Here is a 113,305-nt window from a genome sequence, read left to right on the forward strand (position 1 = left end):
ACGAATGACTTCAGCCCAGATTTTAGTTGATATTGATGGTGAAAGGTGGTCAAATATTAGGGGTTTTAAAATCCATCATTCAGGCTTCAAAAGTTCTCACAATATCGGGCCATGAGATCATGCGTCGACAACGAATTTCAAAGGTGAAGCTAAGCTAATGCCGACAACCTTCAATCAATGGATGTCATGCTAGCAGCATCCGATCAACGGATGTTGCAACCGACTAAGACGGAAACGGTGGTCGGGGTTATCAAAGACGGTGGTGGCACATTATGAAGAGTTAAAGTATGAGGGCTAAAACCTTAATTTAGAAAAATATTAGAATTTCAAATGTTATTTTGATTTTTTTATAAATTTAAAAATTAGCTAACAATGATTAATTGTTTATTAATAATGTCCTAAAATTTGAAGAGAAACGATATCGTATGCGTGAAATTATTCCCTAGCTTTGCCTCCAAAGTGTGTCACTTGACGTCAAATTTCATGGTCAAGCAATTGAAGGGTTTTGAAGATTGGTTGATGGACTTTATAATTTGTTTGGTTGTCATTCCATTGCATCTCCGACTAAAGTTAGATCGATTGGTCAATCAAAAATCACCCTATCAGACATATTCATTGGGGATATAAGCACTTATGTACATTCTTTATTGAGAGATTTCAGAAAAAGAGATTAAATTCACTGACTTTTCGAAATTTGACTTTCAATTAGCTGATCTTTCGAAATATGGGATCGGGACATGAGAATTTTTCGGAATAAGGGATTTTTATTTTTTTTTCTCTTCTTTTTTCTTATTATTTCTCTCATAACATTTATGAATTGACCAAATTACCCACATAAAAATTGAACTTCAAATTCTGAAACTTTTCTACCGATCATGTATCTATACTCCGTAATTCTGAAGAAGGCCAACAATCTAAAACTAAAAGGTACAGTAACCACCCCCCCCCCCCCCCCTTTTGCTATAGTTTTTCTATAGAATCTATGTCTGCATTCAATTTTATTCACTTTCAGGACTTGTTTGATAACTTAGTAATGCTAATAAATAGATATGTATCTTCATATTTATGTCCATTTGATAATCTATTTAGCCTACCACACCAGCCCTTGTTTTTTTGGTATGGCCCATCGTGGCCCGCTGAAATGGACTAGAAATGCATTGATATGTAACTTACAATTTTATAGAGATAGCAAATCTGTCTGATTTTGTGTACCCAGAAATAAATTATTATACCTTTTATACCCTTTTTCACATTCTTCTCGTCCACCACCAATTCTCTTCTTCCATTCCCAACTCTTCCACCTCCAACTCTTCTCCAAGCAACTCACATCGGCAACTGTGAAACTGAAAGTGAATTTTTCATTGCATTGCTACTGCACACTCGCATCTTTTTATTTTATGCACTGCACATATTCCAAATTTTTCACTCTTGGATCCAAATATGTGCACCTCCCTTTATTTCCTCATATTTTCATTTCATCATTTGTAAAGTTCTTTCCACCGGCGAAGAAGAGGAAAGCCGATATGATGATAGTATATGTTCAAAATTTTGAAATAGAGGTATGGTCAAATGTGTTGGGTTTCTTTTAGGGGTAGATCTACAGCTCGCCTCCTATGAGGGTTTTCGAGCAGGTGACTTTCTGCGAAGTTTTTTGTGAATTTATATGGTAATTAGTTCCACAGTAGTCAAGCTAACAACAGCTGTCTTTTAGCTATGAATGATTTTGATCAATATGTCCCCTTTTAGGTTTTATGAAGATGGTGAATTTATTTCAAGCAGCCGATGGAGATATACAATTTAGAAGGACAAATTTGTAAATACATAACCTATTTACATGATACAAATATTTCCTATCAAACACAAGTCACTAAGAGCATCCGCAGCGGTGACGTCCGTACCGTTGGCAAGGACACCCATGTCCTCTGCTGCGCTCTTGCCGCTGGCACGGCGTTGCTCGATGCATCGAGCACGTCCGTGCCGCTGAGCAGGGTGACGTGGCGCGTTTCTATTGGCCGTTGGCATTTTTTTTAAAAAAAATCGAAAATAATACCAAAAATTTAAAAAAATATATTTTCGCATTCCCAAAAATATAGTCGTTTTATTACCGTTTTTTTGAAATTTTTTTGAAATTTTATAAAAAGATTTAATCCCAAAATCATCTATAAATACACACATTCATCATCCATTTGTACGAAATTCGGCCACTTATGAATTTAATTATGTAATTTTTAATTTTTAGGATTTAAATTATGTAATTTTTAATTTTTAAGACTTTAATTATGAAAATTTTAATTTTTAGGATTTAATTATGTAATTTTTAATTTTTAGTAATTAGTAATAGTATTTTGGGTATTTTTAATATATTTTAATATTGTGGAGATGTTTTTATTTAAATTGAATAATAGAATGGTGAGACCTTTGAGCATATCCTTGCGGAAGAGCACGGATGCGGGTGTTGTGCTCTTGCCTAAGAGCAGAGAGTAAAAGTGGGTCCGGGCCCTATCAAACATAACTTATCAAACATATTAATGTAAAATCAATTTGTTTCATAACATGTATCTAAATCTTGATCCGGCCCTATCTTGGGCATATCCCATACCAATTATCAAACGATCCCTTAGTCCATATTTTTTGTTCTTTTTTCTTTTGAGCAGATTTTCATATTTTTTCTGTGACCAGATCCCAAATATATGTTCTAGTGCATACTCTACATGTTTTTAAATGCTAACAATAGTTGGTTCTTTTAATTCCTGAAATTGTTGGCCGATGTCTTCTTTATGTGACAGGGAGAGAAAGACAGACATTTTCCTTCCCTTAATGAAGTTCTGTTTCTATTTTAAATTCTTCTTTATATGTTTGTTTGGAAAAATGGGTAATTCTTTTTTTTTTTCAGTTTTGAAGAATTCTTGTATCAATTTTCATTGATTTCTAGCTGTTTGGCAGTGGCTTAATTGTCTGGAAAACCAACGAGCTGAGAAGAGTTCCACAATTTGGGATTTAAATTTTATGTGGGGGTAATTTGGTCCATTCATACATGTTGTGAGATAAATATTAAGAAAAAAAGAAAAGAGAAAAAGAGAAAAATAAAAATTCCTTATTTTGAAGAATTCGCAGGCCCCGACCCATATTCTGAAAGGTCAGCGAATTGAACTTCAAATTTCGAAAGGTCAACGAATTTAATTATTTTTTTCCGAAATCTCTCTTATATATTAGAGATATAAGCATGTACATTTAACACTACCCTAATGAAAATTTGATTTCTAACTTATTGTTTAAATGTTTAGAATGTTATAGGTATCTAATGTTTTGTTGTAAAGTTTACTTCATTACATTTATGTTACATTAGTTTTATAAATACAATATAGTTAATTCAAACTTTATTTGAAAAAATATTGACATAAAACAGTTTCCAGTCCTATATTGACAAAAGAGGGGAAATTTTTCTGTATTAAAGTTTCTGTTATAAAAATGCGTAACTCTTGTTGAATATTATAACATCAAATCAAATGTTGAAGCCTACTTTAATGTGATTATTTATTGAAATTTTTAGAAAAATGTAATCACAAGGACTGAATAAATGTATTTAAGGCTTTAAGCATAAAAGCGATAAATAAATAAATAAATAAATACGTACTGAGGAAGTAAATTAATTGAGTCGTCGACGATTCCTAACCAAAATAAATCAAGAATTCTCCGACACGGCGAAGCACTGAATTTCATTTCATAAACTTGCTAATACTGTCACTGCAATTTCACAACATAATTTTTGCTTAAACCCTGTAATCTCAATTTCGATCTGGTTTTGTATCCGTTTTACAGCTGCACTTCCCAGCATGGTCGTCTGCAAATGCCGCAAGGTATGTGGGATGGAATCACTGGTTTACGTTATATGTAATTGATTGAATTCTTTGTATAGTCTAATTTGCAATCTGTGGTAATAGTTTTAGATCCGATCATGCTCGCCATCCCCGAAACAGGAGATCGTTTAATTTTTAATTCAGATTGTGGTTTGCGATCCAGTATAGCTTAGTGGATTTTAGCTTGCCTTTTTTCCGTTACTGATTTAGTGATTGGCGGTGGAATTGAGTACAACGATTATTTTTGTGCGATATAGAAAAGGCTGATGGTATTGTGGATAGCTGATGAATATGATCTATTTGATTTTAGGCGACTAAATTGTATTGCTTCGTCCACAAAGTGCCGGTCTGTGGGGAATGTATATGCTTTCCGGAACACCAAATCTGTGTGGTATGATTATATCAATTCTTCATTCTTGAACAAGTGTGGCCTGTATAGCTGTTGAACAATTATGTTATTGCATTTAGGTGCGTACATATTCAGAGTGGGTAATTGATGGGGAGTATGATTGGCCTCCTAAGTGCTGCCATTGTCAAAATGAGCTTGCAGAAGGGACAGACCCTCAAACTGCTCGATTGGGCTGTTTGCGTATGTCTTCATGCTTATGTATATCCGTATTCGGATTAATCTGAAGAGAAAATTGTTGTGGCGAGTTATGAATCCCTAACTCAATGCTTGAAATATGCAGATGTTATACATGCAAATTGTTTAGTTTCGCATGTTAAAAGTTTTCCTCCGCAAACAGCTCCTGCTGGATATGTCTGCCCAGTCTGCTCCACGCCGGTATGTTCTGCTCATGGAAATCCTAGTCTTTTGCTTTTCTATGGACAATGTTACGGTTTAACAAAAATTGGCAACAATAAGGATATATTCGTCAGGGATTGGGAGGTTTAAGTTTCAAGGATGAGAATGTTGGGTTTAGAAATCCTTGTGGAGCATTAAATAGTAGTAAGAGTTTTGTTTTGTTTTTTTTAAACTTTTACCATAAGATCTGTTGGGAAACAGGAATCAAATAGCCTATTGTGCTGGGACCTATTAAGTTATGATTTCTCTACCAACATCTGATCATGACCTAGATTTAGCACATGTTAATCCCACTATAGAAACCTTGGATGAAGTATTTGGATTTAGGTTGGAATCTCAGGTTTTTCTATGCTAGCTATGATTATTTCTGGTGAATGTGTGTTCCTGAACTTAGTGATCACCCCTTAGATTGTTAGCAATCATCTCTCTTTATACCATGATACGGTTCCTTGATTAATGCGCTATTTATTTTTGCAGATATGGCCTCCGAAAAGTGTGAAAGATTCAGGATCACGTCTCCATTCAATGTTGAAAGAAGCAATTATGCAGGTTGTATTATTATTGTTCTGTTTTGTTTGGTGCATAATTATTTACCTATAAACTGCTAAAACTATTATCTGTTTTTGAGAAGTTTTTTTTCCACTTTGACAGTGTCTGTCTCCCTTGACAAAAGCCATGAGTCATGGATTCTACTGATCGCATTTTGGATTAGATGATGTATTTTTTAAATAAGAAAAGCTCATGTGTCACTAAGTGCTTCTTGGATTAGTTGACACTTTATGCTCTGATCTTTTGTGCTGCATTGTGTGGGGTTTTTTCTTTTTTTGTTCTAGAATAGAACTTAGATTCCGTGTTTGTACTGAACTTTTTTTTTGTTCCGGGTTTGGGAGAGACGCATGACCCTCATGCGTCTCCTTTTAATGAAACGCATGACGGAGATGCGTCTTTTATAGAGACGCATGAGGGACATGCGTCGTTAAATTTTTATTTTTTTTTCTTTATTTTTTTTGAAAGACGCATAAGCGTCATGCGTCACAGGCAAAGACGCATAAGCGTCATGCGTCTTTCATTTTTTATTTTTATTTTTATTTTTATTTTATTTTACTATTAAAAATAAATAAAATAAAATAAATAAAATAAATAAAAAAGGAAAGACGCATGACGCTTATGCGTCTTTGCCTGGGGCGCATGACGCTTATGCGTCTTTCAAAAAAAATAAAGAAAAAAATAAAAATTTAACGACGCATGTCCCTCATGCGTCTCTATAAAAGGCGCATCTCCGTCATGCGTTTCATTAAAAGGAGACGCATGAGGGTCATGCGTCTCTCCCAAAGGCGGAATAAAAAAAAAGTCCAGTACACTCGAGGAATGTTATCTGTGGTCTAGAACAAAAAAAGAAAAAACCCGCATTGTGTGACACAGCAATGGGTTGCAAAACTCATTTTTGCAGCCTTTGTTACTTTGTGAAATTATGAGTCTTTTCGTTGACAATTTAATTACTAGTTATTTACATTTTGGTTCAATTTTCTATGTACATGTTCTCTTCTTTCTTGTAAAATTTCTTTTGCATATGAGTTTTACTGAACTTTGTGCATATAAATCAGTTAGGAATTTTCATTCTTCTTTTTCAATGCATGATCTTCTCACATCTAATATACACATGATGCTTTTGCAGACTGGTTTGGAGAAAAATGTCTTTGGGAATCACCCAGTAACGTTGCAGGGAGCAGAATCTCGTAGTCCTCCACCTGCATTTGCTTCCGAACCCTTGGTACACACCTCTGGTACAGTTGATAAAACTGCAGCTTCTACTGCAAGACCTGCAAATTTGGATATTTTGGAGATCGATGGATATAACTCTGGGACGTCATCTTTACCCATTCATGAGCCTGATTTTATGAAAAACACAAGTCCTACTGGTGTAAGAAATTTTTATATCTCAATTCTTTTGTAGCTTACGCTCTTCAGTTACATGGCTTGCTTGGTTTGCATCTGTTGGTTTATGGTTTCTCATACGTTTTTCTGCCCCAGCCTGGTGCAACCACTCGAAAGAGTGCTACACAAGCGGACAGACAAAACTCTGAGATTCCATACTACGCCGACGATGAAGATGCAAATACGAAAAAGTACTCTCGAAGAGGTGCGTTAAAGTTGTTTTTTTTCAGTATCATTGATCTGACTACATGGAAATCCAAGTGAACTCCTGCACTTTTTGATGGTCAGTTTTGTAATCCCGGCTCTAGGGTTTTCTTGATCTACTGGATTTAATGAATCATATTGTAGTGTGGCCCAAATCTGAAAGGCTTGAACGAGGCTACTGATAATTTTGGCTTTTACCCTTGTAAACGTGCATATGTATCAATACACCTTAGGTGCAGTGGTGCGAACCCTTGATTTCTGTCCTGCAAAACTGAAGATGTTTGTTTATAACCTCAACCATAGGTGAAAGGTGTCCTGTTGTTTAAGAAAAAACAAATGATGCGTTCGCTGGGGACTCAACAAGCCCTTACTTCAAAGCTATTTAATGCGCTAAGATATTCGACTAAAATACAAAGCAATAGAATGGGAAATAACTAAATAGGAGATCCTTCTGCCAGCCCTAAGGCCATGCACAACCTGCTCATCCATGCAACTCGGACCAGCCCTAGAGACCGGCTGCAAAGCATTCTCACCCTGGCTTATCAATACCTTCCTTGTCAACCTCAATCTCCAATGTCCTGCTTTCACAAATGAAGCCATGCACAACCTTCCTTGTGCCTTTACAAACAGTTATTTTTATGTTATTTTTTTCTGTTTTCGTTCTAGTATAACTAGAACTGGAAGCCACAATTAAGCATGCTACCTGGTTTGGTTACTGTGATTTTCTGTACCCCAAGGCTTTTGGACATGGATTACTACAAGTCATAAACAAGGGTTTTAATCAGGTTCAGTTCAATGAAACAATAAGAAAAGTTTTCTTAGGTTCTCTGACTTTTACATAAAGCCTAGTTTTCACCTCACCTCGAGATTGACTGCCCATGTTTGATAAATTTGATGATATAATTTTTATCCTTGAATTTAAACTCAGGTTAGTTTCTGCCAGGTGTGGCTTATGATATTCTGTATTGCATACTGCTAAACCAGGCGTGTTGAATTATGAAATGTAGGTTCATTTCGCCACAAGTTCCTTAGGTCATTGCTGCCTTTCTGGTCTAGTGCTTGGCCGACTCTACCAGTAACTGCTCCACCAAAGAAAGATACGTCTCATGGGGATGATGCCTCAGAACGCCGTGCAAGGCACCACAAGACTTCACGAATGGACCCAAGGAAGTTGCTCTTAATTATAGCCATCATGTAAGATATCATTACCTGTAGTTGTTTCTTTTTGTTCTGAAAATTATGTGAAAAAATGTATCTATTATTCTTTGCATATTTTACTTCATACATGTGGTTGAGCTTTTTCTAGGAATGGTAGTTTGGTACCTAGTCAATAAGTGATTGACAGATTGCTATCAAATTTTAGGTGATTAGGTTTTTCGACTCAAATTTTATGGTATTTGATTGCTTCGGGTGATGAACATGATTTATTTACCAGATCTTTTTTCTCGTTTTGTAGGGCTTGCATGGCAACAATGGGTATTCTATATTACAGAATTGCACGCGGTCTGGGTGAAGAATTGGGTGATGATGAGCCACAATGATCAACCTAGGATCGGAGTGAGTGATACGGTTAATACAGCCGATGGACAAACCTCTGTTAATTTTTTTTGTTTTTAGCAGACAACACAAAATCTTCAACATGTATTTTCTTTTGGTCGTAGCAATATTCAATACTTGTCCATAACCCCCTATCTCTGTTCTAGCTGAGATGTATTGCCTTCTTCCTCGTTTCCACCCAAAAAATTATTGTGTAGCCAAAGCAGTATTGAGAAATTAATCATATTGTTTTTACTAATTAAGCGGCAGACATGATGTAAAAGGCAAAGGAATTGATGGTTTTCAGTTTTGGCGAGAGATGTGCAACTGTTGGAGTTTTAATCTCTAATGAAGTGAGCTTTATTTTCCAGAATAATATTACTACACTGTTTTAATTCTTTTTCTCTCTTTTATTTTATCAATACCATACTAAAACTCGTGTTATTTTTAAATACCCGTATATTGACCGAGGTAGTATCAAAGCCTTTAAAATGCTTAGACAAGAAACAAAGACTCCTCTCAAGTGATGAACACATCATACTGAGAAATTATGTCGCTTTCATTTTTATCGTGCATTCACTTTCGGGTTCTTAGAGTAGATTGAGAATACTTACTGTAGCTGTAGTAAATTATGAGGTGAAAAGATTTGAAGCGTGTCCGAATGTCAAAGAGAAAGAAACCTAAACAAAAATAAAATGCTACTACAAAATTTGATACTATCTCTAGTGATCGTTTAATTTGCCACACACATGGCATTTTAAATGGAGTCATACAAATCTCTTGATATAAATTTTTAAGGACAATTCTTAAGAAAAGAGGGTTGATGAAGTAACTTTTCCTAAAGCTAGATTACTTTAAAAAAAATATTGCTTGTCAATTATTACGAAATACTACTATAACTACATCCTAAATTTAATTTGGAGGACCCTAATTTTTATGAGTATGGCAAAACATGTTTAACCATCACAGAGGTAAACAAGATCAAAAAAGACAATATACAAGATACAGTACAATAATAAAAATCTGTAGTACAATTTTGTTAAAACAAGATCTCCACGATAAAACTAAAAGACCAACAGAGATGACACGAGTCAAGATCAAGCTAACAATTTCATTTAAAGTTAACAACAACAAACAAATAGAGAAACACCAAGCGAGAAGTATCTACTAGAGCAAGAAAAAAACCCGGAGCCAAGAGCAAACCACGATCACAAGCAAAGGAGAAGGCACCCTCAATGCACGAGATGGATAAACCAAACCGCACCGGCCTACTTGAAACAACGAGCTGAATATGAACAAAGGTCTACATGACTTCTTGCTCCCGACTATCCTCTGACTGAAAAAATAAATTAAAGGTTCAAATCTAAATTAGTTTATTGTGTAAATACTAAATGCAGTTTTACTAGTAGAAGCATTTCACCTTGATAATGGTAATAAGTCATAATGTTGTAAAGGAACACTTGTTTTCCTTCGTACTTAACCTTTTGTAATAAACATTGGGTCTCTCAAAAATTTGATACTGAATGCACCAATTCCAAACTCGAACGTGCACACTGCACTCGATCTAGAATCTTCAACAACCAATAATATCATTATTCAAATCTCACTCTGGTTTTCCTTAACATATTTATATGAAAACCAAAATCTAACGTTCTAAAATATTCCCATCTATAGTATTACATTATTACTCCCAACATTTGTGTTTTATATAATCGCCATCGTGCATTGGCCGGCCCCATTATTAGTAAGCTATTTTGAAATACATGAACTATACATAAACAAGATGCAATGAAGTACTATTATTTTCACAAATATGTCATCTAAGATGGAATAAGGTCATTTATACAGGCATGAAATGTTCAAACAAATGAGTTTTATCTTTTCCGTTTCCTTTTAACTACTCGTCAAAAAAAACATTCTTTTTATTTCCCTCTGAAAAACTTTTATATATGCAGTAATATACTATTTTTAAAAGCAAAATGCATGATATTCTTTTTCTTGAAAAAGCTTCATAATTTAATTAGAATAATACAACACAGTTTTGGTGGGAGGATAGATTATTCAAAATTAAATACTATGTTAAATATTTTAGTGTAATTACTGTATTTAATAAAAGATTGCCTTAGTAATTTCCCCTATTTTAGAGAGGTTATATTGTTGATGGCGACTGGACGCGTGTTTGACTGAAAATGGGATGAATCTTAGGAGGGCTTTGGCCCCTCCACAAATGATTTAATATCGCTAATTAATTTATTTACTTATTTAATAGTAGTATAAGTTAATTGCTTATAAAATCACAAAATATGCTCATTTTGGATTGTCCCGTACTAGCATTCCTAAATACCCTTAGTTAATTATTTGTTTTCTTAATTAATATTGGTCATTAACTTTTCATCTTCTTATTTTAATTACTTAGAAAAGCAAATAAATATTAAACAACTTAATTAAGACATTTAGGAAACTCTATTTTCTTGTAAAATCGAAGTTAATTAATTTCAGGTGCATCAATTTAGCATGGAACTTGCATTCAATAAAAGAAGTTATTATAGGACAATTAAGAATTTTTTAAAATTTTGTGATTTATCATTCAAAATTTTAAAATTGTGGAACAAATAAGAATTCAATAAAAACTTCATGATTTTGTAGGCGATTATCTTATCGAATATTTAAAATTTGAGCATGCATGATATATCTATAGTTTTCTAAGATGCTTACCAGAGAAGAAAATAGTGAAAAAAGAAAAAGATCTCTCTCCTGTCATTTGTACCCTAACGAAAATATTTTATCGTACAGTAGTCAAATAAACTACTTTTATTTTTCAACGTCTTAATGAATTTCTCCCATCCAAGAAATAAACAAAAAAATATATAAATGTATCTCTACCTCTAATTTTCCAGTGTGTATATATAGATTTAATTGTTACAATCTTATCAAGAGATGTAATTTAATAGTTACGACCATGATCCAGTGTGGCTCCGACAAATCAATGCATTACGCAAATCCATGTATCACCAGTACTGTATATCGTACTACTAGTAATATCTTTGATCCCTTAATTTCACAAATTCTTAATTTGAATAATCTTCTTCCTTCGTCAATATTTAATTGTAGTATTATGTAATCTTGACCTATTGTGGTATCCATTATAAGCATATATTATACCCATTTACGCGTGTTTGAAGCGTACGCCTCTAATAATTTTTTTTAAAAAGTACTCTCTCTCTCTGCATCCAAAATGCAGAGTTGAGGAATTTATGTTTGGACACATTTTTTCTTCGATTATAAAGATGATAGAAATCCATGGGTTCTATCCTAAAACCAATTGGTGATAGGAGGAGGGGCCCATGAGACTTATATACTAGTTTCAGTTTTATCTTGACACCAATGTGGGACAGTTATATGTTATATTTTTAGTTTCAATTGCCAACACCCTCCCTCAAACCCGATAGGAGGACCTTGGTTTTATCTTGACACCAATGTGGGACAGTTATATGTTATATTTTTAGTTTCAATTGCCAACACCCTCCCTCAAACCCGATAGGAGGACCTTGGAGGGGTTGGACTTTTTTCTAATCGATTGGACAATCAGTCCAATTTTTTTTCGATCGGTTGGGACCACTTTGCCCAAATTTTCAGCCCAGTTATACTGCTGGGTCAGTCATTTTTTTCGGTTTCAGCCCAGATATACTGCTGGGTCAGTTAAATATAACCCACAGTCGGCGACCCGCTCTGATACCATGATAGAAATCCATGGGTTCTATCCTAAAACCAATTGGTGATAGGAGGAGGGGCCCATGAGACTTATATACTAGTTTCAGTTTTATCTTGACACCGATGTGGGACAGTTATATGTTATATTTTTAGTTTCAATTGCCAACAAAAGAAGCATCCGACAGTAGCCAAGCTGGAAGATATTATGTCTTGTTTGGTAGTTTGAAATGGAAGATATACTCCCACGATCGTTAACTGTCATTCCACTAATTTAGGCATTCGAAAACGACACCCACGTTGTCCAGATGTCATTCCCTCTCTACTCACCAAATCTAGACTCAAAGATCTTCATCATCATCATGATTAACTGATATCAGTTAGTCATAATTGATCAAATGATTGGTTTATGATAATGGTTAAATCTGTTTATCAAGTTGTCTCAAAGGTTTTGAACTAAGTCTTCTCTTAGCTGTCTAATTTTAATTCTCGGAAATACTCCACTTAGCTAAGAGTATATATATATGTCTCGCCTTGATTCATTTTCTAAAGCAAGAATTCTGATTTATTAAGTATATATATGGAAACTGTGGGAGCAATCTGTGAAGGGGTATGGAACTCTAGCTTTAACGGGATGTGCTCAGACGAGGCGGACTTCATGGCGCAGCTGCTTGGGAACTGCTCTGTCCCGAGTGGTGCTTTCTGGGCTGCAAACGACGGAGATTTTGCTGCCCAGGACACCAATGCCACCACCATCTTTTCCTTTTCACTTGGAAATAATAATAATAATAGCAACAACACCTCTTTGATGGCAATGGACTATTCTGTGGTTGATGCCAAGAACAGTGTTTTGGAAGGCGATTGCTTCCTAAACGACAAACTGCCCGGAGAAGTTCTTCAAGAATCATCACACATCACCACCCATTCTCATCATATATCCAAGAAAAGGCCTCAAATCCCTACAGGAGTAAGTAAACTAACTAGGCCTCTCTCTCTCTCTTTTCTTGCAGTGAATTAATATCTTGTAATTGCAATGCAGTCTCAAAGAAACAAGAGGCTCAAGAAATGTGCTAAGGCTGAAGATGAAAATGACACCAACAATACTAATACTACTAGCACTAATCTGGTGCTTCACAGACAGAGCTCATCGAGTGGCTGCTACTCAGAGGACGAATCCAATGCTTCAAAATCGAGCTCGAGCTCGAGGAGAAGTGGAGCTCAGGACATGAAGGGCAAGGCAAGAGCTAGTAGGGGATCGGCTACTGATCCACAGAGCTTATATGCAAGGGTAAATTCCAATCTTTGCATGACCGCCATTTTCATCTTTTTGACCTTATGTTGTTTCTCACTCTTTTTCACAATCTTATAGAAAAGAAGAGAGAGAATCAATGAGAGATTGAGAATCTTGCAGAACCTAGTGCCAAATGGAACTAAGGTGAGCATAGCTCAGAAAAGAATAACTGCATTGAATGATGTTTGATGATTTATACATGTTCCTAAGTAGACAACCTTTGCTATGACAGGTTGATATTAGTACAATGCTTGAAGAGGCTGTTCAATATGTCAAATTCTTGCAGCTGCAGATTAAGGTAAAAAAATACTAGTATTGGTTAATTAATGTTAAAGTTTTGGGATTAGCCAATCTTGACACTGACCACCATTGTATTGTGGATATATGCAGCTTTTGAGCTCAGATGATCTATGGATGTATTCTCCTATTGCCTACAATGGAATGGATTTAGGACTTGACTTGAAGATTCCCTCTCCAAAACCACAATCATGATGCAGATGATGCTGACAACGAGCTTTTCTGTGAATAAATACCACATCATAGACCTAATGGAAACCATTTCTGCAATGGATTCTTGATTTTATCTTCTTTTATTTTTTGGAATACATGTACACTAAAATATAACCGAGGCAAAGACAACATCTTATATCTCATTGATGAGGACTGATAAACCATTATTTTTTAGGTTCTCTTATAAAAAGTTCACTATTCTCATGGAATAAGCCATGAAGGATGAGTAATATTCAAATGATAAGAGTTTCTGTGTATTTCTTTTGCTGGAGGGAGAGAGTCTCAAGGCATTGTTTTAGCAATCATAGAGCTCTAGTTTTTAATGTTTGATATACTTAATACTACTAAAAATAAATTAATTACTATAAATTTTCAGCTAGTAATAAGTAATCACAATAACCAACACTCCATTTGACTAGATTCAAAATATCAGCATACTTAACGCATTCAAATAAATGTTTCAATCATCATTCATCCTAAATCTCCATTTACATACCCTCAAAAAAATCATTTATAAAAGTTACATAAAACACCCTAGTTTTTCACCACATTTAATTAATACAAAATTCACTTTTGTGATAACAAGGGTATCTCTCCTTACATCAAGAAAAAGGCAATCGGTATTTTGATGCATTATCTATTCTACACAAACTGCTATCTGCTAAAATGTACACAGTTAAAACCTATCACCTTTCAAATACATTTGAGGGTCAATTTCATTGTCCCAACAAAGTTTACTAATATATATAACTCTTATCTTCCCAACCTCGTTGGAGCCCCCTACATCACCCTTGCATGCCAACACATATTTGTCATCTTCAAGCATGTTCTTCGTTTACATGATTTACGACTCCGTTTTGGCTGTCTAGGGGCATGTATTGTGCCATTATAGCCCGTATCTCTGAGTCCATATACGACTGAGAAGCATCAAGCAAGATACCGAATCATGTTAAGAGACTTTAAAGTAGCCTAACTAGGAAACAACATGTTTTCACTAAGTAATAGCATGAATCCATGAATGATAGTAGTATGAAACAAGGTTAAATAATGACATGCTTAATGTTTAGAATACATACCCTCAACCTATATCTGTACACCAGATATGCTCCACAGGTAGCCATAGCCAATCCGAGAACAATGACCCAAACAGCAGTCCAGGCAGACCTGACCTCGGTAGCGCTCTTACCTGCACAAGAAGCATATCAGAATAAAAAACGAAGAATCAAAGTGAACCAGTGATTCAACAAAAAGAATGAACATGGACTGACTTATGCAGGTATCATGGTCCCTGATGTACAACAGGTCTGCACTACAGGAGCACTCATAACTGCCCCATGTATTCTTGCAACGGCATTCAGGGCACTGACATGCCTTTTTTTCGCTACATTCATCAACATCTGTATGCAGAAAATAAAATCAGGGAAGGACATATTCTTTTCAAGAAAACTGCAGATAGTAATATAGAAAGTGATGATCTTTAGCCTCACATCCACAAATTTCAATTTGCAAGCAAGATTTGGCCAATAATCATGCTCAACTCTCCGTAGATGACATCGAATTCTATGCATTCTGAACTTCTTAAAATTATTCCATAATGATAGAAAAAAGGAATTGCAGAGGCATCAATCTTGTGAGTGAAACAACCTATGAATGTTGTATAATGTGTTACTACTTTGTAACTAGCATCCTTCATAAATAGACTTATTGAGTAAACCTTGAATAGTAAATGCAACAAGAAGGGCTGAGAAACTAAGGTCTTGAAGTAGTTGTGTTTGTTAGCGTCAGTAGTAATTTATCTTAATATTTAATTTTATAATATTTTATAACAAAACTAAGTGCAGTGGAGTTATTCAGTCATGGAAGAGAGGACATAACACAGACAATGACACAGGTATAAATCTATCCAGAATACATCAAAAGCTCAAGGTCTCTTTCCTTCACAGTTTTTGACACCATCACCTTTAAATCCAAGTGGGCATGTGCATTTCCCATCCGCACTATCCTGTTAAACACGAACACCAAAAAAGTTTCTATCTGGCCAAATATTTAATTTTGGAAATAATAACAAAACATCAAAAGAAACCAACCACACAAGCAGAGAAAGTGATCCCATTTTTGGTCTCGCGCCAGCAGCCACCGTTATAGTGTCAAAATTCACACAAAAAGCAGCATCATGAGTTGTGATTTAAATTAAAAAAGTACTGGCGTACAGTTCTAAGCTGATTTAGATACTGATCATGAGATAAACCCTTACCTTTTCACCTATCATGTTAGCAGCTAAAACTTGGTCCATCATAAGCATTTACAAGAATTACAACATTCAAGCCTATTAGCATAACATACTACTGAAGGTCGAAAGAAACTTAACATGATGCGTCACAGTCAACGAATTCATTTTCGTCTTCAGGGACAAAAAATATTCGGAAGATAGTTTATGACATCCAAATTCACAAAACATTGTTGATCTTAACGACAAATTTGAATAATTAATGATTTTTTTTCCATTTCTGGAAATGTTGCATTTTCTCTTATTAACTTTATATTCAAACATGAAAAAGTTAAACATAAACAAATTTAAATATAAAGAGATTATATACTCATCCATCCTACCTCAAGTAAGGCGATCTTTTTGGCTACAAAATTTAAGAAAAAATGATGTTTAGTGGATTAAGTGGCAAAAATAAAGTAAGGGAGGAAATAAAAGTGTTTGTTTTTGCTAAAAAGATAATTGACTCACTTGTAGACTTGTAGTAGGACGTCCCAAAAAAGAATATGAATCATTTGAGGTGGAACGGTGGAAGTACTCTATATACGCGCGCATGTGTGTGAATCAACTATCTAAAATTATATTAGCTCGTCATGATTAAGATTGGTTGACAATTGTCATTTGTACCATTGCAAATACGTACTTATTAACTTTATATACGTATACGAACATACACTACATCATAATATTAACTTTATGTTAACTTAACATTAAATGTGATCCCATCACGCTACAAGTATATTATCTTGAAAAAATTAAGGGTAGCTCACGAGTCACGAATCTCATTTGCACCATTATAAAATTTGAAAATACATTTCATTGGATTTTTTTTCACCAACCATAAGTCCATGACATTAGATTTGTGTTAGCACTTATCATAATATGGAATTTTGACAAAGATATTTATGTATTATATTTTTTTATGAAAATTTATTTGAACTTATGCAAAAATTTCATTATAATCCTCATAAAATCAATAGTTTGCGTACTTATCAGTGACATGCATATTATAACGAAAGCAATGCATAGCCCATTAGAGTACTAAAAATATCTAAATTTACCTTTTCTATTTTTAAACCAAAATAAATTATTGATCAACTTAAAACCTGCTATAGACGGTTGATTCAACGACTCAACATTATATTACTCCTTAGTACTATATCCGTTACAAATATATTGATGAATAATGTATATTTTAGGTGATATTGATAAAGTAAGAAAATAAAAGAGAAAATTAAATAAAATATAAGAAAAAAATCACATACAACCCGTTTAATTGCAAAATTAATAAAATATGAAAAAATATACTATAAGATAAAGAGAAAGAGATATAGAGAGAAAAAATTTATGTAAAATAAAGGGTTATTTGCCTATAAATATATGAACTTTCACAATTTTCTGTTATTTTTCCTAAACTTTATTTTTTGAATATAAATACATCAACTTTAGAATTTTCTAGTTTTTCCCCAACTGGAAAAATCAAAACTGATGTGGCAATTTAAAGCTTAAAGCTTATGCGGCAATTGTAATTTTGATTTAAACAATTTAAATAACTAAAAGATTAAAAAACAAAGTTCCATGTAATCAACTGTCTTCATCCACCTCAATCCCCTTTTTCTCTCTTTTCGTGTTTTGATTTCTCTTCTCTTTCTTAGAGCATCCACAATCGTGCTCTTGCCAGCGGCATGGTTGTGGGCCCGGCCCCACTTTTTCTATCCGCTCTCTGGCAAGAGCACAACACCCACAGCTGTGCTCTTCCGCAAGGAGGTGCACAATTAATTTAAAATTCAATTAAACAAAAACATTTCAATAATACTAAAATTCATTAAAAAAACCTAAATAATATTACAAATGACAAATAAAATAAAAACGACATAATTAAAATCCTAAAAATTAAAAATTACATAATTAAAACACTAAAAATTTAAAAAACCACTAAGCGTTGCCGAATTTCGCCCACATGTGTTCGTAGTATTCTTGTTCTTCGCGCTCCGCTTCTGTCATAATATGGGTGAAATCCATTTGAGGTTTTGAATGAGGGATGAATGTGTTGATAGTTTGTATGAGAATTATGAATGAGAGATAAATGAGAGATGATTTGATGTGATAAATGGATGATGAATGTGTATATTTATAGATGATTTTGGCGGAAAAAAAAATTCAAAAAAATTCAGAAAAAACGGGAAAAAAAACGGCCATATTTTTGGGATTTGGAAAATATATTTTTTTTTATTTTTTATCATTTTATATAATTAAAAATCGAATTTTAAAATAAAAAAAAATAATTCAAAGGCAATGGCTATGCCGTTGCCCAATCGTAAGCCGCCACGTCGCCTGCTCGCTGGCACGAGCGCAGCGGCGGCGGTATGCGTCCTCGCCGCTGGCACGGACGGACGCGGGGGCCGCCGTCCACCGTTGTGGATGCTCTTAATGGCAACTTTCTCTTCCACCTTTTAGCATAATGGGTTAAGATTGGTCAAATCAAATTTAGCAAAACTTCCACCTTTTATATCGAAATCTAATTCCATTAGTACTTCTGTAATTTTTCCCCAAATTCTAATTTTGAATATGCTGTTAGAGTTGATATGGAGTCCCATGACTTGGAGCAACTTGACCCAATGCTCGAGTGGGATATGCCTTGGGATGACATATTGGTTCTACAACTTGGAGGAAGAGAAAGGAGAGAGATAGGTGAAGAAGATGATGACATGGAATTTTAGTTATTTAAATTATTTAAATTAAAATTACAATTGCTTTCAATTTGGGGAAAAACTAGAAAACTCTAAAGTTTTATATTCAAAAAATAAAATTTTGGGGAAATAACAGAAAATTGTGAAAGTTTATGTATTTACATACAAATAACCATAAAATAAAATAATAGTTGGAATGAATTTTTGAATTACAATATTATTACGAAAAATGTTTCTTCAGTTAGCTTAACGAAAAATGAAATCCAAACGGGGCCCCTTCTTCAGAACGACCGGTTCGATGACCTGAGCTCACAAGTCTGACTCAGTGGTCTTTATAAGTCACAGTAACGATCTAAATCAATTTTCCCTTTTTTGACAAGAATAGAATTATAGAAGCATAGGAGAGGGCAAGAGAGACCAGGAACTGATGATTTCTTCCACCTCTTCTTGGTCATCACGATTCCTTGCTATCAAGTGATAATTCAGTTGGGGAATCATGACGGAGGTAGGGCAGGAGACGGTGGATTTCGCGGCTCTCGTTGGGCGGGCCGCGGAGGAGTCCTATGTCGCGCTCAAGGAATTGGTCGACAAATCCAAGTCTTCGGAGTCGCTGTCAGACTCCGAGAAGAAGATCATGATTCTCAAGTACATTGTTAAGACGCAGCAGCGGATGCTCCGTCTTGATGTCCTCGCTAAGTGGTGCCAGCAGGTGTTTTCTATTTATCAATTTTGTTTTATTTCTCTGCTGCAGCTATTTTCAGTATAGATATGTATCACAATGTTGTGGTAGAGCATTAACCTTGTTGAGTTTCTCTGAACTTGTGGTGGATTTGTCCAATTGAAATATTAAGGAATTTAGGTTATCTTGGATAGAATTGATGATAGATTAAGTAGCTGAGTTATGAAATTCTTGATTTCTTTTTGTTAAGTTAAATAGGCGGTGAACTCAGGTGTATAAGAAGATTTTTAGCTTAACTTGTGTGCGGGGGAAGTTTATGATTAAATATGAGATGTGTATCTTATAAATTTAGGAACTGGGACTTTATTGATGATTGAAGCTATTGGTAAAATTGGTGTAGTTGCTTGTGAGATAGTGTGCCTTCCTGTGCTGATTCTGATTAGTGGGTACAGATAGAGGATCTAAATTTTACCTTTTTCTTAGGACCCATATAGTGAATTTGTTTAATTTGGTGGAAGTACCCTTTGGGTTTCCTTTTGGGGCTGCATTTAGCTTGTATATAACACAATTTACAGTGTCTGTTGCAGTGTTGTCAAAATGTCGTTCGGGTCGCTCGGGTCGCTCGGGTGCCTGGGTCGAGACCATCACCGCCCCAACATGGGTGGGTTGATCGAGATACAGGGTCGCCGCTGGGTCGCCTGAGTCGAGTGGGTCGCCTGGGTCGAGTGGGTCGCCTGGGTCGCCCTAAACACATGTTATCTCTGATTTTCTCAAATCTCTCACATGTTTTCTATCTCTCTCAATCACAATTCTCTATATATATGCATGCACCACATCAAACTTTTCAAACCTACTTTCTACACTTTAGAATTCGGCCTCTTCACTCCTAAACAAATAAACAATTCAAAGATCTTTTGCTGCCACCCTTCATATATTCCTTTGTTTTGATATTTTCAGACAATGGTTTCAATTATTTATTGTGTTATGACTTATGAATTGTTTTGATATTTTGATCATTTCTATTTTCCATTTTATCTCTATTCACATGAATTGCATCTACATTTATATTATTTGATGTATTATAAACATTAGAGCAATATATTTATTTTATTTAATATTAAAAGGCAAAAAAATTAACCTAGCTTTGTGGGTCTCTCGACCCCGTCGACTCGTCGACCCGCGACCCGAATTTTCACCTACTCGACCCGGTGCGCCCCGCGACCCTAACAACACTGGTCTGTTGCAAATTGTTTCCTATTAAACAGTATCTCATCAGATAGGCTCAAGCTACTTTTTCCAAAATTTTCTGATGATCATATTGTATTTCGTTATCATAATTTCAGAGAAGAGTTGATATCCTATGTTCGAGATTATATGTTATTCTACATGCTCATATTCTTTATTGGGTAAAGAAAGCAAGTGTTAATACAATTTTTTTTTTCTTTTCTCTTGCTATTGGAATCACAGGTTCCTTTGATACAATATTGCCAACAACTTGCATCAACTCTATCCAGTCATGAAACTTGTTTCACTCAAGCAGCAGATTCCATGTTTTTTATGCATGAGGGACTACAACAAGCTCGTGCTCCTATCTATGATGTTCCCTCTGCCATTGAGGTTCTTCTCACTGGAAACTATCAGGGTTTACCAAAATGTGTAGAAGATGTGGGCATGTTGGGCACATTGAATGAGGACCAGCAAGGTCCGGCTTTAAAGAAACTGGATACACTTGTTAGGTCCAAGTTACTTGAAGTTTCACTGCCAAAAGAATTTACTGAAATAAAAATCTCTGATGGGGTTGTCTTGCTTCGTGTTGATGGGGAATTTAAAATTCTAGTTACACTAGGTTATCGAGGTCACTTATCATTGTGGAGAATATTGCATTTGGAATTGCTTGTTGGTGAGAGAAGTGGACTCGTGAAAGTAGAAGCATCACGGAGACATGCTCTAGGAGATGATTTAGAACGTAGAATGGCTGCATCAGAAGCACCATTCATGACATTGTATTCTATTCTACATGAGCTCTGTGTTGCCCTTACTATGGACACTGTTATAAGACAAGTGCAAGCACTTCGACAAGGCAGATGGAAGGATGCTATTCGTTTTGAACTCATATCTGATGGTACTGTAGGGCAGGGAGGGAGCACCGCCTTCGGTCAAGATGGAGAAACTGATTCTTCTGGGTTACGGATGCCTGGATTGAAAATCATATACTGGTTAGAGCTTGATAAAAGTAATGCTTCATCTGAAGCAGGAGCATCCCCATTCTTAAAAATTGAACCAGGTCCTGATATGCAAATAAAGTGTTTACATAGCACATTTGTAATTGATCCTCAAACTGGCAAGGAGGCCGAATTTAACCTTAACCGAAGTTGCATCGATGTTGAGTTTCTACTACTCAGAGCCATAAGCTGTAATAGATATACACGCCTGCTTGAGATATACAGGGAAGTAGAGAAGAATGTAGAGATCAATAGCACTTCTGGAGATGTCCAAATTAAATTCCATGTGGATGGTTCTGAAACTGAATATGAAAAGGTACTAATTTTAATGATGGTGTATATATGCCTTATGCTTCTTTACTAAATGAGGTTTCTGTAGTCAGTAAATAGTAATACAAAATAGTCCCTTAAAACAAATGTCCTAATTTTATTTTAAAATTATCCCTCTGAATAGTGACTATGGTTTGCTTAGGCTTATATCTAGTGAGAGAAGATAAATCAGCGTGTGTTACCCCAAAAAAGTCGAAAAAACAAAAATCTGCCTTTTTTTTTCTCTCTTTCAGAATTTACTATAGAACTACAATAATTCAATATTATTATATGACTCAGATTGCCATTTGATGTTTTACACTTAGAATTATATCAGTTGATAACTTTTAAAAAATTATTGGATTGCTATTTTTCGACTCAGGAAGATTTTTATTGTATCCAACTCACAACTATTCCTTGATTTGATGATGGCTCTGTTCAGTATAATGTTTCCCATCTAAATTTAGTTGGTACTTTTGATTACTACTCCCTCCGTCCCACTGAAATTGACCCACTCTTCTTTTTGGTTTGTCCCAACTCCCAACCAAGATGACCCATTGCTAAAATTGGAAACACCTTTTATCTTTACTTTATTCTCTCTCTCTCTTACTTTACTCTCTCCACTTAACACTCAAAATAAAGCTTCATAAAATCCTGTGCCGCCCAAGGAAGGGGCCATCTTCCTTGGGATGGAGGGAGTATTTCTTAATAACTGGACCTACATGTAATCCTGTACTTTTCTGGGAAAACTAGACTGTGTACCGAGAATCCAACCCCTGCCAGATTGATGTTCAATCATCTAAAATAATAGTACTCCATAATCAGCTAAGCAGTTGCAAATGTTGATTTGGGTTGTTATTGCACCACGTTTGAAACTGTTCTTATACATTGATCTCTACTTTCCCCTCAGTTTGGTTCTTATACATTGTTTTTTTTCTTCTAAATATCATTATTATGCACTTTTAAACCATGATTTAATATTTGAATTAACAGATGGATAGTGCATTTGATTCACAGGAACAGGATAAAGAAGAAGTTCTCTATTTGCGTGCCTATGGTTCTTCATTTTTCACTCTCGGAATTAACATAAGGTTTTCCTTCCTTTTCTGTTGCCAATGCCTACCCTCTTTGAATTTTCCACTAGGATATTGACAATATAATATGTCCTGATCAGTTGATTGTTTTTAGTTTGTCTGATTACTGTATAAGGTGAGAATTCTTTGTTTTCTTCTTAGTGTGTGTGCATCTGAAGTGCTAATCATAATTCATACTATTATGTATAAATGTGGTGCTCAGATAGGTAATTGGATAGCTCAATTAATGAGTCTGTACGTAAGATGTTTTGAGATATCTTTAAGTTTTTGGTGAAGTTATTAAATAATCTTATGAACTCAACTGTAATGTGTGAGGATCTGATAAGGTTTTCTTCAGGACAGGTGGATCTATCTTATTCTAGGGGCTGGAAAATAGAACCTTATTTAACAAACTCATTAAGTTTTGATACAATAAGCTCCAAAAATGATCTTATACTATGACATAATCTTCAAATAAGGATACTAATAAAGACTAAAGACTATTTTCCCTTTCATCTTATAGGAATGGCCGTTTTCTTCTTCGTTCCTCAAAAAATATCATCTCATCGAAAACTCTGCTAGAGTGTGAAGAAGGACTGAATCAGGGAAGTATTACTGCAGCCAAGTCTTTTATCAACTTAAGGAGGAATAGTATTCTACATTTATTTGCATGCATTGGGAGATTCTTGGGTCTTGAGGTATGTATAATTTTTAAGTACCTTTAAGTTGAATTGTGATATTGTCATATTGCTATCCCAAAAGAAGTTATAGTGATGCTAAGTTATGTACACAATCAGAAAAATGAACTGTAAGATACACATAGTTATACAAATGCACTTCTCCATTTCCCTACTACTGATGCCTAATATTTTAGGTATCTATGTTATTGCCATTACAGTATAAAAGTGATGAAACACTTGACATGGGAATTGAAATTCATTTGATGCCACTTTTATAGCAAATGACACACAGTGGGCCCATGTAGGTAAAAAACTAAGATGTTGCATGTCTAAATATATGAAACAAGAGTAAAATAGTAGTAGCTATTTCACTTTGTCTACACAAGAGGTTGGACACCCAATAGGCATATTTTCCATTAAGTATCTATTTGAGGAAACTAATTAGGTGTGCCCATATCTTCTTGCAGGTATTTGAACATGGTTTTACCGCAGCAAAATTACCTAAAAACCTAGCAGAAGACTCAAATTCTTTGTTCATGGGATTCCCCGAGTGTGGGGATTCTTATTTCTTGTTGATGCAGCTTGATAAGGAATTTAAACCCTGTCCCAAGTTGATTGAAGTTCAGTCTGAATCATCAGGGAAAGCTGAGGCATTTGGTGACATCAGCAAAGTTATTCGAGTAAAAAACCTGGACATTAGTCGTATGCACATGTGTGAAGATGAACTCAATTCGAGCCTTCTTGACCGTAGAAAGATGCTATCAATTCCTAATGAAGTTAATGCTAATGAGACTTCTGAACATGGTATTTCTTCTAACTCAAGCTTAGATGGCTCATTGCTTCTGTCTAATGACCCCATCAGTTTTTCCTCTATTGTCGACGAAGTTTTTGAGCTTGAGAAAGGGTCAAATGGACAGAGCTCCTCTTCCACATCTGCTCTGACCTCTTCATCCTATTTTGGTCCGGGTACTATGAATATTCACAGCATAAAACCTTCCATGTCATCCCCTAACTGGGAAGGACAAGCATCACAAAATGAAATGAGCAATTTTAAAAGCTCAACGCATCGTGGGTCTACCAATTCGCTACCCACCAAAAGCCAAGCTATCAAGAAATTAACAGCTTCAAAGTCAGATCAAGATTTGGCTGCTCTCAGGTCACCACATTCTGGTAGCTTTTCTGTCTCTGGATCTAAGCCATGGGCCGCTTCTCACTCAGGTAAGGGTTGATCCATATCATTTCTTATTGCTTTTGTTTCTTTGACTGCAATAATCCCCTTGTACTCTTAATCATATTTTTAATGCTTGCCTCTTCCCCTGTTCTCAGCTTCCTCACTGGATTCTTCTGTTTTCGACAACTCAAATCAAGAAAATGTTACCAAACAGGATGGCAGACCTCGAAAGCGCACTGTGTTGGATATGTTAAAATCTCTTCCCACACTCCATTCTCTAGAAATGAATGAATCATCCAACAAGAGAAGGAAAATCAAGGAAGTTCCACAAGCTCAACTTCCTCTCACACAGTCAACAATATCTTGTGACCATCCTAATAAAACTGGAAGACACAGTTTTGCAAATCTTATAGCTGAAGCAAATAAGGGAAATTCATCTCCTAGTATTTATGTCTCTGCTCTTCTTCACATAGTAAGGCATTGCTCACTGTGTATAAAACATGCTCAATTGACCAGTCAGATGGAGGCACTTGACATCCCCTATGTTGAAGAGGTGGGTCTGAGAAGTGCATCTTCTAACTTGTGGTTCCGCCTTCCTTTTTCTAGAGGTGACACATGGCAGTACATATGTTTGAGGCTGGGAAGACCTGGAAGCATGTACTGGGATGTCAAGATTATTGACCCTCACTATAAGGACTTGTGGGAGCTTCAGAAAGGGAGCAATACTACTCCATGGGGTTCTGGTGTTCGAATAGCTAATACATCTGATGTGGATTCTCATATTCATTATGATTCAGAAGGTGTTGTATTGAGGTACAACTCTGTGGAGGCTGATAGTATTAAAAAGTTGGTGGCTGATATACAAAGATTGTCAAATGCTAGGACTTTTGCTCTTGGAATGCGAAAACTACTTGGTGCAAGGACTGCTGACAAGATAGATGATAGCAATGCAAGCTTAGATAGCAAATCATCTCCTGGAGCAAAATTTGCAACAGAGGGTTCTGAAAAATTCTCTGAACAGATGAGAAGAGTGTTTAGAATTGAGGCTGTTGGACTTACTAGTTTGTGGTTTAGTTTTGGCTCAGGAGTTCTTGCTCGCTTTGTTGTTGAGTGGGAATCTAGTATAGAGGGCTGCAGAATGCATGTTTCTCCTGACCAACTCTGGCCTCATACTAAGGTTTGTTTCCCTTGTTGCCCACAAGACAGATTTTCAATTATATTTTGTTTAATCTCTCTGTGTTCCACATTGTCATCACTCGTTCTCACTTCACGGAAGGAAGTATATATCAAATATAGTTTGTCGTAGACTCATAGTCATACAAATGAAGTTTCATAATTCTATAGGAGGACGTGATATTAAAGATTTGGTTATGGGCACATTCTTGATGTTTTAACAACTCTTCATTCTTATCTTGTGGCAATCTTATTCTTACTGAAATGTCATGTCATATCTAAGAAATTGAACATTCTTCTCCAACTATAAATGCAGAAATATGTGTTGCATCCGTGTGTGTTTATTCTTTGAATTACTAATAGTAACTTAACTTGATGGATGATTAGGTTATACTTGGTTTCTCAATTGCAGAATTGTTTTTTGTGCCCCCTAGTCCCTGCAATCGTATAATTTTTCTTTATGTTCCTCATGTTTTTTCCTGTACAAGTACATAAACATATGGGCTTTTTTTTGAATAGTTTCTTGAAGACTTCATTAATGGAGGTGAAGTTGCATCTCCTTTGGATTGTATTAGATTGACCGCTGGACCATTGCATGCTCTTGCTGCCGCTACAAGGCCTGCGCGAGCTGCTCCTGTTTCTGGACTCCCTGGCATCACAGCTTCTATTTCTTCAACTTCAAAGCTGACTGGATATGTGTCATCTCAGGGTCTGTCTAGCAATGTAAATGCAAACGCTAGTCAAGCTTCATCTGGCCCTGGAGGTAATCCTGGCATGACCCCTCAATCAGGCCCTATTGGATCTCACAATACAGCAGCTGTGTTGGCGGCGGCAGCAGCGGCGGTGGCCAGAGGCGGTCCTGGAATCGTTCCTAGTTCATTGTTGCCTATTGATGTTTCTGTGGTACTAAGAGGCCCGTATTGGATTAGGATTATATATCGCAAAAAATTTGCAGTTGACATGCGGTGTTTTGCTGGAGATCAAGTCTGGTTGCAACCAGCTACCCCACCAAAAGTTGGTCAACCTATCGGAGGATCCCTTCCATGCCCCCAATTTCGACCTTTTATTATGGAGCATGTTGCTCAAGAATTGAACGGCATAGATTCTAATTTTCCAGCTGCTCAACAAGCACTTGGATTGCCTAATCCAAATAATCCCAATCCAGGTTCAGCTCCACAGTTGTCAGGTGCATCGGGGAATAGGGCCAACCTCTCAAGTGCTGCTGCAATATCTCGAACCGGAAATGCTCTAGCTGCTCTAAACCGAATAGGAACTGCTCTTCCAGGAGCACCCAATTTACATGTGGGTAGCCCATTACGTAGGCCACCTGGTTCTGGGGTCCCTGCTCATGTTAGGGGAGAACTGAATACTGCTATTATCGGACTTGGTGATGATGGTGGTTATGGTGGAGGGTGGGTCCCCCTCGTGGCACTTAAAAAGGTCCTGAGAGGCATTCTAAAGTATCTTGGAGTACTGTGGCTATTTGCACAATTACCAGATCTTCTAAAGGAGATCCTCGGGTCAATTTTGAAGGATAATGAAGGTGCTTTATTGAATTTGGATCAGGAGCAGCCAGCCCTGCGCTTCTTCGTTGGGTAAGACACTCATACAAAAGCTCTTGCCTGCGTTTAGACACTCAAAAGAAAATACTTCCTCCGTCCCCTAAAAATAGGAATTCTTTTATTTTTGGTCCGTCCCCTATAAATAGAAACTTTTTATTTGTGGAAATTTCTTTCTATCTAATGAGGTGGGACCCATTTTCCACTATCACACTTTTCTTTCTATCTCTCGCTTACTTTACCAATTTTGCATTAAAACCCGTGCCATTTCAAAAGTTCATATTTTTAAGGGACGGAGGGAGTACAATGGAACATGTTTATTTTTCTGCAGTCTTGTGTTATTTATTTAGTTTCTGATATAAGGAACTGGCTTTGCAGAGGCTATGTGTTTGCAGTCAGCGTTCACAGAGTTCAGCTTCTTCTCCAAGTTCTGAGTGTGAAAAGGTTTCATCATTCTCAACAACAGCAACAAAACCCGGCCGCAGCCCAGGAGGAACTAACTCAGTCCGAAATAGGAGAGATATGCGACTACTTCAGCCGACGTGTTGCATCAGAGCCATACGATACTTCTCGGGTTGCTTCGTTCATTACTCTTCTGACCTTGCCAATTTCAGTCTTGAGAGAGTTTCTGAAACTCATTGCGTGGAAGAAAGGATTAGGCCAAGGGCAAGGAGCCGAAGCTGCCCCCGCGCAAAAATCCCGTATCGAGCTGTGCCTGGAGAATCACATGGGGTACAATAGAGAAGGGGTCTCTGATAGTTCATCAGCATCCAAGAGCAATATACACTACGATCGAGCCCATAACTCGGTTGACTTTGCATTGACCGTCGTTCTGGATCCTGCCCACATACCCCATCTGAATGCTGCTGGTGGCGCTGCCTGGTTGGCTTACTGCGTCTCTGTAAGATTAAGATACGTATTTGGAGAAAACCCCGTCGTGTCCTTCCTCGGAATGGAGGGCAGCCACGGAGGCTGTGCATGCTGGCTGCGTGGCGACGACTGGGAAAAATGCAAACAGAGAGTGATGAGAAACGTGGAATCGAACGGATCATCAGCTGGCGATGGAAATCAGGGAAGGTTGAGAGTGGTCGCAAACAACGTGCAGCGAACGTTACAAGCGTGTCTTCAAGGGTTACGAGACGGCATCGGGATGACGTGACCGGTCAATCTATCGTCGACGACGACTCACTTTTGCAGGAAACTAGGAGTAGAAGAAGAGGTGACTAAATTCAAACTAGTTCTAATTGAATGTTTGATCTACCTTGTACATAAAAATACCCCAACTGCAACTCGTCGGTCTCTTATTTTGTCAGATTAAAAGCAAGTTTTAGTGATTGGTGTTCTATGTGATAGGTTTTGGGTTAGAAATTTGAGGTAACTGTACTGATGCTGTCGTTTGGAGTTAAGATGTTATGAAAAACAAATTTTGAGTTAAGATGTGATTTGTTTGTAGATGAAAGCTTCATTCTTTATAATGCAAAGTACACAGTATTTAATTTCATTTTTGGCAAATCATTATGTTCGGTACTTTTGTTTCCAAATAATATGACAAATGTAATATAGCAAGTAACTAATCCCATATGATTTTTCTTACAAATGATTAATCCAACTAAATATTTTTTGGGGGTTGACCTTTTTCAGTTGAGTATTTTCCATGAATTAGCCCTTTATCTACCAAGCAATATATAGTGAGATAATAACATTATGAAAATTAAGTATAAAAAAATGGGGCATTCCGAGAATCGAACTCGGGACCTCTCGCACCCGAAGCGAGAATCATACCACTAGACCAAATGCCCAGGTTGCTTGCTTGATATCAATTGTAGTTTATTCTACAAAGGCCAAACCCGGGTGTCGGCTAATACCTTGTTTAACCTTTTCTAGTTGGTTATAGGTTATATGAAGTTCAATTCAACCCAAAATTCATTAATTTAGTTGAATAATCAATAATTTGATAGGATTACAACATGAAAAAAAAATACCAATCCAAATAAAAAACCACGATTAGATAGGAATTTCCCGACGTCATAGAATTTGCTTGATATAAATTACTAATTCTCATTGTTTAGTTTTCAACTTTCATTATTTTTTAAAACTTTTAAATGCTCGTTAGTGAAATATTTTTGTTGAAGTGTATATGAATCGTATATTTTAATTCACTATTTAAAATCTACTTATTATTATTTTTATTTTACTCTTATGCTTATTATAAAAAGGCTACATATAAAAATTTAAAAACGATAATTATTTTGGGAAAAAATGTATTCCATTATCTTTATGAGTTACATGTTAATAATTTTGAGTTGAGATAACACTTATTTACATGTGTATTCACTTATCATATATTGAAAATTTTCAGTATAAATTTATGAGTAATTAAAAAATTACACTTTTTGAGCATGATTGGTTCAATGGAGCTTTACAATTTATAATCCGAATGATATGTAATTGAATAGCTTGACAATCCGACATGATTTGCCCAATTGGCATTCCTAATAGTATATGTACGTAATAGTATAAATAAACAATCTTTGTACTCACCTTCTCATCAAAATTGCGAAAGTTACACCTGTTTTTTTATTAATACATTAACATCATTCTTCATGATTTAATTTTTTTTGTAAGGCAGTTGATTTAGTGGAGTGTTTAGTTTATTTTTCTAAACTATCCTAACTGTTTTGGTGAATCAGTGTCATTCGATATGTTTTTTCTTATCAAAATTCAACTTCCTAATTCATAAAGGCCAGAATAAGCGTATCATTGAATGGAATTGAATTGAATTGGGATAGTTCGTTGTGAAGTTAGTCTTAGGGAGTGTTCACTTTGAACTAATTCCATTTCTAAGTTTTGGAAGAAGTAATTATTTCAAGAATTGAGCCATAATTGGCAACATATATAATTATGTCCCCCCTTGTTTAGTATATTAGAATTGGCCTAAGAATTGATCCAAATATTATATAAAATAAAGACATTGACATTGACTTAATAGAATTATGGATTGACAAATTTATCCTTCCAAGTAGAAATGTGGAAAGGTGTAAAAATGAGGCAAATGTGTAAAGCCAAGTCCATTTCTTGGTGCACTTTTCGATGCACAACCAAACCAAATCTTACCTATTTTGCAAGATTTCAATTCTTCCTACTACTACATCATCTTTGAAATTAGTTTTTGTGCATAAATCACTACTACGCATAATTCTGAGAGCTCTACTGTGAATAAAATACTACTATATTTATAGAACAAAAAAAAAGGAAAACGATAGGGGCATTCCGAGAATTGAACTCGGGACCTCTCGCACCCTAAGCGAGAATCATACCACTAGACCAAATGCCCAATTTGGTTCTAATTCAGTACTACTGCTATCTATATATTGTTTTGTGTTGGTGGTGTTTTTTTCAGGGTTTTGTTTGTTGAGGGCAAAGGAAATAGGAATGTTGGATTGATATATTTCTCCGCCGCCCAGAACTCGTTTTTCCCTCTAACCAGAACTATAACTCCGTCGGGCTTTTGCCAGTTGCTCAAGAGGTAAGATTTTCATCCACAAGCTGCAATTCATAATACAGCTGATTGGGCATGTAGCTGCCTTGAAATGTTCATTTAATTAAATTATTCGCTGGGGTTGCTGGTATAAATTAAATAATTGGATGCTGTTGCTGGTTTAAGTTATAGTAGTAGCTTAGTACTTATTTTATACTATAACTACTCAGAACCATTATAGTACGGGATGATACTGCTCCATAATCAATTTACTATCCTCCGTCTCAGATTCGTATTAATGATGTCCCTGCTGAGGATTGAGATTTGAGTTTTTAATTGTGATCTGGAGCATTTCAGAAGACTTAAATGAGTAATGACTCATGACTGACAGTAGGTAAGTGGATAGTCAAAGATGATAAAAATTAAAAAGGAAAAAGAAGAGAAAGTCCATTTGTGAATGAAAGGCATCAAACATAACTGTATAGATAGATGAGGGCATTCCAAGAACTCGGGACCTCTTGCACCTAAAGCGAGAATCATACCACTACACCAAATCTTCAGTTATTAACTGGCAATTGGCAAAAGCTTGAGTTCCTTTGCAGTTCTGCATTTAGCCCTTTCACATGTTTCTCTTGGTTTTACTATTTGCATATGATCTATAATGCAATTATTGTTTCTCCAGTTCTCCCTATTTGTTTTTTTGTGATACTCTACCAGTTATTGCAAATGCTTTTAAATAAAATTTAATATTTATATAACCATCGTCTGGTAATGATCCCAATCCATATTTTAATTATCTATGATAAGGTTGAAGTTTGAGATTTATGGAGGAACTGGCTATTATAATTACTTGACAAAATTGTAATTAATCAAATTGATAATGACATAGAAAAGAAATGAGTTTATTTGTGGAATATAATGTATGCTAAAAGGGGCATTCCAAAACCAGACTCGGGACCTCTCATCCAAAGCTAAAATGATAACACTAGACCAGCTGCCCTGTTGTTATCTGTCTTCTTAAATATATTCTACTCTAGACCAACTGCCCTGTAGTACACAGTGAATAACACTCAAGGGCTTGATTTGTAGAGGACTACTGGCCTAGCTAGAATTTTTGTGTTTTAACAACATATAATTTCTGTACCCTTTGATAGACATAATGGAGTGACATGGTGAAGGGTCTAGTGAATGAGAATGACAGCCATATTCAATTTAACCAATGTTCCATTGCTTTATGAAGAATAATAAAAGAGTCAATTTTGTTAACCGTCCATGTACTTGACACTTGACAGTGGTATTTGGACTGGTATATTCTGGCATTATGTAGAAATGGGATTTTAGTGTCTCTAGCTACTAATTGTGCTTCTATAACTGCCATTGCCAAACAGACTATCCCCATACTTTTCTTTAGACTGTTTCTCTAGCTTTACTTTTATTGGCAAGTTATTAGCAAGTCTCACTGATTTCATTTTGTTGTTGTTAATGACCATATTCTGCTGCTCTGGAATGCTTTAGGCAAGTTCACCTTAAAGCTTAAAATAATTTCTGAAAATATCTGATTTTCTTTCTCATTCATGGTAGATTGAATACCTATTCTCCAGGTGTTATTTAGACTGTAATGTGATATCAGTTTCAGACTTCCAGTTTTACTTGCCACAGTTCACCACCTTCACATTTCAGTATCTTTGTTGTCCAGTTGTCCTCAAGTTCCAAAAATAATACAACACATAGATAAGGCTTATATATATTCATAATTAGAGCTGGGCATTCTGAGAATTGGCTAATGACCTTCTAGCTCTTGCACCACAGGTAGAGTCATAACACTAGGCCAAATATCCAATTGTTTGCTTAAAGCTCTTAATCAAAGTTTTTTTAACTGGGAATCAATCTCCCTCGAGCTCCTATATACCATGTTCATAGATCTCATGTTTTAACGTCATTATTTTAGAAGCCCTGGCATATTTTAGAAAATGTCGTATCTTTTCCTGATGGCTTTATGGTGTGCTGCTAAATTGGTTCCTCGTTTTTTTGTGTGTGTGTGTGGTTGTTGTTGTTGTTATCTAATGTGGCTTGATACCTGTTGACTCTTTGGATGGCTAGTTTGTTAATTGTTTATTCTTATTTAATTATATAATCATTTATACAGCACTTCGTCTACATCATAATTATATCTGTTGAGGGATTTATCTTTGTTGCTGCACTAGTCCCGTGGATCATTTGGACATTTAGTGAGGGAAGTGATTTCGCAAATCACAACCTATATAGCTGTTAATCAGTAACAATTCTGTATATGTTACAAACACATTTTCTTTGTTTGACTTTTTTTTAGATCTAAGCAGTTATAGTTTTCATAAATGATCTCCTAAAAGATTGTAGTCAAATCTGAGTTTTTCTTCATCATGGACCACATATTGCTATTTAGGAATTGTTTCTTGTCAGACTGTTTTCTTTGATAGGTATAAAAAAATAAATATTGTAAATTAGCAGAAATAAATGCAGGTGAGATGTCCATCCAATCTCTCATCTTTCAGATCGAATCTCTCTGGCACATTAATAAATAAATATAGTGATTGGGGTAAAAGCAAATAAATCTATCTAATTACTTGTTTAAAAGGGGCATTCCGAGAATCGAACTCGGGACCTCTCGCACCCGAAGCGAGAATCATACCACTAGACCAAATGCCCAATTTATTCTTCACATTCTGCCTTTTCTAATCCCATCTTTGTTGTTCATCAGGACTATTTTTTAAAATAAACTCGGTCTTGGATGGCTGATTAATCATTGCTACCACAGTGTAGTTACTGAATAGAGAAACCTGTGGTAATTGATTAACATACGAAAATGGTTTGGACGTGACAGATATTTGTTGAAAGTGTGTGCCAAAATAAAAGCTATGGAAAAAATGGAATATCCTTGTGAATATCTTTTGCATCATTGCAATTTACCATTTTTTGTGCTATTTATGAACTATAATGCAGTTATCGCTTCCTGCAATTTTTTTTATGAAAGTTTGATGCGCTATTGCTAGTACTTTATTTTGTTTTCCTTTCTATTTTTGAATTTCAAAAGTTGATCACTATTTCTCTTTTACTAATCGATGCTGTGGTTGGAGTTTAAGTACGGAGAAGTTAGTCCATCATAATTTCTTGAGCAGCTGAATGTAGGTAAATTGACAGTGGAATGGAAAAAGGTAATTAAAAGAGTTATTTGTGGAAGATAATGTAGATAAAAAAGGGGCATTCCGAGAATCGAACTCGGGACCTCTCGCACCCAAAGCGAGAATCATACCACTAGACCAAATGCCCTGTTATCATCTGTCTTAGATTTGATTTCATATAGGGAATAACACCTGGGACTTTGATTTTTTGGATAGTTGACCTAGTTGGATTTTTGTGAGGACCATGTGTTGTTACTTGCTAATTTGCTATTCAGGATTTGTATATTGTCAGGCAGATTTCTTTGATGGGAAATAACCATTCATTATTGTAAAATTAGCAGAGATACACCTTGGCTATCCAATCTCTCATCCGTCAGACTGTCACAGATCCAACCTGTCAGACTCATTAGTTGAAAAATAAGTGAATTGAGAGAAGCCAAAAAAATAACTATTTACTAGTTACTTTTTTAAAAGGGGCATTCCGAGAATCGAACTCGGGACCTCTCGCACCCAAAGCGAGAATCATACCACTAGACCAAATGCCCTGATGTCATGTCTTCTTGTATATAATTGTATATAGTGCTGTATACTTCGGTAGACATGTAGGAGTCACAGTTAGTTTGGTTAAAAGTAGTACTCAGTAGTAAATATCAGCTTTGTACAAATTCATATGTTTCATTTCTTCTTAACAAGATACCTATCGTTCATTGTTTGCAAATCATCTGCCTAACCTGCATCCATCTCTTTCCCAGTTGCCTTTTGGATCTGTTCGTTCATGCATTATGCATCATTATTCGTTAAGGGGGGATTTTAGGATATATATAGCTAGTTCTGATAATACCATGAGTCGGTGACTGTCATCACATTGCAGTATGCTTGTTGCTCTCCAGATTCCAATAATAAAATTAGAAGAAAAATAGGGTTTTATGTTCATTATTGGACTGGGCAATTCTGAGCATCAACTTGGGTCATCTTGGCTCTGCACTCAAATGAGAGTCACACCACTAGATCAGATGCCCTGTTCTTTACTTAAGCTCTTAACTAACCTGTTGACCTGAATACTTAATATTCCAAAACTTTATTTTGGCTAGAATTATATTATTAGTGCACTTATACATTAGTTGACTTCTATTGTACTTATTAAACTTTCCTTGTTATCCTATAACTATTAAGGCATAAAAAGTATTTTCTTAGAGGGACATTCCGAGAATCAAACTCGGGACCTCTCACACAGAAAGCGAGAATCATACCACTAGACCAAATGCCCTGTAGTCATATGTCTTCTTACAACTGTACATAGGGCTGTATACTTTGGTAGCCACGTAGGAGTCATAGTTAATTTGGTTAAAAGTCTAGTAAATATCAGCTGTGTACAAGTATATTAATGTTTCATTTCTATTTTTAACAAGAAATCTAAGATTCATTGTTTGCTAAGTCATGTGTAAAATAACCTGAATCCATCTTTTCCTCAGTTGCCGTTGGACCAGTTCATTCAGACATTATGTATAATTAATGGGGGATCTTAGGATAATTATTTTTTAGTTCTGATCATACATGACTAGGTGAGTGTCATCACATTGCAGCATCCTTTTTGCTCTCCAGATTCCGATATAATAAAAATAAGAAATTAAGGTTTTTATACTCACTATTGGACTGGGTAATTCTGAGCATAGACTTGGGACTTCATGGCTCTGCACTCAAAGGAAGATTCATACATTACCACTATATCAGATGCCCTGTAGTTTACTAAAGCTCTTAAATCAACCTGTTGTCTGAATACATAGTTTGCCATACGTTTATTGACTAGAACTATATTATCGGTGCACTTATGCGTTACACAGTTGACTTTTTTATGTCATTAAAGGCATAAAAAATATTTTCTTAGAGGGGCATTCCGAGAATCGAACTCGGGACCTCTCGCACCCAAAGCGAGAATCATACCACTAGACCAAATGCCCTGTGATATACTAAGGCTCTTAGTCAATCTCTTTCACTTGGAAATGATACATCATCAGTTATATTCTTTCTTGAATGCTTTTACTAGCAAGAGTAGAGTGATATTGATATATTTTTCTAAAAAATATAACTTGTCATTTGATGCCCTATTTTTTTAGTAATTTCTTAATAAATTGATTACTTGTTCCAAATTTTTAATGGTTATCAGCCCCTTTTGGCTTTGAATGCCTCAACTGTGTGCTTTCTTAGTTTTCTCTACAAATTACTACTTGTGAACTTTTATACTAAAACCCCTTCTTGTAGCATGGTGTTTTTGATACTCATCAGCTATTTGTAGTTCATATTAAACCAAGCTGGTTATTCATCACAGTTGTTTCTGTTGGCGGACTTTCTTGGTTGTCTCAGTAAATTTAGGTATTTGCAAGAGGAATCTAAAATCTGTACCGGCTATAATACTAGCTAATACTTGTATATCCATGGAGTTATTGTCTGTTTCACCTGCATCCTTCCTCTGGTTAATAAATTTTGGATTTATATCACCTAGCTATATGTTGGATTGCCATTGATGCTACTTACAAGTATAGTCCTACATAAAAATGCACAATATGGTGACAGAATTTAATTGGCAGTGCACAATATGGTCACTGAAATAATTAGAAGTGGAGTCTTTTTCTGGTTTCTTTTAGGTTTCGATGACAGCCTGGATATGCTTTCAGTGGCTTATCTCAGTAATACTAGCTCAAGTTTTGCGAACTAGTGTAATTTTTTGTCATGTATTGGTAAGATCTCCAAGAATTAGGCAAATATGTCTAGTTATGCTTCTCAAAGTTCATTGAAGGATTGATATGTAGAATGCAGGTGATCGGACTTGTGACAAAGTAACGTGACCGAGTTTAAACCCACTCTTGTAGGAGTATATGTTTTCTACTATTGTTTGCGTTCATATCTCTACTTCAATAACTCTCGAGTGAATGTATTCAGACTCTGCTAGTAGAGTTATTTTCCCATTTTTATATCATTCAAAATTTATTTTGAGTTATTAGTATTATTTGTAATAGCCTTCTTTTGTGGTTTGTTTGGTACTCTCTTCGTTCGCTATTAGGAGTCTTGATTTGCCATTTTATTTTGTTTGTAATTAGGAGTTTCGTTTTACTTTTACTATAAATAGTACCAGATAGATTCTACATCCCACTAATTTATTTCACTCACTTTTATTATAAACTAATGTATAAGGATGAGTCTTACATTTCGCTACCTTTTTTCCAATAATTTTTCTTTATACCAAACTCAAATGAGACTTTAATAGCGGATGAAGGAAGTATATAGATTGAGATTAACTTGAATACTTTAAAATCATATTAAAAAAAAAGTTTTGGATAGTTAAACAAACATTAAATAATCAAACTTAATTAATTGGGTTGAAATTTTAGTTCTATTAAATTAAACTACCATGGATACTTAGAAAAAAAACGCGCGGACTGCCATTAGAGAAAGGTCAGTTCCAAGGCAATAACCTTGTTGCGATCCCAATAGCAAATTATACTATGAGAATCTCCCAGTTCACCGTTAAGAGTGTCTTAGTTTTATTTTGAGGGAACATCATTTTTGGTCCACGAACTTTGCCAAAGTATCATTTTAGGTCCGTGAACTTTGAGTTAGTATCATTTGAGGTATTTTTTACTATTTCCAAGTTTTTTTGGACGAAAATACCCTCAATACCTTAAAATGTATATATTTTTAATAAATTTATCATATACTCATAATGTTTTATAAATATCTTTACAATATATTTTTGATAAATTTTCTAAATATAATTTGACCTTAAATATTATCACTTAATTTTGTGACATGCAAGTAAAATTGCTTCTTCAATTTTTTATATTAATTTTTTTAAAATTGAATAAAGGACTTTTCTTTAATAATAAAAAATTGAATAAAGATCTTTTCTTGCATGTCACAAAATTAAATGATAATATTGAAGGTTAAATTATATTTAGAAAATTTGTCAAAAATATATTGTAAAGATATTTATAAAAAAGATCTTTATTCAATTTTTTATTATTAAAGAAAGTTCTTTATTAAAATTTTAAAAAAATTTAATATAAAAAATTGAAGAAGCAATTTTACTTGCATGTCACAAAATTAAGTGATAATATTTAAGGTCAAATTATATTTAGAAAATTTGTCAAAAATATATTGTAAAGATATTTATAAAAAATATGAGTATATGATAAATTTATTAAAAATATATATACACTTTAAGGTATTGAGGGTATTTTCGTCCAAAAAAACTTAGAAATAGTAAAAAGTACCTCAAATGATATTAACTCAAAGTTCATGGATCTAAAATGATATTTTCAAAGCTCACGGACCTAAAATGATATTTTGACAAAGTTCGTGCACAAAAAATGATATTCCCTCTTTTATTTTTATATACCAGTCCTAGTACTTATTAATTTATACTAATAAAATATTATGGTAAATTAGTAGTAAAACACACTAAAATCTAATTATTACTACTCCCTATTTATAATAAAAATAAAAAGAGAGTAGTTAATAGCAAAAATAAATGCATATAGAATAGTGGCCGATTATGGGGATTTTTGCTGGTCCTTTTTGTTAGACTGTTGTCTTTTCTGGCCAAATATTTCAGTTGCTGGCTTACGTCGCCGTCACTCGCCAAAAGGAAGTATATTTCACTCCGCTAATTGCGCGAGATGGTGAGACTTTCAGCGGAGGGGTTAAGTTAAGTCGTCGTGTGCTTAGTTTAAAATTTCTTTCCTTAATTAATTTCGTTGCTTTGCTGGTTTAATTCGAATCTGTTTCTTGACTTTATAATCTATTATGTTGGGCGTAGATCTACATTTAAGCATTTTACTGTCCATAATATCGGATCTCTCATCTGTATTAAATTTAGATTTAAAAATAAAATAGTAGTATTGTTTACTGTTAGTATATCTTTTACTCTTAATTTTTGGTCATTATTTATAGAGAGTGAGTGGATTCTCTATGCTAGGGTTTGGAATTGTTGAGCGATATAATAAGCAGAAAAATAAAAGGGGCATTCCGAGAATCGAACTCGGGACCTCTCGCACCCAAAGCGAGAATCATACCACTAGACCAAATGCCCTGGTTGAGTTCTATTGTCTGAAGAGATATTTGAACTTGTTATCATTTGGCTGGCTAGTTTTGGACATTAAAATTCATAACGACCTACCCGAATCGCCTTTGTCTATTTATGATTGGATCAATTGGCTTCACTAATACTGAGTTGTTATTTTGTTAGAAGAGCAATTGATAATACTGTCATTTTTGTCTAGTTTATCTCAATCTATCTTAGCCAATACAATGTCATTCCAATGCATTTCCACGGAGGATATATAGACAAATGTGATGCACCACGCCATCACAGCAAGTGCCTTTTCGACTATGATAAGGTGGCTATAACTGAGAATGAAGGAAGACCCTTGCTCTTACACTGGTTGGATGATGATGTCTTTCCCCTTTGTGCGACAACATGTAGTTGATTGCAGGCCGAATCACTAATCCGGTGACTGGTATCAGCAAATGCAGCAGCATGTCACACACTTGGGAATTGCATAAAAGATTTGCACAATAGCCTTTAGAACTTCCTACTATGTGTTTATTAGAACTAAGATTGGAGATAGTCACAGTATCACTGTTACGCCTGCACCAGTAATATAATAGTACTACTAAGTATTTGAAATATGCCTCTTATAATTTGGATTGGTACATATACGGTTGCAATTTTTATACACCGAAATAAGCTTCCACATGAATAACAAAACAAAAATATTAGACATATTTATTACTCCTATGTGTATATTTCACCAAATATGACAATATACATGAGCCTCTGATTGGAAACGGAACAGCTTGGAGATCGGAGGGAAAGGCCAGAATTTCACTGCACCCCACACAATATTTGTGGCTGTTTCAATCTTCATTTCCATCTCTATTTAAACCTTCAACCTCTGCACACCAATGATTATCATCAATAAACATAACGATCTCACACCCACACAGACCGACGAAATCAACAAAAAAAAGAAAAGAAAAAGAAACAAAAAAGAGGCATCGGAAGCAGGAAGGAGAAGAAACAAGGGGAAAGAGAACAACTCAAAGCTGTTCAGACAGCCACGTCGTTCTTGATCGAACGAGTGTGTTGTTTTCTTTCCTCAAATTTTTTCCTTAACAAAAATGGCCTTCTTCACTCACTTTACTGGCACCACCCAGAAATGCAGTGCTTGCCAGAAGACCGTGTATCTGGTTGATCGCCTAGCCACTGACGACCGCGTCTTCCACCGGGCCTGCTTCCGTTGCCATCACTGCAAAGGCACCCTCAAGGTGCTCCCCCCCCCCACACTCTCTATCTCTTGACTTCAAAGTTCTAACTAAGTCTTTTTTTTGGCAGCTGGGAAACTACAACTCTTTCGAGGGGGTGCTCTACTGCAGGCATCACTATGTTCAGCTCTTCAGGAGGACTGGCAGCCTCAACAAGAGCTTCGATGGTGCTTAATTATACATTCAACCAACTAATATCCATTTTTTCCCGAAAAAATCTAATTAATTCCTATGATTGGTTGCAGGAATACCAAAGGTAGTTAAGACAGAAAAGCATATAGAAAACGAGGTATTGTATTGTTTTGTTTTTTTAAAAAAATAATTTGTTGCTTGTATGATTAATTAGGTCATTAATTAATTTGAATATTTTGTTTTAACAAACAGAATGCAGTCATGATCGCATGCATGTTTAATGGAACCATGGAGAGATGCATCGGTTGTGTTAAGACTGTTTATCCCATTGAAAAGGTACATCACATGCTACATATATTAATTAAGCTTGTTTAATAGAGTCTTTATTTAAAAGTGAATTTGTATTAAAAAGGTTACTGTGAATGGGGCTGCATACCACAAGAGCTGCTTCAAATGCAGCTACGGAGGGTGCACGATAAGCCCATCGAACTACATTGCGCATGAGGGTGTGCTCTTCTGCAAACACCACCACATGCAGCTCATCAGGGCTAAGGGAAACCTCAGCCAGCTCGAGAGCGAATCCATCAAAGAATCAGCACCGGCCGGCCCAACTTTTGTTGCTGAGGTTGAATATCAAGATGATAAAGCTGAAGCCGAAGCCGAACCTGAACCTCAATGCTGAGAATATGTTTCCACCTCATAGTGTTTCTGATCTGTCTAGACATCGATCTGTGTTTTCCTAAACAGTATCCTAGTTGTATATTTTGTTGACAAAACCAGATAATTTTCTCTCAAATAGTGAAATGAACCAATTCAGTAATTTTAGAGTTAACCCACTGGAGTCTACTCGATAAAATTACTTCATCAAATAAATTCTAAGGACAAGCTGGTGGGGACTCTGTCCCTCTTAAATACCAGACTCCTAACAAAATTTATCAGTCGGTGTATTTATGACAATATAATAACACCCAAAAGAACCGTACAAAACACTACTACCAAACCCGCAAATAATATTGAATACAATATCACAACAGAAAAGAAAACCAGAAATAAATGCGGAACAAAATAAATAATAAAGAAAGAACACATCCGAAACTTTGATAACAGAGTTCGGCCAAATTGCCTACGTCTCCGAGCACCCTCTGCAGAGCCTGTTTATATTTAAATGGAGAAGAAAATACAATATTTGAGGATGATTAACAAATGAGGGGGAAGTTCCTTTTATAAGGCTACTGACCCCCAAGATTTTAATTCCCCACCGATATGGGATGAAAATTTTTGACAAACTTCAACAAATCTCCACCTTGGAAAAATTTCAAATCCCACCGAACACAAATCTTCTCCACCCAAACAAACGACTCACGGTGCCTTCGTATTGACGCTGTCAAGCGCCAGCTCCAATTCGCAGAATATTAACCAAGTCCAAACAATATTCAAACTTAGTTCTTGTCACCACCTTGGTCAACATATCTGCAGGATTCTCCAAAGTTGGAACCTTTCTTATGATAATTTCCTCTTTTTCGAGAATTTCCCGCACAAAATGATAGCGAACATCAATGTGCATCGTCCTTGCATGAAAGATCTGATTCTTTGCTAAATGAATAGCACTCTGGCTGTCAGAATATACTTCAAGTTGTTTCTGACCAACACCCAATTCTTTCAGCAACCCATGGAGCCAAATTGCCTCCTTCACAGCTTCAGTAATGGCCATGTACTATGCCTCTGTTGTAGACAAAGCTACCATTGACTGCAAAGTAGATTTCCAACTAACTGGCGCACTAGCTAAAGTGAACAAATAGCCAGTAGAAGATCTTCGCTTATCCAAATCACCAGCATAGTCGGAATCACAATATCCAACCGCAAAATGACCAAGTGATTTATCCTGCTCAAACAGCAAACCAATATCTACAGTATCTTTAATATACCGCAGAATCCATTTCACAGCTTGCCAATGATCCTTGCCTAGACCATGCATGTATTTGCTCACAGTACCAACGGCATGTGAAATGTCTGGTCTTGTACACACCATTGCATACATCAAGCTTCCAACTGCGTTAGCATAGGGAACTTTCGCCATATATTCTCGCTCATCATCCGTATTTGGAGATAACTGAGAACTAAGTTTTAAATGAGGAGCAAGTGGGGTACTTACAGGTTTAGAATCATCATTTATACCAAAACGCTTTAGTACTTTGGTCAAATACTGCTTCTGTGTCAGCCAAAACTTGCCTTCTTCTCTATCCCTTGTTATCTCTATGCCGAGAATCTTCTTGGCTTCCCCCAAATCCTTCATCTGAAACTCTTTACTCAATCGAGCCTTCAATTTGTCCACTTCAACTTAGCTCTTTGATGTTATCAACATATCATCAACGTATAAGAGTAGGTAGATGTAGGAACCATCTTAAAGTCTGCGCAAATACACACAGTGGTCGTATTTTGCTTCTTGTGTACATCTGATCCTTCATAAATTTGTCAAACCGTTTGTACCACTGTCTTGAAGACTGGTTCAATCCGTACAACAATTTGTTCAATTAGCAAATCTAATTTTCTTTACCAGCAACCTTGAATCCCTCCGGTTGGGTCATATAGATTTTCTCCTTCAAATCACCGTGTAAAAACGAGGTTTTCACATTGACTTGAGCTAGCTCCAAATTCAACTGCGCTACCAAAGCCAACAAAATTCTAATTGAGGAATGTTTAACAATAAGAGAAAATACCTCATTGTAATCAATGCCCTCATTCTGGGCGTAGCCTTTTGTTAGGGTTTTGTATACTAGAAATCACCTTTCGAGTGATTGGATACCGTAAAACTCTAATTGTTATTTTCCAATAAATGTAACAGATTATTTTTGTCATAATGCTGTTATGTTTTACATTTAATGGTTGTTTATTGCATATTTAAATGTATAAGCAAACGTAACAAAGTCTAAGTCTTTGTTTTAGTAGACCGGTTGTGGGCGTCGTCCAATTTAAGGTAACACGGTCAGTTCTAAACAAAGAAAAATAAAAATTTCACAACCTAGATAGCCCTAGACTACCTATCGCGAAAGGTTGCAATGTCAGCCCGATTATTTCTAAGCCTTATTGAAATAAGATGACGTTGGTGTGGTATAGCACTGAATGGATTTAACAGCAAGACGGGTCTTTATGCTATCTACTGAAAGACGAGGTCTTGATAATTAATTTCTTAATCAATGTACGTTAGCATTGAACATACGATATTGAGTATCTACTACTTTGACTTACCAAAGGTGTGGGTTTTTCGTCACCCAATGATCCAGGTATATTGGGTAGTGGTGATCATTATCTAGCGGTGCTAGGATTGCTATTACGTTGAATCGTGCGCGAGGAGAGTCTCGTTTGATAACATCCACAAGAGGAGCTCGAAACAAGGTTTTATTATTCAGAACCTAGCTAGTTAGAGTTTAATTACTCTATGAATAATAAATAAGAGTTTCTTGCTAAGTCCACTCTTGGAGATTAAAATATGTTAATTAATTAAGTCCATAGCAGACAATAATTAATTAATGGATGTTTCTATCTTAAGCACGAGAAATAAATTAAATGCAATTAAAGGAAACCCGGAATACTTGTAATTTTGGATTTGGAAGGCAGTGCAATATTACTTCTGTAGTGGCTGCTTGTAATATTCCAATATAAGCTTATATTAAATTGTGGGTTCAATTTAATTAGTAAAAAGCTAATTGGGTGAGACTTGATCCAAATTCTTCCTTAGATCCCTGGCTGGGCCCAATACGTGACTTATATAAATAGGAGAATAAAGGAGACAGAAAATACATTTTTTTTCTATCAAAATTTTCGTCCCCCTCTAGAGAGAGAGAGTTCGAAATTTGTGCTTCCTCCGTGAGCTGTTTCTGTCTTCGTTATTCAAGTCCTAGTACGTTGGTGAGATTTGCCCACACAAATATCAGCGTACAATCCGGGACACCAGTCAGAAGGTCCGAGGTCGAGTACTAAAGATCTTCATGTGGAGAAGACGCAAGCTATCTTCGATTCTTGATCGAATCAACGAGGTAATTTGGCTAACTCCATAGTATGCATGTTTTAGGGATTTTATATTCTAAAGCATGATTTTAATTCAAGTTATGAGCATGATACATGTGATAATTACGCGAATAGAATTTGTCTAAATAATCTACTAAATAGATCAAATTTATGTGATCGGTAATTCCTGCACGCTTCCGCTGCCAACCCCTTCACCTTTAGCTACCAATCTTGCTTTGTAGCGAACATCATCTTTGTCAGGAAATCCCTCTTTCTTTGCAAAACCCCATTTACATCCAATTGCCTTCTTATCTTTCGGCAACGACATCAGCTTCCACGTCTTGTTCTTCTGAAGAGATTGCATCTCTTCTTCCAAAGCACCTTTCCAACCATCGCTTTAAGAACTTTCAACAGCTTTCGAAAAGATACCTGGAACATCATCAACAACTGGAAGCGCATATGCTACCATATCTACAAAACGAGCGGGTCTCTTATTTACCCGCCTCGTTCGCCTGACTGCAATTGGCTCTGATTGCTGCGAAGGTTCTTGGGGTGGAACCTCTTCATCATCTGACTCTTCTTCTTCCATAGGAGAGTCATTTGTGGTGTTCGTAGTCGGGATCACAACTGCTTCTTCGAACTCCACCTGCTTCGGTGTATACTCCACTTGCTGTGAAGTATCACTACTATTTGGATTTACCTTGTTCAACATGGAAGATTCATCAAAGGTAACATCCCTACTTACAATCGTCTTCTTAGACTCCAAACACCATAACTGATATCCTTTAACACCAGCACTGAAACTCATAAACAAAGTCTTCTTTGCACGTGGATCCAATTTTGATTCAGTGACAACAGAACCAAACATACGCAAAGAATCATAATCAGTTGCAGGTTTACCGGACCATACCTCTATAGGAGTCTTCCCATCAATGGCAGAACATGGCAAACGATTGACAATGTGTTGAGCGTATGTGATGGCCTCAGCCCAAAATTTCCTGTCTAGCACAGCATTAGACAACATACAACGAACTTTCTTCACTAGTGTTCGATTCATATGCTCTGTCACTCCATTCTGCTGTGGTGTATTTCTCAGTGTGAAGTTTCGTACTATGTCACACACCTGGCATTCATCCTGGAAAGGATAACTCTTGTATTCTCCATCGTTGTCTGATAGGAGAACCTTGATCTTCCTTCCCATTTGATTTTCAACTTGAGCTTTCCATTTCAGAAAAATCCTAAGGACTTCATTTTTGCTCTTCATAGTGTACACCCAAACTCTTCTGGAAAAATCATCAACAAAAGTGACAAAATAGTGTCTACCTCCAAGTGACGGAGTCTTGGCAGGTCCCCACACATCTGAGTGCATGTAATCCAGAATTCCCTTTGTATTATGGATTGCAGTGCCAAATTTCACTCTTCGATGTTTTCCCTAAACACAATGCTCGCAAAACTCTAATTTGCAAGACTTCGTACCTTTCAATAATCCTTGCTTGGCGAGAATTTGTAATGATCTCTCACCAGCATATCCCAATCGCAAATGCCAAAGCTTCGTCGCCTCTGCATCCTTTATGTTACTCGAAGTTGCAGTTGCTACTGTCCCAACAACTGCACTACCTTGGTAGTAATACAAATTGTTCTTCCTCACGCCTTTCAACATCACTAATACTCCTGAAGTTGCTTTAAGAATTTCATCTCACATCATCACAACTAGGCCTTTAGATTCTAAGGCCCCCAATGAGATGAGATTCTTCTTCAACTGGGGCACGTACCACACATCCGTCAAAATTCTGGCGGATCCATTCTGATTCTGTAGCTTGATTGAGTCTATCCCGGCTGTCTTACATGGACTGTCATTTCCCATGTAAACAAGTCCGTCATTGAGTTCTTCGAAATCAAAGAACCACTCCCTGATGGGACACATATGATAGGTACAACCTGAATCCAATATCCACTCGTCTGGATGCGATGTTGAAGTTGAAACCGTCAAAGAACAATCCGACTCCGCATCATTTTTGCATTAAGCAACATTTGCATCATGCGAAGCCTTTTCTTTCTTCTTCCAATGTCCTTTCTCATAACAGAAAGCACACTCATCTTTGGCAGCTCGTCTTTTCGATTTGAACCTTCCTCTTCTCTCCTTTGATCGGCCTTGTTGACGACCCCTTACCACTAATGCTTCATCTATAATTGCTTTGCCTTTCATTTTATCTGTCTTTCGCAATTCATGCCTATACAAAGCAGAACATATAGTATCTAAAGACACATTCTCTTTGTCGTGGAGTAATGTGGTCTCCAGATGTTCAAATTCATCAGGAAGAGACGACAACAACATCAATGCCAGATCCTCATCCTCAAATTTTACATCTAAATTTAGCAGGTCTGCTACTAATTGATTAAACAAAGTAATGTGTTCATTCATAGTGGTACCTGGTCCGTATTCAAAACGGAACAACCTTTTCTTCATAAGGAGCTTATTCTTACCACTCTTCTTCAACAATTTGTCCTCCGGTGTCTTCCACAATCTATGCGCAGAAGTCTCATTCTTGACAGCATACTTCTGCTCCCTGGACAGACACGACCGAATTGTTCTACAAGCTAACCGATTTATGGTACTCCAACCTTTATCATTTACATCTTCTGGTTTATTTTCTTCAATGGCAATGTCAAGACCCTGCTGGAAAAGAGAGTCTAAAACCTCTCCCTGCCACATACCAAAATGACCAGTACCATCAAATATCTCCACCGTCAATTTCATATTTGACAGTGGAAACCTCGACCATGGTGACGAAGAACTAGCCTTGTTTTCTTGATCATTACCCGCCATTACAGACTCAAAATAAAGTATCCAATATTACAAACAAACAGAACCAAGGACGAACCTTTGGCTCTGATACCACTTGTTGAGAAAACCGGGTAATTTTCTCTCAAATAGTGAAATGAACCGATTCAGTAATTTTAGAGTTAACCCACTGGAGTCTACTCGATAAAATTTCTTCCCCAAATAAATTCTAAGGACAAGCTGGTGGGGAAACTGTCCCTCTTAAATACCAGACTCATAACAGAATTTATCAGTCGGTGTATTTATGACAATATAATAACACCAAAAGAACCGTACAAAACACTACTACCAAACCCGCAAATAATATTGAATACAATATCACAACAGAAAAGACAACCCAAAAATAAATGCAGAACAAAATAAAAAATAAAGAAAGAACACACCCGAAACTTTAATAACGGAGTTCGGCCAAATTACCTACGTCTCCGAGCACGCTCTGCAGAGCCCACTTATATTTAAATGGAGAAGGAAATACAAAATTTGAGGATGATTAACAAATTAGGGGGGAGTTTTTTTATAAGGCAACTGCCCCCCAGGTTTTAATTCCCCACCAATGTGGGATGAAATTTTTTGACAAACTTCAACATATTTTTCTTTAGTTTAGATTTTTTTCTTTTTCGGGTGTGAAGGGTTTTGATGTAAAAATTGTATTTTCATTAATATAATTGGACATCTCCTTTAATCCTTAATTGTTGTTGAGTATTCAAGCCATTCTACAACATACAGAAAACATGCAGGGAGAGAGAGTAATCCTCCATATTATGTGGATATGCATTATGAGAGTTTTTGTCATAAAAATTTAAAGAGTTACAGAGACCCGAATCCAGAATTGCCTATTCTTCCTCGAGAGTAGAGAGACTCAAATAAATATATATGCAAAAAAACAAGTTGTTATGTAAGTAGGTGTACTTATGGGCGAGTAGTATAAGGAGTAGTTTTTTTTTCTCCCAAATTGAACTAAATTGAAAATTCAAATTTTTATGAATCCAACATTTCAGGTACCACTCGGGTTTTACTAGGACGATCACAAATATCACCAAACTCGCATTAGGATCATTAACTGTAACATTGACCCTGTTACGAATCATGAGTACTAAAACTCTTAAAAGCTCTTAATCCCGATCACGTCCTCACACTTAGTCTCAAACATCCTTGGTTATTATTGACTCGATGTTAATAATTCTTATATCTCGAGTTTTGTTAAAACACAACAAATCAATCAATTACTGGCCAAAAAATCTCATGCATAATCGCGAAGAACTATAAAAGTAAAACAAGGTCTGAAAATTGGATAAATAAATTAGGAATACAATCAAAGTTACTACTCTCAAACCTATAAATCTATGAGTTTAGCTACTAATGGAAAAATAGCTTAAAAAAATAATAGGAAAAACAAGTAAAACATAAGAAAGCTAGATAAACCTCGTGGAGTGATTCGTCATCGTAGTCTTCTTCCTTGAAATTCTTAATCCTTCTTACTTGATTGATCTCAGTGGTCTAAGATGAATTATGGAAGCATTTTGTGTGTTGTAAACTTAATAGGTATGCAAGGTATGATCTGGTTGGAATCATATTATTCATATCCAATTTACATGGTTTGAATTCATGTCATGCAAGCTTGAGTACTTTACTTCATATCACCAAAGCTCTAAATCACACCATGTTTTTGACCAAACATCAAATAAATTGAAAATACAACAAAAGCCACAAATTCAAAAATAAATTGGTCGAATACAAGTAATTGTTTGAATGATATACAAAAATTTTTTTACATTAATACATATAAAACTTACTACAAAAACAAGCTACTAGGTATGAATAGACATAGATGGATTAGGCTAGATAAATCATTTTACAATGCAAACTACGACCATGAGTTATTCGTGAAAAAATTATATACTAGTATGGAATAAAACTCGAGCACAATACCATAAATTCATTCCTGATAGTCATTTTAGATATTCATAATAATAATCCATAATTTTTTTTATCATAAAATTGAATTTTATTTTGTAGATAGGTAGGCACATATTACGACCTCAGCTAATTAGATGGAGTATTATTTTTATTAACTAAAATCTATTTTGGTTGTATTTATCTAACGTAAAAAGAAGCCACACCATGCAATTGTAATGTGCGACAGTTACGGAAGCATGGTTGTTGTAAAGTGAAAATGAGCATCACACATAACCCGAAAATGAGTGCAGCCCACACAATTTAGTATAGATTTGATGAGCTATATAAAGCAAAAGAGATGCAATGTATCCATTAATAAGCGATCCAGAGAAGGGAAGAAGAAAGAAAAAAAAAACAGAATAAATTAAAGGGGTGGAAAGAGAACGAGGAAAAGGATAATTGTTCTCTTTCCTGAAAAACAATCAATATAATATAATGGCGACGGCGGCAGCAAATAATAATGGACCCCAGAAATGCACTGCTTGCGAGCAGACAGTGTATCTGGTTGATCGGCTGGCCGCCAACAACCGCGTTTATCACAAGGCCTGCTTCCGCTGCCACCACTGCAAGGGCACCCTCAAGCTCGGCAACTTCAACTCTTTCGAGGGTGTCCTCTACTGCAAGCATCACTTCGATCAGCTCTTCAAGCGAACTGGCAGCCTCGACAAGAGTTTCGAAGGCATTCCAAAGTTTGCCAAGCCTGAAAAGGCTGAAAATGAGGTACGTGCAGCACAAGATTTAAGAAATTGATGTGTAAAAGTTAAAATGAGACGATATTAAAGTATGACAGAATAAAGTTTTTGCCAAAAAAAAAAGTAAACGACTTAACAATTTGACTACCTTGGGACAATTCAAAAACGAATATGACTGATTAACTACCTTGGTGTATTTGAAACAGAACGCAGCCAAGGTTTCAGGCCTGTTTGTGGGAACCAAAGACAAATGCCGGGGTTGTGAGAAGACAGTTTATCCCATTGAGAAGGTTTCTGTGAATGGGGCTGCGTACCACAAGAGCTGCTTCAAATGCAGCTACGGAGGGTGCACGATAAGCCCATCCAACTACATTGCGCATGAGGGTGTGCTCTTCTGCAAGCACCACCACATGCAGCTCATCAAGGCTAAGGGAAACCTCAGCCAGCTCGAGTGCGATGGCAAAGAGCCAGCAGCATCTCCAACGTCTCTTGAGGTCCCCACTCAGTGAACGAATTCAGTCGTTACCACCTCATCGTAGTCTCTCTCTCTCTCTCTCTCTAGATCTCTGTGTTTGGTCCTATATTTTGACCTTTTTATATGTTTATTGTGTTCAGATTGTATTTTTTTATGGTGTGAATATTGAGGTGTGATTGCTAGAGGCCTTAAGCAGGGATTTGCAGATTTGTTGTTGTAAATTGTTTGTTCATCAATATAATTGTTCCTTCTTTGGGTAAATATAATTGCTTGAATCACTACTCATATTGCTACTACACATCATGAAAGATATGTTTATCATAATATTGCATAAACCACAAGTCACATACTCTACTTACCATCTCCCAATAAAGCATAAGTTTTAATTGGAGTGGCTCTCAAGTAGGGGAAGATGTTATTGGCTTATGTAAGCATTAAGCATTTAGGTATATTGGTAGAGAAAATAAATCAAATCACACCTCTCTACTTAGGTGGTTGTTTAATTTCCTATGTCCATGTAACTTAGAGCAATCTATCGTATACTACTTACTATATGTGTTGTGGAGTTCAACTTATAGGAGGCGATATGAGTTTTACATGGCAATAGGTATCTTACTGGGCTAGCTTGACTCTATTTTTATGAATGCTGCTGCGGCTGCCTCAGCTTCTAGAGCTACAGCTGCAGCTGCTTGAATCATTGCTGCTTCTGCTTCAACCAGTGCTACATGTGCTTCAGCAACCACTTGAGCTGAAGAGGCAACAGTCCTCACACAAGCAGCCTCCAAATTGTGGACAGAGTCAGAGTCAATTCTTGGAGAAATCATATTTCTTGGTTCCAGTAAGCTGATAGCGGCTCTCCTCTTTCTCTTTGTAGCAGCTGTGATCCAAATATGTGTAAAGTAACTGACATTCTCTGTTTCAACCCAATAAACTGCCAACTTGCAATTGTCATCATTGTATAGTTGCCAAAAAAAAAAGATTATTGCCGAATTGAATTAAAATGGTTAGTATTGTATATCAATAACTGAGTAGGGTAAGAGTTTATTATAGCAGTAAAAACTATAGTCTTTCAGAAAAGATTGATGAAAGAAGTTGTTTGAAATATCTACATGAACAGAACCATGTGCCTGGATGTTCCAAATATCAAAGCTATGGAAAGGGAACAATAGGTTATAGCAAAGTGGTATCCACTGACAGTCAACATGTAATGAATGGCAGTCTACAAAAACAAATTTTAATAAGAAAGTCAACTTGAAAAGAAGTTATCAATGATTAACAGAAATTCCATCCATTATACGGCAGTAATAAGTAGTAATAATTAGATGTAAGTATGAGAATGCATGTGTGTGTGCATGCGCGCAAAAGAAAAGAAATTACTATGGAAAGGAGGGAGTAATAATTATAACAACCAAAGGATGATTAGCTGAGCTTGCGACAGCGCCGTACAGTGAAAGCCAGAAACAAGGTTTCGGGATCGATGAATCCTGGCTTGAGTTACAAGGCTCATTCTCATCAGACATGTACGGCCCAAATTTATTATGAAAAGCTTGTTCTTTGGTTCTACTTAAGATTTCCAATAAATGGGGCTGCTCTGTCTTTATGATAATCGATCCAGTACAACTAGATTTTGAAGGCATCATCTTTGCTGAGATTGAAGATGACATAATTAAGAAAAGGAATGTGTGTAATAGGTGGGAAACTGAGGGATTATGAATATTTTTGTAACAATGCCATTGCCATCCATGCCTGTTAATGTTATCAAGTCGAGAAAAAACTTGGAAGTCAATCATGAGAATTGAAAGAGGACAAATTGGAAGGCATCTATGTAATCAAATAAAGAGAGTGTTCCAATTGAGCTAGCTTGTTTGAAACACAATTCACCACTATGATGGCTCAGGCCGCATAATGAGATAAAGCAAAGCAGTGTCATGCCACAATGCAGGCAGGCGCTTGTTGGGGTGAAGATAGGTTTTGTTCCCAAAATTGGGCCTAAATTTATGAAGAGAATCACCACCAAAAGAGCATGTATATAACGCCATATATATTCATGAAATAGGCTTTTATTAGCATAAATGGAATGGTCCCCAATCAGCTGTTCAAATAAATTGAGAAACAAACTAGTGACTGTGCTTTGTTGGAAGGAAGCATAGATGTTCAAGTTGGACCACATTTCCCACCACCTCTACCACGCAGGCTTCATTAGTTCGCTCTTTTTTTTTTTTGGTAACATCTCCAGATACAGAATTATAACTATGGACTCTCATTAAAGTCCCAGCTGAATACTCTCTCTCTCTTTTCTCTATGCTACTTCTCAGATAATGATATTATTATTATCTAGGAATTGCTCCCTCTTGTCTCATTAAAAATGAAATATTTTTCTTTTTAGATTATCACATTAAAAATGAAATGTTTCCTAAAATAAAAATAGCATCATATCTACTTTTTCATTTCTTTTACTTTATTCTCTCATCATTAACTCACAAAATAACACTACATAAAATCTCGTGCCGAAAAACAAATGTTTCATTTCTAATGGAAAGGAGAAAGTATTTCATGTATATTCATTTTTTCTTTTGATTCTTATATGGGTTAATATCTAATAAATTGTTTTAATCTTAAAATATACCCCCTCCCCTTTGTCCTAAGGTAGTTGAATCGTATTTTTCTTGAATTGTCTTAAAGCAATTGAGTTTTTTTTTTGGGCAAAAACTTTATCTCCTCTCATACTTTACTCTCTCTTCGTCTCTTACTTTATTCGATCTCCAACTATCTTGGGACAGAGAAAAACAAAGATGTACCTGTTCTTTCAAAAAGAATAGTTTTGAAATTTAACTAGCTCGAAACAAAGTGAAAATTGTATTCGAACAAAAATTATACTATTATCATAATTTTACGACAAATAATAAACATTGTGAATTATTATGAGAGACATGGAAAGAGGGCATCTCATTGTTGGAGTTAGGATCTCAATAAAATAAATCATACTACAATGCTTTGAAAAATGCAAAAGATGAAAACATTAAACATGTAAGACAGCTGCTACGAAACCGAGAGAACGACGACAACTATGATGAAAACGAGACGGTGGATTCTAGCTCCATTGATAGATGAAACGAGACAATGATGACAACTATGACGAAAGAGACATTGAAATACAACTCCAACGATTTCATTGAGTTTGACTGACTATTGAGGAAATGAAAAAATATAGAGTATTCTCGTCTTTTAAAAAAAGAAATTCTTTTCTTTTTAATCCGTTTCCTATAAATACACTCAACTTTTAGAAAATAGAATCAATAATTTAGTTCACTATTTTTTTCTATCTCTTTTTATTAATTTTGCATAAAAAATGAGGGAGTGAAGTACTATTTTTTAACTTCCAAAAAAAACTAGCACTACTATGATGAAAACAAATTACTACAACAGAGACAGGCGACATAGCAAGAAGAAGAACCATATAATACCGCCTAGAATAAAAAAGACAATTTTCTACATTAATAGAAATTTACACCAGTAGAAAAAGAAATCATTACTCACAAATGGAAGTCAAGTCCAGAAATTACATAAAGGGGGGAAAGAACATGGAAAAAAGATGGTGGTTTTGGCATATAGAATGAAGAAGCATGCATCAAGGAATCAGAAGGCCTCAATTCTCGAAGCAAATCCCCTTTTCACAGTTTCTTTAATCACTCATCAGAAGCATGCATCAAGGAGACAGCAGCAGCAGAGAGCAGCCAAACTGCAATAAAATCAACATTATTTCATCTCCAAATTAATACCCACAAAACACAACAAAGTCTTATTATCATGTCACAATGCAAAGTCAACAAGATTCAAGGACATTTATATGTATTCGTGTCATAAGATGTAACTACATCTGCAACAAAAGCCATGGTTAATTAGCAATAACGAGAACAAAAGAGATAACTTGGAGAAAAATCATGTAATTGTATCTCAATCATGCACGCATTAAAATAGAAATTCAGATTTCAGAGTGTGAACATATAAATTGCCAAATCAATTACATAATCTACCACAAGCCAATCCTAACATAACAGTAATTAGGGTTTACATCAAATTAACCGTGACGCAATAACGGACGCGTTGACACGGCGTCAACTCACAAAATTTCAGATCTGCGGATTCATAATCGGCATAACGAATCCGATCAATCAAATCAACAAAAAACTTATAGAAAAAATTAGACAGTTAAAAGAAGTAGTATAAACTTACCATCCTCCCAATACTCCGGTACTGCCACTGGAGTGGTGTTGCTGCTGCGGCGGCGGATGGCCGTACTGGGGGTGGGGGGCGTACTGCGGAGGATACCCCTGGGGTGGGTAGCCCTGCTGCTGCGGGTACCCCTGCTGCTGCGGGTACCCCTGCGGCGGGTATCCAGCCGGCGGATATGCATCTTTCGGGTAGCCCTCCGGCGGATAACCTACATTCCATATTCGAAAGAAACATTAAACTGACAGAAAACCAATATCCGATGATTTTGGTGAAGAATTTCAAAAGGAAGAAGAATATGTGATCAAAATTGGACTTGCCTTGAGGCGGAGGTACACCCACTGGCGGCTGATTCTGATTATAATAACTCATGATCTCTTCACTGATAGTGTATCAACTGATTGACTTCTGTATCCGCAGATCGCAGAGAGAGATATTTTATGGGTAGAGAGAGAAAAAGATGGAAGACAGACGATATTGGATTTGGAGGAGTAGTTTTTATCTAGTTTTGTCACAACAGTTCAACCACTTAACTGGGTCGGGTTGGCCTAGCCCAATCCATACCAGACTAGGTTGGGTTGGGTCAGGTCTAGGCTACTAGAAAAAGAAATGGGTTTAGACTGAGCCATAGAAAAAGCACCCAACTTGATAAACCCACTTCATTCGTGTGGTCTGGGCCGAGGCGACCTTCATTAATGCTACTTCATTTTATATTTCAATCAACTTCCTTTTTCAACATGTTTATATTTAAATTAATTTTAATTTTTATAATTTAACTTCATAAAATTAAATTGATGAACGAATGTTTATGTTTATATAATAATGTATAGTTAAAAATTAATCAAAACCTTAAACTTCCTCGACTGTGTATACATATAGCTTATTTTTATGTTTATAATTTTATTTTAAAAAATTAAATTAATCATACAAATAACTAATAATTTTTAAAAATAATATTACATGATTAAATTTTAATTTAATCATATAAAAACAAAAACACTTATCAAATATGCACAAGTAATGATAAAAAAAAATTAAATTTCTGTAATGCACCATATTTATAGGCAGCGGAGGAAGTCTCGCGGGGTCGGCCGACCCCACCGCCATCCCCGGAGAACCACCGGAAGACTCCTCCCAACAGCCCCCAACCCCACGGCATCCGGAACTCCGCCCCACTAGACATGCACAAACCGAACCAGACAGCCGGTTCATGAACCGCAACCGGCACCGACGGTTCAAACCGGCTGGCGGTTCGGCGATTTCTGATTCAGGTTCAGGTTCGGGAATATCGTGAACCGTAACTGGCGGTTCAACTGTTCCAACGGTGGGATTCCGGCTAGGTGTGCAGAAAACCGCCGGTTTGAACCGCCGGCTGCGGCGATGAAATTAAGCCGCCTCCAATTTTCAACCCGCAGCCCCCCTCCCAACGGTTCCAACGGTGGGATTCCGGCATAGGTGGCAGTGTATAGGCCTGAAAACCGGTCAGAAACTGCCGATTTCCGTCAGAAACCGTGGACTGAATCGCCGGTTCAGGCGGTAAACCGACCGAATTTGAAATTTGATTTTTTTTATTTCTTCCAATTTTACTCCTATAAAATACCCTACTTACCCCATCATTTTTACTCACCCCATTCTTGTGTTAACAAGGATTTCCTTCTCTCAATCGCAATTTCTCTATTCTCTCCTCATTCTCTCTAATTGCTCAAGTTGTTTACTAGTTACTACTTACTACTATATTTGTTGTTGTGTTCGTAATTTACCATTTATTCAATACTCCATATTCCACACTACTTTCATTTTGCACTATGTCTTCTTCTCGTGGTGGACCGGGACGTGGTGATCGGGGCAAAGGAATTGCCCAAGATCAAAGTAGTCTTCCCTCAAAATCAAGGCGACCTAGTCATCGAGAAGTTATGGAAGAGGTTTCCCGAGTGGCGGCTGAACGCATGCAAGTAAGTTCTAAAAAATAAAAATATTTTTACAATTCATAATTTCATAAGATTGAGTTTTTTAATATTTTTGTTCCTAATTAAACTTCAACTTATATAATATTTATAGATAGAATAAGATCATAGGACCGCCATGCTACTCGCTGAAATGCATCAAGGTGGGGGCAGGGGCGGTGGTTCCCAACAAGATGACGAGTACGACGTGTCTATATCGTCGGACTCAGACAACAATGATGATAGATCTCATTCTCGTATTCCATCTAGCATCGGCGGAAATGAGGACATGCATCCTCCCCCTCCACCCACTAACACCACAAAAGCTTTGAAATCTGATATTTTTGTTAAACACTACAAGAAGGTCCCGGTGATGATTCCAAGTCCTCATGATCTGCACTCTCAAGAAGAGACATCGACGTTTCATGCATATTGTAACTATTGTGATAAAGTCTACAAATTTGCGAGTGGTGGGGGATATGGCACCATCCGTCGTCATTTAGTGACAAAGCATCCGGTAGAATGTGGCACTACCTCTACCCAAACCCAACTAAACTTCCAACTCGGTGGCTCAGGTACGCCTCTTTTTAAATATGATCAAGATTTTTTTGCTGACGTTATGACTAGATGGGATGCAATGAAGCATTTTCCTTTCAATGTTTATGATGACAAAAAATTTGAGGTTACTATGCAAAGTGGTTTGAACATAGCTATCAAAAGAGTAGGTCGAATGACCGTCCAACGATCTACCGTTAGACAATGTTTGGAGAAAAAAGTTGAATTATCACGTTATTTACTAAACTTGGGACACAAAGTGAACATTTGCTCAGATGTACGGACTGATTGTTTTAACCGACATCCATACATGGGCATTACGGTTCACTTTGTGGACAATACTTGGACTTTGAACAAACGTTTAATTGGTTTTAGAGAATTTGAGACACCACACACTACACCCAAAATTGCTTCTTTAATTATTCAAGTTTTGAATGAATTTCAATTATGCAATAAGATATTTTTTGTTGGTTTTGATAATGCAACTGCTAACACTGCAACTATTAATGGCTTGATTGCGGCTTGTGCTCCGGTTATTGGAGGTAAGTATTTTCATCAAAGATGCATATGTCATATTTTAAATTTATGTGTACAATATGCGCTTGAATTATGGCAAAAGCATGTTAGTCCTATTAGAACTGCAGTTAGATAAAACCATCAAAAGCCACCTATTGGCAAAGCTTGGAAGAAGTATTGCCATCAAAAGAATGTAAGTTATACGAATTTTACCATGGATGTGTCTCATAGATGGAATTCGGCATATGATTGTCTGAATTCTACTTTGACGCATAAAGATTCTTTGTGTGATTTTTTTAGAACCTATCCCGTTTCTGATTTATATCTTTCGCATAGTTGTTGAGATCATAGCGTGACTTTATTTAAATTGTTAAAATATTTCAAAAATGCAACTGTTGAATTATCAGGTGTTTATTATTGCACTGTTGTTCGTATTTTAGAGCATTGCATGTATATATCACTTGGTTTTAAAACTACGATGAAAAATGATTACTCTTCACCTGAATTGATGTGTGTTTTATATTATATGATTGAGAAATGGCTTAAGTATTTCAGCAAGATTCCAACGGTATTTTTTATTGCAAAGGTCTTGGATCCAAAATAGAAATTAGCCGGTACCTCCAGGATTTTAGATTTTTATTATAACAATTTGAGTTCTATTAATATTGGTCCACTTAAAGCATTGCAATCGGATACCAGTGACAAATTCGGAGTAGACCTCTCAGAAACATTTCAAATAAATCTCCCGGACCGGTCAATTATCTAACAAACCTTCGAGTTTAACTTGCGTGCTCTCTACACCGAATATGATACCGAGTATAACAGTACCCACCAAGTCAGAAGACCTCCCCATCCTCAACAACATAACTTTGGCTTCGCATTTCAAGCCGATTATGATGACCCCGATGCGCAATCCCAATTAGTCGACCTATACAGCTAGAGCACCGGCGGAAGGTCGACCTCAGGTATGGTAAGTGAGTTAGATTTATATTTCGATTCACTCTTTTCCTTTGGTGATGAAGGTCCTACTCCTCCCGCCCAAATCTACGTCCTCGATTGGTGGGGAAAACATGAGAAAGATTTTCTCATACTTGCGTCAATGGCCAAGTAGATTTTTTCTATTCCGGCTTCCACTGTCGCCGTCGAGTCCGCTTTTAGTGTTGGCTCACGTGTGTTGGATGAATCAAGAAGTAAGCTCTCCGCGAAAAATATGGAAGCCGTGATGTTACTTGATGATTGGGCCAAAGCTGACGTCAGAGAACACGAAAATGATTGGGATGATCGTCAGGAGGGATCACAAGAAGAATTCACCGGGGATGAATCGTAGGCCAACCGTCAACCGCCGGCCAAGCCAAATAGGTAAGTAAGGTAAGAGAACTATGTGGGCTTTGATTCCCTAATGCAAATGAGCACATTGGGGATACGTATGCACCTCAACTTAAATTTTAAATTTAAGTTGAGCTCAAGTCATTTTTCCTTTATTTCTTTTTTCCCATTTGTTTCTAGTTTAAAAATATGCGAATACAATTAAATAATTGTATTTGTATATACTCTAGTCGATGAAGTAGATTTCTCTATAAGGCTAAATTCGGGAAACTTTTGACAATTCTACTATAATTGTTGATTGTTAGACTAAACTCAACATTTAAGGTTGAATTGCTAAAGGTGTCCTCAATTTAGTTATGTAAAAAGATCTTCTTCGCCGACTAAGAGTATATATACTTATAAATTTATTGTTCAGAACTTCAAGTCTTTTTGGTAATTTGTAATTAGCTTCGTTGTAGTTGTAGACTAGTAGTCTCGTTGTATTTAAATTTTTGTTTAAGACTTCAAGACTTTAAATTTTTTGTGATTTGTAATTGTTGTAACTTGTAATCTCAATAAAATTGCAACTTTCATAGTGTTTTTTGAATTTTATTTATGCACATTTCATAGATAAACAAAAAAAAAATACAAAAAAAAAATTACGAAATATCGAACCGGCCAAAACCGGCGGTTTTGAACCACCTCGTGAACCGGCGGTTTTTTGAACCAGAACCGGAACCGCCGGGACTCTTGGCGGGCCGGTTCCGGTTCATGGTAATGATGAACCGTGAACCGGCGGTTCATGAATCGGAACCGGCAGTTTCCGACCCGTGTGCATGCCTACGCCCCACGATTCATCCTCGGACCTCAAGCAGCGCAACTTTTCCCTTCTTTTTATGTATTTGGCTTAGGTTTGGGCTTTTTATTAATTAAAAAAATACAATCAATACTTTTCTTTTTAACAATTTTATCTTTATATAAGTGTTTAAACTTTATTTATAAATAAGAATTCTCGGTTTCTAGTTTATTGATCATCTTTTAATCATGATTTATTACTTTTTAGTTTTATTTTTTAGCTGTTTATTGATTATCTTTTAATCTTGTTTTATTATATTTTACTTTTATTATAAACTAGTAGGAGTAGTAACTAATAAAATTTTTATCTAGTTTTAATAAATATAATAATTACTTTTGATTATTGATTTTAATTACTTTTCATTTAGATTAATGAACACATTTCTTTTATAAAGATTTTGCGCTTTCATCTGTTCTTCTAGTACTAATGTTGAACACGAACAACGACTAAAAGATACATTCATAGCTATTTCCAATGAAATAACTTTAAGTTAGCTTCAAAGCATGATTACTCGTAGAAGTCAATTATCACGTTTAATATAAAATAGAGATATTTCGTTTGCAATGTATTTTTATTACTTTTTTATATATTTAAATACTCTTTATATTAATTTTCTCGTCCGACACCACCATTTTTAATTCCTGGATCCGCCATTGTTTATAGGATAAAGTATACACATAAAAATTAAAATCAAAACCATTAGAAAAGCACACACGAATAGAAATAAGGTAAATTGCAGAAAAATATAAAAAGAAAATGGATGTGATGCCCACAGCCCATTTGGTAGAAATTTATTTTACCACTTCACGAATAGTAATTGTTAATCGCCGCTGATCTATAGAGTGTGTTAGAGGATTAGCGATTTAGCGTGTTTCATGTTTGTATAGATGATTGGGTACATTTGTAAGTTGTAACACTATAATATTATGAAACATATAGCCCTTTCATATAAGAATAATGCTATGCGGCCACATTATGGCCAGCCATAAATTAATTAAATAAAAAAATTGATTTTTTTTCAAATTTTTGGTTTAATACTACTTGATTTTACTTTTATATCATCTTCATTGTATGTTGCTCAACATGTTAGTGTTGCTCTTTCGTAGTTTTTGCTCAACTTATTACTACTGTCATTTCTTGATTGTTGCTCAACGTATACACTAATTCGTGATATTAATGTGTTTTACGTAATGGAATTCAAAGATAAGTATTAACTCACAAGTCCATTTACACACATATAAGTTTATATCGGTAATTCTAATTTTTTTATACATGTAAATGGACTAAATTAACTTTTTATGGCATGCCACATTATGGCCATTTAGCATCACTCTTCATATAATTAATACATCTCATCAAACATGAAATTGATATGTTAATATTACACGGAGTATTAAAAATTACGAAAATTTTCTCACATTTATCTCATACTGCTGTATAGTAGTAGTAGTAGATACGAAATGAGCCCCTAAATATTCAATATTAATTTCTAGAATAACATACGATTTGTATTACACAACTATACTAACAAAAGCATAAATACATTAAAAATAGTGAAATAGTAATTGACTATTGGAACGTGTGTAAATAGACAAAAAAAGACTACATTTGGGTTTAGACATATTAGCACCCCCTACTTCATGAATGCACAATGGTTGATATTATTTGTATCTAATTAAATTTGGCAAACATTATGGCTTGTTTAGTAGGTGTTGGGCTTAATTTGTAAAAATGGTCTAAATAGTCTCCCACCACAACGTTCTTATACTTATTGGACTCTCCATCACTCACCGGCTCAATCTCCGCTCCCCTTGGTGGCCTGTAAAACAACGCGACCGAGAATCGGCCCGTATCAGGTTGCGCCACGGCCCGGTGCCACGAGCTCCGGAACCTCCCATCACCCATGATTTCAATGAGATCTCCTACATTGACAAGCAACGAGTCACATGGCCACGGAACTGTGATCCATTGATTGCTCTTCAATACTTGAAGCCCATTTTCGGATCCGAATTGGGTCAAGAGAGTTAGAGCACTAGCATCGCTGTGTGGGACCAAGCCCATTGTTAAATCGGGCCGGGGGCAAGCCGGGTAATAGTTTACACGAACATTAATCTCGCTCGTGTCTGGATCAAAATATCGCGAGAATGAATCTGTATCGCACGAGATGGCTTCTGCAAGAGCTTCTAGAAGCTCGTCTAGAACTTGGCGGCCAATCTCCACAAAATTCTCCACGGCTGGCCGGAAATTGGGTGGATTGTTAGGCCAAACACGGAGGCCTTCGGTGGAGCCCACCGGAGCCGCCTTCATTGCCAAGCGGTCGATCCAATCCAACGGCTGATGCTGCGATTTGAAGAAATTCCGGCCGTATCCCATGTTATCGGCATCCGTGTACGTTCCCACACTGGATTTTTTGTCCTCGAAGGGCAGCTCGAAGAAATTCTTGACGACTTGTTCCACCTCCTCCAGAGCCCGTGGATCCAACCCGTGGTTTCGGATGATAAACATGCCCCATTCATCGCAGATGCTGGCAAGTTTGCGGAGCTCCGTGGCCCGACCCGACTTGGTCCGGAGCTTGGCCATGTCTATCGCGTCAAAAAAGGTGTGGGGAGGAAACGGGTGGGCTGCGACCGGGTTTTGGATGAAGTCTCCGGGTAGGATCTTCAGCCGGGCCAAGTCTTGAACCACAGGAATTTTGATTGTTTGTAGGTGCCCATTTTGGTCGATGAATTTGGTGTCGTGGTGGTGAATCCTTTCAATATTTTCCATTTCCTTTTTCTCGTTTTTGGTGGAGTCTGGAGATGATGTATCTGGTCGGCACCACTGTAGTCTGTAGATGATCCAAATCACTCTCAGTCTTACTGTTAAATGGTGCTCGTTAATATTGTGATCTTGAAACATCCACGTGTTCTTCTCTACTGCCATTTTACTTAATTTATCCATTTACTGTTTTTAAGTTTCTCAAAATCATAAAGTTATAATTTTATTAAATGAAATAGTAGTACTAAAACTAAACTCACTGAAATTACAAACTTATCTCGACTGCTACTATTGTAGATGAGATTGATGACTAATTGAAGAGCTTGATTAGTACTGCTAGTACATTGAATTCGAATTTAATTATAAAGTCTGAATATCTTTTACTCTTGTTTTATTAGGATATATATATATATATATATATATATATATATATATATATATATGATCAAAGTATAATTAATATTAAGTGAATAACTAGAGAATAAATCTCAGCCACTCATTATCTTAATCCAATGACCAAAATAAGTAAACATTTTTAGTTAATAAAAACTGCATAGGGGTATTTTAGGAAATCAACTTTAGTTAATAAAAACTGCATAGGGATATTTGCTTTGTTGGCATTTGCTTTCGAATTCATGGCTACGGCCACAGTGGGGGTGACGCCGGAGAGGATACTGGCGGCGGTGGAGGAACTGGCAAAGGCGATCGGGACGGAGGGGCTGGTGGCGGGGCAGGTGGTGGACCTCAACTGCCTCTGTACCACTTCCACTCCGCCGCCGCAACGCCCGCGGAATCACTCTCGTCGCTCAGCAACTGCGACGAAGATTCGCTCTCGTCTTTGATAGGACTCGTCGCATTGATCGGAGAATTTGCAGGTGAGGAATCCAAACTGAAATTGAAATCGAAATCAGAATCGAAATCATTGAGAAGAAAGGTTTGTATGGAGTCGAGCCAAGCCAAATCGAATTCAGATGCGTTTTCAACTTCCATGGATATGTATGGATCTGCAAATGAGGTGTTTGCAAACAGCAGAATCAACATAGCTATGATCTTTGACATTATACTGCAACAGAGAAAAGAGAGAGGGGTCAAAGTTCCAGTCTTCCAGGGAAAGAGATGTAGTAGATTAATCAATTAGAAATATTGAGAAATGATTTATGTAGTTACTACGAAATTATTGAGTAATATTGATATATGATTAATGGATTGACTTTATACACGTGCATCAGAATCACGGCCTGCACCACTATATTTTGTTTTTTTTATTGTGATGATCTCCCAATATGAATATGTTACGCAAGCTTTTAAAATTAATACTCCTATTTTATTTCTGTGATATTTTGCTATAGTGATATATTTTGTTCACATCAGCGAAGTAAAAACATGCTTAGAGTGATGTGTTCCATGGTTAGAGTGATGTTTCTGTGATATTTTGTTATAGTGATCTATTTTGTTCACACCAGCAAAGTAAAAACATGATTCGAGTGATGTGTTCCACGGTTAGAGTGATGTTTCTTTGATATTTTGTGATAGTAATCTATTTTGTTCACATCAGTGAAGTAAAAACATGCTTAGAGTGATGTGTTCCACGGTTAGACTGATATTTTTGTGATATTTTCTTATAGTGATAGTTTTTGTTCACATCAGTGAAGTAAAACATGCTTAGAGTGATGTGTTCCACGGTTAGAGTGATGTTTCTGTGATATTTTGTTATAATGATCTATTTTGATCACATCAGTGAAGTAAAAATATACTTAGAGTGATGTGTTCCACGGTTAGAGTGATGTTTCTGTGATATTTTCTTATAGTGATCTATTTTGTTCATATCAGTGAAGTAAAAATCTGTGAATGAAAATCGCGAAAGAAGAGAAAGCAATCCATATAACGGCGTTCCCGACTTGTCCCCAATTGGCAATTGTTGTTCTCTCTCAAAATCTATTAATCTCAAAACAGCATTCGCCATCCATGAAATCACACTCCTCTCTCGCATAAAACCAAATTAGTAATCGAAGAGGAAATTCATCCGCGGCCATGGCAATTTCCTCCCCACTGCTAATCCTTCCCCTCTCTCTACCACTCCTCTTCGTCTTCCTCGCTCCTCGAACCCTGCCGCTACGCCAAATCTCCATCTCCCTCCCCGACGAGCTCGACGACCTCCCCCTCTTCCACAAGGCCATCGCAATGGACTCCGCCAATATCCCCCGCCGCCAAATCGCACCTCTCCTCCACCCTCCGCCGCCCTAAAATCGCCTTCCTCTTCCTCACCAACTCCAACCTCCACTTCGCCCCCCGATTCTTCTCCAATGCCACGCTCAACCACTACAACATCACTTAATGAAACGGTGGAGAATCGATGGAGAATTTGAGTAGAAGAGACGACGGACTGAAGAAAAATTATCTAAATGAGAGAGATTCATGTTTTACCCAACTTTGTTTGTTAAATGACTATTTTACCCCCGCCTACTTATATTGTGAAGTAATTTTCTGGATCAATTTCGAAATTCTAAGCTGATTTTCAACCCTTGATTTCTTAATCTTGTGGTTGAAATTTATTCTCTAGTTATATACTTAAGGAGTACTTGCCCTATATCACTACTCTCTATATATTTAATCTACTTCTTATTGTAAAAAAAGTAGAATAAAAAAATTATAGTCAAATAAAGATATGCATTGTATGATAAACAATCTCTTTTATATTCATAATTTGTGTTTATTTTCAAACAATAAACAACTTATCTAAATAGCTTACAAAACATATATATTTGTATATGGTCATGCTTATATTTTTAGGTATAAAGTACACAATTGTTGCATTTAGAATAGAAACAATTGGTTTCTTTGAGCAATAACATCAATTAACGAAGCCCAACAGTAGTTCAAATAAACCCAAATTTGATTTTGAACTTAGACACATACACATCATGCACGTAGTTAATTAGGTTAAAATTTGCTTTAGCTATATAACGTAAATGTTTTATCTCTTAATTACTATTTCACAAGCACCCTAATTCCTAAAGCCTCTCTTAAACTTGGATCCATTTAGCATAGGTAATTAGATCGAATATATATGCTCTATTTCTAGTAGTTAAAACATCGGTAAAAACTAATCATAATTGATAGAGAAGCAAAACCAAAGAAATAAAATAGGAGTAGTAGAAAACACCACTTGCTCAACAACTAAAAATTACTAAGATGCTACAAGCATGGTTTCTCAACAAACTTGTTCCCAAAAATAGTGTCCACCATACTATTTAGCATTTTAGCTAACAAATTTCTATTTGTAAGGTATTAGGACATTCTTCCGAGTTTTATGAGCTAATATCACTTGTCTTATTTGTTACTATTCCCACCTCTTTCATTCCGACTTCAGTTTCCACTTCCAAAACCAACGTACATAAAGAAAATGGCAAATCAGTTGGGGAATTTGGTAGAGACGATAAGATCCAAGGTTCGATTGTTGAAGAAATCAAAGAAACGGTACGTGAAAATAGACAAGAGCGCGAGCGTGAAGCTCGAAATGCGCAGCCGCAATGCCAGAAAACTCATTGATCGCCCCGGCATGATCTACGTCTCTTGAATATCCTTCTTCCTTTTTCATCAATATTTTCATTTATTTACAACTTTTTTCTGTTGCCAAGATCCATCCTTTTTTTTCGCGGAGATTAAACCAAGATGCGATTGTTTTTTTCTTGAGGATTCTGGAGATGGAAATTCAATGGCGATAAGATTATAAATTGAGATCACAACCATTTTGAAATGACCAAATGCCCTTATACATACACTAAAGAAAAATTTATACAACATAAATTTACTCCCAAAAGATAATGTTACTATTATTTGATAAACTTTAGAAAATTATAATTTCAATTCTGACGATAAAGTATATCCATAATTTAGTCAGCAAAAATATTTGCTGTACGTATAAATGGAAGCTCAAGTTATCAGAGTATAAATGTTGTTTTTGTTAAGTATGCATCTGAAAGGAGATTTGTATATTCTGAAATCTGCGTCATTAACCATAAAAGTTATCTTTCCACCCATAATCTCCACACTCAATTCCCAAAAACTGCCGTATTATACCAATCAACTCTTTTACCATCTAAATCTCAACTTATATATGGATTAGTGGGTTGGAACAAATACTATAACAGAAAATAAAACACAATAATTCCAACAAAATATATAAGCCACCCTTTACTCTGACCAGATTAATTCTGGATTCCATATTCCTCTATGCTATCCTAAAATTTTGTGTTGAACATGTATATAAACACTAAACAGAGTACACTACATAATACAAGACTGATTCTCTATTTTGATCAAGAAATTAACTGCAGAGATACTACTATGACAAAATTTATGATATGTGACATGTAAATATACATATAAATAATATTCCACGTTTCGAAAAAAATGATCAAGGCTGCTTCTGTTTCTGCGTGTAGATATAGTCAATATGAGCCTCAAGCGTACTTCTCATCAACAATTCGTCTTCTGCTTCTCCGCCTGCTTTCTCTACTTCATCACCCTAATTATTATCAAATCAAATATATAGAAATTCCTAATTATTATCATGTGATCATGTCATATACAAATACTATAATTTTCTGGTGATGAATTAGACATGTGCGTATAGCTAACCTTGCTGTGTATTTCAACGGGAGTGACGTCGGCAAACTGGGGCTCCGGCCGGGCAAGGATGTGGCCGGAAAATGTTAGGAATAGGAGGAAGGTTATGATGAAAAGAGACACGATCTTGGCCATGTTTTTCTTTAATGTTTTTGCCCACTTGAACGCTATCTAGCTACTTAAATATTATATGGGATGAATTGAATTTATAGAGGTAGGGATCGTTCAAGAAATTTATAAGAGTGGGGCAATTTTGTCATTTTCCAAACAAATACTACTATATACTAGTATATATTTTCCTAAGGAGTGAACTACAAAAATGGTCTCTGGACTATGGGTTTATCCCGCCCATAGTCCCTGGACTTTAAAAATATAGCCAGACATCCCTGGACTAAGGGTTTATCTCGAAAATGGTCGTTTTCACTGTTTTCGGTCGAAAATACCCTTTTGGGGGGTTTGGGCAATTTAATTTTTTACACTTTTAACATTTTAAATCTGATATTATTTCAGTTATGTACTAAATCTGATATTATTTCAAAATTATCATTCTTCTTCCCTTTTGTCATCCATCACTTTGTTTCTTTATTTCAATATTAGATTTAATTTTATAAAATTTAATTTTAAATTTCAATTTTTAAATATCAATAAATTTTTTTAATTATAAAAATTATTAAATGACAAAAATTAATAGTCATAATCAATATTTGATGGTGTCTAATATTTAATCAATAAGGTATGGCAACGCCTTAGTTTTAATCAATATTTAATAGCTTTAATCATAAATAGATCATATAACACGATTTATTCTGAAATAAATATGCATCTAATGTAAGACTAATACAATTTTCGTTTATTAATTTGAAAACAATCAAAATTTACTAGAAAATTTCAACAAAAATACCCCATATAAAATTTTTAGTAGGATCAAATTTTTAGTCAACTTCATAATATTCAACCACAAGCAATTATAACAACCGAATGAATGCTAAATAGAATAGCTCTTATTTTTCCATCATGATTAATATTATTTTTTGTACTTCTTCAATTCAGCTGAATATTATATTAAATAACAAAAATTAATAGTTTTTATCAATATTTATAGTGTCCATGAATTAATAGTTTTAATTAAAAAAATTATTGATATTTAAAAATTAAAAATTAAAATTTAATTTTATAAAATTAAATCTAATATTGAAATAAAGAAACAAAGTGAATGATGACAAAAGGGAAGGAGAATGATAATTTTGAAATAATATCAGATTTAATACATAATTGAAATAATATCATATTTAAAATGTTAAAAGTGTAAAAAGACGAAATTACCCAAACCCCCAAAACCCCCAAAAGGGTATTTTCGACCGAAAACAATGAAAAATGACCATTTTCGAGATAAACCCTTAGTCCGGGGATGTTTGGTGATATTTTTAAAGTCCGGGGACTATGAGCGAGATAAACCCATAGTCTATGGACCATTTTTATAGTTCACTCTTTCCTAAACTTGTAACGTTTGTACAAAACAACTGATGATTGGGCGAATTTTTGATGGTAATAAATGCAGGTAATAAATATAGATCACGACACAGAAAGTTACGTGGTTCGATTTACTGAGGTAAATCTACGTCCACGGGAAGAAAGGAGGGCAAATTTGTATTGCTTGATCTGGATTACAGCTTACAATACTGACTTGCTATATGAGATTCGATATCTAGAGAGCTTAACCCTTGTCTATCTGATCTAAGTTCTATTTATACATTTGAACCAAGATCGTGGCTTGCAGGTTGACAACTGCTTCATACCACTAAATAGATCGTGGGTGTAGTGGAGGTCGTGGAGGTCCTGCATGGGTCCACTATCTCCTTGTTCGGTCGAATACTGAGACCGAACTGCTGAACTTTGCCGATCAGCTTTTGCCGATCTGAGAGTAGAGCTTGATTGGTTCTTTTGCCGATCTGAGAGTAGAGCTTGATTGGTTGGCTTTTACCGAGCTGTAGGCTGCGACCGAACTCTTTGGTTGTGCCGAACCGAACTAAACTCTTTGGTCGTGCCGAACTGATACTCTTTCTTGGGTTTTGGGCTAATGGGCCGTCACTGCTATTGGGCTCGCCATTAGGGTTTAGTTGTTTAGTTCGTACCCCATCACTACCCCCCCGAAAAGCGAAGTGAATCACTTCGGCATTTTGGATGAGTGTAAGGGGGAGGCTGACGTCAGGGGACGTGCCATGCGCGTGTCTGCATTAAATGCGATAGCAAATCCGGCCGTTGAATCCAGAAAAAGGGGGATTTGAAACGGCGCTACGGATTTGAAATGCCTCTGTGAATCTGATAAATATTACCATTTTCCATCATTGGAACACTTTTGCTATTGTTTCTTCTGCATTCTCTCTCTTTTGCGCAAAATTTCCTTCCGCTCCTTCAAGAATTTCTTCAGAACTTCTTCAGACTTTCAAAGAGTAAGAATCATGTCTTCTTCTTCTTCTTCTTCTGAGTCAGGTAGCGGTAGGAAAGGGGGTAAGGGATCTTCTAGCCGGAAAGAGTCCGGGGAGAAGACCGTAGAATACTTTCACAGCATCTTGAGTAAGGACACTGTGATATCCCTACACGGAAAATATCTTCTTCCCGGGGGGAAGGTGGTGATTCCCGACGACGATCATAGGGCTAACTCGCCGCCGGAGGGTTATGCCACCGTTTACGAAGCCTGCTTAGAATGCGGGCTTCGTTTCCCTCTTCCCCCACCTTTTGTAGAGCTTCTTGATTTTTTCCAACTCCCTTTAGGTCAGGTGACTCCGAATTCTTGGAGGCACTTATCGGCCTTTGCTGCCGAACTGCGTAGGCTAGATAAGGATCTGTCTCTGAGGGCAATCCTTAATTTCTTCCAGTTTAAGAGGAAGGGATCTTGGTTTTACTTGATCCCTTTACAGCCCTTTAGAGCCTTTTGTAAAACCAAATGGCCGAAATGGCAAAATCGTTTCTTTTTTTATAATAGGACTTCGGCTTCGGACTTTTCCTGGAGAGGGCCGAAGTCCGTTATTCCTCATCCTCGGGTAGAACCGTTGGACGAGCTCGAGGCCGAGCTCAATAAGATTCCCATGATTAGGAAGCCATACTTGGAGTCTGAGCTCGTCAAGGGCGACTTCGTGTTCGACTCCTCGTCTTCGGACGACGAGACTGAGGGTGAGGATTTCTTTTTTATGCATTACTGCCTTGACGACGAAAACTAACCTTGTTTTCTTGCTTTTTGGCAGTGAACTTGCTAAACAAGCTCAGTCGCAAATCCTCCGAATCTAAGGAACCGGAGAGGCCGAAAACCACCAGCTCGGCGTCTGATGCCGAGAAGAATCCGAAGAGGCAAAAGACCTCTTCGGATCCAAAGAAGCCGGAGTCGACTTCGGCAAAGGGGAAGGCAAAGCTTCAGAAGCCCCCAAGAGCGCCAGAGAAAGACGTGGTCTTGGCGCCTCCTTCGGAACATATCTGTGAGCCCTTTTTATGGCCCACGGACTTCGCCGAGGTGAATTCTCTTCTTGATTTTCTGGCCTTGCTTTTTTCCTGTATTTTTTGTGGCCCATCGGTTGACTTTTTCCTTTTTCCATTTTCAGAGGAACGATATGCTCAGCAAGCTCGTCGCAGTTGAACTCTCTAAAGCGTCCAGCGACTATGCTGAGATGCAGAGGAAGTTGACTGCTGCTCGTCACCAGGCCGAACAGGCTAGGGCAGACTTTGAGAAGGCAAGGGCTGCTAGGATCTCGGCTCAGGATGAGGCACAGCGGGCAAAAAACGAGCTCATTATCCATAGAGAGCAGTCGAAACAGAGGGAGGCTGCTGCCGTGGTTGCCCAAGGGGAGGCTCTCCGTGCTTTCGCGGAGAAACTCTTTTTGAGCAATCAATTTTCGGCCTTTGTCGGTGATCTGCTGAAACTGATGACCGATAATGCTGAGCAGGGACCCGAAGTCGTCCTGCCGCTGTATGGCCGAGAAATTGCAGCTCGTCTCCAGAGTCTGCCGCTCCTTGACGAGCTCGCGTCTTCCTCGGTCCTGCTTTCTGCTGACCGAGTCCGTAATTGCCAAGCTGACCGGGACGAGAACATGGAGGCCATCTTTGCCTCCTTGGGACCTGTTTCACCCGCTCCAATTTTCCAAGGAGAGGGTGAGCAGGAAAACGAGGCCGGCAAGGAGACCGAGCAGCCGGATCGGCAGACCGGCGACGGGCAGGCCGAGCAGGAGGTGCAGCAGATCGGCTATGGGGGCGCCGAGCAGGCTGGGGGGAGTAGGGAGGCTGAGGCTGAAGCCGAGGTGGACAAGGAGGGAGAAGCTGAAACCCAGAGGGGAGCCGGAGATGAAACTGGCGGAGTATGATTTCGTCTCCCTTCTCTTAGTTTAGTTTCTTTCTTCCTTCTTGTAAAATGGCCTTGAAGCCCTCCTTGTGTAAAAATTTTTTTTTCTTATGAATGAAAAAATTTTCTTTCTACACTCGTGTCTTCGTATGGCTTTTCTTGATCTCTTTTACTCCTGTTGTGGTTTACTGCCTGCTCGGTAAGCTGAAATGCCGAACTGACCTAGCTGCTTTGTATTCTTTAACTCTAAGGAGCTGGAGGTACTTCACTGGAAGCGGCTATACTCTTCGGCTTTAAACGAAGCTGAGAAAAAAGCCATAGAGGACCAGATGAAGTATGACGAACTCTTGGCTCGTTCAGTGGAGCTGGAGTCCGACAATAAGGACTTAGAGTCCATAAGGAAGGATCTGGAGGCCGAGCTGGATATTGTCGTCGCTGAGAGGACTGCATATGAGGATTTCATCTGCGGTCGCGGGGGAATGAGCATATCTGAAGTTCAGAATCAAGTTGATGAACTGTGGGAGGAGCTTCATGTACTCCGGAGGAACAATGCGCTGGAGAGCTCGGCTTGCCAACAAGTTGTGAAATCATTGCGGCGCTGGGCTTCTCGGTACGACATCATTCTTTCCCGGCGTCCTTCAATCGAGAGATTCCTTAGGCATTTCCCGCCAACAGATGCTCACACTCCAGCTCAAACCTCTGATCCACTTGCTCAAAATCCTACTCCAAATCAGCAACGAACTCAGGAGCAACCGGAAACGTCAAGACGAGAACGGACTCAGGAGCAACCGGAAACGTCAAGACAAGGACGGACTGAAGTTCGTAGAGGAGCTGTGATTATGAGTGAGCAAGATCAACAAATGCTTCGTGAAGAGACTCTTCGCCGCCGAGGTGCCAGAACTTCCCGGACTCAGGGAAGAGGCGGTAGGTCGATCAGAGCATCTCGTCGACCTGCTTATTCTTCAGCTGCCCGGAACGCCCGAACTCGGCTTCACGAGGATTTTTTGAATAGGTGGCTCAACTTTAGCAACCGTGGACAGTAGAATAGTCCTTTGTAATAGCGTAACGCCTTCTCGTAGGGCAGCGGAGTTGTATGCCGAACAAGACTTAATAAATGAAATTTTTTTCATTTCGCTTCTATCACTGCGTACTTACAGTTCAGCGATTTTATTTCGCTTCTATCACTGCGTACTTACAGTTCAGCGATTTTTTATTTCATTTATTGTACTCGTCCTCGATCTTATGAAGTAAACTTCTTTGACCGGACTCGTCCTCGGTCTTATGAAGTAAACTTCTTTGACCGGACTCGTCTTTGGTCTTATGAAGTGAACTTCTTTGACCGGACTCGTCCTTGGTCTTATGAAGTAAACTTCCTTGACCGGACTTAGTCCTCGGTCTTATGAAATAAACTTCTTTGACCGGACTTGGTTTGTGTCCTAATTTGGCGAGTTTTATCGCTTGGATCGGACTTTCCCTTTGTTAACCGAAGTGGTCTTATGAAGTAAAATCTTCTTTGACCGGACTTGGTTTGTGTCCTAATTTGGCGAGTTTTATCGCTCGGATCGGACTTTCCCTTTGTCCTAATTTGGCGAGTTTTATCGCTCGGATCGGACTTTCCCTTTGTCCTAATTTGGCGAGTTTTATCGCTCGGATCGGACTTTCCCTTTTTGCAGTTCGTTTCAGACGAACTGCTTGTTTCTTAAGCTGAATTGTGGAGTCTTGTATCTTCCTGAGAAGCTTGGACTCACAATTGTCTTTAATACATGTTCTAAAAAGGGGATCAGCCTTTAAAGAACAAGATACCTCAGTAACATTTGTAAGAGACGACACGCACATAGAGAGACAACGCACATAAAGACAAATAAAAAAGACGAAAAAGGTTTTAAACTTTTATGAAACGACAAGCATGAAAAACAAGTAAAAAACAAAGAAAGACATACCCCTAGGACCGAACTAGACACAAGACTGACTGACCGGACTGTCTCTTACAAATGGAACTTCTTGAGGTTGGAAATGTGCCATGTTCGGGGTACTTGTTCTCCTGACATGTGAGTCAATTTATAAGACCCTTTGCCGAGGACTTCTGACACCCGATATGGACCTTCCCATGTGGGTTCGAGTTTGCCCAGCTTTTCTGCTCGGCTTACTTCATTGTTTCTCAAGATGAGATCTCCCACTTGAAATTGCAGCTTTTTCACCCTTTGGTTATAATACCGGGCTTCTTGCTCCTTGTACTTGGCTGCTTTTATGCAGGCCAATTCTCTTCTTTCTTCGGCAAGATCTAGTTCGGCTCTCAGTCCGTCCTCATTCAGTTCTGCTGAGAAATTAAGAGTTCGGGGACTGGGTATGCCGATCTCAACCGGAATCACGGCTTCAGTGCCGTACACCAGACTGTACGGAGTTTCACCGTTTGAGGTTTTTGGTGTAGTTCGGTAAGACCATAGGACTTGAGGAAGATTTTCTACCCATTGTCCTTTGGCTTGTTCTAACCGAGCTTTTAACCCTTTCACCAGAATACGGTTTGTTACTTCCGTTTGTCCGTTTGCTTGTGGGTGAGAGACCGAAGTGAACCGCTGTTGAATATTCAGCTCTTGGCACCAATTCTTGAATGTCTTGTCGGTGAACTGAGTCCCATTATCCGAAATGAGGATATGGGGTATGCCAAATCGGCAAACTATGTTCTTCCAGACAAAATCCAATGCCTTCGAGCTCGTTATCGTAGCTAATGGTTCAGCCTCCACCCACTTCGTGAAGTAATCCACGGCAACGATAAGGAATTTCATTTGCCGAGGAGCTTGTGGTAGTGGTCCTACTATGTCTATGCCCCATTGCATAAAAGGCCAAGGGCTTTGCATAGCACATAGATCGATCTGCGGCATCCTTGGGATATTTGCATGGATTTGGCACTTCGTACATGTCTTGACGAGCTGCACTGCTTCTTGTACCAAAGTTGGCCAATAATATCCCCATCTCAGAACTTTTTTAGCTAAAGCTCTAGCTCCGATGTGGCTACCGCAAGATCCTTCATGAACTTCTCTAAGGATGTAGTCCGTCTCTTCTGGTCCTACACATCGCAATAACGGTTGAAGGTAGGACTTTCTGTATAGGACTCCTTCATGAAGTTCATACCGAAGTGCTCGGCATGTGATTTTCCGAGCTTCTCCCTTATCCTCGGGCAGTTGTCCTTGACCTAGATACTGTAAGATCGGCGTCATCCAGTTCGGCGAGCTGGTTACTGAATGTACCTCAGCTTCATCAATGCTTCGGTGTAGTAATTCCTCCACCTTTGAGCTCGGATATGAGGCCAACTTACTTAAAGTATCTGCTCGGCTGTTTTCCGCTCTGGGAATGCGGATTATCCGAAAATAAGAGAAACTTCGGCTAATGCTTTGCGCTTTGTCCAAGTATTTTTTCATCCTCTCATCTCGGGCTTCACTTGTACCCAGCATGTGATTCACTATGACTTGTGAATCACAATGGATTTTGAGAGATTTGACAAATAGACTTTGCGCTAATTGAAGTCCGGCAAGGAGGGCTTCGTATTCGGCTTCGTTATTAGTAGTTGGGAATAAGAACCGAAGTGAATAAGTTACCTCGTGTCCGTCGGGAGCGATAAGTAGAATACCAGCTCCACTTCCCGTCTTATTCGAAGCTCCATCTACGAATCCACTCCAGCAGTCCGGCGGCTCTACTTCGGATTCCTGGGGCTGTGTTAGTTCGTCATTGGCAGGATTTTTCTGTTCGGCAATAACAAGGATTGCTTGATCGAACTTTGCCTCTGCAAGAAAATCTGCCAAGGCTTGTCCCTTGATGGCTTTCCGAGGTAGATATTCTATTGAGTGTTCTCCCAGCTCTATGGCCCACTTGGCAATTCTGCCTGATGCTTCAGGCTTAGTCAAAACTTGCCGAAGTGGAAGATCGGTTAAGACGCATACCTTGTGAGCATAGAAATATGGCCGCAGTCTCCTTGCTGCATTTACTAATGCCAGAGCAATTTTTTCCAGAGGTTGATACCTTGTTTCTGGACCTCTTAATGCTCGGCTTGTAAAGTAGATGGGAAGCTGCTTTAGGCCTTCTTCTCGTACAAGCACCGCGCTAACGGTTTGATCTGATGCCGCTAAGTATAAGAATATCACTTCGGCATCTGTTGGAGCAGAGAGAATAGGAAGCTCGGCTAAATAACTTTTGAGCTCGTCAAAAGCCTTTTTCTGCTCGACTCCCCACTCAAACTTTGGTGCCTTCTTCAACACATTGAAGAACGGCATTTGCTTTTCGGCTGCTTGGGAAAGGAATCTATTCAGTGCGGCTAGACATCCAGTTAGCCTTTGCACATCATGTATGGACTTCGGCGTTGCCATGTTCTGAACAACTTGAACTTTTAGCGGATTTGCCTTGAGTCCTTCCTTTGAAACCCAACAACCTAGAAACTTTCCCGAATCTACCAAAAAGGTACATTTTGGGGATTGAGTTTGAGGTTGGCTTTTCGGAGCACGTCGAGAGTGGACTTGAGATTGTCTTCGTACTCCGAAGTGCTTCTGCTTTTAACGACTATGTCGTCAACATACACTTCAACCTCTTTTCCGATTAGGTGCCGAAATAGCTTGTCAACCATCCTTTGATATGTGGCTCCGGCATTCTTTAAACCGAATGGCATCTTTTTGTAAGCAAAAATGCCGAAGTCAGTAATGAAAGCCGTTTTTGAAGCATCACTCTCATCCATTAAAACTTGGTGATATCCTTTGTATAAATCAAGAAAACAAAAAATTTCGAAGCCTATCAAAGCTTCTACTTTTTTATCTATGTTCGGAAGGGGATAGCAATCTTTAGGACAGTGCTTGTTTAGATCGGTAAAATCTATGCACATCCGCCATCCTCCCTCTTTTTTCTTGATCATCACAGGGTTGGCCACCCAAGAAGGATATTTCACTTCAAATAACACATCCGCTTTCAGTAATTGGCGGACTTCGTCATGGATGACTTGACTTCTTTCTGCCGCAAAGAGTCTTTGCTTCTGTTTTATAGGCCGGACTGAAGGATCAATATTTAACCGATGTGTAATTACCTCGGGGGGCACTCCGGTCATGTCCAACGGCGACCACGCAAAGACGTCTTTGTACTCTTTGAGGAGCTGGATGGTCTTTTCCCGGAGTAGAGGTGTTCCCGCGAAACCGATCTTCACCGTTCTGGATGGATCATCTTCATATAACCGAACTTCCATCGAGTTCGGCTCCGGGGTGACTTCGGTCATTTCGCCTGCCTCTGACTCCGGCTGCTGTGATTGCTATGCTTGATGGTGCCGATCTGATTGCTCGGCACTTTTAAGCGCAATCTGCAAACACTCTTTTGCTCTCTTTTGATCACCTCGGATGACCGCTATCCCTCCTTTAGTGGGGATCTTGATGGTGAGGTGATAAGTAGAGCAAATGGCCCGAACTGTGTTGAGCCAGTCTCTTCCCAGTATAATGTTGTACGGGGACCGAGCTTTTACCACAAAGAACTCGATCATCGTACTGGAGCTTGTAGGCGCTCTTCCCACCGTAATCGAAAGGCTGATAATACCTTCAGGGCGGGTGTCCTCCTGGGCGAAACTTTTCAGAGGAAGCGGAGCCGGACTGAGCCGAGCTGGATCCACTTCCAGTTTATCGAAACATTCTTTAAAAAGAATGCTAACTGACGCTCCTGTATCCACGAACACTCTGTGGATCAGTTTGTTTGCCACTCCGGCTTGAATGACAATGGCGTCTTGATGAGGAGAGATGGCCTGGACGGGATCGGCATCTGAAAATGTAATCACTTCGTCCTGCTTCAGCCTTTTATGCGTTGGCTCCTCTCGATTGAAGCCTCTGCGCTCTGACTTCAGGGACGATTTAGTCTTCCCGGCTGGGAGAGCGTCAATAGTCTGGATTACTCCATCATATTGCGGCTCGTCATCGTCTTCGGGATCCTGTTGCCTTTTCGGATCCTGAGGAGCGCAGTTCGCACCTCTCTGCTTCTTGTTCTTTTTCGGCTGGTTGCTTTGGTATTTTTTTAACGTCCCTGCTTTCACAAGAACATCAATACCTGCAGCCAAATGTCGGCACTCCTCGGTATCGTGACCGTGGTCTTGATGAAAGGAGCAATAATTATCCTGACTTCGGCGCGCGGCCGATTTCGTCATCCGCTTTGGCTTTTCGAACATATCGGAATGCAGTTCAAAAATTTCCGCTCTCGACTTGTTCAATGGTACGAACTGAGCGGGCGGTTTCTCAAGATCGAGACGTGGTCCCAATCTGCCTTGTACCGGTGCCCTTTGAATTCTTTCAAAAGGAGTTCGGCGAGGAAGCCTCTGATCGCTATGATCGGGCTTCTTTTTGTCTCCTCTAGATGAGCTGTCTAAAGACCGTTTTCGAGAAAACTGGTCCGCAATGTCCCACATCTCTTGAGCTGTTTGCGGACTGCATTCAACGAGCTTCCTGTAGAGAGCTCCTGGCAGTATTCCATTTTGGAATGCCGAAATGACAAGTAGATCATTGAGATCATCTACTTGTAGGCATTCCTTGTGGAACCTCGTCATGAAGTCGCTAATTTTTTCATCGCGACCTTGACGAATAGAAAGCAGCTGAGCCGAAGTGATTCGGGCTTCCGCTTTCTGGAAGAATCTCCTGTGAAAAGCATCCATTAGATCTCTGTAAGATCTAATGCTCCCTTGAGGGAGGCTATCAAACCACCTCCTTGCGTTCCCGATGAGCAGCTCGGGAAACAGCTTACACATGTGAACCTCATTGAGACCTTGGTTCGCCATATTATACTGATAGCGTCCCAAGAAATCATGAGGATCCACTAACCCGTCATAAGTCATTGACGGAGTTCGGTAATTCTGCGGCAACGGAGTTTGGGTGATATCATCCGAGAATGGAGTCTTCAGCGCTCCATACATGGCGAACCCGACATCTCTTCGGTATGGTGGAGATGGAGTTCTCCTGTGATTCCGGTAACGAGGAGGAAGAGGAACATGTCGGTGGTGAGGATTCTTTCTCCGGGGAGATGCGACACTACTGCGGTAGTGACTTTCATGTCTGGATGGAGAGGGAGAATCCGCCGTTTTCGTCTCCGGCTTTTGGCCTGTTTGCAGGAATGTTAAGAATTCATCCTGCTTCTCGGCCAAAAACAACTTGACAGCCTCGTTCAAATCGGGCTGCTGGGAAGACTCGGTGCGACGACTTCTGGAGTGGCTTGTTCCTTCACCGTGAGGACTGGAGACAGATTTCTCACGAGGCTGTTTTCCAGACCGACGGGCTGGACTAGCTTCCTCATGGTTATCACGGACGGAAGCACGGGTATTATGTGATCTGGTATGCATTTTTTTGGTGGAAGAGGATCAAAAACTCGCTTTTATCACAGATTTGGTTCTCTGGTTCCCACAGACGGCGCCAGTGATGATTGGGCGAATTTTTGATGGTAATAAATGCAGGTAATAAATATAGATCACGACACAGAAAGTTACGTGGTTCGATTTACTGAGGTAAATCTACGTCCACGGGAAGAAAGGAGGGCAAATTTGTATTGCTTGATCTGGATTACAGCTTACAATACTGACTTGCTATATGAGATTCGATATCTAGAGAGCTTAACCCTTGTCTATCTGATCTAAGTTCTATTTATACATTTGAACCAAGATCGTGGCTTGCAGGTTGACAACTGCTTCATACCACTAAATAGATCGTGGGTGTAGTGGAGGTCGTGGAGGTCCTGCATGGGTCCACTATCTCCTTGTTCGGTCGAATACTGAGACCGAACTGCTGAACTTTGCCGATCAGCTTTTGCCGATCTGAGAGTAGAGCTTGATTGGTTCTTTTGCCGATCTGAGAGTAGAGCTTGATTGGTTGGCTTTTACCGAGCTGTAGGCTGCGACCGAACTCTTTGGTTGTGCCGAACCGAACTGAACTCTTTGGTCGTGCCGAACTGATACTCTTTCTTGGGTTTTGGGCTAATGGGCCGTCACTGCTATTGGGCTCGCCATTAGGGTTTAGTTGTTTAGTTCGTACCCCATCAACAACATATTTTTATAAGTTTGCCCAATTGATTGTTCATGGACAAAATCATAACTTTGACTAATCGTATTTGAAATTGCAGCAAGAAAGTTCAACCGGAATTGTAAAGAAACGCATGGAATAATAATATGGACTACTAATATGTAGATTTGAGTTTATAACAAAAATAAAATTTGTGTATTTGATTGCTAACTTTGAATCGAGTTGTAAAATTGCAAAGTACTTACTAATTTAGAACTGATTTTTATTTAGCAATTCTCCCTAAAAGTAAAACACACTCGATTCTTATAAACCAGAAAGTCGAACTATCTGGCAAATCCATAAAGATAAATCATACGCATATACATTTAAATCTCTTTATTTCCTGCATATTGTATACAATTTCAGAACCCAAAACTACAATTCTTTGTACTCATGTTTTTATAAATACAGAGTTTATCATTGTGATATAAACTTTTTTTTTCCTGTTTGAGCGTATGAAACTATAAGGGGAGTTGACAATTCTAAGGGTATTAAGTATTAACAATTAATGGTGGGGTAGTTTGGTTTGAAAATGAAAGAGTAAGAATTTTAACAAATCAACACATGCACATAAAGAAGCTTCTATGGCCAGAATTCAATTATCTAATTTTAAGAAAATCAAATTTTCTTTTTCTTTTTAGATTAATACTTCGTAGCTATATGTTAGAGCCCTGTACTATTTCATTTTTTCAGTCTTCACAGTTATTGTCCACATTTATAATAACATCAACTGTATTTTTGGAAATATCTTGCAGTCGGCATTTAAATCAGAGATTTAGTTACGTGGCTATCTAGGATTCAAACGATTAAAATTATTTTTCTTGACTTTACAACAATTTTATGTGATTGTTAGTTAGTAGCACATAATAATTTGTCTTGATTTAATCTATTAGATGATTGTTAAAGTCACTATCATAACTTAATTATAACTCTTCTATCTTATAGTACTCATAGTAATCAGGGAGTAATCAGGGATGTGATTAAATGCAAACTCTAAATATTGTACAAACTCTAAACTATGTTTTGGACTATTAAAAAATGTTAACAATGGCAAATTAATAGCAACAAAAAATATCAACACAATGTCAACAGCTGATGTTGTGTTGACATTATATTGATATTGTGTTTACACTAAAATCTTGAAATTTTACACTGTGTTGACACTGTATTAAAAAGTTTAGAATTTGTACAATATATAGAGTTTACATTTTATCACTGCCTTTAGTACTCTTCTATTCTATAGTATAATATTCCACTAAATTGTCTTTACCGCTTCTTTTAACTTACATTAAGCAAATCCACATAATTCTAGTGAAATAACAGAGTGCAACATAATTCAAGTGAAATAAGAGTGTTTCCAAGAGGAAAAGGTATAACGAGAAGTTATATTTCTCATCTACATTCTCAAAAAGGTTATTATACCTTGTTAAAAAGTAATGGACTCTAAAGAAAGAAGGTAAATTAAAAAGACAAACAAAAATAACTATTTTTTTACCTTTTCTATCAAGAAAAGTTAAAGATACCTTATCAAAATGAAAGAAGGTATAATACATCCTCAAATACCCTTTCCATTGGAGCATGAAATTTTATGAAGAAAAGGTAAATATGGTAGTTATATCTCTTTACCTCTCCATTTACCCTTTCCCTTGGAGATGCTCTAACAAATGCAGTTAGATAAAGTTTATGGTAAATAATTTGTAAAATAGACATGAAAAACCACGTGGTAAAGTAAATCTAGTGAGGAGACAATTATTAACTTAATCATTTGACCGATATACTCCCTCTTGCCATCATTTAAAAAAACATTTCGCTATTTTGAATTATCCATGATTTATAGAACCATTTACTTAATTCAACTTTTAGTATGGAGACCCCATATTTCATCAACTTTTTACACTCTCAATCCAACATAAAAGTAATATTTTAAATGAATTCCACGTTCCACTCACTTTCTTCATTTACTTTTCTTCACAAAGTCAAATAATTTTTTAAAACTCGTGCAGAGTTAAAATGACTCTTTAAATGGTGGATGGTGGGAGTATTAGTCAATCCAACTCAAACCTTATAAAACTGCTTCTCCATCAGCCATCAGGCCTAAAATTTTCTTAGGCCACATTATTACGACCACGCATATTGTCACACCACCAATACAGAAATCTTTGTATGTACCTGAGCATTTTTATATTAGAAACTTGTTAAGGTTTAGAGGCCAAATTAAAGATTAGAAAAGTTTCCTGAGAGCACCAGTATTTCAAATTAAAGATTACAAAATACTGGTTGTATTAGTCAATAACTCTAGATGAAGAGTTTCACGATCATCTAAAATTTGAAATTTCAACGATCATGTTCCGCCCCAAATTTTCTATCGCTGCTGGTAAACGAAGAAGCTTCCTGTACGTAGACTCGGATAGGTACGTCTTAAATTAGATTAAAATTTTTTCAAGATTTAATCAAGTAACGGTAAATAAAGCAGTAGATCAAATTACAGACAGGCTACTCTTCATACATATGTTATATACTACAAGTCTTTCCAAAATAACCAGCCTACAATATTCAAATTAGTTTATATATTATCTGAACCACATCAAAACGAGGTTATACAATTATTAGGTAAATTCCCAGAAAGAAAAATTCCACTTCTTCGGCCCCCTTTATTTCGTCCTGGCTTAACTCCCTGGGCCCCAAAAAGAAACCCCAGATCAACACATATTTATTACTCCAAAACTAATTAAAGGAATTAACTTCAACATCACTTATTTATATTTAGTCACAGGCCCAACACTAGAATTAAAACAATTTTGGCCCAAAACTAATTAAAAGTAGCCTAACCCAACTAAATAAACCAACTCAAAAAAATTTATAAAAAAAAGAGTAAATTAGAAAAAGGAAAGGGAATACCCCCAAATCCCCGTCGAAAACTCTCTCTCCATCTCTCTGTCTCTTTCACTCGCCGGCGACGGGAGTTCGTACCGCCGATCTCCCCTGTCCCTCTTTGTACCTTACCCAAACCAGGGTGACCTAATTCAACTCTTCTCTCCCTCTTCCTCAACCAAATCAGCACCCAATTGATGCAATCATCGGCCATTACTGCTCATGAGCTGCAGTCCCATCTCTTTCTACATCAACTTTCAATTAGGGCACTCAAAACAGCCGTCCGATCTCTTCGCGGAACGCCGTCGATTCCCGTTGTTCTCCCGCTTCGACTCGTCGATTTATCCCAAAGCTGAGTTTGTTTGATTTGTTCGATTACAAATAAGAATTCGAAACAATAAACCGTAAAGATGTAAGCCGAGTCAAGGAGTCCTCTTTCCGCAAGACGAGATATGCCCCGGTAGTGCTCTCGGTTTGGCGTATCGTCCCCAAAGATAAAGCGGCTTCGTCTTGTTCGTTGCAGCACCGCAGACGGAACAAGCTCCGGCGAACTAGATGATGGAGAGGGCAGAGCTTCGACGGGAAGACTATGCAGAGAGGGAGAGAGCTATGCAAATGTGTTGTGTGTCTAATAGTATGCAATGCATGAAATGACTGCCTATTTATAGGCCAAGTCCACCCGCAGGAGCATTGATGGAGTTAACAGCCATCATGTGTGCCATGATGATTTGACTGTAACCGCCGGGGGTTACTGACTGATGCACTAGCCAGTGGGAGCTGAAGAGACACGATGCACCTGGACATGCTACGCGACAGGATACACCATGAACCGTCGGGGTCTATCGGGGACCTTTCGTCCCCCGTTATGCGTCGGGGTCCAGCGGGGACCTTTTGACTCCCGTTGTGCGTCGGGGTCCAGCGGGAACCTTTTGTCTCCCGTCATGCGTCGAGGTCCAGCGGGACCATGACGTGGACTAGGACCCGTCGGGGATAGCGTGGAGTTTGATTTGGTCCAAAAAGAACAAGCGGGGCACGAACCACGCTTAACGACTAGCTCCAAAGACCACCCAAAGACCAAGGCACAAGGCACCAGGCACCAGGTGCACGGGGCACGGGGCACGGGTCACGGTGCGCGCGTGTGGGCTCTATCACCCGTCTTATTCCACCATAATTATTACACATGATAATTCATCTGATTAAATACTTCATCAAAGAAGTCTATCATCCCCGATGTGGGATAATTAACACTTAGTTAATTAATCCCTTAGTCTTTTCACATAGCTCATTTCTAGCTTTATTGTGACCAACTTTAATATATTATTTCTCACTCACCGGGAATCGGATTTGAGAAAATGAATATACTACGGTCATCTACTTGGAACGTAGATCGACGTTATTGCATTTAATTTCACAAAATTAAATGTCTTGTAACGTTTATTATTAGTCAAAAATCATTTGACCAAGCACGATTCCAACAATCCCCCACATGAGTGGAAATTGCCAAATGCATATGTATGCAGACACAAGCTCAGCCCTCAAGAGGTATGTAAGCATAAGGATAGGTAGTTTTTGGCTTTGAAGCATCTATAGTCAACACCATCGGATACACATGCGGACTAGTAGCGCGATGCTTTGAACTATTTCTCCACGGCGTGCACCGAGACAATGATGTTAACACTTAAACACCTCAACCTCATCCGTTCTCACGTTTTGTGTCCATTTCAGGCCTTGGACACCAATTTGGATTCATAAGTGTATTGTTTGAAGCGACCCCACTTCACACTTACATAGGTGATTACTCGTTGAGTATCTTGCCATACTCGTTCTCCTTGAGAACTTTATCTCAACGAGATCCTTTAGGAATCATTAAAAGTCATAGACTTAACCTCACCACTAGGCAAGTTTTTTCAACACGCTATTGCTCTCTAGGGAATAGATATAGATGAGTGTTTCACAAGAACTCTCATAGCTTAGTTTTCCCATTGAACCAATTTCTTGGGATCTTCAGTCATCATGGTTGGGTTACCACTATGACAATTCTTTAGTTTGTGGATTTCAAACTCATTCCCTCTAGCAATTTATTCATTTGATCACGATTTAACCCTTTGGTTAGCGGATCCGCTAGATTATCCAATGACTTCACGTAGTCAATTGTAATCACCCCTATTGTGATCAAATGTCTCACGGTATTATGTCGTCGACGAATGTGTCGAGACTTACCATTGTACAAGCCACTGTTTGCCCTCCCAATAGTGGCTTGGCTATCACAGTGAATTAACACTGGAGGCACGGGCTTTGACCAACACGGAATATCTTGAAAGAAGTTTTTAAGCCATTCGGCTTCTTCCGCGACTTTATCTAAAGCTATGAATTCAGATTCCATTGTGGATCGGGCTATACATGTCTGTTTCGTGGATTTCCACGAGACAGCACTACCCCCAATAGTAAAGACATATCCACTTGTTGAAAGTGAGTCTTTGTTATCGGATATCCAATTTGCATCGCAGTACCCTTCAAGTACCGAGGGTATCTCGAAAAGTGTAGCCCATGATTTTGAGTATACTTGAGATATCTCAAAACTCTTACAAGAGCTTTCCAATGCTCTTTGCTTAGATTGATCGTATAACGTCTCAACTTGTTCACGGCGCACGCAATATCAGGTCGAGTGCAATTAGTAAGATACATAATGCATCCAATGACCCGTGCATAATCTTCTTGTGCAACGGGCTCACCCCTGTTCTTGCTCAAGTGAACATTGAGCTCTATAGGCGTCTTAGCCGGGATGCCATCATAGGCGTTGAGTCTCTCAATATAATGAGATTGAGTCAAGATGATTCCTTTGAATTAGAATTTTTCATTCCAAAAATTGCATCGGCTAAACCCGAGTCCTTCATGTCAAAGTTTCTATTTAACGTGGTTTTCGTATAGTTAATCACTTAGGTGTTACTACCCATGATTAACATATCATCAACGTAGAGACACACTATAACGTATCCATTATCAGTGTTCTTAATCTAGACACATTTGTCACATTCGATGATTTTAAATCCATTTGATAATATCACATTATCAAATTTCAAGTGTCATTGCAACGACGCTTGTTTCAATCCATAGAGGGATTTAACCGGTTTGCAAACCTTTCTCTCTTGTCCAGGTACTACAAAACTTTTAGGTTATTCCATATAGATTTCATATTAAATCACCATTTAAACTTGTCAACTGTTCCAACGGCCTTAAACTTGCTTTTAAGGACTCATTTGCATCCTAAAGGTTTAACACCTTCAGGTAGATCAACCAACACCCAAGGGTGGTTTAGCAAAATTGAATCAATTTCGCTTTGAACAGTTTATCTTTAATGCAGCCTATCTGGGCCAGCAAAGGCTACTTTTATTAATGTTAGTTCTTCATCCAACATAAAAGCATTATTGTCAGGACCAAATGTCTTTGGTGTACTGACCCTACTACCACGTCTTAGTATTGTATCGTTTGGATCGGGCCTTGTTTGCTTGTACGATTCTGGCTCTTCATCCGCTGATTAAGAAGTAGTGGCTTCATCCTCAATTCTCGTCTCAGAATTGGGTACAATATTTTCCTTATCTTTGCGAGGAAATATATTTTTCAAGAAATATAACATTTCTTGACTCGATTGTTGTTCCCACGGTCACAGTCGATATTTCTAACTTGTGGACAACAAATCGATATGCACTACTATTAAGTCCATACCCAATAAAGATTCAATCAACCGTTTTAGGACTAACTGTAACTTCTTTGGGCAGAGGAACCATCACATTTACCAAACACCCCCACACTTTAAGGTATTTGTAGGATGACTTCCTTCTCTTCCACAACTCATAAGGAGTGACATCCTTACTTTTGAGTGAGATTTTGTTTAGGATGTAGTTGACTGTCAAAACAGTTTTCACCCACATGTTCTGGGGCATCCCTGAACTTATCAGTAACGCATTCGTCATCTATTTAAGATTTTGATTCTTGCGTTCTGCAACACGATTAGATTGTGGTGAATATGGAGCAGTCGTTTGATGAGTTATACCACATGCGTTGCATAATTTGTCAAACAGGGCTACGTATTCGTCTCCTCTATAACTTCGAATCATTTTGATTTACAATCCAAGTTGATTCCCGACTTCGTTCTTATAATTTTTGAACACTTCAATCATCTATGAACGTGATAAAGTATTTTATACCACTTCTAGTTTGCACGAATTTTAAATCACATACATTGGTGTGAATTAATTCAAGGGGTTTCGTGTTCCGTTCAACAGAATGGAACGGTAATCTAGTCATTTTTCACCTTAAGACAAATCTCACATTTGTTTTGGGTATAGACTTCTTTTGTCTTTAGTAAATTCAAATTTACTAAACTTTTATAGCATTAGGATTCACATGTCATAATCTATAATGCTACAAATAGGAGGAAGTATTTGCATTTTCAATATTAGCCAATGGCTTTTCAAACACGGCGAATAGCCGATAAATTAGTTTAAAATAGACCATCGTTACATAACATTTTCCGATGGATTTTCCAAACTTATACACAAAGAACTTATCGGACTCAAATACAAGTTAAAAAACCCATATTTACAAGTATTGATCCAGAAACTATGTTCTTGCGTATGTCCGGGACATGTAGCACTTTCTTAGAGTGATTGTCACGTCGGACGTCATCTTGAGGACCATATCTCCAAAGTCGACACATTTGGACGAAGCTTGGTTCCCATGTTGAGCTTCCTCCCCTCAACAGTCTTGTAAGTGTAGAACTTACTTCTATCGGCACACACGTGGGCAGTGACGCCCGTGTCGATATACCAACCACATTTGTTCTCGACGTGGTTGACTTCTTCAGTTACCACGGTGGCTATGTTGCCTTTGGCATGTTTGATAAATTTGGCTCCACCAGGCTTCTTGGTTGGAGGCTTCATTTTTCTCCCGATATCTGGACAGGTGTCAAATGTCTCCCGACATCTCCCATGGAATGGGAGTGGCCAAATGTCTCCCGACATTTTTTCAAGACACGGACGGGTGTCGAACGTCTCCCGATATTTTCTAAGGCACCGACGTGTGTCTTATGTCTCCCGACATTTGCTAAGGCACGAACGGGAACCAAATGTCTCCTTATGTCTCCCGACGACCGGGAGACCGATGGGTGCAAAATTTCTCCCGACATCTCACATGGGATGTATGAGTGCAACACGTCTACTGACATTTCATAAGGTACGGATGGAAGTCTACGTCTCCCGACGATTAGGAGACCGACGGGTGCAAAATTTGCTCCCGACATTTCCCACATCACATCTGTGTGCCATACGTCTACCGACATACTCTAATGCACTAACGGGAGCGAAATGTCTTCCCATGTCTCCTGACGTTTTGAAGGCAGAACGGATGAGAAATGTCTCCCGTCATTTCCCATGCCACGGACGGGAGTTGAATGTCTCTCATGCCTCCCGACGAACGGGAGACGTCCCTTGGGACCTAACGTGTGCCAAATGTCTCCCAACATTTTCTAAGGCACGGAAAGGAGCAAAACGTCTCCCATGTCTCCCGACGAATGGGAGACGTCCATTTACACCAATGGGACACTCCCAACGACCCTATGTCCCTATCAATGGGAACGACGGGAGACGTCCTGTAGGACTTCCCTGTCATTGGCCATTCATGAGGTCTCTCCCCCACATTGGAGTCAGTCGTGTTGATCCCAACGACATCAACTCTCGTGTTGGACCCGATGGTCCCAACACTCAATCCATTAGAGGATTCTATGGAGCCACTAAACGTGGAACCACTAGTTCTCGTGTTGACCACGAAGGACTCAACACTTGATCCGTTAGAGGATCTAAAGGAACCACTAATAGTGGAACCGTCGGTTTGCGTGTTGGCTCCGAAGGCCCCAACACTCGTGTTGATCCCAAAGGACTCAACACACGATCCATTGGAGGATCTCGCGGAACAGCAAAAGTGGAACCGTCTTTCTTTGGATTGTTGTCGAAAAATGATTGTTTAACTGCGATACAAAGATACACTAACCGGGTGTAGTACAACCCAATGAAGAAAAGAGAAATTAAACGGAAAATAAATTGAATTGAAATTACAAAGAAGAATTCGAAACAATAAACCGTAAAGATGTAAGCCGAGTCGAGGAGTCCTCTTTCCGCAAGACGAGATACGCCCCGGTAGTGCTCTCGGTTTGGCGTGTCGTCCCCAAAGATAAAACGGCTTTGCCTTGTTCATTGCAGCACCGCAGACGGAACAAGCTCCGGCGAACTAGATGATGGAGAGGGCGGAGCTTCGACCGGAAGACTATGCAGAGAGGAAGAGAGCTATGCAAATGTGTTGTGTGTCTAATAGTATGCAATGCATGAAGTGACTGCCTATTTATAGGCCAAGTCCACCCGCAGGAGCATTGATGGAGTCAACAGCCATCATGTGTGCCATGATGGTTTGACTGTAACCGCCGGGGGTTACTGACTGGTGCACTAGCCAGTGGGAGCTGAAGAGACACGATGCACCTGGACATGCTACACGACGGGATACACCATGGACCGTCGGGGTCCAGCGGGGACCTTCTTACTCCCGTTGTGAGTCGGGGTCCAGCGGAGACCTTTTGTCTCCTGTTGTGCGTCAGGGTCTAGCGGGGACCTTTTGTCTCCCGTTGTGCGTCGGGGTTCAGCGGGAACCTTTTGTCTCCCGTCATGCGTCGGGGTCCAGCGGGACCATGACGTGGACCAGGACCCGTCGGGGATAGCGTGGAGTTTGGAGTGGTCTAAAAAGAACAAGCGGGGCCCGAACCACGCTCAACGACCAGCTCCAAAGAACAGCCCAATGAACACCCAAACACCAATTGCCAAGGCACAAGGCACCCGGCACCCGGAGCACGGGGCACATGACACTGGTGCACGGTGCACGGTGCATGTGCGCGCGTGTGGGCTCTGTCACCCGTCTTATTCAACGATAATTATTACACATGATAATTTATCTGATTAAATACTTCATCAAAGAAGTCTATCATCCCCGATGTGGGATAATTAACACTTAGTTAAATAATCCCTTAGTCTTTTCACATAGCTCATTTCTAGCTTTATTGTGACCAACTTTAATATATTATTTCTCACTCACCGGGAATCGGATTTAAGAAAATGAATATATTAAGGTCATCCACTCGGAACGTAGATCGACGTTATTGCATTTAATTTCATAAAATTAAATGTCTTGTAACGTTTATTATTAGTCAAAAATCATTTGACCAAGCACGATTCCAACAATCCCCCGCATGAGTGGAAATTGCCAAATGCATATGTATGCTGACACACCCTCAAGAGGTACGTAAGCATAAGGATAGGTAGTTTTTGGCTTTGAACCATCCATAGTTAACACCATCGGATACACAGGTGGACTAGTAGCGCGATGCTTTGAACTATTGATGTTAACACTTAAACACATCAACCTCATCCGTTCTCACGTTTTGTGTCCATTTCAGGCCTTGGACACCACTTTGGATTCATAAGTGTATTGTTTGAAGCGGCCCCACTTCACACTAACATAGGTGATTCCTCGGTAAGTATCTTGGTATACTTAGTCTCCTTGAGAACTTCTTCTCAACGAGATCCTTTAGGGATCATTAAAAGTCATAGACTTAACCTCACCACTAGGCAAGTTTTACAACACTCTATTGATCTCTAGGGAATAGATATAGATGAGTGTTTCAAACGAACTCTCATAGCTTAGTTTTCCCATTGAACCAAGTTCTTGGGATCTCCAGTCATCATGGTTGGGTTACCACTCTGACAATTCTTTAGTTTGTGGATTTCAAACCCATTCCCTCTAGCAATTTATTCATTTGATCACTATTTAACCCTTTGGTTAGCGGATCCGCTAGATTATCCAATGACTTTACGTAGTCAATTGTAATCACCCCTGTTGTGATCAAATGTCTCACGGTATTATGTCGTCGACGAATGTGTCGAGACTTACCATTGTACAAGCCACTGTTTGCCCTCCCAATAGCGGCTTGGCTATCACAGTGAATTAACACTAGAGGCACGGGCTTCGACCAACATGGAATATCTTCAAGGAAGTTTTTAAGCCATTCGGCTTCTTCCACGGCTTTATCTAAAGCTATGAATTCAGATTCCATAGTGGATCGGGCTATACATGTCTGTTTCATGGATTTCCATGAGACATCACCACCCCCAATAGTAAAGACATATCCACTTGTTGAAAGTGAGTCTTTGTTATCGGATATCCAATTTTCATCGCAGTACCCTTCAAGTACCGGGGGGTATCTCGAAAAGTGTAGCCCATGATTTTGAGTATACTTGAGATACCTCAAAACTCTTACAAGAGCTTTCCACTGCTCTTTGCCTGTATTGCTCGTGTAACGACTCAACTTGTTTACAATGCAAGCAATGTCAAGTCTAGTGCAATCAGTCAAATGCATAATGCACTCAATGCCCCGTGCATAATCTTTTTATGCAGCTGGCTTGCCCTTGTTCTTGCTCAAGTGAACTTTGAGCTCTATAGGCGTCTTAGTACTTTCTCAATATAATGAGATTGTGTCAAGATGATTCCTTTGAATTAGAATTTTTCATTCCAAAAATCACATCGGCTAGACCCATATCCTTCATGTCAAAGTTTCTCTTTAACATGGTTTTCGTATAGTTAATCACTTAGGTGTTACTACCCATGATTAAAATATCGTCAACTTAGAGACACACTATAACATATTCATTATCAGTGTTCTTAATGTAGACACATTTGTCACATTCATTGATTTTAAATCCATTTGATAACATCACATTATCAAATTTCAGGTGTTATTGCAACGACGTTTGTTTCAATCTATTGAGGGATTTAACCGGTTTGCAAACCTTTCTCTCTTGTCCAGGTACTACAAAACTTTTAGGTTATTCCATATAGATTTCATATTAAATCACCATTTAAACTTGTCAACTGTTCCAACGGCCTTAAACTTGCTTTTAAGGACTCATTTGCATCCTAAAGGTTTAGCACCTTCAGGTAGATCAACCAACACCCAAGTGTGGTTTAGCAAAATTGAATCAATTTCGCTTTGAACAGTTTGTCTTTAACGCAGCCTATCTGGGCCAGCAAAGGCTACTTTTATTAATGTTAGTTTTCATCCAACATAAAAGCATTATAGTCAGGACCAAATGTCTTTGGTGTACTGACCCTATCTGGGCCAGCAAAGGCTATCACAGTGAATTAACACTGGAGGCACGGGCTTTGACCAACATGGAATATCTTCAAGGAAGTTTTTTAAGCAATTCGGCTTCTTCCACTGCTTTATCTAAATCTATGAATTCAGATTCCATAGTGGATCGGGCTATACATGTCTGTTTCATGGATTTCCATGAGACAGCACCACCCCAATAGTAAAGACATATCCACTTGTTGAAAGTGAGTCTTTGCTAGCCAGTGGGAGCTGAAGAGACACGGGGCACAGGACACGGGTCACGGGACAGGGGTCGCGGTGCACGGTGCATGGTGTGCATGTCGCGGGCGGGCGGCAACGGCGCGCGCGTGTGGGCTCTGTCACCCTTCTTATTCCACGATAATTATTACACATGATAATTCATCTGATTAAATACTTCATCAAAGAAGTCTATTATCTAATTAATCCCTTAGTCTTTTCACATAGCTCATTTCTAGCTTTATTGTGACCAACTTTGATATATTATTTCTCACTCACCGGGAATCGGATTTGAGAAAATGAATATACTACGGTCATCTACTCGGAACATAGATCGACGTTATTGCATTTAATTTCACAAATTTAAATGTATTGTAACATTTATTATTAGTCAAAAATCATTTGACCAAGCACGATTCCAACAAAAGTCTTAAAGGCTCGCCCTTTTCCAGCACTAGACCGCCGGCGCCGCCGCGGCTCACCTATCGTGGACACTCTAAAGGATACGAAAACTGTGTATTGAGGGAGTAATTTATTGGGAGTTGATTGTCAATTGATTTAGGAGAATCAATGACATACTCAACCCGTCCCACAGCAAGAGTTCTTTTTCACTTTATAAATAGTAATCGTAAATAAGTTTTACATTCTTTAATCAACTTATTCTACACCACATTTTAACGAGATTTATATTTCACTAACTTTTTCAACTTACTTTTTCTTATATTTTTTAAAACTCGTACCATGTTCAAATAGGACTCATATTGTGGACGGAAAAGTATAATTGTTAATTTCATTTTGGACAATTTGTAGGTTCAAGAGGATTCAGTGTGGAACCGTTTGAATTCTGACGCTGGATGACGCTGGATTAATTGGCAAAGAGTTTAGAGCATCTACAATGGTTTTGGACAAGCAATAGCCCAGCCATAGCCTAGCCACAAACTCCTCCTGCCACATCAGCAGCTCTAAAAACTCCTCCTGCCACATCATCAAGACAAACAACTGGACAAGCAATAACCCAGCCATAGCCTAGCCACAATAAACAAAATTATAAAAATAAATAATTAACAATCACACAAAATATGGAATTAAATTTTCGACACAGATACGGGAATACTCAATAATAATATTAAATTTTAAAAAATTCATTAATTTAAAAAAAATACATAAATAAAAAAAATCCTCCTCCATGCACATGCCCCCCGCCTCCGCTTCACTCCTCGCCGTCGTCGCCGCTATCCGGGGCCCCCAAATCTGCGGCATCTGAGCCCGCGTCTGAGGCCCCCTCCTGTGCCGCGGCGGAGGTTAAATCAGCCCGCATACTCACGAGCATCGCGTGGAGAAAACTCTTCTCCTCGGGGTCGGTTGCCGCCCTCCATTCAGCTAAGACCTTCCACATTTGAGAGCGCTCTTGTTGACGCGCGAAGAAGGCGAGGTCGACTGGCCAACAAGGGGGAGGCCGAATGGACCTCCTGGGAGGCCTGGCGAGCCCGTTGCGCCCGCCTTTGACCAATCGGGCGAGTGCGGCGAGCAAACGCGGGAGGGGACGGGAACTCCTGTGCATCCTCGGGGAGGTCGTGGGAACCGCCGCTGCTGCAGCCGCTATAATCACCGGTATAGTTCAGGCACTGCTTCTTCGGCCAGCCAGCGTCGACACCTGCCCGAAACTTCTCAGAGTCCATCAGCACCTCGTAGCAGTTCCAGTAGGTGAACTCCTTGTAAAGCTCGGGCACGGGGAACTCTTTCTCCACCATCCTCCTGCAGTCCTCGTCAGTTTGGCCACTGGACTGCATGCGGAGGGCGTTGGTGTACAAGCCCAAAAATCGGGAGACTCCAGCCTTGATTCGGTCCCACGCCTTCCGATAATCCTCCCCGCTGCGTGACTGCCCCTCTGGGCAAAATGCCTTGTAGGCTGCTGCTATTTTAGCCCACAAGTTGAGATCCTCTGGTTGTTCGAGGTGAGGGGATCATCGCAAACACTCACCCACGCTTTGGACAGCGCGACGTTCTCGGTGTCCGTCCACTTCCTCCGTGCCGGGCTGTCGTCACCAGCCGGCTGCGACGACTCGCCGACCACCCTCTTCCCCTTCTTCTTCTTGGGCGCGCCCCGACCCCGCCCTACTCCCCCCGTTTGAACGGGAGTGACCGCATCCCAGAGATCTATTCCCAACTCCTCTAAGGAGAAGGTCTCAAACCCAGTGTACTGCGTCTCCGCTGGGGTCGATGTGTGCGAAGAAGCAGTAACAAAATTAAGACTGGGACGATAGACGTTTCCCCTCCCCCCCCCGGCATCGGCGTCCCCTGCATCCCACGGTACCCCGGCATTATCTGCATCCCGGGTGCCCACCCCAGCATCATCTGCATCCCGGGTTGCATCCCCGGTACCCCCTGCCCGCCCGACATCGCTGGCCCGCCCTGCATCGCCGCCCCCCCGGCATCCCCTGCCATCCCGGCACACCACCCCCGGGCATCATCTGCTGCCAAGGGTACATGTTGTAGTACCCGGCCATCGGACCCCATCCACCTCCCACGGGTACCGTGGGGGTTTGAGACCCGCTCGTCCCTGGAGTAGGCTCGTTGTTGTGCTCTATTTCGCGTTGTTGCTCTTGTACAGAAATTAAAATAGAAAGAGTACTTGTTATAACAAGTGGTGCAAATGAAAATGACGTGCAAGTCGCGTATATATAGTGTTTCGAAAATTAAATTAAAAAAAAAATTTCGCTTGCCGATCGCTCGTCGATCGGGAGCCTGCAATGGCGGCCAGCCTATCGGCGAGCGCGAGTCGGCGTGCGCTCGCCGGATGCAATGGTTCGGCGAGCGGACCGACGAGCGCCATGGATCGGCTAGCCGGTGGGCTCGCCCGGATGCTCTTAAGGCTCAAAAGTTTTCATTCATTTCTTTTTTGTTTAATTTGCGCCAAAGAAGTTGTAAAGAATATATGTAAAAGAATTCTTTTATTTCTCTTTTATTGCCAATAGTATTATTTGTCTTATTCCAGGTACAAAAATATCAATTAAATTGTTTTAGCTGGATTGAACAAAAGGTACTAGTACGTCATTCAACATAAAGTCGTTAACACAAAATGACATACTTTAAAAACACTCTAATAAGCGAGATCATCAAAGCAAGAACATTACATGGCATGTTTCACTTATTTTACGACGTTTCGTAATTTAAAAGGGCACGAAAAAGGCGGTCATTACATAAATATACATATAAATAACATTCCACGTGTTGGAAAAATGATCAAGGATGCAGCGACTGTTGTCTCGGATTCGGAGGCAGCGACTGTTGTATCGGATCCGGCGATCGTTGTCTCGGATCGTTATCGTAGGTATAGAAAGAGAGCCTCAAGCGTACGTCTCATCAACCACTCGTCTTCTCCTTCTCCGCTTGCATTCTCTACTTCATCACCCTAATTATTATCAAACAAATATATAAGTACTTAGTTAAATTAATCTATATATACAAATTCGTAATTTTGTGCATAAACGTATTGTGTGATGGCCCTTCTTGTGTTCATGTCATGATCATACCAATTGGTACATCTTACTGAAAGAAACATTTAATTAATCATTAGGAATGTTAGGAATAGGAGGAAGGTTATGATGCAAAGAGAGACGATCTTGGCCATGTTTTTTCCTCAATGCTTTTGAGTTTTGTCCACTTGAAACCTATCTACTTAAATACATGGGGGAATGAATTGAATTTATAGAGGCAGTGAGTTGAATAATTTTGTATAATTTCGTCATTTTCTAAGAAAATAGTAAGTATTTTCCTAAGATTGTAACGTTTGTGCAAAACAACAAATTTTTTAGTTTGTCCATTTGACTATCCGTGGACAAAATCCTAACTTATGACTAATGATATTTCAAGTTGCAACAGGAAAGTTCAAACGGAATTGTGAAAGAAACGCTTGGAATATAGATCTGAGTTACAAAAAAATTTGTGTACTGTTTGATTCCTAACCATTCCAAGGTGTACTACTAAAATTACAAAATACTCCACCGATTTTTATTTAGCAATTTTTCCTAAAACACAGTCCATTCTTATAAATAAGAAATTCGAACTATCTAGCAAATCCATAAAGATAAAGCATACGCGTATACGAAGTTGATCATTGTGATATAAACTTTTTTTTTTACTTGGGCATATGAAACTGTAAGGTCATGTTTGGTATGATGAGATGTGTTAGTGGCAGAAAAGAACAATTATGTAATCGAGACAAACAGAAATGTAAAGAGACACAAAATTTTCGTGGTTCACCAACGTCGTGTTGGGTACGTCCACAGGCAGGAAACGGATAACAGATGTTATTCAGATTGTTTTCAGATTACAGAGTTATATACTCGACTTCTATATAAATAGGCACACACAATGACGAAGACACTATGGGGCCTGGGGGGCCACTAGGCCCCCCAACTTATGTGGTTATTACTATATATATCCTATTTATTTATAATGTATTCATGTAGCGCAGATGGTTAGGCCTCAGGACATTACGTATACGAACCCGAGTTCGATTTAGTATTATTTACAACTTTAGCAATCTTTGCAATTAATTAGACCTACCTAATCTTTAGGACTCCCTCCGTCCCATATTACTTGAGACATTTCTTTTTGGTGCGGGATTTAAGAAAGTTATGTTTAGTGAGTTAAATAAAGTAGATGAGAGAATAAAGTAAAAGAAAGAAGAGATGGTAAAATAAAAGAAAGAATAAAATATGTGAGATTATATGTTTTGTTTTTAGTCAAAAAATGAAATGACTCAAGTAATTTGGGACAACCCAAAAAGGAATATGACTCAAGTAACCTGGGACGGAGGGAGTATTATTTACAACTTTAGCAATCTTTGCAATTAATTAGACCCTTCCGATTTCGATTTCTATATAAAATTGTATTTGAGTCTTTGTTTTATTCTTCTTACACTCTTATGTTTAAGAGGTTTACTCAGACTACTATTTATTTACATAATATTCGATTTTTAGTTATATTTTCTAATTTACTTGCACCTTATTTTCTAACAATGATAACATATATATATTTCTAGTACGCATTCATTAATTTATTTTCTCTCATTATTTATTTATATATCTTGCAACTCTTCATTGCAGCAAGTCTCGGCTATACCAGTATCTAAAATTTGGTCCCCCAATATAAAATTTCTGGCTTTGTCACTGGGTACACAGACGATGAGCTAGGTCCAATAAGACAATTAGGGTCTAAAACAGAAACATATCATAATGGCATTTTATACAGGTTCAAGACATACTAACCAGATAAAATAAGGAAGGAACGAAATGCAAATGAAAACAGAATGAAGATGAGAGAAAATTTATTATTCTATTTCGTTCCCTTGCTTGATTGTAATAAGGAATACAAAATAAATGAAATTGTTATCGCTTAACTGATTTTATTCCCATGCTTGGCCAGACTACAAATAATATAGGGATAGAATGGAACAAAAATATGAAATTAAATATGAATAATTAATATTTAAATTCAATAAAAAAATTCAAAATATTTTTGCAACGACGGACTGAAATGTAAGTCGTGGAGTCGGATACAATACATAATTAATAATGTATTGTACTGATACTTAAATAATTATTTTAAAAACATTAATTTGATTAAGGCTAACTATGATAAATAATTATTTAAACTAATTATTTTAAAAACATTAATTTGATTAAGACTAACTATGATAAATAATTATTTAAACATATATCAAGTTATGTAGTCACATCTTCTGTTGTGGATGATATGTTTCTTAAGAATATCTATCAACTTATTTAAGAAACTCTACTAAAAAATTTCTTTCATTTGTAATTGTAATAATATTGATAATATGTTTCCCTCTTGATATGTATCAATGTATCAACACATTTTTCAATCGTACACCTCCGATCATATTTTTGCAGCTTATTTGAAAAAAAATTAGAAAATATATTTAGTCGATATTATAAGCTCCGTTTATTTTTAAAAGTTATACCGTATTACTATAAAAATAATAATCACTTGATAATTTATATTCTCTCTGTCCCAGAAAAGTTGTCACTTATTTCCATTTTCGTCCGCCTCTAAAAATTTTTCACCTTTCACTTTTACCTTGTAGTAATGAATTTCACAATCCACTAGCTAATTCTCGCTCACATTTTATTATAAAACGAATATATAAAAGTAGGACTCATGTGCCATTAACTTTTTCAACCCACTTTCTATTACTCCCTCCGTCCGTGAAAAACTTTCTAATTTTGAAAACTTCTATAATATCTCTAATGAGGTGGAATCTATTTTCCACTAACAATACTTTAAAAACTTTTTATTTCTATCGGTCTCTTACTTTTCCAATTATTCATTAAATTCCATGCCGAATCAAATGTTTATACTCTTTGGAGACGGAGAGAGTACATTTCTTAAAATCGTGGAGGGTCAAATGGTGATGATTTATTAGGGAAGGAGGAAGTAGCTAATTTTAAAAACTGAATAAATGAAATAAAAATAGAATGAAATTATGGTTAATAACATATATATTCTGTAGTAATTATGGTGACTTAGTCTATAACCTAAGTAATTTAAGTAATTAAGCCATCAATAATAGGCCGTCATGCCCTTTCATCTTATTAAAATAATGAGGTGGCCGGGAAACTTCATTTTTTACCGTCTCTCAAGCTCATCCATTATCTCTCCTTATAATTCCAACTGATTCTCCGACGAAGGCCAAACCATAACAAGATTATAAAGGAGACTCCATGAACATGGAGATTGAGAGGAAGATAAGACATGATCGAGAGAAAATGATCTAAATCTCATTCATGATAATCACAATACAAGGAAGATACTACACCTTATATACTACGAATGTAGGTGTAGGTGCTGGGGTTTGGAGCCCCTTGCACAGCGGAAGTCATGCATTCACAAATAAATCAGATCTACGGATCTATTTGACCGATTATGGGATTAATTATATACATGTTAAACATAGAATTCCATCCAAGAACGCACATAATTCATGCTTAAGGAACTAAAATCCTAATTCATGATATTCTACGGTTTAGGATTACCGATCTGATTCTCCAAAGAATCGACGATTGCTTGCGCCTTCTCCACATGAAGATCTTCGTACTCAACCACGAATCTTCTAATCTGTATCCCGAACTCAGAATCTGACCTTTGGGTGGGCAAAGCTTATCAGAATCGAAAAGGGCTTGATTAGAAAGGAGACAGAATATCAGTTTTCTCAAAAACCGATTTTTCGTCCACTCCCACAGGGGAGCACGAAAATTAACACTTAATTATCATTGAATCTCCTTTCTAATCTCCTTTTATATAGAGTTATGATGGGCCAGATTAGAGATCCATGGAGGTTGGACTTGGGCCAAACCTGTTGGACTTTTACTAATTAAATTGAGCCCCAATTTAATACAAGTCCAATAGAATATTATTATCATCCACTATAGTATAATAATATTGACTGCCCGTCTAATCCCAAATTACGAGTAATCCGAGCTTTACCTCTTTAATTTATTACTTCCCGTGTTTAAGATATAAATATCCATTAATTAATTTAAGTCTGCTATTTGACTTTAATTAATTACTATCTTTTTCCAAGAGTTGTCTAGTTCAAAATCTTTATTTATTATTCTGGAATAAATTCCAACCGGCCGGGTTTCTGAATAATAAAACCTTTTTCGATCACCTCTTGAGGATATTATCAAACTGGACTCACCCAGCACACGATTCATTGCAATAACAATACTAGCACCTCTAGACATTGATCACCACTACCCAAGATACCAGGATTCTTGGATTGCGAAAAATCCGCACCATTTGATAAATCAAAGTAGTGCATAATCAATATCGTATGCTCAATGTTATGTCAACAATGATTAAGAAATAACAATCACCGAGACCTCGTCTTTCAGTAAATAGCAAGAAAGACTTATCTCAACTGTTAGATCCTTCAGTGCTATACCACACCAGTGTCGTTTATTTCCTAAGGTAATGAAACATGCGGACTGACACTGCAACCTTTCACGATAGGTAGCCAAAGCCTATCTGGGTTGTGAAATTCTATTTCTCTTCTACAAAGGACCGACTACGTCACCTTCTGTGAACGTCGTTCACGACCAGTCTACTATGTAGAAGAATTAGACTTATTTGTTTCTTATACATTTAAATGTTTGAGATACATCTTATAAATGCACAAGCAAACATCAATGCAGTAAAATTAATTCTTCTCGCCTTGAGTTAAAAGTGGATTGTAGAGTTTATTGTATACAAGCAATTCTATCCGTGCAACATGCTCGAAATATGCTTTTCAGTATACCAATCCTAACAATCTCCCACTTATACTCAAAATCATGCTTTCGAGTATACCCACTGCCAAAACTCTCCCACTTATACTCTAAGCAGGTCTCGGGCCATGATACATCGAACTACCATATTTTCCACCTCATGTGTAAAACATGTTGCCATATAGGTATTTTGTGAAAAATTCTGCCAGGTTGTTCTCTGATGATATCTTGGAAACCATAACGTCTTGCTGCGCACTTAATCCTTAATTAATTTCATACTTCATCTCTATGTGATTGCTTAGCTTTATCAGATCGTGTTTCCCTCGAGTTAGACACTTGGCTAGAGTAATCATAACAAAATATAATACTCATAGGCATACTCGGATTCACGGTCAAAGCTATTAGGAAGTTACTGAGATTAACAACTACCTTAGTAGTTTCTGATGAAACCACACTTGTAATTTTCATGATAGAGTCTGTGATGTAATCACACTCCTTCATGACTCAGTTTTCAACTCCTAACGTTAACACATAGTCAAAGGATAACTCGATCATCAATCAATTATAAAATCGAGTCAATGTAGCCTAAAGGACATAACATGGATGTCTGGTAAACTAGAGCATACCGTTTAGTCTTCTTTAAGTACTATAGTATATTCTTTACCCAATCCAATGTCCTTGGCCATGGTTAAAATGATATCATGCTTCTATGCCAACGACAAAGCTAATGTCTAACTTAATACACTTCATATCATATATGAGACTTCCAATCATGGAACTTGTCTCATTCTTCTTGATCTCATTCAATGTCGAAAAACACTTGACTAGAGACAAAATAATTCCGTCTAGAAAAAGAAAAACCTTTTCTTGGAATTTTCAATGCTAAAGTGTCTAAGTATTATGTAGATGTAGGATTCTTTAAGAAAACATACATTCTTTGTCTACCAATCTAATGACACAGATGCTTAGAATGTAACTAGATTATCTTAAATCCATCATCCTTAAACTGGGTAGACGACCAGTTTCCTACGCTAGATAACCCTCTTAGTTGTTTATCAACTTTTATAGACATCATCATCGTATAGTACCAAGAATACCAAATATAGTGCACTTTCAACTTTCTTGCCCTGTATTACATAACCATTAAGATGTTCCATGCAGATGATCTCCTCAAGACTTCTCCTTAAAGAAAACTGTCTTGACAATCATAGTACATACATCCTAATTTATGTAGGCTACAACAGACAATATACAGATCGACTTAGGCAAAAATGGCAGGCGAGAATATAATTCTCTCTGGGTATAACCCTTTGCCATTATTCTAGCCTTTTGAGATCCATGCTTACACTTGCAGGTCCACTAGCTCCCACTGACTGAAATAATGTATGGGTAGTATCGCAAGTCTTGCAAACATTCTTGTCTATTTAAGATTGTTATTCAGAATCTATCATCTTATCAAGAATGATTATCTGAATAAGTCATTGCGTCCTTGTAGTTACAGGGATTATGTTCAAGTTGATCTAAGACTGAGTCTTAAGACTCTTTTAGACCCATGAACTTATTATGTTCGCAAAGAACGCTCCCACTACGACACAACTCTTACAATCTTAGGTACAAACGTTGATTTTCTTAGTGCATAAGTTTCTAATGATATGACTTCTTGGTTAAGATGGAAAATAGATATTCTCATTATCTTGAGAATTATCATGTTTGTTAGGCTTGTAGTTCTCCTCATAATCTTCATCAAAGAATCTAGTATTCGTGTAAACAAACACATATCTTGCCGTGAAGATTATAGAACCTGTACCTTTTCTATCATTTGGGACAGCCTTAAAACATACCTTAGTACACAACTCCAATTACTTGGATACCTTTTTCCAAAACATGTGTTGGAATAACTCCACACCTTGAGATGTGCTGGACTAAACTTGCCTCTAGTCCACAACTCGTGTGTTGTAGAAGGTACTGATGTTATGATAGTTTCTTTAAGGTATAACTCGTTGTTTCCAACGTATATCCCATCAATGATAAGATGTTATTGAGTAAAACTGTTCACTTATCGAACTTGTCTTCGAGAGACTTCGATATCTTCTTATATGACTATCCCATTCTTTAGAAGAATGCTTGGAGTAGTCAACTAGGATTTAACTCCCACTACTGATCTTAACTCATTTGCTCGTCTCCTATGGTGTAAACCATTGAGACTTACTAGTCTTTCTATGTTGCATCTCTATATGTATTCTGAATCCCTTGAACTACCAAAGGATTCTAACTTATAGTGCATCAACCAGACTTACTTGACCTTTAAGCTATTTAACAAACAAGTTGTTAAAATCTTGATAGTCACTTGAGTTAGACAAAATTAGTTTGAACAATTACTAAGTATTTTCTTGGCCTTATGTTTAAGTACCATAAATACTTTATCATTCATTGTTTAAGAAGTTGAACTGTCGTGTTAAACACAATCTTTTTGCAATTATATTGTTTAGATACCATGATGTATAATTTGTTTTTCTATGGTACTATGACAGATAATCGATCCACATTTCTCAATAATGCACGCATTATCAAATGACATCGAACATCATTTAATCATTAACAAGTTTAGAAACTGAAACTGAATTCTTTCCAAACTAAACTGTACCAAGAAAACAAAGTCTTAAACATCAAAACAAAACAATAAAGTGAGCATAAAAAAATAGTTCCCACTGCAACAACTGCCCAACTGGATCTAGATCTCTCTTTTAGAAGTTGCGTTGTTATCTAAGTCATTGTCCTTCTTTAGAAGAGGTCAATCCGACTTACAATACATCTTCTCTTTGCCTTTTCACCAAATTTTTCTTGTCTTTCTTGCTTTCAGCAGACATTGACGACAATTCAGCTCTTCCCTCTTTCCATTGCTAGTCTTCTGTTCGACTGAACAAAGACATAGGAAAGATGCAGCCTTAATGAATTCGTCAACTATCATGTTATCTTCCTCCAAAAGTAATAAAGTGAATACAATGCTGAAGGTTTCCAACTTTTCAGTAACAACCTTCTTGTACTCACTTCTTGTTACATTTGGCGATGAACTGAGTATAGAAACTATTTGAGTAACTGAATCAGAAGATTCTTCAAAATATTCTAACTCTCTTGGATGTTTCAACAGAATCTGGACAACGTCCTCATTGGATATTCCTTTATCATCGATATAAACCAAGACTTGTCTCACTACTTAAAATAAAGTAGTTTGACCTTCTTCCTCAAAGAACTTATCGAGTACATACATAAAATGCATTCTCAAACTTTCTTTGTAGAATTTTGTCGAGGAAATGGAGGACATGAATTAGTGAGTACACTTTAAGTTTTCAGCAATGAGAATCTTATCCATTTAATATTTCCAGTCTACATAATTTTGGCCTTCGAGTTTGATTTCTTTAAGGTTCGCAGACATTATTAAGAATTTGGCTGAGAAGAAATAAAACTATTTATCACATACTATGCTTAATACATAATCGCAAACAACCACAAAACAATTTATGTATCTCGCAACCGTGACAACCAAACTAAGTACGCCTCTAGGGAGGTCATACAAATTTGGATTCCAACAATTTCCTGGTCACAATACCGACGGATAGTCCAGAGACCACTAAGGTGGCATGGCCGCCAAATATTGCCTAAGCATTTACCATAAATATTTGCATCTAGGAATTTCATTTCTGTTTTGAAACTCCTTTTAGGGAAGGTCGTACGCCACTAACAAAATTCCATAGCTATCTTATAAATATGTTTAAACACATGAACTTGCAATTTCGTAGGATTATGGCTCCCACTAGGGTGGGTCGCGATAATATTAGAAACATGCTTCCAGTTTAAACAATTTACCATTAAGAAGTCTAATCTTATGAACTTGCTATTTCGTAGGATTATTGCTCCCACTAAGGTGGGTCGCGATAATATTAGAAATTGCTTCATATATAGACCAATTTATGAAGACCATATACAACGCACTGTTGTAATTATCGATTAGTCATTTTAAACATGGTTTTTGCATAATTATCACATAAGTAGATGAGGCAGACAATCCACTTAAAACAGATAATCACCAAATAAACAGATAAATCCATTTAATAATATGATAATTAATCTTACTGGATAATTATTGAAATTATTTAATTAATCTAGGGAGATTTAATTAAATAATTAATTCATTATCTTATCCAAAATAGGAATTTCGGATTTGATACGATTTATTTGGATAATGACTATCCAAATTAATTTAGGATTTATCTAGATAGACTGGAATCTATCTAAATCCTCTTAGGATTATTCTAGATTTTACATGGATAAAATCAAATCCTAAATTTCAAGATAAAACTGACCTTGGATTATCATTATCTAAATCTTACCAGGATATTTAGGATAAAAAAAATATCTCCAAATCCATAAGACGAAGATAAAATCCAATCATTCTAAGATTTAAGAAAATCTTAGATTATTTGAATAAGAAACTAGAATATATCATACTATCTATTAGGATTTATTCTAGATAAAATTAACTTTATCAAAATCCAATTAGATAAGGATTATCTTGTATTATCTTAATCTAAATTTATCTAGGATGTTTTCTAAATAGAAATAAATCTATTTATATCCATAAAATTAGGATAACTAGAATTAATATCAATTAATTCAACTAGGATTTAACTAGATAGAACAAAATCTATCTTTAATCCAAAAGATAATTACTATACTGGATTAGTTATTATCTAAATCTTCTAAGATATATTCTAGATAGATATAAATCTATCAATGTCTATAAGATAGAGATAAAACTTAATTATCTAAATCTATTAGGATATTTTTTAAATAGAATTAAATCTATAAATATCCACAAGATAAAGATAAAATATGGATTTTAATTATTCCAAATCTACTAAGATATATTTTCGATAGATAAAAATCTATCAATATCTACAAGATATAGATAAACATAATTAAAATTTATCTAAGTCTATCCAGGATTTATTCACATAGGGTTAAATCTATATAAATCCATAAGACAAAATAAAATTAATTATGATCCAAATTTACCTAGGATTTATCTAGATAGATGCAAACCTATCCAAATCCATAAAATAAGTATAAAATCCAAATATAATTAATTATTTATCTAGTCTATCTATGATTTATTCACATAGAATTAAATCTATATAAATACATAAGACAAAATAAAATAAGATTAATTATTATCCTAATTTATCTAGGATTTATATAGATAGAATTTAATCTATCCAAATCCATAAAATAAGGATAATTACTCAATTAATCCACAATTTAATTAAAATAAATTTTAGATAATCCACTTAGATATATTCAAAGATTATTCTACAAAAATATCTTGAAAGAATCTCCAAAATTAGTTCCTAGGGTTGTGGAAGCCCTAACTAACTTCGAAAGTTGACGTCACCGAGCCCGGGAACCTCAGCAACGCAGCTCCCACTCGGACCGCCATTGAGCTGTTGGATGCCTCTGGCAGCTCTCCTGGGCAGTTCGTGCAGGCTGCCCAGCTCGCTATATTGCCCAGTCACAGCAAACAAAGCTTGCTGACCGCTGGACACCTTCTCCCTTGGCCTTGACCACGCTGTTGCAGCCATCGATCCGAGCAGTCGTCCCGATTTGATCATTAATTGATTCTCCGTAATGATAATTATGAACCAACAAACGAATTGGTTAATTTAATTATAAGCTTTGAAAATCCCATTACTTTCACGAATTACCGTGTCCAAGTAATGATCCCATTACTATAATAAATTAATCTTTACAAAACATGACATGCAATTTACCCAATTATACAAACATTGTGTATAATCATTACGATGGCCTCAGGATTACATATTTTGAGAAAGGATTCAACAAAATAACGCAAAATGCCCAATTCTCCTTTGCTGCTATCGGTCACGGCCAAATCAACCAAAACGTGCGAAACTTATTCTTCGTTATTATATTTATCGATTTGTTCGTTCATTTAAACAAACAAACACGATCAAAACAAAGAAAATCACGCAGCAATTCACATAACATGAAATTAATCCACATAATCAGAGCCAAAACCTGGCTCTGATACCAATTGCTGGGGTTTGGAGCCCCTTGCACAGCGGAAGTCATGCATTCACAAATAAATCAGATCTACGGATCTATTTGACCGATTATGGGATTAATTATATACATGTTAAACATAGAATTCAATCCAAGAACGCACATAATTCATGCTTAAGGAATTAAAATCCTAATTCATGATATTCTACGGTTTAGGATTACCGATCTGATTCTCCAAAGAATCGACGATTGCTTGCGCCTTCTCCACATGAAGATCTTCGTACTCAACCACGAATCTTCTAATTTGTATCCCGAACTCAGAATCTGACCTTTGGGTGGGCAAAGCTTATCAGAATCGAAAAGGGCTTGATTAGAAATGAGACAGAATATCAGTTTTCTCAAAAACCGATTTTTCGTCCACTCCCACAGGGGAGCACGAAAATTAACACTTAATTATCATTGAATCTCATTTCTAATCTCCTTTTATATAGAGTTATGATGGACCAGATTAGGGATCCATGGAGGTTGGACTTGGGCCAAACCTGTTGGACTTTTACTAATTAAATTGAGCCCCAATTTAATACAAGTCCAATAGAATATTATTATCATCCACTATAGTATAATAATATTGACTGCCCGTCCAATCCCAAATTACGAGTAATCCGGGCTTTACCTCTTTAATTTATTATTTCCCGTGTTTAAGATATAAATATCCATTAATTAATTTAAGTCTGCTATTTGACTTTAATTAATTACTATCTTTTTCCAAGAGTTGTCTAGTTCAAAATCTTTATTTATTATTCTGGAATAAATTCCAACCGGCCGGGTTTCTGAATAATAAAACCTTTTTTGATCACCTCTTGAGGATATTATCAAACTGGACTCACCCAGCACACGATTCATTGCAATAACAATACTAGCACCTCTAGACATTGATCACCACTACCCAAGATACCATGATTCTTGGATTGTGAAAAATCCGCACCATTTGATAAATCAAAGTAGTGCATAATCAATATCGTATGCTCAGTGTTATGTCAACAATGATTAAGAAATAACAATCACTGAGACCTCGTCTTTCAGTAAATAGCAAGAAAGACTTATCTCAACTATTAGATCCTTCAGTGCTATACCACACCAGTGTCGTTTATTTCCTAAGGTAATGAAACATGCGGACTGACACTGCAACCTTTCACGATAGCTAGCCAAAGCCTATCTGGGTTGTGAAATTTTATTTCTCTTCTACAAAGGACCGACTACGTCACCTTCTGTGAACGTCGTTCACGACCAGTCTACTATGTAGAAGAATTAGACTTATTTGCTTCTTATACATTTAAATGTTTGAGATACATCTTATAAATGCACAAGCAAACATCAATGCAGTAAAATTAATTCTTCTCGCCTTGAGTTAAAAGTGGATTGTAGAGTTTATTGTGTACAAGCAATTCTATCCGTGCAACATGCTCGAAATATGCTTTTCAGTATACCAATCCTAACAGTAGGTACATGAGGCAAATGATAAAGTGACAGGTGGACTCCTAGCTCTCGAGCTCCTGCATGAGTGAGTCATACTTATTCTAAGAGCATCTCCAGTGGGCGGACATCCCACTCGGACATCCACTAGGACATCCCAAAAACACCTCCTGCCACGTCACTAGGACATCCCACCCCACTGCCACATCACTAGGACATCCCATGCTTATCCGCCCTTCCCATCGCCCTTCCCACTAGGACATCCCGCAATAAAAAAAATCATAAATTCACAAATAAAACAATTTACGTTTACGGAAATAAAATTTGACCGAGAATACGAACGGGAAAAATTAACAACTTTATCGGAAAAAACATACATGATTCGAAAAAAAAATTACACACTAATAAAAAAAAAATTCATACATTATCACGTCAACCCCTCCGAGTCCAAACCTCTTCGATAATATCCTGCTGAAGTCGAATATGGGCATCTGTTTGCCGCATGTCGGCAAATGCACGCAGCCGCTCGACCTCTCCATGAGGTACCCCCATATTCACATTCGCGGTGGCCACGCCGTGACTTGGACCTGCACCCGTATCATCTTCATTGGTCCACTGAGTCAGTTCCGCAGCTTCATTTTCGACAATCATGTTGTGCATTATGATACATGCGTACATGACATCGCCGATGTTGGGAATATACCACTGCCGTGCAGGACCCTTCACTACCGCCCACCGACTCTGGAGCACACCAAATGCCCGCTCCACATCCTTGCGCGCTGCTTCCTGACGGCTCGCAAAGTATGTCTTCTTTTGTCCGGTCGCATGCTTGATTGACTTCACAAAGACAGGCCAGTTTGGGTATATCCCATCTGCCAAATAGTACCCCATATTATGCTGGTTGCCGTTGGCGACGAAACTGATGGCGGGACCAACGCCATTGCACTGATCGTTGAACAGGGGCGACGACTGGAGAACGTTGATGTCGTTGTTGGACCCGGCGACTCCAAAATAAGCATGCCATATCCACAACCGGTAGTCAGCTACAGCTTCAAGGATCATCGTGGGATGCTTGGCTTTGAAGCCGGTAGTGTACATCCCCTTCCAGGCGGCGGGGCAGTTCTTCCACTCCCAGTGCATACAATCTATGCTGCCCAACATCCCAGGGAACCCGTGCACCGACCCATGCATATCTATCAGCATCTGGCAGTCTTCGGGGCTCGGACTCCGAAGATACCGCTCCCCGAATATCGCTCTCACGCCCGCGCAAAAATTTTGCAGACACTCGACTGCTGTCGACTCGCCAATGTGGAGGTACTCGTCGAACATGTCGACCGCGCCTCCATACGCCAGTTGTCTGATTGCGACAGTGCACTTCTGCAAGGGCGTGAGTCCGGGTTTGCCAGCTGCATCCTCTCTGATCCTAAAAAACAGGTATCTACTCTCTAAAGCACCCACGATGTGCAGAAACAGCGGACGATGCATCCTAAAGCGTCGCCGGAATAAGGCTTCCCCAAAACGCGGTTGCGGAGCGAAGTAGTCCGCATACAACCGAATATGTGCAGCAATGTGGTCACGGGGTACTTGAGTTCGACGATGGATCGGCCGAGGTACCGCCGCCTGCTGCCGCCGCTGCAACCTCTGTTGTAGCAGCCTCTGTATAGCACCTGAAACAGCGACCTCCAACTCATTCTCGCTATCACTTTCACTAGACATTCTAGATATACTTGAGATTATAGATGTAGAGAGAGAAACTTGTTATTAACGCAAGTGGTGCGAATGAAATAAAATTCAACGAGCCGTATATATAGAGTTTCAAAAAAAAAAAAAAAAAACGGGACGTCCGACCGGACGTCCGAGTTGAAGCCACAGTGGCGGACGTCCGCCCGCCCGTCGCCGGGATGTCCGAGGACACCCGACGTCCTCACGGGACGTCCGTATCCGACCTCCGACCTCCCAACGGCGGACGTCCCGTCGCCCTTCCCGGTGTCCGACCGGACGTCCTACCGGAGGGGCGCCATAGGAGATGCTCTAATATGGAGGTCTGCCGTGTGGGGTCGGTGGTCAAAAAAATGAAGTTTCTTGGCAGCCTCATCGGACTGGTTTCAAGGGGACAAAATTGAAACCTATCTACTCAAGTGGCCATGTGTTTTCTTCTGGACACACAATTACGTGTATACATATTAAATTTTCAGGAGAAAATATAAGTGCCAGAGTATGACATGTAGTGTCTTTCAAATGGAGTTAGAACAGGTGTATCTCACTTCCAGGTAAAAGGTTAAAATAATTATATTAACTTTTCGAATAAAATTGACATTACTGTGAAATTTGGAAACTATCCAAAATTATAGGAATTTTTTTTATATAACTACCCCTTAAATTGATAACTACTAAAAATATCTAGTCCATCCGATCTGAACCATAAATGGTCAATATCAATTTAACATTTTTTATTTTATTTTATATATATAGTTTAATTCTAATACATAAAAAATGTTATTGAAAATTTTAATTTCATAAAAATCAAAGTTCGAATCGCTCGTTTTCTCTAAAAATTTAAAGAAATGAATAATATAACAAATCAAGCTTCAATTTTTATGAATTTTATAAAATAAAAAATTTCAATAACATTTTTTAATATATTAGAATCAAACTAAACTAAATATATGGAGTAATACAAAACAAACAATGTTAAAACTGCGTCGCAACAATGTCAGTAAAAACATAATCAACTTGAACTAAGTTGAAAGCATTTTGGCCTCCTGAACCAGAGCAAACAAACTGCAAGATATAAGTTGCAGTCAATTTGAAGTTTTGAAGTAATAAATGAGTAACAGGAATTGTATCCAATGTTCATTGTATTATCAACTTGACACCATAAGTATAGGAAAAAAGCTAAATCTATCTTGTTATGGCAATTAAACATAAAAATGAATATAATAATATCTCACATCGGTGTACACAAAAAGCTTAATCCACTATATAAGTCTCATGTGCCTCTCCACTTATCACTAATTGGTTTTAAGATGGAACCCATGGATTTCTATCATGATATCAGAGCGGGTCGCCGACTGTGGGTCATATTTAACTAACCCAGCAGTATATCTGGGCTGAAACCGAAAAAAAATGACTGACCTAGCAGTATAACTGGGCTGAAAATTTGGGCCAATGGTCCAACCGATCGAAAATTTTTTTTGGCCGATTGTCCAATCGATCATAAAAAAGTCCAACCCCTCCAAGATTCACCTAGAAGGGTTTGAGGGATGGTGTTGGCAATTGAAACATAAAAATGAATATAATAATATCCCACATCGGTGAATACAAATAGCTTAATCCACTATATAAGTCTCATGGTGTAGCACCCTGGAAAATTGTGACTTTTTTAGTTATTATTTTTATTTGATGGCTTATTTTATTTTAATTAATGTGGATGTTGAATGAGAATTTCTTTTGTGGAAATTGAGTCTCTATGTGTTTGAGTTAATTATGTGAAATTAGTTGTTGTGAGTTATGTGAGTTAATGTGATTAAGCTTCCAATATGTGAATTAACTTAAATGGGATAATGCATAATCATTCTAGCCATTAAATTTTCGGCCCTCCTATTTATTGGAAATAATACTTTCTTTCTTAGATTTAATTAATTACTTTGGGATATTTATCTAAATTAAATCCAAACCAAATTATCCTTATGCTATTCTACATGATTTTCGACCCCTTGGCCATCCCTTGAGATTTTCGAAATCTCTTATTAATTAGGAGAGAGAATTATTTTTGTAGATTTTATTGGTATCTTGTTTATCTCTTTCCTTGAATTAAAGTCCAATTAAATCTTACCATATCTTGCCAAATCTCTCCATATCCTATGTTAATTAAGATTTGATTATTTCTTTCCCTAAAACCTCATAATTTTCGCACATATGCCTTTCAATTACTTGTGGGATTAATTTATTCGTTACCTATTTTGTGGGAGTCTTTTCCTACAAGAAATTACCTAATTTAAATCCTATTCCTATTTGATTTGAGGATTTAAGTATTTTTCCTTGATTTTTCCCAATATACACGCCCCTTTTTATTTCCCCACTTAGAGATGCTTGAATTATTTTGTTACCTTATTTATGAGATACTCAATATCTTTTTACCTATTTTGTGAGTATCTTTCTCTCCAAGTAAATACAAAATAAATATCTATGCTAATTAAATAGCAATTTTTGAAAATTACTCCCCCACATACTACACGCCTATTTTCCTTTTAATGGTGGGATTTATTCATTGACCTCTATTTTATTCTTCCACAATTTTAATTGCTTTATTGCGGGATTTATCTTAGACTATAAATTAAAAGAACCCTAACCCTAGCTCTAATATTTTCGCCTCCCTCTTCTCTTCATACCACACGTCTCTCTCTTCCTCTCATTCTCCATCAATCATTCACCAATTCCTTGTTCTTGCATCATTGTGGAGTTGGAAATTCAAGATTCATCGAAGAATCGCATCATTCGTCATTCCTACCGATTGTTTTTCAAGAGAAAGGTATACTTTGATTCATCTTTCTCCTTCTTACCATTGAATCCATGTTTCTTGATCCCCTCATGCATATAGTGAGTGTAGAAATCGTAGATCTAAAAATTAATCGGTTGGGAAGGATGTTTGCATGAGAAAATATGTGTATGTGCGTGTATGTATGTGTGTGAGTTTGTGGATGATTCATTGGTGAATGCTATGTGTAAATAGGAGAACATAGTTGTGATGTCGTTTTTGAAGCGTGAACATGTGTTGAAAGCATGAATATGTATGCGTGGATGAATGATAGACAAACCCTAGTTTGTAAATGTTGAGCATGAAAACTGTGGTGTTTGGACAGTAGGTTCCGACGAGTGTTTGGCCGACCAAACAATCTTATTTTGGCACTAATTTTTAACTGAGTGAAATTTTAAGTGTCTTCTCTGTTGTGTCAAAATTTCAGCCTCTTTTGACGAAAGATGAAATTTTAACGAATTTTTCAATTGAACTGCGCAGTCCTGTCAGAATTTGTATTCTCGTCTAGTGAGTTTCGTTTTTGTTTTTGACCGACTTAAGATGTGATTTTGGTGTGGATTTTTAACAGGATTTGGTGTGGATTTTGTTTTTAATGATTTTTACAAAACGACTGCGTTGTTCTGCCAGATTCATGTCTTGATTGAAATAGTATTGTTGGCAAGTTTTGAATGAAATACATGATACATGTGTGAGTAAGAACTTATCCTATGA

At 37.6% G+C, this 113,305-nt stretch overlaps 8 protein-coding genes, 1 long non-coding RNA gene and 8 other non-coding genes across 17 annotated transcripts; 6 read left to right on the top strand and 11 right to left on the bottom strand.

The window, feature by feature from the left end:
- Positions 1 to 3,650: 3,650 nt before the first annotated feature.
- On the top strand, positions 3,651 to 8,600 carry LOC121795950 (zinc finger protein-like 1 homolog). The gene is made up of 9 exons (XM_042194632.1): positions 3,651 to 3,857; positions 4,168 to 4,248; positions 4,326 to 4,446; positions 4,547 to 4,641; positions 5,140 to 5,211; positions 6,338 to 6,583; positions 6,694 to 6,802; positions 7,809 to 7,995; positions 8,258 to 8,600. Exons 1-9 carry the CDS (start codon positions 3,834 to 3,836, stop codon positions 8,340 to 8,342), a joined length of 1,020 nt encoding a protein of 339 aa, XP_042050566.1. The 5' UTR covers positions 3,651 to 3,833; the 3' UTR covers positions 8,343 to 8,600.
- Positions 8,601 to 12,475: 3,875 nt separating this feature from the next.
- Positions 12,476 to 14,103, top strand: LOC121803807 (transcription factor bHLH84-like). The gene is made up of 5 exons (XM_042203409.1): positions 12,476 to 13,012; positions 13,085 to 13,333; positions 13,415 to 13,480; positions 13,569 to 13,634; positions 13,727 to 14,103. Exons 1-5 carry the CDS (start codon positions 12,626 to 12,628, stop codon positions 13,826 to 13,828), a joined length of 870 nt encoding a protein of 289 aa, XP_042059343.1. The 5' UTR covers positions 12,476 to 12,625; the 3' UTR covers positions 13,829 to 14,103.
- A 561-nt stretch (positions 14,104 to 14,664) lies between these two features.
- Positions 14,665 to 16,139, bottom strand: LOC121795772 (vacuolar-sorting receptor 3-like). The gene is made up of 6 exons (XM_042194411.1): positions 16,101 to 16,139; positions 15,934 to 15,993; positions 15,784 to 15,848; positions 15,115 to 15,245; positions 14,923 to 15,032; positions 14,665 to 14,763 (listed from the first exon to the last, which is right to left on the bottom strand). Exons 1-6 carry the CDS (start codon positions 16,137 to 16,139, stop codon positions 14,665 to 14,667), a joined length of 504 nt encoding a protein of 167 aa, XP_042050345.1.
- Positions 16,140 to 19,161: 3,022 nt separating this feature from the next.
- Positions 19,162 to 29,120, top strand: LOC121742383 (mediator of RNA polymerase II transcription subunit 14-like). The gene is made up of 8 exons (XM_042135506.1): positions 19,162 to 19,511; positions 20,949 to 22,019; positions 23,030 to 23,103; positions 23,609 to 23,783; positions 24,233 to 24,983; positions 25,092 to 26,113; positions 26,629 to 27,704; positions 28,047 to 29,120. The coding sequence occupies exons 1-8, from the start codon at positions 19,299 to 19,301 to the stop codon at positions 28,825 to 28,827; spliced, it is 5,163 nt and encodes a 1,720-aa protein (XP_041991440.1). The 5' UTR covers positions 19,162 to 19,298; the 3' UTR covers positions 28,828 to 29,120.
- A 275-nt stretch (positions 29,121 to 29,395) lies between these two features.
- TRNAP-CGG lies at positions 29,396 to 29,467 on the bottom strand. Its single transcript has one exon. It is a non-coding gene; the product is annotated as a tRNA-Pro (tRNA).
- A 1,463-nt stretch (positions 29,468 to 30,930) lies between these two features.
- On the bottom strand, positions 30,931 to 31,002 carry TRNAP-AGG. Its single transcript has one exon. It is a non-coding gene; the product is annotated as a tRNA-Pro (tRNA).
- An 87-nt stretch (positions 31,003 to 31,089) lies between these two features.
- LOC121742391 lies at positions 31,090 to 37,308 on the top strand. Its single transcript, XR_006038044.1, has 2 exons — positions 31,090 to 31,194; positions 31,435 to 37,308. It is a non-coding gene; the product is annotated as an uncharacterized LOC121742391 (long non-coding RNA).
- Positions 33,760 to 33,831, bottom strand: TRNAP-CGG. The gene has a single exon. It is a non-coding gene; the product is annotated as a tRNA-Pro (tRNA).
- Positions 34,381 to 34,452, bottom strand: TRNAP-UGG. The gene has a single exon. It is a non-coding gene; the product is annotated as a tRNA-Pro (tRNA).
- On the bottom strand, positions 34,778 to 34,849 carry TRNAP-UGG. The gene has a single exon. It is a non-coding gene; the product is annotated as a tRNA-Pro (tRNA).
- TRNAR-UCU lies at positions 35,500 to 35,571 on the bottom strand. Its single transcript has one exon. It is a non-coding gene; the product is annotated as a tRNA-Arg (tRNA).
- TRNAP-UGG lies at positions 36,191 to 36,262 on the bottom strand. Its single transcript has one exon. It is a non-coding gene; the product is annotated as a tRNA-Pro (tRNA).
- Positions 37,309 to 38,832: 1,524 nt separating the features above from the next.
- Positions 38,833 to 41,577, top strand: LOC121795955 (LIM domain-containing protein WLIM1-like). The gene is made up of 5 exons (XM_042194641.1): positions 38,833 to 40,628; positions 40,696 to 40,792; positions 40,871 to 40,914; positions 41,010 to 41,093; positions 41,170 to 41,577. Exons 1-5 carry the CDS (start codon positions 40,482 to 40,484, stop codon positions 41,437 to 41,439), a joined length of 642 nt encoding a protein of 213 aa, XP_042050575.1. The 5' UTR covers positions 38,833 to 40,481; the 3' UTR covers positions 41,440 to 41,577.
- TRNAP-UGG lies at positions 39,319 to 39,390 on the bottom strand. Its single transcript has one exon. It is a non-coding gene; the product is annotated as a tRNA-Pro (tRNA).
- An 8,294-nt stretch (positions 41,578 to 49,871) lies between the features above and the next one.
- LOC121742397 (LIM domain-containing protein WLIM1-like) lies at positions 49,872 to 50,988 on the top strand. Its single transcript, XM_042135524.1, has 2 exons — positions 49,872 to 50,280; positions 50,459 to 50,988. The coding sequence occupies exons 1-2, from the start codon at positions 49,996 to 49,998 to the stop codon at positions 50,759 to 50,761; spliced, it is 588 nt and encodes a 195-aa protein (XP_041991458.1). The 5' UTR covers positions 49,872 to 49,995; the 3' UTR covers positions 50,762 to 50,988.
- Positions 50,989 to 54,165: 3,177 nt separating this feature from the next.
- LOC121742405 (cysteine-rich and transmembrane domain-containing protein WIH2-like) lies at positions 54,166 to 55,441 on the bottom strand. The gene is made up of 3 exons (XM_042135534.1): positions 55,278 to 55,441; positions 54,961 to 55,168; positions 54,166 to 54,466 (listed from the first exon to the last, which is right to left on the bottom strand). The coding sequence occupies exons 1-3, from the start codon at positions 55,327 to 55,329 to the stop codon at positions 54,421 to 54,423; spliced, it is 306 nt and encodes a 101-aa protein (XP_041991468.1). The 5' UTR covers positions 55,330 to 55,441; the 3' UTR covers positions 54,166 to 54,420.
- Positions 55,442 to 61,654: 6,213 nt separating this feature from the next.
- On the bottom strand, positions 61,655 to 62,984 carry LOC121795966 (2-oxoglutarate-dependent dioxygenase 11-like). Its single transcript, XM_042194651.1, has one exon. It carries the CDS (start codon positions 62,896 to 62,898, stop codon positions 61,804 to 61,806), a length of 1,095 nt encoding a protein of 364 aa, XP_042050585.1. The 5' UTR covers positions 62,899 to 62,984; the 3' UTR covers positions 61,655 to 61,803.
- Positions 62,985 to 113,305: the final 50,321 nt, after the last annotated feature.

Source organism: Salvia splendens, chromosome 1 (assembly GCF_004379255.2).
Source record: "Salvia splendens isolate huo1 chromosome 1, SspV2, whole genome shotgun sequence".
NCBI lineage: Eukaryota > Viridiplantae > Streptophyta > Magnoliopsida > Lamiales > Lamiaceae > Salvia > Salvia splendens.

What these genes read in the sequence shown, in the direction of transcription:
- LOC121795966 (XM_042194651.1), bottom strand. Translation starts at nt 62,898, where the DNA reads ATGGAAAATATTGAAAGGATTCACCACCACGACACCAAATTCATCGAC.
- LOC121795950 (XM_042194632.1), top strand. Translation starts at nt 3,834, where the DNA reads ATGGTCGTCTGCAAATGCCGCAAG. An exon ending in CGGAACACCAAATCTGTGTG is followed by an intron (nt 4,249 to 4,325) that starts GTATGATTATAT and finishes TATTGCATTTAG; the next exon opens with GTGCGTACATATTCAGAGTG. An exon ending in CTCTTAATTATAGCCATCAT is followed by an intron (nt 7,996 to 8,257) that starts GTAAGATATCAT and finishes CTCGTTTTGTAG; the next exon opens with GGCTTGCATGGCAACAATGG.
- LOC121803807 (XM_042203409.1), top strand. Translation starts at nt 12,626, where the DNA reads ATGGAAACTGTGGGAGCAATCTGTGAAGGGGTATGGAACTCTAGCTTT. An exon ending in CACAGAGCTTATATGCAAGG is followed by an intron (nt 13,334 to 13,414) that starts GTAAATTCCAAT and finishes ACAATCTTATAG; the next exon opens with AAAAGAAGAGAGAGAATCAA. An exon ending in TCTTGCAGCTGCAGATTAAG is followed by an intron (nt 13,635 to 13,726) that starts GTAAAAAAATAC and finishes GGATATATGCAG; the next exon opens with CTTTTGAGCTCAGATGATCT.
- LOC121742405 (XM_042135534.1), bottom strand. Translation starts at nt 55,329, where the DNA reads ATGAGTTATTATAATCAGAATCAGCCGCCAGTGGGTGTACCTCCGCCT. An exon ending in GGGTGTACCTCCGCCTCAAG is followed by an intron (nt 55,169 to 55,277) that starts GCAAGTCCAATT and finishes TATGGAATGTAG; the next exon opens with GTTATCCGCCGGAGGGCTAC. An exon ending in ACCGGAGTATTGGGAGGATG is followed by an intron (nt 54,467 to 54,960) that starts GTAAGTTTATAC and finishes ATTTTATTGCAG; the next exon opens with TTTGGCTGCTCTCTGCTGCT.
- LOC121742397 (XM_042135524.1), top strand. Translation starts at nt 49,996, where the DNA reads ATGGCGACGGCGGCAGCAAATAATAATGGACCCCAGAAATGCACTGCT. An exon ending in CTGAAAAGGCTGAAAATGAG is followed by an intron (nt 50,281 to 50,458) that starts GTACGTGCAGCA and finishes TATTTGAAACAG; the next exon opens with AACGCAGCCAAGGTTTCAGG.
- LOC121795955 (XM_042194641.1), top strand. Translation starts at nt 40,482, where the DNA reads ATGGCCTTCTTCACTCACTTTACTGGCACCACCCAGAAATGCAGTGCT. An exon ending in ACTGCAAAGGCACCCTCAAG is followed by an intron (nt 40,629 to 40,695) that starts GTGCTCCCCCCC and finishes TTTTTTTGGCAG; the next exon opens with CTGGGAAACTACAACTCTTT. An exon ending in CTGTTTATCCCATTGAAAAG is followed by an intron (nt 41,094 to 41,169) that starts GTACATCACATG and finishes TGTATTAAAAAG; the next exon opens with GTTACTGTGAATGGGGCTGC.
- LOC121795772 (XM_042194411.1), bottom strand. Translation starts at nt 16,139, where the DNA reads ATGGACCAAGTTTTAGCTGCTAACATGATAGGTGAAAAG. An exon ending in GATGGTGTCAAAAACTGTGA is followed by an intron (nt 15,246 to 15,783) that starts AGGAAAGAGACC and finishes TTTTCTGCATAC; the next exon opens with AGATGTTGATGAATGTAGCG. An exon ending in TGTACAGATATAGGTTGAGG is followed by an intron (nt 14,764 to 14,922) that starts GTATGTATTCTA and finishes GATGCTTCTCAG; the next exon opens with TCGTATATGGACTCAGAGAT.
- LOC121742383 (XM_042135506.1), top strand. Translation starts at nt 19,299, where the DNA reads ATGACGGAGGTAGGGCAGGAGACGGTGGATTTCGCGGCTCTCGTTGGG. An exon ending in TCGCTAAGTGGTGCCAGCAG is followed by an intron (nt 19,512 to 20,948) that starts GTGTTTTCTATT and finishes TTGGAATCACAG; the next exon opens with GTTCCTTTGATACAATATTG. An exon ending in AACTCTGGCCTCATACTAAG is followed by an intron (nt 26,114 to 26,628) that starts GTTTGTTTCCCT and finishes TTTTTTGAATAG; the next exon opens with TTTCTTGAAGACTTCATTAA.